Source organism: Balaenoptera musculus, chromosome 3 (assembly GCF_009873245.2).
Source record: "Balaenoptera musculus isolate JJ_BM4_2016_0621 chromosome 3, mBalMus1.pri.v3, whole genome shotgun sequence".
In the NCBI taxonomy this organism is placed as follows: domain Eukaryota; kingdom Metazoa; phylum Chordata; class Mammalia; order Artiodactyla; family Balaenopteridae; genus Balaenoptera; species Balaenoptera musculus.
Window position 1 is genome coordinate 137,822,069 of NC_045787.1, and position 144,179 is coordinate 137,966,247.

A 144,179-nucleotide genomic window follows, 5' to 3' on the forward strand; every position below is an offset into this window, starting at 1 on the left:
ATCCAGAGGAAAGGTAGAGAAAGAGCTCTTTTCGGCAGAAAAACAAAAACAGCGTTTTCCCATCCTAAGGTGGGATGAGCTTGACATGTCAGATGAATAGAAAAGGGCTTGGCAGGAATGGAGTATAGGGGACAAAAAGAGGGTCCAGGGTCTGCACTAGGAAAGGCCACCAAAACACCTTCTTCTGTAATCCACTAGTCATCAAATTGGCATTACCACTTCAGCAGGCAAATTTCTTCTCAAATTGCTTAACACTCTCAATTCCAATTGACAGAATTATTGAGACCAACAAGCTACTAGCATGTCTAGAGTGAGAACATTAGCAGTTGGGATTAAAGGTGTCTGACTTGTCTGAGAGCGTAAGTTACCCCTTTAGAATCTTTCTTTAGGACTTGGGATACCTAATCCACTGCACACAATCCTGTGGCCTGAAAAAGCACGGCCTTGCGGAGGTGACATACCCCCAAGTAAGAATTTAGACCAGGCCCTTAGAACGTCATTGTTTTAGAGGCTATACAGATAACATAAACAAGTCAAATGGTCAGGTTATCTTGCTAGTCAGATGATGAAGAGCAACCAACACATGTGATGTGACAAGCAGTAAGGGGATGGTGGCAAAGTGGAAAAATAATCTGGGCACACTCGGTGCCCTTTCTAAAAGTGTAAGCCACCATGGAGTTCCAGCCAATAATATTCAAGTGGGCATGTGGCCCGAGTGTGCCCAGATATTCTAATTCATTCATAAGAAGCTGGAATTTGGGATTTGGAGATGAACTCATATGATCATTTTATCAATAGATGTTGGCAAGTTACTAAAAACCACTCAGATCAAACAAAACACAACTTCAGGCCTCCATTAACCCACTGGCTGTTGGTTTCCAAACTTGATTTAATCAAGGGGCTCAGCTGATATTTCAGACATAAACAAAATGACCATCTTATTGTATAGCAACTTTGATGAATAACCGGGTAACCTGACCTATTTTGTTTCTTGCATGATGGCAGTTTAAGGTTGGTAACAATATTCCACAAAAGTTCTGCATCTAATAATGTGCCCCATCACTGACGTTATAAAAGCTCTGGGAATTGCAAATCCTTCCTAACACGTTAGTAAGTTTTATATAAAAACCAACATCAGTTAGTCAGCTAAATGATACTTTTCTAGACAGAGACTGATGCCAGTAGGATATATTTTAATGCTTAATACTCTTTTATTTGTAATGCCTAACATTACTCTAATGAACACCAGTCTATACAGCCTGTTGATGATCATTAATCTAACAAAAGCACTGCAGGTGACAGCAGCAGATTGCTTCCTATACTATTTAATTCAACAAAATCAAAAACATCTCAGTTTAAAAGGGGAAAAAAAATATGAAACGAAAGGTGGCTGTTGAATCACTCTGATTTCCATTTTCAAACAATAATGTCTATTACACATTAACTCTCAGGAGAGAGACTTCCCACATGTCATCAGAGGAGGGTTGCTGGGAGGCAGGGTTGCCTGCCCGGGATTGGATTCCTTTGGTTTCCCTGGGCGTCAGCATGCTGTGTCTGGTTGTACCCCTTGAGCTGCACTGGGCTGTTGATTTCTCCTGAATGCTCAGAAATACTATAGCCCAAGACAGCAGTGAATAGTTCATGGTGAAATATCTGTTAGAGAAGTGTCAGTAATCGTAGGTATCCCATTGTTATCACTCACTAGTCAAGAGATCCTGGACGCTTTTTGTCACATGTTGCCTTGTCTGGTCACCATGAAATAATGACCATCGAGTTACATACAATATGACATGTGTATGTGTGTGTCTCTAAGCATGAGGTTCTGTTTTTCCCTCGCTAGTGGTTATTTTAATAGAAAAATTTCATGTCTGACCTACACCTGGCTGCTAGTCAAGAATTAAATATAGCAATTTGTTACAGTAATATTCTTCCAGAGTCCTTCAGCAAGAACACAAACTATTAACTTTAAGTTATGCTTAAAGGTGTATTTCATTTTTAAGTCTTATCTCTGGTGCACAACATATTCTAAGCAGCTTTCCCTCTCTTCAGTAGCACAAGCAATTTTCATCAATAGCTTCTTTTCCTGCCTGGCATATCTCCCTCCCTGGTGTTTACCATTTAAATTATCACGTCTGATTTGGGTGTGCAATAGTTTAATCCAGAAAAAAAAAGACTGTACATAGGGAAAGGCCCCTCCTCCCCTGGGAATCCCATCAAGCCTTATGACTACTTCCTTGTGTTAGGAAAAAATATATATATCACAAAACAATTTCAAAACAATTTCATTTGTTCCCTAAATGTACATCGATTTTAGTAAATTATTCTTAATTTCTAACCAGATGTTTAAAATAGTCTTTCAAGCAGTGTTGCAATTTTCTATTATTTTCCTGTTTCCTGTTGCTGTCATCTTTTTATGAGTCAGGTGTACTGTACACAATGACAGTATTTGTGTTGCAGCAATCTTTTTAGTATTTTCAGTTGTGTATTAGTTTCCTGTGGTTTCTGTAACAAATTACTATAAACTGCACGCCTTAAAACTACATAAATTTATTTTCTCATGGTTCTGGAGGCCAGAAGTCAGAATTCAAGGTGGTGGCAGGGCCACGCTCCAGCTGAAGGCTCTAGGGAGAATCCTTCCTCATCTCATTCAGGTTTTGGTGGCTCCAGGTCTTCTTTGGCTTGTGACGTAATCCAGTCCCTGTCTCTGTCTTTACATTTCCTTCTTTCTTTTCTGTTTCTGGATCTCAAATCCCTCTTTGGTTTTCTCTCATAAGGACAATAGTTACTGGATTTAGGGTACACCTTAAATCCAGGATGATCTTATCTTGATCTCATCTTAATTACATCTGCAAAGGCCCTTGTTCCAAATAATGTCACATTCTGAGATTCCAGGTGTACAACCTCAGGCTTCAATTAGACACTGGCTGCTGGCTTCCAAATTTTGATTTAATCATGGTGATCAGATGATATTTTAGACAAAGTTAAAGTTATGCTTAACTTTATAAACAAAATGACCTTCTTATTGTATGGCAACTTTTATGAATGACCAGGGATCCTGTCCTATTTTTTTTCTTGGATGATGGCAGTTTAAGCTTGGTAACAATATTCCACAAAAGTTCCACAGAGACTGAAGGTTAGAATTATGGGGATATTAGAATATATTTGGGGTAGTACACGTACATGAGGAAAATGACAGCACATGGGTTTATGTGGAAGCACTCTTTACATGCATGGTTTTTAGGAGGGATAATTCCATAATATCATTTGTTATATTTTTAAAACTGTTTATTGCCCTTCACTCCCTTTCTCCCTCCCTGCTCCAACTGGTAGTTAACAAATCCCTGATATAAAATGAATAGATGTTGGAGGTTGAAACCCAGATTTATCACATAATTAAAATGTGTGTCCACAGGTAAGGGTAGGGTGAAAAGAATGTAAGAATAAGACTGAAAGAAATATGCCCAGGAGAAGGAAGGAGAAAAAACAGAAAAGAGACATGGGCAGATTTTTAAGAAGGAGAATATAGTCATGAGGTCAAATGCTATGAAGAGGTTGTTAAAAATAAGGGCCAAAAATATATTTTGGATATATAAACAAGTCACTGGTATGTACCAAATTTTCTCACATTTTAAATAGGTGTATTGAAGTTTTTAGGGGTAATGTGTCATGATGATCTGGGATTTGCTTTAGATTAGACTAGGACAAAAAACATTGACGCAAATATGGCAAAATGTTAACAGCAATTGAATTCAGGTGATATATTTGTGCAGTTGATTATGCTATTCTCTCTAATTTTATACATGTTTGAAAATTTTCATAATGAAATGTAATAAAAAAATAAGAAATTTAAAAAATACATACTCTGCCAGAACTGGTTCCCTGCAGGGCACCAATAATAGTGTAATCCAGATACGAAGAAAAGTTTTCAAGTCCTAGTTACAATAGATTGTTTTAAATTATCATCTCCTCCTCTCTCTCTCTGCCTCTCTCCCCCTCCCTCCCTCTCTCTCTCCTCCTTCCACTCCCCCTCCTTTTCTCTCATTCCAGAACATATTTGGAAAAGTATTGTTACTACTGCTCTGCTCATTGTGATTCATATGTGAAAAACAATTTCAGAGAGCAAATATCTCATACTTCCCTGATGAAGGAAAAGAAAAGGGTCTGAGTTTAACAGACTATATTTTACTTAAAGGTTTTAAAATATTAGAAATATTTGCTTGAGCAAACATTTCCACATTAATTGAAATGTGATACAACCAAAGACAGGAATCCCAAAGGTACAAGTTTATGATAAGGAAGACATTACCTGCTCATGTGTCAGATGGAAGATTCTGTCAAACCTGGTTGGGGTGTGTAACATTCAAGAAAAAACAGTTCCACTTCCAGAAATACTTCAAAACGTGGTGTTTTGAAATACTTGTCCCTTCTATGTTGAATAGCATTGTTTTCAGTTTCAAACCTCAAAATAGCCTGCATTGTATCAGCCTGGCATAGGAATATGTAAATAATTTTCTGCTTTCAAGCATAAAGTATACAAAGACACACAGAGAGACAAGATTTCTCCTTTTGCAAATAGCACTGCTTTATGGCAGATTGCCAAAACTCACAGAGGCATGTTATCACACTGTCAAGAGGCATTGCACCAATAAGGAAAGATACCAGTTTTAGGTATTGTACAGAGTAATTGTGGTTTAGGTACTCCAATTGATAAAAGAGCAGAAATTTTGGCATTACATCAATAAGCAGAATAATTAAGGTAATAGGTAGCATGCCATCTAATCAAGTTACTACAGTAATACCAATGTGTGTTAACTTACTTTAACACTGTCTGAATACTAATTACTATCACTTTCAGATTTTTACAATATGCAGTATATTTAACAGAATTTAACATACCTGGATAATTACTACTGTGCTAATAAATAAAAATAATTATTATTCAAGAAGCATACTGTAAGCTAACATTTTATTTTGACTTCTTCAAAAGTACTCTGAATTATGAATCACCATATGATTAGAGGATATAGACTGTCTCATTTTCAAAGATGCTTTAACGTAAACATTGTATCTCCTACCTTTACTATGTATAAGGCTACCATTTCTTATGGTATAGAAATTTAAGTTAAAAAACAAGGTTTTACTTTCAAAAAGGCATTTAAAAATCTCCATTGAGTCAGTTGTCATCTCTATTTGTGTAAGGGAATTGAAGGATGATGCATTTCTTATGAAATATTATTTCTGTAATTTCAGTTATACTTGGCTAACTCTCACTTTTAATATATTCTCCTGCTTACAGAGACTTAGAAAGAGACTAAGATAATTAGTGCTCATAATCCAAGTCACTCTCCCTACATGGACCTCTTCTCATGCTTTCAGTTCTCCACCTTTCTTGTGTTTTCAATCACTTTGGTACTTGATATTTTTCTACCTTCTCTAATTGTTATTTTTTCCTATCCCCACTTTCCAGCATTCATTTCTCTTGGTTCAACCATTCCCACTCCCTTACTCAGATGTTGGCACTTAAGTGTTGAGTTGTAAGTGTTTAAATGATGCTGTCTTTTTCTGAATTTACTGACAGAATCAAATGTCAATGTGATATAGAAAACCCTACAATTTATATTATACAGTGTGCTTCTAGCTTTTAAATAAGACCAAAACCATTTCTGTACAGCAGCAGTCTTGACGATTTTTTTAATGATGTTATTTATTAGATATCCAGGTAGAAAAGAATTTTACACACAAATTTCTATATATCTTCCCACTTGAAATGTCATGAGTACAATAGAAATGTAATTTAAAAATATATAAACACATAACAATGGGTAGATCAGGTATTGCAATAACAGCAATAAAAGTAAGGATAGAAAACAAGTGGCTTAATGGTAAATGTTTAGAAGATCTACAGAAGACCCTAAATGCTAAGCTGTACCGGGAAGGCTGATAATTCACCAGATTAATATCACAAAATCTGGTACTTTTGAGAAGTAGGAGTGAAAAGACCAAAAATTAAAGAAATAAGAACATCAGCAAAATGGTGGCCTACAAAGTTCCAGGTCATTTTTCCCTTTGGAAATATTAAGTACACAACTAGCGACTGGTGAAAACAGCTTTACAGGAGCTCTGGTATTCAGTCAAGGATCTACAGCAAACAAATGAATATCCAGAGAAGAAAAAGTCACATTCAAAATGGTAGGAAATTTTGTGGCATTTTTATTTGTAATTTTCCTACCTTCTATCCATGGCTCAGTGTGCTTTGGGAAAAGCAGTGGTCTCATACCAGTTCTATTCTGTGAGCCAGCAAGAGCAGAGCAAATCTAATGAGCAATATTATAACTTGTCTAGGGGTTGCCTAATTGATCTCTATGTCAGCCAACTCAGAGATCAGATATTGAAACAGCAAAGCTCAAATCTCAGGCAAGGGGAAACTGTGGGAAGCAGTGGTCATGGTTTGTGAAAACCACAAGCATACTACAAGACCTCAGGTGCCTGTGACTACTGATTAAGGAATACAATAGAATAGCTAAGGCCCTAAGAGAGGTCAGGATAAGACTCTTAGGGCATCCAAGACATTTAAAAGCAGCCGTGTATACAGGGGAGTTGGGGGAAAAGATCATAATCAAAAGACCAGGGGAAAAAATATGCCTCCAAATTACCCGAGAAGCCCTTAAGCCTTCACAATAGGCTGATTAGTGAAGATGTTCTATGGTAGGAGTAAGTCTGAAAACTGAAATAAGAGGCTGACTGTTCAAAATTTTCAAAATTTGCTTTTTGCAAAATCTGTTGCAATTTTCAACAAAATATTGCAATGTGTACAAATAAATAGGAAAACATGGCCTATTCAAAGGAACAAAATAAATCACCAGAAATAGTCACTGAAGAAACACAGGCATTGGATTTATTAGAAAAAAAATTTAAAACAATTGTCTTAAATATGTCTTAGAGGAAAACAAAGAACTAAAGGAAATGAGGAAATTATATATGAAGGAAATAAAAGTATCAACAAAGATAGATACTATAAAAAAGCAGAATTTCTGGAGCTTAAAAAAATGCAATAATTGAATTGAAATGCTCACTACAAGTGTGCAACATGAGTTTCAAACAGGCAGAATATAGAATCAGTGAACTTGAAGACAGGTCATTTGAAATTCTCAATTATGAGGAAAAAAAGAAAAAAGAAGGAAGAAAAGTAAGCCTCAGGATCTTATAAGACACCATCAAGGGGACCAATATATATTAAGGGTGTCCCAGAAGGAGAAGAAAGAAAAGGAACAATGAGATTATTTAAAGAAATAATGGCCTAAAATTTCCAAATTTGAGAAAATACACGGATACACAAGTCCAAGAAGGTCAATAAACTCTACAGAGGAGAAAGCCAAAGAAATGCACACTGATACATATTATAATCAAAATTTTGAAAGACAGACAAAAAGAGAATCTTGAAGGTATCTAGAGAAAAGTGACCATCACATATAAGGCATCCTCAATAGATTCCAAGCAGATTACTCAGCAGAAATTTAGCAAGCCAAAAGAATATGATATATAGGTATATCTCATTTTTTTGTGCTTCACAGATACCCTGTTTTTTACAAACTGAAGTTTGGTGGCAAACACGTGTCAAGCAAGTCTGTTGGAGCCATTTTTCCAACAGCAGTTTTTCCTTCATTTCTCTGTCACATATTGGTAATTCTCACACTATTTCAAACTTTTTCATTATTCTTATATTTGTTATAGTGTTTTGTGATCAGTGATCTTTGATGTTACTACTGTAATTGTTTTGGAGCGCCACAAACCATATAAGATGGCAAACTTAATAAATGTTGTGTGTGTTCTGACTGCTCCACCAACCAGCCATTCCCCCCATTGCTCTCACTCCTTGGCCTCCTTATTCCGTGAGACACAATAATATTGAAATTAGGCCAATTAATAACCCTATAACAACCTCTAAGTGTTCAAGTCAAAGGAAAAGCCGCATGTCTCTCACTTTAAATCAAAAGCTAGACGTAAAGTTTAGTGAGAGAGGCATTCCTAAAGCCAAGATAGGGCAAAAGCTGGGCCTCTTGCACAGTTAGCTAAGTTGTGAATGCAAAGGAAAACTCTTGAAGGAAATTAAAAGTGCTACTCCAGGGAAAACATGAATAAGAAAGTGAAACAGCCTTACTGCTGATATGGAGAAAGTTTTAGCCATCTAGCTAGAAGATCAAACCAGCCACAATATTCCCTGAAGCCAAAACCTAATCCAGAGCAAGGCCCCAACTATTCTTCAATTCAGTGAAGGTTGAGGAAACTCCAGAAGTATGAATCTGGCAGTGGTTGGGCTATGCAGTTTAAGGAACGAAGTCATCTCCATAATATGAAAGTGAAGGTGAAGCAGCAAGTAATGATGCTGAAGCTGTGGCAAGTTGCCCAGAAGATCTAGCTAAGATAATTCATGAAGGTGGCTACACTAAACAAAAGATTTGCAGTGTAGATGAGACAGCCTAAAATTGGAAGATGCCACCTAGGACTTTCATAGCTGGAGAGAAGAAGTCAATGCCTTTGACTTCAAAGCTTAAAGGAGAGGCTGACTCTCTAGTTAGGGGCTAATGCAGCTGGTCACTTGAAGTCGAAGTCAATGCTTACAGACTACTTTGAAAATTTTAGGGTTGCTAAGAATTATGCTAAATCTACCCTGTCTGTGCTCTATAAATTAAGCAACAAAGCCTGGATGATAGCACATCTGTTTACAAGATGTTTTGCTGAATATTTTAAGGCCAGTGTTGAGACGTACTGCTCAGAAAAAAAGATTTCTTTCAAAATATTACTGTTTCTTGACAATGCACCTGGTCACCTAAGAGGTCTGATGGAGATGTTCAACAAGATTCTTTTCATGCTTGCTAACACAACATCCATTCTGCAACCCAGGGATCAAGGAGTAATTTTGACTTTCAACTCATTCTTTAAGAGATATATTTCGTAAAGCTTTTTGCCATAGATAGTGATTCCTCTGATGGATCTGGGCATAGTAAATGTAATCCTTCTGGAAAGGATTCACCATTCTAGATTGCATTAAAAACAATTTTGATTCACGGGAAAAGTCAAAATCTGAACATTAATAGGAGTTTGGAAGCATTAGATTCTACCTCTCATGTAAAACTTAGGACGGTTCAAGACTTCAGTGGAGGAAGCAACTGGAGATGTGGTGAAAACAGGAAGAGAACTAGAATTAGAAGTGGAGCCTGAAGATGTGACTGGTTTGTTATAATCTTGTGGTAAAACTTTAACAGATGAGGAGTGGCTTCTTATGGATGAGGAAAGAAAGTAGTTTCTTGAGATTGAATCTACTCCTGGTGAAAAGTCTCTGAACATTGTCAAAATGACAACAAAGTATTTAGAATATTACATCAACTTAGTTGACAAAGCAGTAGCAGGGTTTGAGAGGACTGATTTCAATTTTGAAGGAAGTTCTGTGGGTAAAATGCTGTCAAACAGCATTGCATGCTACAGAGAATTTGTTTGTGAAAGAGTCAATCCAAGCGGCAAACTTCATTGTTGTCTTATTTTCAGAAATTGCCACAGTCACCCAACCTTAATCAACCATAATCCTGATTAGTCAGCAGTCATTGACATCAAGGTAAGACCCTCTACCAGCAAAAAATAATTGTGACTTGGTGATGACTCAGATGATGGTTACCATTTTTTAACAATAAAGCATTTTAAAATTAAGGTATGTACATTGGTTTTTTAGACATAAAGCTCTTATACACTTAATAGACTACAGTATAGTGTAAACATAACTTTTAAATGCACTAAGAGATAAAAAAAAAATTCTGTGACTCACTTTATTGTGATATTTGCCTTATTTTTATATTTGCTTTACTGTAGGGGTCTGCAAGAGAACCCACAATAACTCCAAGGTCCGCCTGTATTTTAAGCGCTGGAAAAAAATCTCAAGAATTCTGCATCCGGAAAAACTTTCATTCAAAAATCAGGGAGGAATTAAGACATTCCAAAACAGAGAAAAGTTGAGGGAGTTTATTACCTGTTAAGCTGTTCTACAAGAAATACTAAAGGAAGCCCTTAGAATTAAAATGAAACAACACTACACAGTAACTTGAAGCCATAAGGGGGAAAAAGTTCTCTGTTATAGATAAATACATGGACAAATGTAAAACCAGTACTATTACAAGTTTTGCTTGTGGCTTCACTTTTTATACTTCTACAGGATTTAAAAGACAAAATCATAAGGTATTTATAACTTTATCTTAATGGATATACAATATATAACGGTATAATTTGTAACATCGATAACATAAAGGAGGACAGAGGTTTTAAGGACTAGAGCTTTTATATGCAATTGAAATTAGGTTGGCATAAGTTTGAAACAGATTTTTGTAACTTTAGGCTCTTATTTGTAACGCCATAGTAATTTATAGCATACACACAAAAGGAAATGAGAAAGGAATGAAAACACAAAATCAACTAAACACAAAAGGAAGACAAAAATGAAGGAAATGGGGACTGAAATTCTATAAGACATACAGAAAACAAAGAACAAAATGGAAATAATAAACTCTTCCCTATTAGTAATTACTTTAAATGTAAGTGGATTAAACTCCCTAATCAAAATATATAGATTGGCAGAATGAATAAACTGTATCCAACTATGCTGTCTACAAGAGACTCAGTTTAGACCTGAAAACATGCATAGGTTGGAAAGTGGAAAGATGCAAAGATACATTCTATGCAGATAGTAACCAAAAGAAAGCAGGAGTACCCAAACTAATATCGGACATAATAGACTTTAAGTCAAAAACTTTTAGAGGAGAGTGAGGTCAGCAACATGGTAGAGTGAAATGCTTCCCTTATCTCTTTCTCCTCCTCAATCTACAAGCAGGAAAGCATTCACAAGGCAACAGAAGTATCTCTGCCCAACACACCTGGATGCCGGAGAATTCCACACTAAAGGTGGATGAATTAGAACACATAGAGGAGGCAGAACCAGGGGAACAAGAAAGATGGTGCCTGCAATCCTAGCCCTCAGGCTGTGACAGCTCAGCTCATAACCCCAGAGAAGCCAGTAGTAGCAGGGGAGGCAGTAACATATGACTCCAGACTCCTGGCAGCATTGACACCCATGGGCACAGGTAACTGGGCAACAGATACTGAGGTGCCCATAACTCTGACCCCAAACTCCCCTTACCGATAGTGGCAGGGCCTGTAAACCTTGTAACGCTGGACATAGCAAAGGTGCTCATGTGACCCCAGCTCCCCGCAAACCTTGTCCCAATCTTTGAGGCAGCAGAGCGTGCGACTCAGAGGACCAGATAAACAATGAAGTGCCCCAGGTGGCAACACCAGAGACTTTGGCACCAACAAAGCATCCATGACCCCAGAGGCACAAGAAGCAACAAAGAGAGTACAGGGTGACACCCTTGGCAGAGGTGGTGGAGGATGGAAAGTGTCAACTCTCCAATATGACCAAGAGGCAGCTCAGGTAAAAGTAACCTAAAACTTTTGCTATAGCACCACCAACTGGGAAACAAAAGAAAGGCCTCTAATTTCTAACCCATTGAATCATTAAAATCAAGTGGAAAGGTTTTCACTACTTCAAATGCATCGGCAGAGGAACAACTCATCAAGCACCATGAAGAAGTACAGTAACATCGTACCACACACACACACACACACACACACACACACACAAATGACACACAAATTTCCCCAGAAATCAAACTTAAATCCATAAAATACTGTAATCTAATTGATAGAGAATTCAAAATAGCTGTCATGTAGAAACTCAAAAGAGCTACAGGAAAACTCAGAAAGGCAGTTCAGTGAAATCAAGAATAAAACTAATGAACAGAAAGAATACTTTACCAAAGAGATTGAAACTCTAATAAAGAACCAAACAGAATTCCTGGAGCTGTAGAACTCAATCAGTGAGATGAAGAATGCACTAGAAATACTGGAAATTGAGCAGACCATATGGAAGAGAGAATTAGCAAGCCGGAGGATAGAAATCTAGAAATGATACAAGTAGAATAGGAAAGAGAAATAAGACATTTAAAAAATGAGAAAATTGTACAAGAGCTATTGGATTCTTTCAGAAAGGGCAACATTAGGGTAATGGATATCCCAGAAGTAGAAGAGAGGGAGAAGGGAGCAGAGAGTTTATTTAAAGAAATAATAGCTGAGAACTTCCTAAACGTGGGGAAGAAACTGTATTACAAGTCTATGATGCTAAGGGAACACCTAATTACCTCAATGCAAAAAGCCCTTCTCCAAGACACATTATATTAAAAGTGTCAAAAGTTATGACAAAAAAAAAAAAAGGATTTCAAAGGCAGCCAGGGTAAAAAGGATGGTAAATTACAAAGGAACCCCTATTAGGCTATCAGCAGATTTCTTGACAAAAACTCTACAGGCCAGGAGGGAGTGGAATGACATTCTCAAAATACTGAAAGATAAAAACTGTCACCAAAGAATACTCTATCCAGCAAAGTTATCATTCAAATATGAAGGAGAAATAAAAACTTTCCCAGAAAAACAAAAGCAGAGGGAGTTCATCAACACTAGACCTGCTTTATAAGAAATGGTGAAATGAGCGATTCTACCAAAAACAAAAAGGCAAACAAACACAAAACTTTTAGTAAGGTGATAAATAGACATACAAAATCAGAAAATTTCAAATCTTTATCAGCAAAGGCTTTTAAACACTTTATTATAGCATAAAGGTTAAAAGGGGGAAAAAAAGCAGAAAAAATAACTAGAGCTAAGTCAATTTGGTAAGAAACTCACAACATAAAAAGGGATACTTGTAGACAACACCTAAGTATAAAACACTTAGGAATAAACTTAACCAAGTGATCCAAAGACTTGTAAACTGAAAACTACAAAAACAAAGTGAAAGAAATTACAGAAGACACAAGTATAAAGACACCAAGAATTCATGGATTAGAAAACTTAATATCGTTAAGATGTCAACACTACTCAAATCAATCTATAGATTCAATGTGATATGTTCCAAAATCTCAACAATGTTTTGAATGAAAAAAATATTTGATCCTAAAATTCATACAGAATCTCAAGAGACCTCAAAGAGCCATACATCTAAAAAAAGACCAAAGGTGAATGTCTCACATTTTGATTTCAAAATTTACTACAAAGCTACAATAATCAAAAGTGTGCCAGGGTACAGACAAAGACAGGTATATCAACAAATAGAATAGAACAAAAAGCCCAGAAATAAACCCTCACATACAAGATCAAATGATTTTTGACAAGGGTACAAAGACTATTCACTGGGGAAAAGGACAGTCATTTTAGCAAACTGTGTTGGGAAAACTGGATATGCACATTTAAAGAACTAAGGTTGGACATTTATTTTATACCATATACAAAATTTAACTTGAATGGATCAAAGACCTACATGTAATGGCTAAAACAATCAAAGTCTCAGAAAAAATAGGACAAAGGCTTCATGACACTGGATTTGCCAATAATTTCTTGGATATGACACCTAAGCACAGAGGACAAAAAGAAAGAAAAATAGATAAACTGAACTTATCAAAATTAAAGACTTCTGTGCATCAAATACTATTATCAGAGGAAAAAATAACCCACAGAATGGGAAAATGTATTTGCAAATTATATATATATATGGTAAGGGACTTAATGTCCAGTATATATAAAGGACTCCTATAACTCAATAACAATACAACGAAGCAATTTAAACATTGGCAAACATCTTGTGTAGATATTTCTCCAAAGAAGATATGCAAGTAGTCAGTAAGCATAATGAAAGATGCTCAAAATCACTAAACATTAGTGAAATACTAATTAAAACCATCATGAGATATCACCTAACAATGATTAGGATGGCTAACACTAAAAATAAAGAAGAAGAAAAGAAAAAGAAAACAGCAAGTATTGACAAGGATGCAGGAAAATCGAAAACACCTGTGCATTGCTCATGGATAATGTATCAATAAAATCAAACAGGCACTATAGAAAACAGTATTGTAGTTCCTTAAAAAATTGAAAATAGATGGCTTCCCTGGCAGTACAGTGGTTGGGAATCTGCCTGTCAATGCAGGGGACACGGGTTCAAGCCCTGGTCTGGGAAAGATCCCACATGCTGGGGAGCTTACCCCAGGCATCACAACTACTGAGCCTGCGTTCTAGAGGCCTTGAGCCACAACTACTGAGCCTGCATGCCACAACTACTGAAGCCCGAGCACCTAGAGCCCGTGGTCCGCAACAAGAGAAGCCACCGCAATGAGAAGCCCACGCACCACAATGAAGAGTAGCCCCTGCTTGCTGCAACTAGAGAAAGCCCACACGCAGCAACGAAGACCCAATGCAGCCAAAATAAGTAAATAAATAAAATAAATAAAATTTAAAAAATTGAAAATAGAATTACCATATGATCTAGCAATGCTGCTTCTGGATATACACCCAAAAGAGTTTAAAGCAGGGACCTGAACAGATTTTTATACACCATGTTCAATGACGCATTATTCATAACAGCCAAAGGGTCAGAGCAATGTACATATCCATCAGTGGATGAATGGATAAACAAAACGTGGTATATACACATAATGGAATACTACTCAGCCTTAAAAAGGAAGGAAATTCTGACCCATGCTAAAACATAACACGGATGAATCTTGTAGGCATTGTGCTAAGTGAATATGCAAGTTACAGAAGAACAAATGTTGCATGATTCCACTTATATGAGTTAGCTAGAGTAGTGAAATTTATTGAGGAAAAATGTCGAATGGTGGTTGCCAGGGACTTGGGATAGTGGGGAATAGGGATTACATTGTTTAACAGCTATAGAGTTCCAATTTGGAAAGATGGAAAAAAAAAAAAGAACCTCTGGGGGTGATTAACAGTGACGATTGTACAACAATGTGAATATACTTACCATCATTGAACTAGGCACTTAAAAATGGCTAAACAATAAATATTATCTTATGTACATTTTGCCACAATAAAAAACATTAAAAATTGAAGGACGATTTGAAAGGTTGTTTTAAGAAATCTGAATTCCCAGCTCCTCCTTCATTTTGTTCCTCCTGGCAAAACCTGTGAGTTTAGTCTCTGATAGAGATACAGTTGAGGGTATCTGGCTTTTTTTAACAACAGCCACAATTGAGGGTGCTGAAAAAAGAAGGATTAATGAACATGTGCATACCAGATGGTAATATAAATGGCCTTCTTCCCCCAGAAAGCTAGAATTGTAGCAACCGGGCCCTCCCCTGCCAAGCAGAAGGATTTTAGAGATTTCTCTGGGGAATCTGACTACCATGAAAGGAAAGAATTAAGAAACTGCAGTTGAAGAGCCTTAACTTTTTGATAGATAACGATCATATCACAGTGAAGGTAATAGTTGGCACCCTCCTCAGGGAGGCTCTTAGTCATAACTTTTTAAAGCACTGGGCTCAAAGAAAAGTTTTTGAGAATTTTCAGAGAAAGAAGGAGAATAAAAATATGTTAACATATAAACTAAAAACTTAATTTTTTCATATTTTGTAATATCATCTGAAAACTAAAAGGCAATGGGGTAATGCCTTTAAAATTCAGAACAAAAATTACTTCAACCAACAATTTTATTCCTAGCCAAACTTTAAATTACTTCCCTGGGTAGGATAAACATTTTCAGACTTGCGTGATCTCAAAATTTTAAATTCTCATATACCTATTTTAAGGAAGTTATCAGAAGTTGTGCTCCTCTAAAATGAGGAATTAAATCAAGAAAGAAACAAATATGGTATGCTAATGCATATATATATGGAACCTAGAAAAATAGTACTGATGAACCTAATGTCAGGGCAGGAATAAAAACACAGACGTAGAGAACGGACTTGAGGACACGGTGGGGGGGGGGGAAGGGTAAGCTGGGACGAAGTGAGAGAGTAGCACTGACATATATACACTACCAAATGTAAAATAGATAGCTAGTGGGAAGCAGCCGCATAGCATAGGGAGATCAGCTCGGTGCTTTGTGACCACCTAGAGGGGTGGGATAGGGAGGGTGGGAGGGAGACGCAAGAGGGAGGGGATATGGGGATATATGTATGCATATAGCTGATTCACTTTGTTATAAAGCAGAAGCTAACACAACATTGTAAAGCAATTATACTCCAATAAAGATAAAAAAAAAAAAAAAAAAGAAAGAAACCATGGTCTATATAGGAAATAAGCTATTCATCCCAGGGAAGAGGTGAAGGCACTCCTCAAAATGGTGCTCAGGAGGGATCCACCCAGTCTGTGGTACTTTGTTTCGGCAGCCCTAGCAAATTAACGTACTAAGCCGACAACAACAAAAAGATAGTAAACACAATATTGTGAAGGAAAAGGAAGTGAACTAATATAGCTGAGAAGATAAGGGAGAATGAAGAGAAGGGTGACAGTGGGCTGGGGGGAAAAGGCAGGGTCAGGAGTACATCAAAATACTCTTCCTAGGAGGAAGATAATAAACAATGAAATTAAGAAATTAATACTCAGGATAATTTATTTAGAGAAATGGCAGTAAACAGCAAAAGAAATCAGTGAAGAGAGCTGAAAATGGCTGTTTCTATGGAGATGGAATGGAGGGTAGGGGTAGGATATATTGCGGAACTATTAAATCCTTTAACCACATTCATGTATAACTTTGATACATATAAAACATAAAATATATGATACATAATAGTTCCTGGGTTACTTGCTACATGTTACAAATGAAAAAATGAACACTGCAGAGGAACTTAAGTTATTTCTCTTTTGTCATGCAGGTTGATAAAGGGAGATCCGGAATTTGAAACCAAAACTTAGGAGTCCCAACGCAATATTCATTTTCAAAATGACACCATATAACCTGGACTTTTCAGATCCTTGAAAACGGAAAGCTATTTCTAATCCTACCATCTGTGAAAGGGTTGACAAGATTATGCCACAATTATTAGGCACTGCTGAGACGGTTGCTGCTTCTACTACGTGGATTTTAAGAGAGAGCCATTAATTTTCAATTAAGAACCTTGAAGATTATCCAAGTCTTAAGTTGGGTTTAAACGAACATTTCAGTTCATTCCAGGGTAATTAATTTATTTTAATGCAAAAGCTAGAACTAGTGAGAATGCATACCTTTCAATTTTAAGAGTAAATAACTGAACTTTTATGAAAGCAAACTATTATCCTTCTAGACTGAGATAGGAATACTTGAGCTTGACATCACACTACTGCAGGGAGAGCTAAAGTTTTTAATTGACCGCCCCAAATATGTATTAAAGAGTAGCTTCACTTTACTCTTTGTGAATTGCAATATAGAAACGTTAAAAGTTGACTGAAATGATATTTGCATTTCTGTACATGGTTATGTGCATGTGATCAATGGGAAGAAATATACAAAAATACACCTAATAAAGAGAGTTGTACTAAAGTACTCCTGAATCTACAGATCTTATCTCTATTTTCAGGCCTTCATCCCTCAGTTTAAAAAGGCAATAAATATCAGTAGTTGTCAGCAATCCTTAGATCCCAGGGGAATTTGGCTCAAGTCAGGTTTACATTTCAGATCCCATCCACATACGATTCTGTTAGCACAAATATGAAAGTAGCATAATGAGTTTGTAGCTTAACCATTCTGCAGTATTTTCACCTCACTTTTTTTGTTCTGCTAGGATTTCTCCTTTGTCTCCTATATCTATGACAGCAAAATATTCATTTAATCTGTTAACATCTTGCATGTACTGAAATGGGATTGTTTCCTAGTCATCAAAATAATTAAAGTAACAATAATGGAGAACTTACCATAAGCCAGGTACTACGCCAGGTTCTTAGAAAACAATGTTAATTAATATAAACTGTTATGTGCAAATCAGAGTCATGATGGACCACTGTACAGGCTATGAGTATGGTGTCATAAATTGCTGGGGTAGACGATAGGTTACAAACAGGATGGAAAACAGTGGTAAATTTAGAAGGCTGCAACATAACCTGAGAGGCTTTGGACTTCATCCTCCAACTCTGATGTTTTCAACCATGAAACTGTTACACATTGGAGTCTCATGACACACTTTCTTTGTGAGGGGTGTTACAATTAACACTCTCTCTCTCTCTCTTCTTTTTGGTAATTTAGAGCTGACTCACTGTCTTCCTTCTTATATCACTTATATCCAATTGTCTTTTGAGTAATAAAGAGCTGATATTTCAGCTGCTATATTGAAAACTATAAATGGGAATACGCAAAACATCACCACATCATCTGCTGTATGCTAAAGTGGAATTAGCTGGGGGTTTTTCCCCCCATTTCTGATCTCTTCTGATAGCGGTAAATGCCTTCATTTCAGAGATCTGCCTCTTCCTCACTGCCGTAGTTCTAGGAGCTTCTCATCACACTATTCCACCTTGCTAGTCACAAGGGTATGTCTACTATGTCTAGCCAATTATGCTAAGCCATTCCTCTGGGCACAGTGATTGGCAGAGGAATGACTGTCACCAAAACTAGAACAAAACTAATGTGTCCTGAAGCCAGGGATGCTTTACCACAGGAAGAGAATGAAGAAATGGATCTGAGAGATGGCCCAGGGATGGTTGCAGGAGGAGAATAAAAGGGGAGAGAGAGAGGGGGAGGGAGAGGGATAGAGAGATAGGGAGAAGGAAGGAAGGAGGGAGGGAGGAAGGGAGGGAGAGAGAAGGAGAAAGACAGAGACAGAGAGATAAAGAAGAAATGAGGACACAAAGGCAATATTATCATTTGAAAACCCCCAAACCCATGCTATATTTGAACAGCCCAGTTATGGTTGCTAATATATTTTTATTTTTACATTTCATGTAAATGTGTGTGTGTTTGGGTGTGTAAGTATGTGTGTATGTGAACAATATTTATATATTTGCGTGTAGGGGGAAATTTGAGAATCAATGATATTGAAGTAGTCAGAATACATTTAAAGTATTTAAACAAGCAAGTGATTTGGATTTTTGGAAAAGTCATTTTGGTAGTAATGAGAAATACAATCCATCAAGTCTAAAGGCAAAAAATGTGAAAAATAAAAAAGTTAGGGAAATCATTTCTATAGTCCAGGTGACACTGATTTTCTTATTATTATTATGTTATTACTATTATTATTAGTTGTGGGAGTAGTAACTATTATTTACTGAATGTTCATAATATGCATACCGTATACTAAATTTCTTTATGCATTACTTCATTTAATCCTTATAACATCTCTGTAAATGATACATTATTATTTTCAGTTACTTGTTAATGTTCAGGGAGATGAAGTAACTTGTTCAATTTTATGTGCACAGTAGTTAGTAAATTCAGGATTCACATTTAAGTATACCTGATTCCAGTACCAATGATTGGAGCCACCTTTCCTCATATTTCCCAGATTATGAAGACTTGAACAATAAAGTTGGAATTATGTAGAGGAGAGTTATGAATTACAGTTGACCCTTGAACAATGTGAGGGGTAATTCACGTGTAAGTTATAGCAGGCTCTCAATATCTGCAGTTCCTCTACATCCACAGATTCAACCAACCATGGACCATGTAATACTGTAGTATTTACTACTGAAAAATACCCATGTATCAGTCCTGGACAGTTCAAACCTGCCTTGTTCAAGAGTCAAATGTATAGACCTGGTAGTACTTATAGGACCAGCCAGTTACTAAAGGGTTGAGAAAAATTAAAAGTTTAGAATTAGTATGTAAATTTGGTACCATTAAACAAGAGATACAGAGGCCAAGACCTTCGGATCCAGGTCCCTGAACCTCCCCCACCCCCAACCAAAAAAAAAAAAAAAAAAGAGCGAGAGAGAGAGAGAGAAAACATAGAAGATTCAGTCAAGAAGAGGTTTACATACTGTGTAAAACAAAACAAACAAACAAACAAAAACTAGTACATTTTTGGAGTTCTATGGATATATGAAAATATTTTTTCTTGTCATCTTTAATTAGGTGTTAATTATATGATGGGACAAAAATAGTAATGTGCAATGCTAGCCTTTTCTTGTAACCTAGCAAAAAGGATTCAGGCTTTATTCTTTCAGATTTTTTGTACACATTCCTACCCATCAGGTAGGGATCTGACATTGCCAAAGGATTCTTTGGGCTTTTGTTATGAAGAATATAGAGGAAAGGTGGAAATATAGAAGGGTTATAATTATTAGAAGTACAAAAACACATTTTTAGAAAGTTTTTGTACAAGGAATACCAAAGTTCTGAGGTATGAGGGAAGGTTTGTAATACTGCATTGTAGTATGTATCTCCTTGATAATAAGCAAAGAAAGCAATTAAAGAATGTGAGCACTCACACGTGGTTGCAGGCCTTTCATCAAGACCCTTTTCAAGGACTAGATCATCGGAATCATGATTTCAACAGAGTTGAAATGAAATATTCTTTTACCCTCTACAGCAAATAAAATGATTTAAAGCAAGTAATGAATAAATGTAATTGTTATATGGTAAAGACACATTATTGGTTTTTGTATAGTTTCAACAGAAAAACTGGACAGTAGGGTTTATATTCTCAGATCCAAGGTTTAAATTAACATTGTAATATGTGGGACAAACCTGGAGATGGAGTAAGGGCATCGACTTACAGACAAGTCATGTAGGGGTATATAGGTTTTGGAAATAAGTTTCCAAAACTGGTCTGCATTTACAAATGAGACCCTTATAATTCTATCCTTGGCCAAATGTTCATTCTTTCTTCTCCTTTTTCCCTCTGCCCACCTCCCTTCTACAAAGCCTTCTCCAAACCTTGTACTTTAGACCATAAGTGAAACTGTCATTTTTGGGGCACATAAGTATAACTTATAACAACAGAAACAACAGCCTCAAAATTGTTTCTGTGAAATATCCTCAAAAGGACTATCTTTTGCATTTTCAAAGTGAAGCATTCCCAAGCAAAAGTCTGTGCCTCTGAACTACTTCACATATATATGAAGTTACTTCAAAGACAACAATAGATATAAATAATTTGTTGACTCAGGTAGCATGTCTAAAGTATCTCACTGAAGTGACCCCTATGAGAACAAAGGAAAACCTGACCCTAAGACAAATTACCAAGTTCACCCTTAGAGATCCAGGAAGCAAATGTTTCAAAGTTTTAGAATGGCTATTGGATCTCTACCAACAGCCATCAAAGATTCAAAATTACTGAGGTAAATTCTCCTAGGACACTATTAGATACTATTGAAAATGAAAAGATACTTATAAATCTATACAAAAATATCAGATAGTCATCTAAAATATCTAGCTTTTTTCTTATATTTAACATCTTTATTGGCATTTTTTAAATAGATCTTTACTGGCATATAATTGCTTCACAATATTGTGTTAGTTTCTGTTGTACAACCAAGTGAATCAGCCATATGCATACATATATCCCCATATCCCCTCCCTCTTGAGACTTCCTCCCACCCTCTCTATGCCACCCCTCTAGGTTGTCACAAAACACCGAGCTGATCTCCCTGTGCTATGTGGCTGCTTCCCACTACCTAACTGTTTCACATTTGGTAGTGTATATATGTCAATGATACTCTCACTTCGCCCCAGCTTCCCCCTCCCCACCCCATGTCCTCAAGTCCATTCTCTAGGTCTACATCTTTATTCTTGTCCTGCCACTAGGTTCATCAGTACCATATTTTTTAGATTCCATATATATGCATTAGCATATGGTATTCGTTTTTCTCCTGACTTACTTCACTCTGTATGACAGACTCTAGGTCCATCCACCTCAGTACAAATAACTCAGCTTCGCTTCTTTTTATGGCTAATATTCCACTGTATATATGTGCCACATCTTTATCCATTCATCTGTCGATGGACATTTAGGTTGCTTCCATGTCCTGGCTACTGCAATAGTGCTGCAGTGAACATTGAGGTACATGTCTCCTTTTGAATTATGGTTTTCTCAGGGTATATGCCCTGTAGTGGGATTGCTGGGTCAAATGGTAGCTCTATTTTTAGTTTTTTTAAGGAACCTCCATACTGTTCTCCATAGCAGTTGTATCAATTTACAGTCCCACCAACAGTGCAGGAGGGTTCCCTTTTCACCACACCCTTTCCAGCATTTATTGTTTCCAGACTTTCTGATAATGGCCATTCTGACTGGTGTGAGGTGATACCTCATTGTGGTTTTGATTTGCATTTCTCTAATAATTAGTGTTGTTGAGTATCTTTTCATGTGCCTCTTGGACATCTGTATGTCTTCTTTGGTGAAATGTCTCCAGAAAATGGGCATAGAGGGAACCTACCTTAACATAATAAAGGCCATATATTACTAACCCACAACAAACATCATACTCAATGGTGAAAAACTGAAAGCATTTCCACTAAGATCAGAAACAAGACAAGGATGTCTACTCTCGCCACTCTTATTCAACATAGTTTTGGAAGTCCTAGCCATGGCAATCAGAAAAGAAAAAGAAATAAAAGGAATACAAATTGGAAAAGAAGAAGTAAAACTGTTGCTGTTTGCAGATGATATGATACTATACATAGAAAATCCTAAAGATGCCACCAGAAAACTACTAGAACTAATCAATGAATTTGGTAAGGTTGCAGGACACAAAATTAATGCACAGAAATCTCTTGGCATTCCTATACACTAACAATGAAAAACTAGAAGAGAAATTAAGGAAACAATCCCATTTACCATTGCAACAAAAAGAATAAAATACTTAGGAATAAACCTACCTAAGGAGGTGAAAGACTTGTACTCAGAAAACTATAAAACACTGAAGAAAGAAATCAAAGATGACATAAACAGATGGAGAAATATACCATGTTCTTGGATTGGAAGAATCAATATTGTGAAAATGACTATACTACCCAAAGCAATCTACAGATTCAGTGCAATCCCTATCAAACTACCAATGGCATTCTTCACAGAATTAGAACAAAAATTTTTACAGTTTGTATGGAAACACAAAAGACCCCAAATAGCCAAAGCAATCTTGAGAAAGAAAAACGGAGCTGGAGGAATCAGACTCCCTGACTTCAAACTATACTACAAAGCTACAGTAATCAAGAGAGTGTGGTACTGGCACAAAAACAGAAACATAGATCAATGGTACAGGATAGAAAGCCCAGAGATAAACTCACACACATATGGTCACCTAATTTATGACAAAGGAGGCAAGAACATGCAATGGAGAAAAGACAGCCTCTTCAATAAGTGGTGCTGGGAAAACTGGACAGCTATATGTAAAAGAATGAAATTAGAACGCTCCCTAACACCATACACAAAAATAAACTCCAAATGGATTAAAGACTTAAATGTAAGAGCAGACACTATAAAACTCTTAGAGGAAAACACAGGAAAAGCACTCTTTGACATAAACCACAGCAAGAACTTTTTTGACCACCTCCTAGAGTAATGAAAATAAAAACAAAAATAAACAAATGGGACCTAATTAAACTTAAAAGCTTTTGCACAGGAAAAGAAACCATAAACAAGATGAAAAGACAACCCTCAGAATGGGAGAAAATATTTGCAAATGAAAGAACGGACAAAGGATTAATCTCCAAAATATACAAACAGCTCATGGAGCTCAGTATGAAAAAAACAAACAATCCAGTTAAAAAATGGGTGGAAGACCTAAATAGGACAGTAATTCTTAAGCAGTGGTCCATATAAGCTTGTGATAATAAACTTACTTAAAAAAATAATCACCAATTCTAACCTAAACCAATTGAACTAGATGATCTAAGTGTGTGGCTTGGGTACATGCATTTTGGAAAAAGTTTCCCATGTGATTCTGAATTACACCATTATTAAAAATCACTGGGCTCAGAGATCTGAGTCGGATATTCTCCCTGAGCAAGTAAGAAGTAGCATACCAACAAAGACCCCTGATGAGACAATCTCACACTCTCACTTAGGTACCATTATATTGCTTAAAAAATCTTTAAACAATATAAACATGTGAAACATTTTCAAGTTGTTTAGTTATTTCTGCTGCTGACACTAGACAAAAAAAGCCAGGAAACTGGTAGGAACAGTATTTTCTCCCTCTGGACAACTTGCTAATGAGGTTTATCTCAGTCCCTATGCTCAGAGAGAGTATTTAATGTTCAAAAGACTTGTGAATGGGATCCATGCAGCAATCCACATGCAAAATACAACTGTGCAGAAAAATGGCATTTTTCATACTTTCAAATGAATCTGCTTCTGAAAGTCATGTGAATTCAAACCAAATTTTCTGCTATTCTGTCCCACATGACTGCATGTGGAAATTTGCCTGAAGATAGGGTATATTCTACTCTATTCTTTTCACAACTCATATTCAGACATTTACTACTACCATTTCATAGTCAGATGTGTTAATGTTCACCTTCTCACCGTAATTAAAAATTCCCTGCTATATATTAGTAAACTGCTACCAATATTATGGTAATTAAGTTTCTCATTGATATTTCTAATCTACTTGAATTCCTTTTAATTTGTTCATCTTTTCACTACATTTTGTGGCCTTAGGAAATTACTCCAAATACCCTCACATTCAAAAAGTTGTTATATTTTTCAAGAGGTTAGTCATATAAATATTGTCATAGTCCATATTGTCGTATCCAGAATATTCTATCAAATGAGAAAAACATAGATAAAATACAACGCAACATCTTTAAATATACCTTCCATGTTTAAAGTCAGGAATGCCCTAATATAGCCTGAACACTTGAATTATTCCTCTCAAACACATTAGTATAATTATAATATTTATAAGAATATGATAATGATGAATATATATAAGATATATTCAAATTCATGCAATTATTGTATGTCTATCTTTTGTCTTGTTTCTTCTCTCCAAAACTAGATTCTAAATCCTTAGTCATTATTGTCAAGTTTTGAACTATACCATTATACAGTAAATTTGAATGGCAAAATTTTATATGAATGCTTAACAGATTAATCATATGAATGTTTAATATAAAAACATAATAATAAATAAAAGTAGCAGTGAACTTGGAAAATGAAAAACACTTTAACTTTACTTTTTCCTCAGTTTGCTAATAGGAAGCCTTTTGATCAGGATTGTTTTCAATGCTCAGACATCTACAAAGTATTTTTCTTATGTTCCTTTCTTACTAATCAACTAAGTTTGAATATCTTCACTGCATAACATGCTTTAAATCTTGAACGAGGTCAATACCCTCTATAGATAAGGTTAACAGGAATGATAAGAATGTCTCTTTGTCCCTATCTGGTCATAGTCTATTCAGAACAATAAAGGAGCATCCAGTACCTAGGAAATAAGATGGAGATTCTAAATACCATGGAAAGCTTTCTCTGTATTCCATTATGTTTATTTATGGACATGACTACCATATTATATTAGGGTGGGATAGGACTGCTGGGACAGGATTTAGATGATTATTGTAAATTTGGAAATTATCAAAATTTTATGACAGTTTCTATGTGTGATGCATCTTTACTCTGGGCCATTGTATTACTTCTAAGTTAAGGTGAATGTCAAGAGGACATTAAAATAGCCCAAGAGTCCACTAACGAGATTATCTCCCTCTGCCATATTATTAATTTATATTACTTAAGGGCCTTCAGGGGAAGAGCTAAAGGGAAGGGTTGGAGGAGGAAGAGGATGGACCCTTGCTAATTGATTGACAAGGAGTTAGTTCTGAGTTCTACCACATATATGCTTTGATTATTTTAATTCATCTTTGAATTGCCCTCTTGTCAGCTTTTTATCTTTATTTATCATTTGGGAAACTTTCATCTAAAGGGAATTTGTAGTTATTTGACATGTACACAACTTTCTATATATATTTAAGCTATCTGATCACTCAAAAGCACTCTTCCCTCTTGTTAAGTTACAAAATTTCACAAGTATTGATGTATTAAACTCACCTCTCCAATAATCTGTGAAAAAGGAAATAGTCCCAAAATTTAAAGCATTAAAATGAATTGATCATGTATCATAAATATGAATGGTTTTATCCAACAGTATATTGTAATAGAAGAGTTGTGGGGAGGTTTTGAGAGTGACTGAAGCTCTGGAAAACTCCACTGATAATAGGAGCAAGGGAGTAAATTTCAGGAACTTCCCAATAATATTGGCTGGAGAAGTGCTACAGAAACTGCTGTTGACAATAAAGTGAAATAGGATGTCTCACAAGACAGAGAAGAAATAAGTAAAAACAAAAACAGTTGACCTTAAGTAACTGAAAAGCCATACGTGTGTTATGTCTAAAATAAAATGGGACCAAGTTGAAGAAAACAAAACTTTATTTTCTAAAAACCCTTTCATATCTAAATTGTTAAAGGTATTCTTCTTTAGAACATGAAGCAAAAGCCAGAACACTGAATGACAAAAATTAAATGCTTATTTAATTAGTTATTTAAATAAACACTGATTTGGCAAAAATTTAATTAAAGGGAATAGTTGCTTGTACATACACATAATATTTATTTCTGATAATTCTATAGTGATATAATCAGTAAAATAATACTCATAATTCCATTTTTGCTAGATCATTTTTTAATGAAAGGAATTCAATAAAACATTTTACATTCAGTACTTAAATTTATTTTCACAGTATCAAGTATAATAAGTTTTACTTGTTTACTAACTGTAGTGGCTTGAATAGTATTCCCCAAAAGATATGTTCAAGTCTTGACCCCTGCTACCTGTGAATGTGATCTTATTTGGAAATAGAGTCCTTGTAGATATAACTACAGTAAGGATCTAGAGATGAGATCATCCTGGATTTAGGGGTCCATGTATCCAATGACTAGTATCTTTACAAGAAAAAAGTGAGTGAGATTTGAGACACAGAGACAAAGAGAAAAGAAGGCCACATTAAAAATCCATGTGAAGACAGAGGCAGAGATTGGAATTATATTATACAGATACAAGCCAAGGAATACCAACCAAAGTGTGCCAAGACGCTAGGAGATAGGCATGAAATAGATTCTCCCTCAGAACCTCTCAAAGGAACCCCACCCAGAACTATAAAAAAATAAATTTCAGCTGCATAAAGCCACCAAGTTTATGGCAATTTATTATGGCAGCCCTAGGAAACAAATACTCTGACATATAACTGCTAAATGCCTGGTATTCTTCTTATTAAATCATATGCTAATCACAGCTGAAGTTGTCAGTAACTATGTATCTCCAGCTTGTACGAAGAACATTACAAGTGTTAGACAGAAGGCCTTTGGGCTGGTCTTGAGAGTTTCTTAGTGAAGACAGACCAAGTCAGACAGTTTTGGTTTCACCCCCACTCTACTGGTAATCAAATGAAAACTAGGAAATTAAGTTATTTGACTAAGGTCAATACGCATCTTAATGCTAAAATTGGAAAAGCCCCAGTACATGTCTCCGTGAAAAAAGTTTCCCTCCCCCCTAATGACATACACACACAAATATATCTTACCAAGTACCTAAATATGAACTACTAGCCTGATAAAACATTTCATAGTATTTGCTTATGTGCAAAGTAAAAAAAAAAAGTTATTAGAGTTAGTGAGTTTTTTTACATTTTTATTAAAAAGTCTATATATACACACACACACAAACTGATTATGTTTCTCTTACCAGAAATATGCAGTAGAATAAAAAATTCTAAAAATTTATAATAGTATCAAATATATCAATTGCCTAGGAAAGTTTCTAAGAAATGATATACAAGGAACAGAAGACCCCAAAATATTTTGAGTTAGATTAAACCAAAATAAAATAAATGGAGAAAAATATTATGTTCATGGACTAAAAAGATTCAATATTGAAAAGATATCAATTACACCAGTTTGATTTTCAGATTCAATGCAACCCCAATCAAAACCCCAACAGTCTTCTGTGTGTGCATACGTGTGGTATGTGTGTGTGAAAGAGAGTTTTCAAACTAATTCTAAAATGTGTATGGAAATACAAAGTGCCAATAATAGACAAGATAGTCTTGAGGGAGACAAGAAGGAGGGAAGATTTGCTCTACTGGATGTTAAGACTTATCATAATACTAATATATCTAAGACAGTTTGGTATTTGTTTAATTTTCATATAGACCAATGGATCATTATTAGAAGTTCAGAACAAATCTATATCTTTATGGGCACTATTTATGACAAAGGTGGTATTGGCGATGCAGAACAGTGAGGAAAAGACAGTTATTTCGATAAATGGTGTTTGTCCAATTATAACTCGATGTGGAAATATGACAGTCAAATAAAATTTGACTCCCACTTAACTCTACTCACAATAGTCAATTCCAAGTGGATTGCGGACCTAAATTTGAAAGGTGCAACAGTATGCTTCCCAAACAATATTAGGAGACTATTTTCATGGTCTGGAAGAGTAGGGATCTAGCTGTTAAAAGGTAAGCAGTAACTATAAGCAAAAGATTGATAAATTAAACTACATTAAATGAAAAACCTATTTACCAGAAGATACCATCAAAAGAATAAAAGGCAAGCTACAGAATGGGAGAATATATCCGTAACATAAAACTGACAATATATCAGTACAAAAATGACACGCAATCCAAGAGAAAAATAAAAAGATCAAGTGACTTGGGGATTCTGTGGTGGCGGAGTGGTTAAGAATCACTCTGCCAATGCAGGGGACATGGTTCGAGCCCTGGTCCAGGAAGATCCCACATGCCGCGGAACAACTAAGCCCGTGTGCCACAACTACTTAGCCTGCGCTCTAGAGCCCGCGAGCCACAACTACTGAAGCCCGCGTGCCTAGAGCCCGTGCTCCGCAACAAGAGAAGCCACCGCAATGAGAAGCCCGCACACCACAACGAAGAGTAGCCCCCGCTCACCACAACTAGAGAAAGCCTGCGCGCAGCAACGAAGACCCAACACAGCCAAAAATAAGTAAATAAAATAAATAAATTTATAAAAAAAAAAATCAAACAACTTGAATGATACTTCACACACAGGAAATGATAAACATATACAAATGGGCTTAGCCTCATCAGCAATCAGGGAATTGCAATTTAAAAGTATAACAGGATGTCACCCTACACCCATCAGAGTGACTAATGTGAGACTTACAAGGCTTAGTGTTGGAGAGGATGTGATATACCTGGAACTCTTATAGTGTTGGTGGTATTGTACATTGATAGAGCCACTTTTGAAAACTGTTGGGCATTGTCTTCTAAGGTTGACCAAATACATTTCCTATACCTAATACAGGCCTAACTGAAATACTCACATATGCCCAAAAGACACATACAAGAGTATACAAGGATGTTCAGTTTTACTTGCAATAAACAAAAGTTGGACAAAACCCAAATGTCCATCTGCACTAAAAGTGATAAGTAGTATATTCATACACTATTCCTTTGTATTTCAAAGTAGACTTCAAGGAAAATAACTGAAATATAATTATATGCAATAACATGGATAAATCACATAAACATAATACTGAGCAAAGAAGTCAGACACAAAAAGTGACATGTGCATGATTCCAGTTATATAAAATTCAAAAGCAAATAAAACTAGAGTGTTAGAATTCAAGGCAATGTCTACCTTTAAAGAAGAAGGGGGCCAAGTATCAAGAAGAGCTTTGAGAGTACTGTCAATATCCTACCTTTTGACCAACATGGTGGATACACGGTATTCACTGTGTGATAACTCACTGAGCTATATGTTTACTGGCCTTTTTCTGCATGTGTATTATAATTAAATATAAATGTAAAAGATTGAAAAAATACGTAAGGTAAATACAAAGCAAAGCAAACCAGTATAATTTTCTTACCATCAGACAAAACATATTTTGAGGCAAATGGAATAACTGGAGAGAAAGAAGACATACTTACTTGTCTTTGTATATGTTACATTTGAAATATTTATTATACCTTCAAACAGAAATGTTGAGGAGCCAGCCAAATACAAGAGTATAAAATTTATGGCAAAAGCTAGTACAGGAACTAGCTTCCAACTAGAGTTTCTCTATCAGCATATAGAAAGCATTCACAGCCCTGGGACTAGATGAGCTCAGCCAGGTGGACACATTATCAATACAAAAGAAGCCCAATGACAGAGTCATGGAGTATTGCTTGTTAAAGAAGGAAGAGACAAATGAGGTGAAATTATCCAAACTTCATGTTCATAAGCAAATAGAGTGTGAATTTGCCCCAAGTGTTGCTAACACTTCCACTTGGGCAATTTTTAATACATTTTTCAGATCTGCATTTGGAGGGCAATTTGATATGCCAGGTTCCAGTGTCTAATACGGCTGTACCATGTTGAAGTTGGGATTTTTCCAGTCACTCCTCCCTGGTCTTACAATCAGCAGACTGTCAGGAACATACACTGTTCCTAGAATGTCCTTGTCTTTTTCCCTACCCAGATATGCCTTCATTATTGAACCTCAAGTTCCTCAGAAACAACATGCCACACTCAGTACTTACCCCCCTCCCACATGCCCTGGAAAGTCTTTCTGTCCTGTGTATTGTGTTTCAAAGTAATGTATAAATACCAGGTTGGGATGAATACCAGCACTCTCAAACCACATCTATGACACATGTAATGGGATAGCTGCAAGGTGTCTGTGTTCTGTGTTGGGCTGATATTAAGTCTTTGAATCAGAAGGCAAAGGTGTGAAGTGACTTCTTATCTGTTTCTAGTCATCTTTGATTTTATGAGGGGAAGCCTAGGTAGATATTTCTTTTGCCAGATTCCCTGGCATTATATTTAATGTGATTCCTACTGGATTACTGATTAAAAAGATTTTATAAATACTTAAGACTTTGATATTTACCCTTATTCTTACCCATGCTAATTTACTGCTTCTCAACTTCTGTTTCATATTTTCTCACTTGAAATTGTCCTGGACTTCATTTCTACCAAGTGCTGTCAAATAGGGCTTGGCAAACAGAGGCCTTTGTTTATGTCACATCTGGTTCCTCACTCAGAAGGGGAGTAAGCACAAGTTAAATGTAATTTATAAATTAAATAAGAGGGAAAAACTGCTAAATTGAGAAGATGAACAGTATTGCCTCTTATGAAAGAAAATGTACACATTGTCCCTGTGATCCGTTTTTGATCTCACAGATGTGCAACAGACAGAAAATGCTTTACCAATCACTGAGACATAGGAAAGGTGATCGCATCAATAGGATATATGACTAGGCCCCTGTGGTCTGATGGAGATGCAAGACCTGGTGTCTGTCTAGGTCCTGCTATCAATCAGCTGCATGACCTTAGGCTGGCAGCACAGCCTCCCTGAGCCACATACATTTAGAAACAAACAACCTCTAAAGATAACCCAAAAAGAGTTTTGTGTGTGAGTACTGAATATGATAAAAGATATAAAATGATTCCAGAAACCATAAACAGTGTTAAAATATTGTTAATAACAATAAACTTGATTACGATTACCATTTTTGGACAACATGTAGGCATCATGTTAACCAAGTAATATATCCAAGCCTCCCAAGACCAGTCTAAATAATTATAGTGAATAACTATCATTTTTTTTCTCTCCAGCATCTATTAACAACTTTCCTTCTAATAACCCTTCAGTGTTCCTCCAGAGGCCGCTCCCCTTTCCCCAAGTTCTCCTCCTGAAGTTAACTTTACACTAGCTTAATCACTTGGCTATACAGAATGTCTCCAGAATGAGCTTGTGACTAAATCACAGCCAGGGGGACACAATTTTGGATGGAAAACTGAACTAAGACTTTCCTTTTTTTCCCACCACATGAGAACCTGAAAGACTGTTATCACAGAAACAACTGGGAACTCTCTCATACCCAGGTAGAAAAACAGAACTTACCCAGAAGAAGTAGCAATGAAGGATTGATCCTGGGATACAGCATGAATTCTGAATTGTGAATCGAGGTGCACCTGAATCTGACACTTAAACCGGAAGGATTCCTAATGGATAGAGAAGGGTAGAGGTGATATCAATATTCCGTATCACTTACGAAGAACCTGTAGCTCAGAAATGTTAAGTAATTTTTCCAAATGCCATCTGTGTGTGTATAATATATATACATATACATATACATACATACATATATGTGTGTGTGTATGAAGATCCAGTTACTGAAACAGAACTGGAATTTGAATTCCAGAGCCTATTTTGGGCTCTCTACCTACATGTGGGTAATTTATTGGTCCCTAAATATTTGTGTGTGAGTATGTGTGTGTGGGTGTTTGTGTATTCTATATTGAAGATCAGCTTTGTTGCAATGACAGAATTTAAACACTGTTTATCACTTTGGGAATGTTCTCCAAGGAGAAGGATCCTAGAAATAAACAGGATGAATTTTTTTTCCCTTTTGAATAAGTGGAATCTCTTCATTTAAACACACACAATGTTTATTTACATGGCATTTACCCTAAATTTAATATGAGACCTTTAAAGAACATAAGCTCTGAGATATGATGGTGTGTGCTAAAAATACATTTGCAATTTCATATTTATATGTAAATATATATACCTTCAAACAGTCATTTTATGGGACACTCAGAATATATATTGTACTTATCATATTTGAATTTAAGATATCAGAAATCTGTTGCTTGTTAAACATTAAGGGCCTCTTTTTTTAAGAGCTCTAGAAAGTTGTTACTTTCTAAATGCTTGAGACCAGGCCAGGCCAATGTTGCACATTTAAATGTTCTAAAATGTTGAGTGTAATTTAAACAATATTTAAGTAAAAAGTATCAGTCTAGAGTCCATCAGCACTTGTATTGATTGTGATTTACAGATTACTAATGTGATATCTCTCTCTGCGAATCTGTTCACTATCTCCAGGTGAGACATAATTGCTTGGGAGTTAAAAACAATAGTGTCTAACTCACCATACCTTTTTGAATGACAGTAACACTGTGAGGTAATAAAGAGCCACCAAACAATGAAATCATCAGATGTTTTTGACTGATTTCCCTGAAAGATCTAAATGTATAGGTATCACACAGGAAAGGTCCTTTGTGGACCATGAGATACACCACCTTCTGTGTCCAAACTACACATCTACATCAGGTAAACCTTCCTAAATCTCTACAGGAGCAAGCTCTGGCATTTAAAAGGATACTTTTTAAAGAGGAAGGCTGTGATTGTCAGAGCTACTGAAGGCTGTCCTTCTCAGGATCATAAGTCAATAATCTGAAGAGAGGTTTATAGTTTAGATGTTGGGTATCAATTGCTTCTGTCAACATTGTATTTGCCAGGAAAATCTGTCAAGTAGATATGATAATGTGACAGTTCTAAGCATTGTCTTATACGTCAAAAAAAAAAAAAAAAGGTATGGACGAATAGCAGTATTGTATCCTTAGAAAATATAGAAAAAGAAGAAGAAACACAAAGGAGAAAACTTTAATGCCTGTTGGATTAGTTTTTTTGCACAATAAAAGCACAGTCGATATTATTCAATTATTCAAAGGAGAGTGAGAAGTACAAGAAGGGCCCTAACAAAGCGCTACCCTCACGCTAGTGCGTAGACACTGGTAGCTACTGAAAATAGTCTTGAATAACATATGTTTCCTCTAGTCTCTGACCTTGTAAAAGTGAGTTTGTCAACAAAAGACCAGGATGCCACTTGCTGTGTATATATAGACAAAAAATATGGGGAATGACGAGCATCTAAAATGTCATCACCTACTATTTTAGGTAGAGATGTTTAGGCTTCAAGTAACAGAAAACCTAACTAATATTTGCTCTAGTAATCTGTAATTGTCTCACTTTGAAGAAATATGAAAAAGGCAATTGTGGGATTGGTCCGACAGTGTCCTGCTTTGTTCTTAATTGGATTTTCACTGAGGGTGTATGTCAGAGTCACACTATAGATGTCACAGTCTCAGAATCATATCGTCACACCAGTGATCTAAGCACAGAGGAAGGGGCAAGAATAGGAATTTACTTTTTATCAAAGGAAAACCTTTTGTTGAAATCCAAAAAATTGCCATTTACATTCTATTGGTCATAACGTCACTGGGCACCCTGAATTAGGAAAGAGGCTGGAATGTGAATATCAACAAAGGGATGGTCACACCTTGCTTGTCTAATTATCATTCAGTCCTTTGTGCTGGGTACATTGCTGTACTGAACAAGACTGGGGGACTCAGCAAAAATGAAGGGACACATGACAGTTGGATAGGCAGTAGCAGTCTCTGACAGCTACCAAGGAGCTACTAAACTACTACTTTCTCTTTTCCGTTATATTGCACACATCTCAACTAGCCTGTTCATGGAATTGGCCTAAACTCTCAACTTTATAACTTGTACATAGGAAGGGAAAAGATGGGAATAAAAATGCATGCATAATCTCTTTTTCTTAACTGATTCACACCACGTTTTTTGGGATACATTTGCATATAAGGAGACTACAGTGGGTTGAATGGTGGTCCCAAAAACAATGTGCCCACATTCTAATTCCCAGAAATTGTGAGTTTGTCCTTGTTTGAGAAAAAGAGTCTTTGCAGATGTAAGGATCTTGAGTCAAGATCATCCTGGATTATCTAGGCGAGCTCTAAAGCTAAGAACATTTATTTTATGAGAGACACAAAGGGGGGATTTGACAGAAGGAGAGGAGGCAATGTGACCCCAGGGCAGAGACTGGAGTGATGCAGCCACAAGCCAAGAAACATTGGAGACACCAGAAGCTGCAAGAGTCAAGGAAAGCAGTCTTTCCTAGAGCCTTCAGACAAAGCACAGTCCTGCTGACACTTTTATTTCAGACTTCTCGCCTCCAGAACTGTGAGAGGATAAATTCCTCTTGTTTTAAGTCAGCAGTTATTCCTTTCCTCCTTCCTTTCTTCATTCTCTCTCCCTCTTTTTTGTACTGGTATTACAGTTTGTATTAAAGTTAAATAATCTATTTAACTCTGGAAGAACTGTCAGCAAATATCTGGTCCTGATGACTTTATATGTGGGATAATTTTGTTGTCTTATACATTTACTTGTTACAGGCTTTATGTTTTTACTTGTTTCAGTTTTGATAAGGTATGTATTCTAAGAATTTACTTAAGTGTTCAAATTTGTTAATGTAAGGCTATTCTTTTTTATTTCTTAAATCTGCATTGTATCTGTAATTATGTCTCCTTGTCATGTACAAAAGTAATCAGTTTTTTTTTTTTTTAATTGATCTTAGCAAAGGTTTGTATAACTTTTATTAGCCTTTTCAAAAAAACAATGTTCGGCTGCTTGATCTTCTGTAATGTGTTTTTATTTTTCTTTCATTCATTTTATTCTTATCCTTATTATTTCTTGCCAACTACTTTATTTAGATGTATATGTTGTTCTTTTAATAACTTTTTACTCTGCTCATTAACTTTTGTCCTTTCTTCTTTATCTAATTCGATAACCTGAAGTCTATAAATCTCCTTCAAATTACTTACTGCATGTTCTGTTCTGAAATTTTGGTGTGTAGTATGTTTATTATCATTTAGTTCTAAAAATTTGTAAAATTGATTATGATTTCTTGTTTGACCTATTAATTAATTATTTGGAAGATCTGTCTTTGTTTTTGTCTGTTTGACTTAATATGTGGGAGAAATGTGTTAAAATATGCAAGTAGATTGTGAGACTTGTCGGTTTTGCCCCCAAAACTGTCATTATTTGCTTACTGTATTTGAGACTATTCTATTAGAATCATATAAGTTTACAAGTGCTATATCTTCATCATGAATCAAACTTTTATTACATGAGTCCTTATTATATACACTGAGTCCTTCTCAAGTCCTGGGAATATTTCCTAGTTTAACATTCTAGCTCTACCATTTAAAATCTGTATGGAAAGCTTATTTAAACTTTTTGATAACAACTGGTAAAAAAAAAAGATTAATAGGAAATGGGAATGGGCATTAGCATGTAAAGTGCTAAGATTAAGCCTGGGACAAAGTAAACATTATGTAAACATTTGCCATGATGATGATGATGAGGAGGAGGAGGAAGATAATGATTGACATGGCATATGATGAAAACAATTATTCTAACCTTTCAGTGTGTGTATTGTAAGTAACATATAGCTGGTTTTTGTTTTGTTGTTCACTCTGTCAATTTTAATTTTCCAGCTAATACATGTAATCCATGACATTTATTTGAATATTAATCTGTTCTGGCTTATTTCTACCATCTTTGTACTTTCTTTCTCATTTTTGTTTAACTTTTTTTTTTTCCCCCACCATCTCTCTTCCCCACTTCCTGCTCTTTAGGATTAACTGCTTGTTTCTTAATCAATTTATTTTGCTGATTTGCAAGTTACATATTCTATTTCTATTATTCTAGTAATTTCCTGGAACACTTACCTTAAGGTAAAAATTAAAAAAATTAACCAACATCTTAACTATTAAAAACAAAATGACCTGAGAATATTTTCTCTCTCAGTACCACATTCTGATTTACATATTTTCAATACTTTAATGTCACAGATTAGCTAATATTACATATCAGCTGATAAAAATAATGTGTTTTCTTTTACATTTGCTTATAAATATCTATTCCTCTGGATCAGTATTTCTTCTTATATCTCACACTTCAGGATTATTTTTCTTCTTTCTGAAGTTCAAACTTTAGTAATTACTTATTTGTGTTATGGTGTTAAATTTTCTCAGTTTATCTTAAATGTCTTTATTTTATCTTTCTTCTTGAAAGACAGTTTTCTTTTTAAACCTGTGTATGTTGACAGTCATTTTCTCTCAGCACTTTAAATATATTTTTTTGCTATCTCTTTGGCTTCCATAGTTATTGTTAAAAGATCTGTGGTATGTCTAATAATTGTTTCTATTTAGTAAACCATAGACATTTAAAAACATCTTCTTATTTTGATGTGTTATGGATTTCCTGTTAATAGTCTTACATCTCTTACAAGATCCTGAGAATTCTCAGACATTATCTATTCAGATAGAGCTTTTACTTTTTTTTTCTTCTCTATTTATAGGATTCTGGTTAGATATCTTTGAGACCTTTCTTTTTTTTCCTCCATATTTTTTTTTCTTTTTCAATTTTTGCTCTCCTTTTCTCTCTGGCTAGATTTTGGGAAATTCCCTTAGATCTGTCTTCCAATTATCTAAAATCCCACTTCACTTATATCTAATCTCTCATTTACCCTATATACTTTTTATTTTCAAATATTTTTCACCTAGATTTGTATTTTATTTATGTTTTCCATTTTCAAGGGAATCTCATTTTCTGACAACCTTTACTGTTTTCTCATTTTGGACGCTATTGTTTTTCAAAGCATTTTATATAAAGTATTTTAGGGTTTTGTGTCTTATAAGTCCAATATTATAATTCCTTGGGAATACAACTTTGTAGTTTAATTATGTCTATTCACTCCCATTCATGGGCATTGCTCCTTTGGGTATTTAATGGTCTTAAGTGGTGATCTTATATTTGTTTGAGCTTATTTTCAGGAATCCTAAAGACCTAAAAAGTAATGCTTTCTTCTAGATGAGCTTTGTGTTTACTTCAGCCGGAAGTCAATGAGTGCTATTTTCTTGGTACTCCTTGAGTATACCTTGAGGATACCTGCCTAAAGAAATAGTCTCTGGGCTTCCCTGGTGGCGCAGTGGTTGAGAATCTGCCTGCTAATGCAGGAGACACGGGTTCGAGCCCTGGTCTGGGAGGATCCCACGTGCTGCGGAGCGACTGGGCCCGTGAGCCACAACTGCTGAGCCTGCGCGTCTGGAGCCTGTGCTCCGCAACAGGAGAGGCCGCGATAGTGAGAGGCCCGTGCACCGCGATGGAGGGTGGCCCCCGCTCGCTGCAACTGGAGAGGGCCCTCGCACAGAAACGAAGACCCAACACAGCCAAAAAATAAATAAATAAATAAATAAATAAATTTAAAAAAAAAAAAAAAAAAAAAGAAATAGTCTCTGTTTCAACTGTCCCACCATGCTGGAAGACAAAGAGTTTGTCCTCTGAAATCTGCACTGCTTTAGGCATGCTTCCTCCGATTAAACCTATCATATCTTCATGAATCTGTTTTAAGATTTATGATTTTTTTGTAGATGTATGGTAGAGAGGGCCAATAAAGTTTTCCATTACTTTGTGCAAGCCCAGCAATATACTAATCATATATGTTGTCATTTCCATTTCCAGGTAAGATCTAGATATTTTATTATAAAAGGACTTCTCTGATTATCTAGTCTGCCATATTATTAGAAGACGTCCATACTACTACTTTCCTACTATTATTTCACTTAACTGAATTAGGGAAATAATTTTTATAAGATTTTTTTTTTGATGTGGACCATTTTTAAAGTTTTTATTGAATTTGTTACAATATTGCTTCTGTTTTATGTTTTGGTTTTTTGGCTGCGAGGCATGTGGGATCTCAGCTCTCCAACCAGGGATCGAACCTGCACCCCCTGCATTGGAAGGCGAAGTCTCAACCATTGGACCGCCAGGGAAGTCCCAATTAGGGAAATAATTTTATTTGATATTCTATGGCTCTAAACTAGCAATGTAATTCTACTAGTATATTTCCTACACCCACATTTGCATATGCTAAAAAAAAATCTGTATTTCTGAAGTTCAATATTATGACATTATACACTATGTTATGATAGACATATTTTCTTAGGATGATATGAGAAAGGAAAGACTATGGTTTGCTCAGAATTGGAGACTCAAACTCATATTAATGCAGGGACAAAATAATTAATGAGTACAACTCGTCTAGCATTAACCTGGCCAAGACACAGCCTTTCCATAGCAGGGGAGCCAGTACTCCATTCCAATTAGTTTCTGCTATGGGAACGTGGTATCAATTTTGCAGTTTTCGAATTATTTTTTAAGATAGACTTGATTTCTAATTTTGTTTTAATAAGTCCCACTGTTTGTATGCATTAACAGCTCATTTCATGTATTTGAAAATATCACATTGAGCAAAGAAAATGAGGAGTTTTACTTAGACTGCAGTCAAAGATTATTTATCTATAATATTAATATTTTAGAAATTTGAGGATCCTTAGAAGTCATCTGTGTAATGTATACATTTCACATATGACATACCTAAAGTCCAGCTATGTTGGAAAAACTGCAAGTCATACCACCATTTGCTCAAATGTCAAAATTCTTTTCAGCACTTTGGAATACTGACTAATTCAGTCTTCTTTCAAAGCTCTAGGATCCAGCTCAGCAGAGCAAGCAAAATTAGAGATAACTGCATAAAAATTCCCATCACCACCGTGTTCTTAAAAACTTCTGTTTGTACCACATATTTTGCTGTTTAATTTAAATGCACAACAACCACAGTATGTATAGATATGTCTGCTGCAAAGATATTATTTAAAACAAATACAAAAATTTTAGTCCATAAGTCTATACATCTAATATAATCCTAGGATATCATGTATTACTAACTGACAAGACTGTAGTGAATGATGTTCATTACTAAAGATCCTTGGGGACACCAGACATGTCAACAATACACAGTTGGTTTCATTTCATGAACTTTACCAAGTCTTAAGATCAGCAAGGTTTCTAAGATTCCTCTAAATCCCCTATTGGAATTTGAAATATATACAAAGTCATACTCTTTGTGTGACTGTATGATCAATATGAATTGTAATTCCTCATTAATTGGACTTGAAAGAACTTACACAACTCAATAACAACAACAAAAACCCCCCAAAATCCAATTAAAAAAACTGGAAGAAGAACCTAATAGATATTTTTCCAAAGAAGACATCCAAACAGCCAACAGGTACATGAAAAGGTGCTCAACATCACTATTCATCAGGGAAATGCAAATCAAAACCACAATGAGATACTACCTAATAGCTATTAGAATGGCTGCCATCAAAAAGACAAAAAATAACAAGTGTTGGCAAGGATGTGGAGAAAAGGGAAAACTTGTTCACTCTTGGTGGAAAGGTAAATTGGTGCAGCCACTATGGAAAATAATGTGAAGGTTCCTGAAAAAATTAAAAAAAAAACAGAACTACCATATGATCCAGTAATTTCACTTCTGGATTTATGTATCCAAAGAAAATGAAAATAGGATATCAAAGAGATATCTACACTCACATGTTCACTGCAGTATTATTCACAATAGCCAAGATATGGAAATGACCTAAGTGTCCATCAATGAATGAATGCATAAAGAATGTGTGGTGTATATACACAATGGGATATTATTCAGCCATGAGAAAAAAGAAAATCTTGATATTTGTGATAATATGTATGAAATCTGAGGGCATTATGCTAAGTGAAATGAGCCAGACAGAGAAAGACAAATGCTGCATGGTATCACTTATTTGTAGAACTTAAAAAAATAATATATATATATATATATATATATGTGTGTGTGTGTGTGTGTGTGTATGTGTGTATATATATATAAATATATATCTTTTATCTTTGATAAAAGGATAAAAGCTTTTAGCTATAAGATGAATAAGGTCTGAGGATCTAATGTAAAACATGGTGACTATAGTTGATTATACTGTATTATATAACTGACATTTGCTAAGAGGAAAACTTAATGTTCTCATAAAAATATACATATGGTGATAGATATGTTAATGAACTAGATGGTGGAAATCCTTTCACAATTTATATGTATATCAAATCACCATGATGCATAATTTAAATATCTTACCATTTTAATTGTCAATAATACTCAGTAAAGCTGAAAAAATTGAATATTCATAAATTTAACAAGTCAGTCAGCTACAATGGGTAGACATAATAGTAGGCACAAAAAGAGGGAGATATCATGATCTGGTGAAAAAATAATGAACCATAACTTAGGAACTCAAAGTTCAGCTTTTATGTTGTTCAAAGATTATGTATCTGGACCAAGCCATATTAACAACACAGATTTCAAATGGTTATATGATGCCATGTGCCTTGAATCATATAATGAATAGAGCAGAAAAACCTCACATATAGAAAGTGATTAACAAATGTTAGGTAAAATCATGAAAGACTCTTTATGAATGTTCTCTCATTTATTTTTAATAGCATGGGGAAGATGTTATTATTTTCCCATTTTATAGACAAGAAAACCAAGGCTCAGAGAGAATAATTCATTTGCCAATTGTCCCACTAAGATATAACAGAGGTGGGTATGAACGTAATTCTTAATTCCAGAGTCCTTTTTTTTTTTTCTTTTTTCTTTTTTAATACTATGACCTTTGGCTACAGAGTATAATGTATTAGATGGTATTTAAATGCCAAATGACTGATGATAAGCAATAAATGATGTAAAAAAGGGAACGTACTAATCAATGAAATCTTCACAGAGGAGGTGGAATTTTCCTTGAAGAGGAGAAAAAGATGGAAGGATTTGGTTTAATAATAGTAAAAAGAATCGCAAAGCAGGACACATGATGTGTATCAGGTTGTATTTTGCAAAAATGACATTGGCAATATTGCCAGTTTGGGAGTTTCCATCCTCTCCCAGAACCTTGACATTCCCTGTCAAGAGGTGAATTCTATTTCTCCTCTCCTTGAAACTCACTCCACCGTTGTGACTGCTTTAACAAATAAAATAAAAAGAGAAGTAAAACTGTTAGAAGCTTTTCCTTCATATATGTGTTATATGGCATGCTAGAGTTCTCCAGAGAAACAGAACCAATAGGATGTATGGATATACAGAAAGAAAAATTTATTTTAAGGAATTGGATCACCTGAGTCTGAAATCTGCAGGTCAGGCAAGCAGGTTAGAAACCCAGGGAAAAATGAATGCTGCAGTTTTGAGACCAAAGGCAGTTTGCAGGCAGAATCCTTTCTTCCTTTGGGACCTCATTTTTTTCTCTTAAGTTCTTCAACTGATTAGATGAGGCCCACCCATGTTATGGAGAGTAATCTGCTTTACCAAAGTCTACTGTTTTAAATGTTAATCACACTTAAAAACTACCTTCACAGCAACATCTAGACTGGTGTTTGACCAGACAAATGAGTACCATAGCCTAACCAAATTGACAAACAAAATTAATCAAAACACATGAGCCGAGTAAATATCACATCAACACAATTATATAACAAAAATCAATTTGAGACTTATGGCAATTAAATAATTTGGCTGAATCTAGACTTTGATATTTTTACTTTGGTTATTAGGGCTTGAAGTATTTCATTAGTATCAATTTTCAGAAATGTATGTATATATGTCCACCTAATAAAATCTATGATTACATCTGTCTTTAAATGATAATCAAGACAATATATTTTCAAAGGATAACCTCATTTAACAAAACAATTCCAAGAAAGTACAGTCATCAGCTCCTAACCTAAGACTCCCAGGGAAGTGTTCTAATAATATTAGGACTTTGTGGTCTTATCTAGTTTAGAATATGGTTTGTCCTTGGATGTTACGAAAATCAGTCATTAACAAGAGAGCTTTGAAAGGACTGCTGAAACTTTGAAGTAGTTTCTTGGCAGATTACACAGTTGTTATGAATGTGGACTCTGCTGCCACAGACCTGATTTTGCCCTGTACTAGCTGTGTGATCTTGGACAAGTCTCTTAACCTTTCTGAGAATAACATTTCTCATTTGTAGAAGGATGTGATTTGAATACTTACCTCACTGAGTTGTTGTAGGGATTAAATGGGATTATGTAGACAAAGAGCTAGGCATAGTACTTGGAACAAAGTAAGTGTTCAATAAGTATCAAATGCTAATAAAAAATAACGATTAATGATTGTAGGTAGGCAGCTTCCAAGAACATTACGCTATTTTTTTTAAAGTTCTGTAATTAAATGCCTGTATGAGAACCTAACAAATAGATATATCAAGGATATATGTATCTTTTTCATTCTTTCCTCCATTTGAAATTATTATAGAGTACTAGACACTGTTTTCAATCCCAAGAATTTATTGGTGAAGAAAAAAGGCACAGTGTTAACCTTCATGAGCTTACTGTTTAGTGAGTAGAAAATGATAATAAATAAATGGAAGCATGTGAACGCATATTGTGGTAAGTGCTCTGTGGAAACCAGCAGGTCGAAGCAGAGTCCTACCTGGATAGGGAGATACAAATGAGGACACAAATACGAGCAAGGCCCTTGCTATCTGGGCCCTCACAGACAATGGTAGGGATTATTCATTTTCTAAGAGGTGCAAAAGAAAGCCATTTCATGATTTTAAGCAGATGTAATCTGAGTTATATGGTTTTAATAATGTCTTTGGTTCCTGTGTGGAAAAGAGCTTCTAAGGGAGACAAGGAACCAGAGAAACCAACAAGGGAATGAAGTTGCAGTAAAAAGTGAACATACGTGTAGGATAATGGAGATTAGGAGAAATTGATTGATTTGAGGGATAAGTTATAAATCATAGGAGTGCTGATAGATTAGATACAGGAGGTGGGGTGGTAGCAATGAAAACAGAACAAATTAAAGCATGATTCTAGGCTTCTCTAGAAGCTTGGGGAGATGTTGACACAAACTGACATAAATAAGACTCAGAAAAAAACCTGACTTTTCTTTTTGGGGGGTTAATAATCAAGAGCGTTTGGGAACATATCATTGTGGAGTGTAAGGAAGACAGCCGAGTAGAAACACAAAGCAGGTAGACATCTTGGGCACATACAAGAGGCTTATACTATAAGTAGAACTTCTGATTCCTCAGCCTATGTTTGGCACATAAGGTCAGAGAAGCTAGGGGAAAAAAGGAAGAGCGAGAAAAGAAGAGACACGGGTATATTAGTTTCCTAAGGTTCTCATAACCAATTACTACAAACTGGGTAGCCTAAAACACGAGACATTTATTCACTCACAAAATTCTCTTCTGGAGGCCAAAAATCAAAAGGCAAGGTATTGGCATGGCCATCCTCCCTCTGAAGACTCCAAAGGAGAATCACTTCTTGCCTCTCCCAGCTTCTGGTGGTTCTTGGCATTCCCTGGCTTGTGGCAACATAGCTTCAATCTGTGCCTCTGTCTTCGCATGATCTTTTGCTTTCTGTGTCTCAAATCTCTCCCCTTTCTCTTACAAGGCCAACCATCATTGAATTTAGCACCCATCCTATGTCCAGGGTGATCTCAATCTGACATTCTTAACTTAATTACATCTCCAAAGACCCTATTTCCAAGTACAATAAATTCACATTCATAGGTTAGGATTTGGACGTATCACTCTGGGGGCACTATTCAACCAACTACATGGGCTAAGCTTTAGGAATTCTAGAATTACAAGTTTGGGTAGAGGAGAGGGAAGAAACCTGCAAAGGAGATTACGATGTTGCTTTCAGGGAATGGGGGTGTCACAGAGGCTAAAACCAGCAAGAGTGTCAAGAGGAATGTGGTCAGGCTGAGAGGAACACTGCTTTGTTATGAATAGTAATTAAGAAAATCCATGCCAAACACACAGCATAGCGCCTTTTAAGTACACAAGTACTATTGTTGTTTTTGCTGTTGTTGAATAGAAAGGCCCTAATTTTCTAGAAAAGCATTTTAACCCAGCATTGAAAATTATTCTAGTGGAACTGTCCTACTATTTGGTTAAGTGATGAATGCTTAAAGGAACTTTAAAAAATGGCCATACTGAATAATGTAATTTTTTATCATCTGCAAGGAAAAAAATAGAGAACTTAATTGAAAGTCCATTTTAGGATACTCTCAATTAATATTTTAGCTAGCTTAAATTTACTATATGTGTTTTCAAATGGATCAAATAAGGCCTTGATGTATTGGTAGAAAAGCACTGGAACAATAAATAGAATCTGGATTGTGAAGAAAAAGGAATTCATGACTTAAACTGTTTTTCTAAAATGTTTCTAGCATATATAAAATATATAGAGAGAAATACATATTGAAATATGTATTTATATATATATATTTATTTATTTATTTATTTATTTATTTATATATTTAAGAGTTTTATCTCCTATTGGGGTCATTTCAAATCTCAATTCTGTGAGTAGGACTTGAAACTCATTCTGTGTTACTGAAATTCTTAAGAATGTCTTAAGAGCTTATGAAGATGTGATATCAGAATATAAAACCATTTTAACTAAGTATTTAAAAATAAAATAGTCTAGAACTCCCTTGAACTAATTCTATTTCTAATACTTTAAGTTTGATATTCAGATGCACTAATTTATCAGCTTGGCATTTGAGTGACCTGTAGAATTTAGGCAAAGCCAATAAAAGCATTTCCAAAAGAGAGCCCTAGAAGGAATAGGATGGATTTTAACCAGGCATAGTCTTTCAGTAGTAAGCTATACTGATCTCAAAAGGACTCAAGGATATATGAGTAGAAACTTTGCTCTTAAAAAAAAGCATTTTTAATAGGACAGTGTGGTTGTATGGGAAAATAGGAGTTCTTATACTTTTATTTTATCCAGCAAATACATATATATATATTTTCCACAGGTGATAGTCTCCGTACTTTTTTGGATCACGTATCCCAATAGTATTTTATGTGTAGGCACATATACCAAGTATTTTCTCTAGTTATTTAAAAAAATATGTAAAAAATCCAAACTATAATTTTTAAAAGATAAGATGAAAAAGTAATAGAAATAAAAGTTGAATTATTAACACACCTGAGCCGCAGGGGAAAACTTAAGTTTAGGGCGTTAGAGGAGTAGTTGGTCTACCACAGTGGTTAAGACGGAGGGTTCGAGAGACAGGTTGCTTGCGTTAAAATCATGGCTCTACCAGTCAGTCTGAGAATCTTAGACTGATGTAAGATCATCAAAGATCATTGGGCAATGTGCTTCTGCAAACCCAATCCACTCCCTTGTCTCCCTACATAGAAGGGTAACACTAGGAGTAGTGACTTGACTAGAATGTATTTCTAGATTAGGATAGGGTTCCTCTATATCATCCCTTGTAGGAGGATAAACTTATCCAGTTTGTTTAGGATTTACTCAGTTTAGCACTGAAACTCCCACATCCACTTTCTAAACCTGTCCCAGGCAGACTAAGATGGTTGGTCAGCAATCATGTAACAGAGAAAGGCAATAAAGAAAATACTAATGCATTGCGCCCAGAGTACTTAGAATTCCTCTAGAGAGGTTTTCTCAATAAATTCAAGCTTTTAATTTTATAGTTATTAAATATAAAGTAATGTTTGAGAAAATGAGAAATTCAAAGGGTAAATTAAGCCTTTGCTATTCAATATGTGTTTCTTCAGACCAATAGTATCGCCATCAACTGGGAGCTTGATAGAAAAAAAATGTAGGATATCTCAGGACTCACCCTGCAGATCCTGGACCAGGATCTACATGTTAACAATATCCCCTGGGTATTTTTTAAGCACATCAAATTTGGGGAGCAATGATATAGAATAGCAAATAACGATACCCCTCCCCCCATTGATTTCTACACATCCCAATTCTGGAGATGCATCAAAATCACCTGGAATAAACTTTTATACCTGCTCTTACCTAAGGATATTCAGGATCATCTTGTGTTTTAGGAATACCATGGGTGTTTCTGATTTATAATAAAAGCTGAGACCTCTAGTTTAGAACAGATAGGAGATTATTTCCTTTTAACCTAGCCACCTTCTTAAACCTCACTACCATACACAAGTATTATTTCAGTTTATTGCACTGCGTTAAGCCAGTGGTTCTCATACTGCTGTGTGTATTAGAATTACCTGGAAGGTTTGCTAACGTACAGAGTATGGGACTCCACCTCCACAATTGCTGACTCATGGACCTTAATTTGCATTTCTAATAAGTTCCCAGATGATACTAATACTTCTGGTCCAGGAGCCACACTTCGAGAACCACTGATTTGGCGACCTGGCTCTGAAAAGTACGGCTCTGGGTTTAAACTGCAGCACTTAACATCAGTTAGTGCTGTGGCCTTGGGCAAGCAGCTACTTCTTGTTCCTGTACTCCTGTTCCTGCATTTGTAAATGAGGAGAATTTAGGTATGTACCTTATATGTATAAATGCAATAATTCATGCAAAGCATAATGTCCATTCTTTGCTACTGCTTGTAAAGATATTTATCACTTTTATTGTCCAAAATCAAAGAATACTGACTAGTTAATGTTATGCATTTTGGCCACTGACTAAGCAAGCTTATTCCTCATGACACTAGACCTATGACCAGTATTTTAAAAGAGATTCAAAAACAAATTAGAGACAACAAAAATACATATAGCTTCTCTTACGTTCTGCAGTCTCAAGGCTCATTCATTTATTAAAGGCCCTGAGAAGTCCTGCAGTATAGAAACCTGTTTAACATAATATTTTCTAGAATTAAATCCTTGAGAATGAATGTTACTTGGAATGTGCTTTGAAAAACACTGGTTTAGACAGCTAACTTTCTTTTGAAATGAGATGCTGTATTTTTTGTACATTGATTTATCAACTTTAGAAAATCCTCCCACAAACTAATCAGTATTTCACTGTAAAGGCAGTGTACTATCTGATAAGCAATCTTATGAGAATGGATGAAAGAATGTCACACAATTGAAAGGGGGGTTAAGAACAATGGACAGAAGACAATGTTCTATTTGTGTACACAAGACTAAGTGAAAAATATCCTAACCAGGTCTCCTGTAAAGTCCAGATAACAGTGCTATAACTCACTGTCTGACGTTTGATAAACCATAGAGATGATTCTCAAGACCTTAAGCCTAGAAAGTATTATAAATAGATCTCAAACTGATGATAAAGACTAATTTGTATTAGATTTAAAAGAATCAAAGGGCATAAAAGGACCTTAAGGTAACCTATTATTTTTGAATTTTTTATCAAATAACTTCATTCAGTCTACCATCTTGCTTACTGCTTAGGTGAACTCAACTCAGATTCACAGCTTTAAATTCACCTATCGGTTGATGACTCACCAATTTACAAAACGAGCCTTGACTTGATCTTTGAACTCAATTCATATATCTGGCCGCTGATTTGATATCTCTACTGGGATGTCTAATAGGATCTCAAATTTAAGTTGTCTGAACTTGAAATCTTGGTACACCTAAACCTGTCTCCAAACTGATTTCTTTTGCAATCATGTCTAACTTGGTAAATGGCAAGTCCATCTTACCACTTCCTTGTGCCAAAAGCCTTGGTATCATCCTTGATCCTTTCTTCTCACACCTCACATTCAATCCATCACCAAGCCAGTCAGATCGCCTTTTAAAAATACCCAGAATCAAGCTTCATCTACCCACTCTCACTGCTACCACCTAGTCAAAACCACTTACATCTTTCACTGAGATTAGTATATTTCTGTACTGGTCTCCCTGCTTTCTATCCTAGGAACCCAGCAATCTAGTCTCACAGAATAGACAGAATGATCCTTTTGAAAGACAAATCTGATCACAAATCTCCTTGCTTAAAACTTTAAAATGGTGTAAAACTCTCCCACCTTACTCTTAGTAAAACCCAAAATACTTGTTATAACCTCTAAAGTACTGCAGGTTCTGGCTCCCCTCCCACCTCTGACATCACGTTCTGCCATTTTCCTTATGACTCACTGTGCCTACCGCTCTCTGTATTCTTCCTGAAATACATCAAGTATATCCCCACTTCAGTGCCTTTGCATGTGCTATTCCACTGCCTTCAACACTTTCCCAGATATATCTACATGGTTCACTCTCTGGCTTTGTTTAGGTCTCTGCTAGATATTACATACCCGACAGCACTTCTATAATTATGCTTTCTAAGCTACAACTACTACTATCAGCCCTTAACCCTCATAGAAGTTAACACTGTCTGACATATACATTTTTGGGGTTATTATCTATTTTTCCCCCATTAGAACGCAATCTCCATAACCATTTGCTCACTACTTCATCCCCAGGATCTAGAGCAGATCTTAGCACATAGAAGGCATCAATAAATATTTGCTGAATGAATGAACAGAGAACCTACTTTATCTATGCCTCTAGCTCAAACTCTCACCTCTGCTTAAATTTTCACCAAATCATTATCTACCCAACATAAGAGATATTACTATGATTTAATTATTTCCTCAATGCAGTTGAAACTATCCCAATTCTTATTCTCTACTATTCAACATGCTCGTCTTTGGAGCTAGAACTTGGTAGTACTTCCTTTCCTTACATTTTCTCTGATTGTGTGATAGGGTGGAGGAGGCATGGATATTTCTTGAGATGAAGTTTCTGGTTAGGACACTGACATCTTACAGTTTTCTTTCTATTAGATTTTTATTTGTTTTAATTCCTTGTGGGATCCTTGGCATTATGCCCACTTTTATGACCAAGGATCTAATCACACACACTGGTTAGGACAGCCAAAAACAAAACCCAAAAGAACAACGACAAAATTTCACGTTTCTATAATAAACAAACAAACAAAAACAAACAACACATTATGTTACAATACATTACAATATTTCCATTAAAGGGTCTTCCATAGTTATTGACTACAGCTCTCCTTAACTTGGGGCCTCTCAAAAGGTGGCTGGTTTAAAATCTCGATGTATGATTAAAGAGGAGGGAAACTGTATGAGCTGAATCTAAAAATAGGCAAGTCTTGTTTTATTCTGACATTTCAGCCAGCAGCTCCAGCCCTCTTCTGGGAAAACAAGTATCAAACAGGAGGACGGTGGCTCTGTTCCTTGTTTATAATCTACAGGGACCCGCTGATGGTTGGCAACACTTGAACAATTTAAAGAGCCCGACCTCTGTGCTCTAGAAGCATTTCAGTGAATATGTAAAAGTCTCCATGAGGACTCCAGTGTTTGGAAACATAATGGTAAAATTTTGATTGAGGCTCAGTATTGATTAACTTCTTTAAAGTTCTGGCAGTGACATTTCTGCCATTAAGTAGTTTGCTCATGCACTTAATATTGGGAAAACGGAACACCAGAGGTCAAGGGCTAAATAAGAAAAGGGCCCTTTTGTCTTTTGCACATTCTACCTTCAGCAGAATACAGTCTCTCCAATATTCGTACTAGTGACTATCAAAAGTGTGTATGTATGTAGTCCAGGAGCAACAGTAAACCCTTGAAAAGAATCCTGAAAGGAGAGAAAAGAGACCAAATTTTTTTTTTCCTCTTCTAACTTTTACCTGCCGCTTCATAAATCACTTGAGTGCTCAGGGATTTCACTTCTTATCTGTATAACCTGAAAGATTAGGTGCGTACCCTACCTCTCAAAGATATTTGCTGAGAATGAACAAAGTTAGTGTAGCCTCATGGCTTGAGGTAGTTTAAAATAGACATTTTGTCTATGTCTTTGGCATAAAGAAGGATTCTTTCCTATATCTTCTATTCCCCAGCTTGAAACAGGTATCACGAGAAGTCTCCATCTACCACCTTCACTTATGTAACGATCTAAACAGCCCAATTCTCCGACTATGTAGCAGAGTTGGTGATAAGAGAGTATAAAGTGGGGAAAAATGGTTTGCAGACCAACTTCCTAGAATCACAGGTCTTAGTACGAAGTGACTTTAGAAAGTTGTTATTAGTATGACCATTTATATTTGAAGCAATTGAAATCCAAAAGAGTTAAATATTCCACCTAAAGTTATAATGCAATTAAGTGGTAGAAATAAAATACTACCTTTGATGTAGAGCTAATTCTACTTCACCTTTCTTTCAGCAAGTTTCTGCATAACTTATTCCTTGTGGTCTGGGGCCTTGCATTTAATCCCTCCCGCCTTTTGGTACCTTCATCTACAGACAAATATGAGATGAAACCATTAAAAATAAATGTATAAATCATAATAAACTTTGGCTAGAGGTAATCCAAATCTCAAGGTTATAAATCTCATCTTCAAATGTGTATATCGCATATCTTTATTTTGCTAGTTATAACAGAATAATTCATCAAGAGCTAAGTTATATTAGTGAATCCCCCCAAACCAACAGTAATGGAACACAGTTGCAGGATACTTCTGGGGATGATCTTCCTGGATAAGACAAAGATATAGCATCAACGACATTTTGCCTGTAGGCAGCACCTGAAACAGCATTTTCTCTCCCATGTTGGCAGAGGTAGGAAAGTTTCACATTGCCCTAAGGGGATAAATTCACTGGCTGCTAATCAGGACAGGTTTTGTGTGATATGGACATCTGTCTAATAACAAGAGCAAGATGAAGACTGCCATGTCTTTGACAACTAGGAGACAACTGAACAGCCTTTAGATAGTAATGATTTCTGTCACAGTCAACCTACCACAAACAGAGGGCGAGAAGTGACTTAGAGTTGAAAGGTTCCATTGCCTGCCCTTAATCCCTAAGCTATCTGGCCCTCTCCCCTTTTTCTTTTGACAAATGTGATGTTTCATTCTTTATTGATGCAAGACAGTCCATGTGGTCCCTTTATTTAAATCTGCAGTGATCTAGGTAGGGAAGTGTTGAGAAGTTCCTTTAGATACATTCAAGCTAAAGGATTAACTTTACACTGCAAACTTTTTTTTTTTTTTTCTCAACCCATATCAAATAGGCAGCTCATGGAAAGAAATAGGACTATCATGAACAAAAAAACAAGTTACTGCTAAAACCAGAGAATGTTTACAAGCAATTCCCAAATGTAGAGATCATTTAGCTCTCTAGGATCTAAATACATGAATACATGTTTTCTTGAATACATGAATATTTTATAAATTGGTAATATCAGGGCTTTCTGCCCTTAAATATCTGTCCAAAATATTTTATGTCATCTGTTGGCAAATGATTTTAACATTCACTTTTCACCTGATATATCTTCCTGCTCGTACAATTCATTTCAGAGGCATAACTTGTTTTCTTTGCTAAGATTTCATTTCCTCCCATCTCAGAATTTGATGAAATCTATTTCTTAGTTCCTCGTCTCCCAGTGAAAGCTGACAACAAGTATCAGACCGAATGTAGCTGTCCTATATGAAGTAATTCATTTCTGTCAAAGATTAGACATTATTTTTTTCTTGACATAAGATGACATATTATTCTGTAAGATCCCAAAGGTACAACTTAACCATTTAAGGACTAAGACTCGTTTTAAGTAATGCATTCCATTCAGAGGATTAAGTTTTGATTTGGGGAGTTAGAAGGCACACACAGTCAGGAAGAGGGATAGCAATAGAAGTTAAAAAAGATAATAATTTAAAATTAATACCATCTTAGTCCAAAAGCAGTTATAGGGCAATTCTGTTCTTAAAAGAGGTTTAAATTATGAGACATTACTGTACTCATAGTGTGCTTTCGCCATCTCCAGTAACAAGACAGTAGATCTCACTCTAGCCTACCCAGGTAATATAAAAAATTAGCAATCTTTAACAATATACTGAAGTCAGTGGAGAGTATGACTTATCACAGAGGCAGATTTCAAAGAGAGGAAACCCCAATAAGGCAAGGAGCCCTAGAAGTTGGAGCCCTAGAAGTTGTTCTTTTTGTTCCATCTATTTTTATAGCATTTTAGTAAGCTTTATTATTTAAAAGGAAATTGGATTATTTAAAGATGCAAGCTGCTTCCTCTCACCTAGTGAACCCATTTCAGGAGATGAGAAGAGAAAGTCCAGTGGGTTGGACTCTATCCACATTCCTACCTTGACCACAACAACTCAGTTTGACTCTGTTTCAACGGTCGGACTTCCTTGTAATATTTCATTAAAAAAAAATTCGTAGTACCAAAATAAAACAAATAAGCAGATATCTGGAAAAATAGAAAATTTTAAAATCTAGTTGAAAAATCACTCCACTATATGGTGATTCTTTTTGCAAAGTGATGGAGCCAGCCCTCACATGACATTGACTTTTTCTCCATTGTTACTTTTTTTGATCCAACATTCACTGTTCTGGGGGTCAGTTTCTTCATGTTCTGAATGAGAACAAGAAATATAGCTTATTACTTGATTCCTGTAAGGATGGATTTGCAGATCAAATTAGACTATAGCTAGAAGTGATTGTTTTGGAAAATTAAGAGATGGCAACAGCAGTAGGTGCTTTGTAACAGTAACCCCAGGCAGCTTCTTGCCGTCCGCTTAGTCAAAGAAACTAGTGTTTCCCATAGATGATGGAGAAGGAATGGGATTATTTTAGAACTAGAATGGTTGCTTTGACTTTTTTGCTATTAGGTACAGCGTGGTATGGGGGCATGAATTAATTTCCTGATTACTGGTTGAAACTGTGAATAGGTCATGTAAGGGGACTAGGGAGAAATAATCAAATTGAGGGCCCACTATATGGTCAGATATTGTACTAGGCATTGTATATGCTATTTCATTTAATCCTCAAAAGAGCTCTATGTACAGACAAGAAAACTGAGATTAGATAACTGAGGTTATCTAAATGCTGGTACCTAAATGGCAACCCAAGTCTAACTTCTAATTTCCTAGATGGACACAGTAACTGCAGCACGCTTCCTCGCGTGCTTTGTATAACTGCACACGGTGCTACTAATGGAAATTTGTCACAAGGAAAATCTATAGCCTGTGGCTCCCCAGCTTGCTCCTTGGTGACCTCTAGGTTACTGCTTCCCAGTTCCCTCAGCAGGCACTTCCCAGAGCATTTCTCCAGCACCCCAGCCAACCTCTACGCAGGGACTGTGGACCAGCTCCGATGTGGGACAACCCAGTCAAATTCTTCACCAAACAATGGGCTGCAACCACACTGTCTCCAATGAGTCTGAATCCTAACTTTTGGGATTCACTCTCCCAAAGGTTGTCCTTTCCTTGACTACTCTCCCTCAGCCCTAGCGTTTTGTTCAGTGTTTTCTTATACTCCATCTTTGTTAATTTCCTATAAATCATTAATATTTTTTAATTAAACCTGTCCTGTTAAAATTTTAAAAAAGAAAGAAAATCTAGACCATTGATCAACACTTGGGCAATATGGAAGCAGGACCCTATTCATTTATTCAATCATTCACTCATTCATTCAACAAATAGTTATTGTACAGCTGCTTGGCACCAGGCACTGTTCTAGAAGTCTGACAAAGAGCAGTGAATAAGATAAAAACAAGATTCTGACATTTTGTAGCATATACCGTATTAGAGAAGACACAAAATAAGGAAGACAATCACCAAAAGAAAATATTCAAATTTTGGTACTATGTTAATTAGCATAGTACATATGAAGAGTAATGCATGTCAAATGAATTATCAATATTACAGGCACATTCAAAGAGGCCAGTTTTTATTTGGCCAAAAGTTGTGCATGCAACATTCCAAAACAGCTTGTATGAAACTGAAATTATGCACATCTCAACTGTTATCACCAGGATATATAGCTTCATGTTTTTAGAAATCTCTTTTAATAAAATGTATTTACAGTATTTTTTTTATCCTAGCTCAGTTTCAAAAACAACTTAAATACTTATCAAATCAATTATTTGCATATTTTTGAGAAATAATTATTTTATTATATGTAAAACTCAATTAGCTAATGTGCCTACACAAAACTTTTTAACTCCACTATATATTTCTAAAAAAAATGAAGCAGTAAAGCTTCACTATACATCCCAGATTTGGTCTAATTCCCACGAAACAAGAGAGTACAATATCCTTGGGATAATATATTGGTCTTGGTAAAAGTCAGCCTCTTATTAGCTTTCTTGGTTCCTGTATAATGCACTGAGAATTCAAACGTCGGATCTAGTTATTTATCCTTATCTCTTCACCCCCGTTAACTAATTCACTGCCATTTAAATTGAACTTAGCTCTGTGCTTTCCCTGCACACACATGACTTGACATTTACACTCATTAAATTTCATATTCCACCCCTGAACCCTGTAGCAAAGAACTTTCTACAAAACAACTAGATTTTTTTTTTTGTTGTAGTCACTCCATTTACTTTCTTCCTAGCTGTAAACTTGACAACATCTATTTAAATAAAATATTAATAGTAGCTATTACAAATATTAGTCACTTGAACTTCAGTCCTCAACTGCGAGAGGCATTTTGTTTTATGCGCAGAGAAAAATTCAGTTAGAGTCTTCAAATGACAATGAATTATCTATATTTTAAAAGTACAGAATATTACATAGAATTCAAATTTATAAAAAACAGGGAGGTTGGGCTTCCCTGGTGGCACAGTGGTTGAGAATCTGCCTGCCAATGCAGGGGACAAGGGTTCGAGCCCTGGTCTGGGAAGATCCCACATGCCGCGGAGCAACTAGGCCCGTGAGCCACAACTACTGAGCCTGCGCGTCTGGAGCCTGTGCTCCGCAACAAGAGAGGCCGTGACAGTGAGAGGCCCGCGCATCGCGATGAAGAGTGGCCCCCGCTCGCCGCAACTGGAGAAAGCCCTCGCACAGAAACGAAGAACCAACACAGCCATAAATAAATAAATAAAATTAAAAACAAAAAACAAAAAAAACAAAAAAAAAACAGGGAGGCAAAAATGGGAATGTCCTTGCTATCTAAATTCAGTAAATTTTAATAGTAATGACTGACGTGATTTATTTCCCATGAATCTATGATGTGTTCTATGTAATGAACGATATTGTCCAATAATTTTGAAAATACATCATTGAGGCTTCTGTATATCATCCAATAAATGCTGTGGTTACAATATATTTTTCTTTATGCGACATTTAACAATGCTTAATTTTCAAAATTTTTAATAAAAAATAATTGAAATGTGGTTTATATTTTCTCTTTCAGAGTAGCTATTTGCCAGCCAAAAGACTCACAGTCCAAGAAAATGTAGGTTTATTCTTTTTGGTGATTTATGAGGTGGGCCATTATGTTATCTGGGTATTTTAAAACTCTTTTCCCAATACATTTAAAATTAATCCAGTTCAGCTAACTGAGATCTTGTCCTCATTATCCCTAAAAACATGCACATATATTTATATTTCATCAACTGGCAAAATGAAGGGAAGTTTCATTTTTCCCTCTAATAAAGATGACCACCATACAACTTTTATTTTGAGTTGAACATCTTTTGTTCCAAGTTTCTGGTCCTCTAATGCATATTTAAAATATTTTCATGCCAAACCAAATATTACATGCTATTGGTGCTACACTTCCCATCAAATCCCTTTGAATCCATTATATACACTAGCCAAATTTTATTTTACAATGCTCTTAATACTGGAGCAGTTTATTGCCCCTTAGAGGTTTTTTGTGGAGCCATGGTTTACTAACAATTAGCTTTAAAAATCTGTCACACATAAAAATATTTATGCTTAGTTTACATATACTCCCCTGGAGACAGAGAGATAAAACTGTATGTACTCCCTCTGAGATAACTCTGCATGTCATTATATTTTTACCATCTTTATGTTGATAGCAGCTCTTCTATGGCTTATCCAGTAGAAAAAAAATGTGTCCTTTGGTTAAAACAGCATTTGCACATGCTGACTTACCTACAGCTTTGCTTCTATTCATTCAGATGCAGGCTCACAAGCACATCTACATATTACTAAAGACTGTCGAAAGGACAATATTTGCAACAGGAAGGACCAGTATAGATAATTTTTAAAAAATTCTCTAGTTCTATTTGGCAAGGTAGCTATAAGTTGGCCCAAGCAAAGAACATTTCTTTCCAATAGAATTATCCAAAAATACCTATGGAGAATGAAAACAATAACAAATTGAAAAAAAAAAATAGACAACCTTCCAGCGCACCTTCATCCACTGAAAACATCTGTGATACTGTGTTACTATTTCACAAGAGATAAATTATTTTACAGGGATTAATCACCAGAGATTTTAAAATATATAGTATAAATATATTCATTATCTGAGCTGCTTTTTTTCCATGTATGTACATAATCAGAATTTTGCCTCTTAAAATTTTTTTTGTTCTTATTAAAAATGTATTATATGCTAAATTAATAGTTAAATTCAGTATGCTCTAAGTTAAATTGATAGTTAATTTCAGCCTTATAATTTCAAACATCCCTCTTTACTTTAGCATATTTCACAACTGGGACATCTTATTATCTTTATAGCAATGAATGGAATATTTATGATCTCGGGTGTTTATACTCTGATTTATTAAAAAAACAACAAAAAACTGTTGGAGGAAAATGAAACATTTATCCAAATCCTAGCATGTTTTATGTAAGGTGCAGCTTATAGCAACATAAGAGAGTGCTATGTGGTGGAAAGGATTTGAGACATGAAGAGATCATTTGCTTTGTGGTTCTGGGTCTTTCACTCACTTGTGTGATGTGAGGCCAGTCTCTCAATGTTTCATTTTATAATCAGTCAAAAGCAGTGATACTAGGAAATACTGTATGATAAATCTTCCAGTGTGACATTAAAGAGAGACTATTTTGTGTCAAAAAAGATACGGAGGAAATTTGGGAAAATACTGAGGACATTTGAAAGCAACATGCATTGTTTTGAAGATTTGACAAGTTGGTATGTAAAATAACAGCTATGCCCGGGTAACTGACTTCCCTACATGTTTGAAGTAGACTCACTTGCCAAGATTTGAGGAATCGTCTAGTAAATTATCATCTGAAGAATATCAGGATTTTTATACTATACATTTCCAATGGTCCAATTTGAGCACAGGAATATATAAAGCAATTTTATGAGCCAGCATCACTTCCTGAGCTCATCTAGCTCCCCAGGACAGTTTCTGAAGCAGGGAGTAGAGACATTGACAGTGACATGAAGCTGGAAAGGAAGACAGGGGATGGATTTTCAAAGAACTTGAATTCTGCCTTAGGGCTTTACAATTATTTGATTCTGAAGATAACAGAAACCTCTCCCTCCCCCAATTTAGAAATACTCAAACAGACTTAACTTTTAAAATATAAATATTTTGCAGTGAAGAAGGTGGCTCAAAGAAAATTAAGAGTGCAGTCCTAATGAGTGGTGAGTTTACAATGACACTGAGGACCTGAATTAGGGCAGTCCGTAAATATCAAAAGGAAATTTTAGATAAGAGACAATCTCTAAGATGGCTCCCAGTGGTCACTGCCTTCGGATATTCATGCCCTTGTGTAATCCTGTCCCCTTAAGTGTAGGCTGAATTTATTGGCTTCTTTCTATAAATAAAATATGGCAGATGTGACTGGATGACACTTGCAAGATTAGATTATGAAAGGAGTATAAATTCTGTCTTGTGTGCCCTCTCTGGCTCTCTCTTGGATTCTTGCCCTGAGAGAAGGCAACTGCCATGCTGTGAGGCAGTCCTGGGGAGAGGCCCATGTGAGAAAGGAACATGATCTGCCAACAGTCACAAGAGTGAGATTAGACTCAGGTTCTCCCACCCCTAGTTAAACCTTCAGATGAGACCAAAGTCCAAGCTGACGTGGCAGAGTAATTGCAACCTGATGAGAAACCTTGAGCCAGAGGCATCAAGCTATGACATGCCAGGATTCTTTACCCACAGAAACTGTAATCTAATACATGATTGGTGTTTCAAGCCAAACTGGGGTAATTTTTTGTGCAGCAATAGATAACTAATACAGAGAGGTATTTAAAAATAAAAGCAAAAAGGTGATAACAATAATAGGAGTTATTACGTCTTAATTTCTACTGTTACATTCACCATACTAAGGAAAATAGAAATAATACATTAAAATTATTGAGATAATGTGAATAAAAAATGCTACAACTAATTTAGAAACCAATAATGATATAAGAGTAAAGGGAAAAGAGGATGAGATGGTCTGATTCTGACACCAATTCCTATGTGAGGGTATTTTCCCCACTCCAAGTGATTCTGTGATACTAGCTGGGTACCCTACAATTGACTCGATTCTGACACTATCTAACTGGAGATGGCATCAGACCCCACTGGTTAAGGGCTCAGTCCCACAAGACCCCTTCCACCCCCACTTCAGACATCAATCACAAGTCCAGGTGGTCACCTGTGCTGCTGACCCACTGGCTACAGATTAGAGGTTCCAATGACCCACTCCTTGGGTTCAATTAATTTCCTAGAACAACTCACAGAACTCAGAGAAACATTTTGCTTACTAGATACTGATTTATTATAAAAGGATATAACTCAGGAAAAGCCAGATGGAAGAAGTGCTTAGGACAAGGTATGGGGAAGGGCCCTAGATCTCCCATTCTCTCCACTTGCCTCTCTCCCTGAATCTCTACCAAACTCTGTCCTTCTGGGTTTTTATGGAAGCTTCATGACATAGGTATGATTGCTTAAATCATTGGCCATTAGCAACTGATTTGACCTCCAGCCCCTCTCCCCTCCCCAGAGGTCACAGAGGTAGGATTGAAAGTTCTAACCCTCAATCATATGTTTGGTTCCATGACAACCAGCCTTCATCCTTAGGGTCTTTCCAAAAGTGATCTAATTAACAAAAACTCAGGTGTGGTTAAAAGGGGTTTGTTATGAATATGAAGACACCTTTATCACTTAGGAAATTCCAAGGGTTTTAGGAGCTCTATGCAACCAATGTGACAAAGACCAAATACATATTTCTTATTATAAAATCACAATATCACAGAATTATTAAATGTACTATAGAAAAGAAGAAAATGGAATAGGTAAGAAAAAACAAGAGGTAAGGAAAAAATGATTTGAATACAATGTGTTTATAAGAAATTAATTTAAATGCTAATTGAAGCAACGTGATTTTATTTTATTACTGGACAGTCTTTAAAATGTATAGTGTGTAAAATGCGTAACTCTAAAAATACTTTTTTAGGGACTTCCCTGGTGGCGCAGTGGTTAAGGCTCCGTGTTCCCAATGCAGGGGGCCTGGGTTTGATCCCTGGTCGGGGAACTGGACCCCACATGCATGCCACAACTAAGAGTTTGCCTGCCGCAACTAAGGAGGCCACGTGCCGCACTAAGGAGCTGGCGAGCTGCAACTAAGGACCCCAGAAGCCACAACTAAGGAGCCCACGTACTGCAACTAAGGAGGTTGCCTGCCACAACTAAGGAGCCTGCCTGCTGCAACTAAGACCCCATGCAACCAAATAAATAAATAAAAATAAATATTAAAAAAATACTTTTTATAATTAAAAAAATGTGAAAATTAAATGGAAGTTACTTGAAGACGTTAAAAAGCTAAATGCTCTATAATAAACCGTCAGAATGTTATAAGCTTTTTGCTTTATGTCTTTACAACATCTCTATTTCCTCTAGCTTGACCTTTATTACCTTGACTTGAAAAGAATTAATCTGTTAGCAGCAGACCATTTATTATTTTATGAGCCAAGAGAGCAAAGAAGAGAGCCAATATTTAATGACGACTTACTATGTACTAGGCACAGCCTTAGGTAGTTTACATGGTTCAAATATCATCTCATTTATTTCTCACTTCAATGAGCCATATGTTTGGTGTATTATCCCCGTCGTAAAGATAAGAAAACCAAGAGTCAGAGATTTTAAACAGTAGGACTAGTAAGTGTCAAATCTAATGAAAATCTATGCCGATGAGTTCAAATTCTCCTTCCAATCCACCATGTCACCTCATTAAACAACTGAGATGGTTTATTCATTATCCGTAAGTCCTGCTCAAGCAGCAGAGTGCTATACAAAGTGAGGTACTACGGTTGTCACTTACCTTTCTAACCCTTATTTTCTCGTACAGTTTTAACCTTTTATAAAAAAAACTTCCATCTTACGGAGTCACTTTCTCACTCAAGACATGTTCCCACTCCCTGGCCTTGCTTCCTGAGTTATTTCACTTTATATAGAGTAATCATATTCTTCTAAACCTGTTCTATATGTTTTCCTAAGAAGGAAGCCATAATCTTACAGATCATAGCCTGTTGCTTCACTGTATGTCACTCAATCCACTCAGTGTGTGTGGTTTGCCACAGAAGAGAGTCCCCAGTACTTGAACTGGTCTTCTGCTCTCCCATGTTGCAAGCAATCTCTCTTTAGATTTAAAAGTGATCATTTAATATGTGGGGCTCACTAACACTTTCTGCTTTCTAAATTGTACATTTTGTACTCTGAACTTCCATTGTGCTGATCAAACCACAAGTGATCTTCACCTTTCTACCTTCATTAAGCTCAGGCCCATTCTGGGCAATTTCTGCCTAATTGCTCTCCCCGGCCTGATTACTATCAGTTGGTGGTGCTTCTTTGCTGAAATGCAGTATCAAACAGCACAATATACCTTATTTTCTTACATAATCACTCTCTGCCCACCAGAATCAAGAACATAACATGTGAAATTACTGTGATTGTTTGAATATCATTTGGGAAATATAGGCTAAAATGCTGGGTTTGAGGACTACTACTGCCCAAATTGCATTTTTTTTTGCTTTCCTCTTTTTGTTTTAGCACATAACTATGCAACTGAGCGGAGGGAACAGCAATTCTAGCTCACCGCTAGTTGTAGGAAGTCATGCAAATGCCAAGAATCTGGGGCAGATGACAATCTCTCGTTCGCTTTTTTTCCACTGAAATATGTAAGTACAGAATGAGAATGTTTGATGTAAAGCGGACTAACATGCCATGAGGTCAGCTTGGAGGAGGTGCTCTAGATGAAGTGATACATGTTCAATTTCCAAAAACAGTCTTTCCCTTGTTTCTATTATTTGTTGCCTCACTCCCTTTGTTTCAATCTAGATACTGTAATTTTGACATTTGTTAAACCACTGAATGGGCTGGAGCACAGTAGGTGAGGGGCCATAGTTTGGTGATTTGTTCAGAAATGTTACCATTGATCCTTGTGGGACCATGGGGGATTTGGCTTTCATTCTCAGGGAAATGGCTAGCTCTTGGAGATGGTGGAGAAGGGTTTTATTATTTGACATTCTACAGATGGTAATAGACTATGTGAGGACCTGTCCACTGGGGCAATGTATGGGAAAAGAAGGCCTACGGATTCAAATCCAAAAAAGACTGAAAGAAACATAGCCAAAAAGTAAAATGTGGTTCTAAGCAGAGTGAAAAAGGATACTAAGCTAGCATCCCAGGAGACAGAGTAAGACCCAAAGGAAGCCAGTAGGAAGGTTAATAGCCATGAAAGTTACACTCTGGGTTAACATTTCAAAGATCTGCAGAGGCTGGGTAACAATTAATGTTTGCCTGTCCTACCTACAGGGGATGCTCTTATATGGCTCCAGCCAATTTCTGCCACCAAGCAATGAAAGCCCAGTGTTGCCGGAGCTTCACGTTTCTTACAAGACACTGGGAATATGGATTTTTTTTTCATGACAATTTCAAAACTTTTCAATGCTCACTGGAAAAGAAAAATAGAAATCACTGTGTGGTTAAAACAAAACGCATCTATTAGCAACATATGAACTGAGTCGTTCATTGTGTCAGGTGTGTAACTCATGTTGTAGAAACAAAAGTAAGGTGTGGGGAAGGTATGATGCAGCCATTCTGTAGACTACTCCACAGAGGCTCTTATTTTTGAGTAGATGAGACCAGAAGGAATTCCCACTGCCTTTATGCCCCTTCATTGTCCCTACAGCATTCTTCTAAAGATAGACTGTCAAAAAAAAAAAAAAAAAAAAGCATAGGATGCTCTGTTGGTTTTGGTGAACATAAATTTCAGATAGGTTGTCAGCCATTTGGAAATGCTTTTGTCCTGATTAAACATTGTGTGTATGTGTGTGTGTGTTGCTTGTTATAATTCTTGCCTTTTCTTTCACTCTCATTTCTTTTTACACTTCTTCTCTGACTCCATCATAACCATCATTGATTTCTTTCATTTCTTTAATAAGCCACTGATGATTTTCCTCTCTCCTCCCCTCCTTCTTTCCCTTCCTCTCTATTTCTCCACCGTTGGACATTTGTTGTATGTTACTTTCTCTACCAGAACATTCCTAGCCTTCCCCTCTTTATCTGGTGAATTCCTATTCATCTTTCAGTCCTGACCATCCAAGCTGGAGTTACTGGCTTCCTTCTCAGCATTTTGTGGCCACTGATTTACTCCTTCACAGTATTTATCACACTGTATTACAATTACCTATTTTCTTCTGTGTATCTCCCACCACTGTATAAGCTCTGAAAGAGCTAAAATTATGTCTTTTTTTTCCCACTTGTTCATCAGCTTAGTCTGATCTCATGACACACTGTCTGAACAAACTGTATGCTGAGTTGATATTTATTTATTAAATACAGAGAGATCATGACTGTCTAGCCACAACATGAAATGACTATTTATTAGAATAGTGTACTCAGTTGAAAAGGTAGTATTCATTTGGAGCTTAAAAACCCACTAAATCCAGTAATTTATCTGTTGCATTCATTTCTGTAACTATATACCAACTCATCTTATTATTCCAGTGTGTTATCATGTGGAGGCTTTGGTCTTACTATATAATTACAAATCCCTTAAGTTATTCAATATCCCCACAGTGTAAAAGATAGAGTCAGGCTCAGTAAACAATTCAGAATTAATAAAATAATATGATTTAAAATATTGGAGCTTTTAAAAATTGAGGTTGAATTTGTTGTTTTTAACTAGGTGCTTTAAATTCAAGAGTGGGTTTTATATCACAATCTTTCCTTTGAAGGCTTTCTTTATGGTGTATCTTTTGCTTGGGCAATCCTATTTAGTAAATCTCAAAGAAAACTAAAAGATCACAGACTGGGTAGATACTTACACTTGGATCATAACATATACATCAAAAGAAAGACTGAGTAGCTACCATGAAGGCCAACTGGAATATAAGCAAAGTGTTGGTGTGTTCCAGGTTGCATTATTACTAGATTTTTCTTAAAGGATAGAAGACATAGTTTCAGAAGTCATTCATTCTCCTGCTAGCGTGTCATGCTAGCAGTGGCGAATATTACAATGCATTATATGTGAGAGAGATAAACACTAAAAGCAAAAGAACAGTTATTTTACTCCTCCAGAGTCAACATTTGCTTACAAGAATTATAACCATAATTCTTCTGGATGCAAAATTTGCCCCTTAATTAAGTTCCTCTTCTTTCAGTGAGAGACATGAAATAAGTTGGCTCTATTTTACCAAAGCAGAAAAAGAAATAAACTGAGAACTGAAAATCTATCTATATATGAAAGCTCAAGCTTACATTGACTCTTTTAAAAATCATTAAAGGAACTACAATAAATTGCATCCTTTGAAATGGAAATCACATAACTTACAAATTCACTTTTCAGGAACTTTTTTTTTCTTATGGATGATATGTTCTCAATATGACTTCTTCCAGATCACACTTTTCCTTTTCTTTTACCTCCAGGTTTAATCCCAATCAAAGCTAGCAAGTTCCATCCCTGTGGGGCACTAAAGAGAATTGTTTCACACTGTTACTGGAAAGATTCGTGACTTTAATTATTTTTGCAATTATTTGCTACAATTCAACTGTGGTTTTATTCTATAATCACAGTTTTACTTCCTGATCAATTATTTGATGCCTCTTCAAAACAATTCGGCTAATCTAAATTTGGGCCTTACACATTATGTTGTTTCCTAAGTGCTCATAGTTTGGTTTCTTGTTGCAATACTTCAGAAAAGCAGTAAACCTTCCCAAGGGGCATACACAGCTATGCAACTTTTCTGTAACAATTTAATTAGCAAAATTATCAAAACGATACTTCATATCATTGTGATGTTTCAGCTCACTTTATATTTCCAACCAACAGACCCCCTAGTTGGCTACTCAGATATGAAAATCTAGATCATCATTAAGTTACTGAGCAAAATAGTTCACTTCTTTAAAGAGATACCTAAAACTCACAGTCATTTTAACGTATGCCTGGTGCAGAATATAATTTTATTCTGAGTATTTTCTTTGCATACATTTGTTGAAAATACTCACAAATAAAATTTTCCCTACCTACTTTTTATTTTCTACTAGTCAAGTTTATTTGCCTTTCTTATCCTAATAAAAATGCAATGTATATGTTCAGGGAAGAGAATGAGTTTTTTAAACATTGAGAGGAAAACAAACTAATACATGTGAATTTGAATTTTACACAAATACCAAATTATTTTTAAAAGATGGGAGGTAAAAATGAATCTCAAAACATAATTTCTCTTTTACCTTATCAATGTGACCACTCAGGTTTGCTATTAGCCAATATTTATCTTGATATCTCACATGAACTGATTTTTTCAAAGATTTCCTTAAAATACCTGCTGTCAGTTATGGCAGAAATGTAATATAATTTGGTCAGGAGCAACAAGCCAAATAGAACAACAAATCTGATCAGATAACCCAACTATATATTTTTAGACTTCCAAACTACCAGTCTCATGTGGATCAACTATATACTCTTCTGTATGAGTTGGGAAAAATGTGGAGTTCATAGCCTAGAAGCATTTTGGTTTACTTAGTGTCATGGTTACCTATTGCTGCTGCAACAAATTACTGCAAACTCAATAGCCTGAAAAAAACACAAAAGTATTATCCTACAGTCATGGAGGTCAAAAGTTCAAAATGGGTCTTCTGGGCTAAAGTCAAAGTGTCTGCATGGCTGCATTCCTTCCTGGAGGTTTTAAGGAAGAGTCTATTTTCTTGTCCTTTCCAGCTTCTAGAGGTTATACATTTTCCTTGGCTCATAACTTCTCTTCTCCATATTCAAAGCCAACGATGACCAGTTGAGTCTTTCTCTCATCATATCACTGGCACTGACATTCCTTCCTCCCCCTTCACACTTAAGGACTCTTTTGATTACATCAGGTCCATTTGGACAAGCTAGGATAAAATCGCCATTTTAAATTAAGCTGAGCTGATCAGAAACCTTAATATTGTCTGCAACCTTAATTTTACTTTGCCACATCAGGTAACATACACAGGATTCTGGCAATTAGGGCATGAAAGGCCATTATTCTGCCTACCACACTGAGGAATACTCAAAAACCTTAGTACAAGCTGCATAAACTTTAAAGCATATCTATCAAAAGTCTGGATGGATGTTTAACTTTGGAGCATTTTAGGAACCTTCCTCAAGTTGCTTCTGGTTCACATTCCTATTTATTTCCTCATTACAAGCCAGATAAAAGCAGAATAAACACTTTCAACTTTTTATCAACTTTTACAATTTCAACACCAATTTTATGGACAATTTCATGATGATACTTTGAAAATTCTATGCCTAAATCCAACCAAATATTGCATTTGGAAGCTGTTTTCTATTAACTTTATCATATTGTATGTGGAAATCTGTCTCAATCAGAATAAGAAACAAATGTAAATATAATAGGAAAAAAAAGAAAAAAAATAAGAGCAATAGTGAAAATAAAGTTGGAATAGAATCCATGGAGTTTAACTTTTCTTTTTTGTATTTCTCTATACCTGAAGTCTCACATTCATCCTTTAGAACTAGACAACAAGAAAGAAAAAACTAAGAAAAGAATACACTATGGCATAAAAGAATACTTTTGACAACTTGCCTACCTTCACTACCTGTTGTTTCTGATCCATTCACTTAACCTTTTTATTCTTTGCTCCTGCAATAAGAGAAACAACCATCTATCTATCTATTCAGTCTTTCAGCCAGTCACTCATTCATCAAAGATTTATTAAACACCCACTATTTCTTAGGTTCGGTATTGGAATATCAAAGTAAGAAAGAGCCTCAGAAACAATTTTTAATATGTGAATGGTAGCATGGAACACCCAGTGACTTCTCTCCCAGTATCCTACTCTGGTAGAGGGAATTATTTGATCATCAAACTTATTTTCTCGTCCTACTGGGCATATGGCTGGACTATATGCCAGTCTCCTTTGCATGAGAGTAAAACTACATGACTCTATTCTAGTCAATGACATATGAGACTTGTATACATGCTTCCTATGCCTTATCCTTTAAGACCTTCTCATCTGTTTACTTTTCAGCTGGCTGGAATGGGGACATACCCACAAAGTGACATTGGGAGTCACATTTAAGAGAATGGAGCCATAATATGGAAAAAGCCTATGTTCCCAAGTCCCTGATTGGAGCAGGGTGGCCCAGTAGGGCCTCCCAAACAGAAATGCCAGCACTGGACTATTTGAGAAAAAAATAAACTTTTATTGATTTAAGGCATTGATATTTTGGCAGTATAGTCAGTTATGTAATTGGACAGATACAAAACCAAAAGTGTGAATTAAAAAAATAATAAGGACTACAAAATCAGTTAAAATCTGCATAGACATCATGTAGGATGAAATATAGCAGCAACTATAGTGAGGGAAGTGAAAATGATGCAACTCAGTATCAGTAGATTTCCGAAAATGCAAGGCAAAATGTACTTTCTAGATGTCATAGGCTCATCCTGAAATTATATAATCCTATATCTCTTGCATCAAACAAAAGCTGTGAGATTTGGATTGATTGATTGTGTAATCCATGGACTAGAAGTCATATGGGCAACACCAAAAAAGGTGCTTAGAGAACAGATCTAAAAAAACTTTCAGGGGTGGAAGATTCTGTAAGGAGCTGGGCCAGGAAAATTCAACTAATTCCATGAAGCAATAGAAAGGAAGCTAGCACAGCATAAACACAAAAATATTATACAAATAAAAAGGTGGAAAAAATCAAGAAAACTTGTTAAAGTTTTGGTATGAAAAAGACTCCCACATAACAGATGAAAATTCTGACCAAATACTTCTGAGAATTAGAAGAATATGTATGAGGAAATTACCTCTATCAAAGAAAACCAAACAACAGATATACATGGGGAAAAAAAAAACAGTAGAAGAAAATAAAAATTGAACTGACAGAAGCTAAGGAATAAATTAAGGGGGGGAAAAGAAAAGAAAAACATAACCTTCACCAGCAACAACAGCAAAAAAAAAAAAAAAAGTGGAAGAAACACATCAAAGAGTAGACAACGAATAAAAAGAAAGAGGCAAAAACATTTAGAGACAAAAATTATATAGTTGCACATATAAGGCAAAAGAGATATAGAATATTCTTAATGGATTCCACCACAGAAATAAACCCAATACTGGAATAGAAAAAATGAAGATACAATTCAATGACATATTCCTGAATAAATTAACATATGGATCTACATAGTTAGAGGATACACCATGTGACAGAAAAAGTTGACCCAAAGTCAACCTGGGCTATAGTCTACTGAAGTAGTAGATTTTAATGATAAAGATCAAATCCTTTGAACAGAGACATAAAAAGACCAAATCCTTCACTAAATATTCAGATTGACATTAAATTATACATAGTAAAATTCAAAAACAGAGGACCACAGAAAAGATGAAATGAAATGGAAGGCAGAGTAATGCCTATTAGAACTTAAAGAAAAAAAATATGACCTAAGGAATTTTTTATTTAACCATGCTGTCCCCTATGTTAAAAAGTCAACAAGCAAATATTTATATGGCATTTTAATATATTATATATGTTTTTTAATAGAGAAGACCTCAGAAAATATATTTTCCTCTGAGACCTTATATAGAAAAATAAAGAAAACTAGTATATGGACTTTAGTCAAATAAGAGATTTTTGGGGAAATAACAGCAAAGAGGATTGGTAAGTACTGAATACTTTTAAATGCAGAATTAAAATGAAAATAGATGTACGAATTGATGTGATGGAACAGAATTTAAATGATATGCCCTGACAAGGAATAAACTATATGACTAACAAAAAATTGAGAGTAAACGAGGAAAAGAAAATGGAAATTTTAAATAGGGAGAAAGATTGTCGCAAGGGGAACTTGTGTTTTTATTGCCGTTAAGTAATAATAGTCTGTCCTGACTCAGAAATATTGTGCTTAATTACAGGAGACTAGGAATATATATAGAAATAAAAAAACTTCAGAGTCTAAATCATCAATTGTAAGGAAAAGTAAAAGATTTTCATATCGGATCACTAAGTAAAACCCAACTCTATAAGGTGTACAATAGACAAACCTAAACAAAGCTCTTCAGGGAATTTGAAAATAAATAGATAGGCAAAATCATATCAGGGAAACAAAATGAGAAAATATGGAACATAGTCTTAATATCAGTAAAATGAAAACAAATGAATGGAATAATATTACGTAAAACAAACAGTGATGCTTCATAATGATAAAGTGTAGGACTTACACCAGCTCTAACATTTATAAATCATAAATATAGACAATATAAGGAGAAATACTAGTAATGGGAGAAAATAACGATAATACAGAACCCACTAATGAATTTCTACATTAGTGCTCATAGAACATTCACCTAAAAAAGTCTGTATGTTACAAAAGAAATTTTAAATTACTTCCGAAACACAGAAAGAGTGTAGAAAATTTTGTCTGATCTCAATGTAATAAGCTAATAGTTTAAAGACAAAAATAGAAACAAAAGATCACTCTCCTTGTAAATGAAAAAGACTCCCTTTTAAAACATTCCTGTATCAAAAAGGAAACTCAGTAACACTTCACAATTTCTAGAAAATAATGATAAGGTAAACACTATTTATCTAATGAAGTGCTATGAGTAAAATGCTCTGATTTTATAGCAATAGAAACGAAAAAAGATGAAAATAAATCAACTATATATCAGACTGAAACTTTAAAAAATAATAATATAAAGCAAAAAATGAGTTAAAAACAACAAAAAAGGGAAAAATATACAAACTCAGAAGCTTGTTCAATAGGGGAATATACAAAATAGCAAAGTTTATAAGAAATAATATAATGTTATTAATAATAATATATTATAAAGGATAAAAGAATATCATAAAAGATAAAAAAGGAGAAAACAAGAAAATTTAAAAGGCGAAAGAACATTAAATATATTAATAAATGATTAAGGAGAAGTAACCACAGAAAGAGAGCATGCTAAAAGACTCACAAGAAATCACTGTGTTTAACTTTAAGAAGAATCTGTATATTCTCTATGAAATGTAAGTTACTAGACTAGAGCTCAGAGGAGAAAATAAAATGTAAACAGAACAATTTCCACTGATGAAGAGACCTTTGTTAAAATATATCTCCCTAAGAAAGCATCAGTCCCAGCAGTTTTCTGAGGGAATTCTACCCAATGATTAAATAGCAAGTAATTACAAAATTATAACATTTTTAGAGAATTAAGAAATTGGCATCTTTCAAACTCTTTCTACTGAGTATAATGTTCCAAGGGATTAAATACATTAATATGTCTTCATATTAATATGTCTTAGGAGGAAAAAAGCATTTGATTATGTCCATATATACTGAAAGGCAATTGATAGTATTCAAAAACAATTTTAAAAATATTTAATAAAGTAAGATTTATCTGTACTTCTACAATATAAAAAAGTCATCTAATTCAAATCAAAGCCAGAGCCATGTTTAATGAGGACCTCAAAGCTATTAAGATGAGACTTCAAAACATAATGTTGTCCTACAGATGCTAGATGACTATACAAGATTAAAAAATGGAAGCAGAGAAAGGATGAGGTAAAACACTCAATATTTATAGATAATATAATTGTATACCTAAAAACCCCTCAAAGTAACTGAAAAACTGCTACAAACAAGGAAATACCATATCCATTTTATATGTAAAAAAAGACATATTTTTGTAAGTAAACCTCAAGACAGAAGATATAAAATAATAAATACAACTATAAAATAGAATGTAGAAATGAAGAAACAAAACGTTTACAATAATATCCAAAGACAAGTGCATATGAATAAATGGAAATAAATATCCAATGCCTATTTGAAGTATATTATAAACCACTACTAAAAGTTATAGGGAAAACTTGAACAAATAAAAAGAGATGTTGAGTTAGATAGCAAAGTACAGCTCATCAACCTTCTAATTCTCCATTTCTTACTTCATTAATTTAGCTTGATCTCAATAAAGACATCAAAATATTTCATAAAACTAAACAAGGGCTTCCCTGGTGGCACAGTGGTTGAGAATCTGCCTGCTAATGCAGGGGACGCGGGTTCGAGCCCTGGTCTGGGAGGATCCCACATGCCGCGGAGCAACTAAGCCCGTGAGCCACAACTGCTGAGCCTGCGCGTCTGGAGCCTGTGCTCCGCAACAAGAGAGGCCGCGATAGTGAGCGGCCCACGCACCGCGATGAAGAGTGGCCCCCGCTTGCCGCAACTAGAGAAAGCCCTTGCACAGAAACGAAGACCCAACACAGCCATAAATAAAATAAATAAATAAATTTATTAAAAAAAAAAAAAAAAAAACTAAACAAGATGATCTTAATCTAAGTATGTATGAACAAATGAATTAGTAACTACAGCCAGAAAAATTTTAAATCATAAAGAGTAAAAGAAAATTGCAATGAGAGGAAATAGACACTAAATTTTAAAGCATCAATAATTAAGTTACTGTATTATTAGATCATTAATAGATAAATTAATTATGAGAGAATCCAAAAATATGAAAAAATACATTCTAGAAATTAGTGCAGGATAAAGGGGTAACTCAATCAGTGAGGAAAAGATAGAGTATCAATTAATGGTGTTGGCATAATAAAAAGGAATAATATCTCTAAGATATATAAGTATATAACTAGAAAATTGAAAAGCTAAGCATCAATAACCAAACACAAAAACTGAGTGAGAAATGTGCACACTCAATTCACAGAAAGAATGTAAAAACAGTTTTAAATATAAGCGAAGATGCTCAACCTTCATAATATTAATAAAACAAAAATTACCACTACACTGAATTATTTTTTACCTATTATATTAGTGAAAAGCACAAGTTGAATAACATATTCTGTTGGAAATGCTATAGGGGAAACAGAGATTTTCATATACACCTGGTCAGAAAGTAGAATGTTAATTCAATTATCTGTATAAGGCAATTGAGCAATAGTTATTAATATTATAAACATATGTAACTTTTGACCTAGCAATTCCACTGTTATGAACGTATCCTGTAGATACACTTGCAGGTGTGTCAAATGATCTGTGTAATGGCTATTTGTTGTAGTAATGTTTTTAACAGCAAGAGATTAGAAACAAATGTCCATTAATGCAACAGTGTATTAATATATCTGTATATATAATGAGTAAAAAAAGACAAGGTGAAGTAAAACGTGTATGATCTCCTATCTTTGGAATAGAAAAGAAGGCTAAATGAAGAATCTATATTCATATTTCCTTGTGTGGCATAAAATTGCTCAGGAAGGATACAAAATAAATAAAAAATAGTGCCTCTCAATGGACTGAGAAAAATGGATATAGAGGAGCTGAGAATGGGAAAAAAAATTTTAATTTTCTCATTATATATCATTTTATAACTATTCCATTTTTTCAATAATATGAATGTAATTTTATCCAAGCACTGAATGAAAATAAAGAAAAAAGCTCAAATGCTATTTTTTCCCCACCTCTCATCTAGTACTCAGCTTCCCTATAGAACCCACTTTCTCTAATCAAAGAATTAGATGATGCTTTTAACATCTTGAATGTAGGAAAAAACAATACAAAACCTAGAACCAAATACTAATTGAAGAGTTAACAGCCAATTGAGATTTGGCTATTTCAGGTGTAGATAAATATGAATTGGTTAGAATATAGCATTATTAAAAGTACTTCATATTTTTTCCTCTTTTGGGAGATTAATGTGTTTTTGCTTTTTTCAGTCCAGAAAGAAAACATCTCTCTCTTTGAAAAGACAAAGAATTGAGATCCCGGTCCAAATTTTATTTTGAAGTTACATTAGTTTGTTCAGCTTGACAATAAGAGAACTGTTTTCTTCCTTTTTGTCATCATCAATCTTGTTTGTGATATATTGTGTTTTAAGAACATGAAGGCAAGCTACACGGGAGCAGAAATGTAATGTGAGTCAAACTGCCATTCAATGCACTAATCCTCTAAACATCTCAACTGTCAAGTGACAGATACCTGGGTGCTTGTGTGCAGCAGGTAAAGAAGATCACTGGACAGCAACTAAAAAAAAAATGTTCAAAGGAAAACTAGATGCACATGTCCTGATACAGTTTTCCATCCCGAATGTGGAAATGAATGATACAGTGGTATTTTGACATTATAAAGGATGAGTGTATAATACAAATATTATATCCCAGTTACTCTACCAAGAACTTTATATCATTTAAACTTCACAGTAACCATGTGAGGTGGGCATTCTTAGCCCCATTTGGCAACTGAGAAAACATGGTCTCAAGATGATAAGGAACTTATCTGAGGTCAATGGGACTGGAGCTGAGATTCAAATCAAGGCTGTTGGGTTTCAAAATTGGAAGAGCCAGATCTAATTTGGCTGAGGGCTATTTAAATTACTATTTGGTCCTAGGTTTATTTGTTTTCCCTACAATCAAGGTATTAAAAGCACCCCTAATTACTTTGCTCTCCTATGCACGGCACCACATAAACATTTATACTTATCCTGTAACTCACAAGGCAGCCAAGCAGATTGATGAATTGAAAGGGGTTCAAGGGAAATAACAATGTTTTATACAAGTGGATATAAAATTTCAATTAAAATCAGTTAGCTGTCATATTTTACACTTATAGTATCTGAATTAATTTAAAATTTGGAAATACCAAAAGTAAGATAACATTATGTTACCGCTACTAATCTTTTCTTTTTACGCACAGATCACATTTTACCCATGGTTCAGGAGAAACCAAATTATTTTAAAAAGTATAGGTAAGAAATAATCCAAATTGTTCCATGGAAAATTCCTTTATTGGTATCTATATAATATAGATCATCATTTTGCAGAACTGATCATCCTAATTATCTCCATTTTTAGAAGTCTGTATTGTCTATGGATGTTCATTCTCTATATGAAAATAAAAAATAAACTTTGAAAATTATTGCAAAAAACAAGGAGAAAACTCTTAGTCTTCACTTTGTTAGAATGCATAAGGATATTTTACTGTACCTTACTTGCAATATTATTTAAAATTTTAAATTTGAAAGGAAGCAAATGTAGTGAACTGGATCTTAGACGTGGATATCTACTAACTAATAATACTTTCAGTGGATTTTTATGGGGAATAGTGCCTCTACATCTTTCCCCCCCTACAACAAATGATCTCTTGGTTGTGGGTGACATGACTGAATTGTGGACAATTAACTTTGAATTCTATGGTCTATATAAACAAATAAATTTAAGGCCAATGGCTTTTAAAATTACATGCAATGTCCAGATGCATTTTTGTGGCCTTCAGGGCTCTACATTATCTCACTCCCTGCTGCTATGCCTTCATCTTGGAACCCTTTTCACATCTTCATTCTAGCTGTACTGAACCATATGGAGCCATAAGGACCTCAGTACAGCAAGTTCATTCTCATCTCAAAGCATTAGCATATAATTGCTACATTTTCTTCTTGAAACATTGGTCTCCAAAGTCTTCCGATGGTTGGTTCCTGATCTCTTCAGGAAGATCTCCACAAAAAAGGTTATTTCTTCAGAGATACCACCCTGAACACCCAATCAACTTAAAAACCACCAAACGACCCCACTCATTGATCTAGTTTCTTCATCACTCATCCATAAACTTATATTGTTTATATCCCTACTTGTTTAATATTCTTATTTTCCACTAAAGATGTAAATGTTTTATCTTGTACTTCACTGTAGCCCTAGGACTTGGAATAGATGTAAAAATAGATGTTATGATGGGTTTTTGTTGCATTGATGTATTTTTAAGGTTTTACTGATGAAAGCATGGACTACTAAAAAGAAAACTGGGACAGAAGGAAAAAAGTGTTTTGATATATCACAATTAAGCTATAATTACACACACAAATATATAGGATACAAGAAAAGAAATTTTTAATATGCCCATTTCTATCACTTCCCTCTTGTCCCCCCATTACTGCTATCTACTGAATCACGTAGTAGACAGCAAGCCATAGGAGCGCTATTCTATGAGGCTTCCATGTCCTTGTTAGTTCTGTGTTTAGCTATGTTCTATGTTTAGCCATAACATACTCACCAGTCACAGTTTCTTTATTTATAAATGAGCCTGAAAGTTCTCTATAATTCTACATGCCATTTTATAAAAATGGTATATTTTTTAAAAAAGCAAAAATCAAACCCTAGTATTTAAGCACCTTGGTGAATACACACACACACACTTTTTTTTAAAAAAGAGAAAATAGGTTGGCATATTTGGGATAAAAAGCTAAGACTGTAGCATATATTTAAGTTGAAATTCTGTTAAAAAAATCTTGCAACATCAAAGCACAGATAGTCTATTTTTTGCACATGCACTCAAAGCCCTTAGAGCAATAGACATGTATTTAATGACTCAAAAAGTAGACACTGCCAATTTATTTTTTCTCAAATAATTAAATCTTTAATTAATTTCACATATAGTTAGTAATAAGCATCATCCTAGTTTTGAACTTTCAAGTATTCCTCAGTTTGCTTTTAGTATGCTTCTGCACTTACTGAAGCTACTTAAGTCTCAGGCTAAGTTTGAGAATAGCTCTCAAACTTTCATTTCTTAAAAAAAAAAATAAAACACATTCCAAATGATGTGGGGAACTGTTGAGTCAAGAGATACAAATTATATGAAACCATAAAGTGGCATAATTGAGCAAAGCAATTTTGGTGAAAAACTAAAAAGGAGGGGGAAATCATGTAAATGTGATTATTTCTAATTAGAAACAATGAGTAACCAAATCAAATTATACAATGAGGATTTGATTTAGATCCCTGGAGGAAAGCAACACATGCATTTGCATTCATCTCCAGCTTTTCCTTTTCTCTTAATACTTCTCATTGCTTTCTCAGACCCTTAATTGTTAGTAAGATCAGTGTTAATACAGATCTTTAGAATAGTTCTGTGTATGTAGGCTGATATTCCAGTGAAGATTTATGTTCTTTCAACATATTCTTCAAAAACTTCCAGGATGCATGGAAAGGTGCTTTACTAGGTGCTATGAGGTAACATAAAGAAGCCACAAACTTTCTCCAAATTCATTGCCTAGAGGTCCTACATAAACTACAAAAACTGAGATTTACTATAAGACCTAACTAAGTATTGGTCCTAGGTTTGTGATAAACAGCTATGTAATCTTGAGTGAATTATTTAATCACTAATTTCCTAAAGTCCTTCTCCAAAAAATTAAGGTTTGTGTGTGTGGAGGCGAATATAAATTAAGAGAACATTTAAGCAAACTATATTGAGAAGCTACTTTGGCCAGGTGTTTGGAGGAGAGAGAGGTTATGCACTTAGAGTTCTGGCAAAGTATGGGCACAATATAGATTAGAATCAATAGATCTCAATGAATTTGTCTAGAATTTTATAAGTAAAAACAACTAAGAGAGAAGCCTTTCACAATGTATATGTACAGTCATACCTTGTTTTATTGTGCCTTGCTTTATCGTGCTTCACAGATATTGTGTTTTTTACAAATAGAAGGTTGTGGCAACTCCACCTTGAGCAAGTCTGTTGGCACCATTTTTCTAGCAGCAGCTGCTCAGTTTATTTCTTTATCTTTGTCATTTTGGTAATTCTCACAATATTTCAAAATTTTCAGTATTATTATATTTGTTACGGTGATCTCTGACCAGTGATCTTCGATGTTACGATCGTAATTGTTTTGGAGCTCCGTGAACCACACCCATATAAGACAACGAGCTTAATCAATAAACACTGCGCATCTTCTGAATGCTCCACTGACCAGCCATTCCTCCATCTCTCTCCCTCTCCTCAGGCCTCCCTATTCCCTGAGATACAACAATGTTGAAATTAGGCCAGTTAATAACCCTACAATGACCTCTGAGTGTTCAAGTGAAAGGAAGAGCCTCATGTCTCTCACTTTAAATCAAAAGCTAGAAATGATTAAGCTTAGTGAGAAAGCATGTTGAAAGCCGAGACAGGCCGAAAGCTAGGCCTCTTGCACAAGTTAGTCAACCCGTGAATGCAAAGAAAAGTTCTTGAAGGAAATTAAAAGTGCTACTCTGATAAACACATGAATGATAAGAAAGTGAAACAGCCTTATTGCTGATAGAAAGATTTAGGCGTCTGGGTAGAAGATCAAACCAGCCACAACTTTTCTTTAAGCCAAAGTCTAATTCAGAGCAAGACCCTAACTCTCTTCAAGTCAATAAAGGCTAAGAGAGGTGAGGAAGCTGCAGAATAAAGGTCAGAAGCTAGCAGAGGTTGGTTCATAAGGCTTAAGGAAAGAAGCCATCTCCATAACATAAAAGTGCAAGGTAAAATACTTGAAAACTTATATAATATTGTAAATCAACTATACCTCAATCAAAAAACAAAAATTAAAAATGCAAGGTGAAGCATCAAGTGCTGATGTAGAAGCTGCAGCAAGTTGTCCAGAAGATCTAACAGAGATAATTCATGAAGGTGGCTACGTTAAACAACTAATTTTTAATGTAGACAAAACAGACTTACGTTGGAAAAAGATGACGTATAGGACTTTCATAGCTAGAGAAGAGAAGTCAATGCCTGACTTCAAAGGACAGGCTGACTCTCTTTTTAGGGGCTAATGTAGCTGGTGATTGCAAGTCGAAGCCAGTGTTCATTGACAATTCCAAAAATCCTAGGGCCCTTAAGAATTGTGCTAAATCTACTCTGCCTGTGCTCTATAAATGGAATAACAAAGCCTGAATGACAGCACCTCTGTTTATAGCATAACTTACTGAATACTTTAAGCCCACTATTGAGACTTACTGCTCAGAAAAAAAAAAAGATTCCTTTCAAAGTATTACTGCTCATGGACAATACTCCTGGTCGCCTAGGAGCTCTGATGGAGATGTACAACAAAGATTAATGTTGTTTTCATGCCTGCTAACACAGCATCCATTCTGCAGACCATGGATCAAGGTGTAATTTTGACTTTCAAGTCATTCTTTAAGAAATACATTTCATAAGGCTGTAGTTGCCATAGTTAGTGATTCCTCTGATGGATCTGGGCAAAGTAAATTGAAACCTCCTGGAAATCATTCACCATTCTATATTCCATTAAAATATTTTTGATTCATGAGAAGAGTCAAAATCTGAACATTAGAGTACTTTGGAAGCATTAGACACCGACTCTCATGGAAAACTTTTAGGGGTTCAAGACTTCAGTGGAGGAAGTAACGGTAGATGTGGTGGAAATAGCAAGTGAACTAGAATTAGAAGTGGAGCCTGAAGATGTGACTGGTTTGCTATAATCTTGTGATAAAACCTTAACAAATGAGGAGTGGCTTCATATGCATGAGGAAAATAAAGCGGTTTCTTTAGATTGAATCTACTCCTGGTGAAAAGGCTCTGAAGACTGTTGAAATGACAACAAAGGATTTGGAATATTACATCAACTTAGTTGATAAAGCCCTGGCAGGTTTTAGAAGAGTGACTCCAATTTTGAAAGAAGTTCTGTGGGTAAAATGCTATCAAACAGCACTGCATGCTACTGGGAAATCATCTGTGAAAGGAAGAGTCAATCCAAGTGGCTAACTTCATTGTTGTCGTATTTAAGAAATTGCCACAGCTGCTCCAACCTTCAGCAACCACAACCCTGATCAGCCAGCAGCCATCAACATGGAGGCAAGAGCTTCCACGAGAAAAAAGATCATGACTCACTGAACAATCAGATGATGACGGTTAGCATTTTTGAGCAATAAGGTATTTTTTAATTAAGGTATGTACACTGTTTTTTTAGATATAACACTACAGACACTCAATAGACTACAGTATAGTGTAAACATAACTGTTTATACTGTTTACATTTTTACATGCATTGGAAAACCAAAAATATTTGTGTGACTCACTTTATTGCCATATTTGCTTTCTTGCAGTGGCCTGGAACATAACCTGCAATATCTCTGAAGTATGCCTGTAGATCAAATCATCATGTTGCACACTCTAAAACTCTTAAAGTTTTATTAGTCAAGTATCTGCCATCAAAGCTTTAAAAAAAATTGGTTGAGATAGAAAGCAGATGGGTGGCCTCCAGGGGTTGGTGGGTGGGGGGATAGCAACTTCTTAATGGATATGGGGCTCCCTTTTGTGTAAGAGAATATCTTGGAACTAGATAGAGGTGGCAGTTGCACAGCATTGTGAATGTCTGAAATGCCCATGAATTATTCATTTATAATGGTTAAATTTATGTTATATGAATTTTACCACAACAAACATTTTAAAAAGAAAGGAAAAAAAAAATAATTGCTTCCGTTTCACCTGATTGTTCATCTCCACAACTGACACTGAGTTAGAGGAAAGTACCTTCAACCAACTTCTGTATTGTATGACAAGAATATTAAAAATTAAAAAACAAAACACTAAAGAGATTATTTTAACTTTATCATGCTTCTAATTATGTGTAATTCTTTGTTTTCAAATCTTATTTAACAAATGATCCCTATCAATTTTTTTTCCGATTTTTTTTCATGGCATTCTTCATCTTAATCCCTTGTCATAGACTTAATTCTTTGCTGCTCGTTGAGCCCACTATGCATTCTCTCATGTCAGAGCCTCTATACTCACTGTTTCCTTCAACAGAATATTCTTACTCTTAGAGAGGCCTTCCTAAAGCACTTTAATCATTCTTTTTTTATTCTGCCTTATTTTTCTTTATAGAGTTATCATTCTCTGCCATTATGCTGTATATTTATTTACTGATTTGCTTATTGTCTGACATGACTACTGTAATATAAGTTCCATGATAGATGCTTTGTCTGTTTTATTCATTGCTATAGCTCCAGTGCCTAGAACAGTGCTTTGCTCTTAAGATGAGCACAGTAAATGTATGTTTGTCTGAAAGCATATGGAGCGTGGACCTTCATATGCTCAGTTCTTGGAGCCTCTTAATTAATTCAGCATTGCATACAAAGAAAGCAGAGGCAAAGCCCTTGCCTTCATAATACAAGTGGTTGCAATCATATATATATATATGTATCTAATCTCAGGAGATTCTGATGGATGGAATAATACCCACTATAGCATAGCTTCAGATCCAATGACCACATGTAGAACTAGTAGACCAACTTGGATTGGAGTCAACCGTGAAGACTTAGCTTTTTCAATTGGCTCATAAGTTGTGTGTATCAAGTAGAAGCAAAGGCTGGGAGAAGGGCATAGTGATTAAATGATCTTCAAGTGACCTTCAAGTACCAAAACTGTAATTCAAAAAATTTCATTACATTAACTTGTTCATTGGCTAAATGATTGTCAGCATGATATTGAAGTTGTAAATTACTGGGTATATGTTTGAATAGCATCAGACTAGCATTTCTTAGTGACAAATAATATTCTAAAGCTCTTAATTGAAGAAATGTGTCTTGATTAAATAAGCTTAAAAATGCTTTATACTAAGCAATCCTTGGCAAAGTCAAAATATTCTGTAGCTTATAAAGCTTCCAAAAAGTCTTACAGCAAGGAAGCATTGTTAATGCTTCAACAATCCACTTTATTTCCTCAGCACACTAATTTTCATCTTCCAAAACAGTATCCTCTTGACTTCAGTTTAGAAAGCACTGCTCTAGAGAGTATTCTTCTTGAAGGCAGTGGACTATTTTTTATTTATTGCCTTATAATTCACACCCAGCCCAGTGTAGGGAATGACTATAAAAAGGTTGAATGGATAACTGTTGAAAAGAGTTGATAAATTATGTTCTCTTTTCCTAGAGTCAAGGACAAATATAAAACACGTGGGGGGCTAAGAAAAGGTGATATATGTATATATATAAGAATACTATGAATAGTAATAATAATTTTAATAATACTAAAAAATCATATATTTTATTATGAATATTGCTTAGCTATTGATTTGCATCAGGAGACCTTGCCAGGCCATTTTCCCAAGCCTGGGGGCTCGCTTTCCTTGGCTGACAGGAAAACACTCCCACCCCTAATAAAAGACAAAGTCTTCAATTGAAGAAAAAACAGAAGATAGATTTTTAACACAGGCAATTAGTTTCATAAAATTACTTAATGATAGCATAGTTTGTCTGGATTTGGTTGATAAGATGCATGCTCTAAAGCATCTACTGATTTATAAAATTAGTGCTGAGAGAGGGATGCAGTGTTTATGACTCATGTATAATATCCAGGCCTTCATGGTAAACAAGATTGTTCCCAGTTGGGTTAGATTTCACCCATAAGGCCAGGAAAATTATCTTGTGATTGCTTATTTCTTCTAGTTTTCTCTTCATTTAAAAAACAAGTAAGCTGATGAATTCATCACCAGCCACATATTAATTATATAAACTCAGCAGACTGTGCTATTCTAATATTCTTTAAAAGGGCTTGACAGATAAGCAATAGGTATAGTCTTTAATCTTAGCCAAATGACAAGGTTTATAATAGTTAGAATAATGGGAACAATGAGAGCAGCTTCCATTTATTAAGCAGCTACTGTGTGCTAGAAACCAATTTATTTGTGTATGTTATTAATTGCTTAATTTAAAGCAAAAATTACTTCGTGGAGATCAGAAAATTAACCGGACCAATGAGTGGCACAGATCTGATATATATGCAGGTTTTTCTGACTCCAAAGTCTACGTTCCCTGTTGTCAAATTGGGAAGTTTTCAAGTAAGTTATTGAGAAAATGACTGACGTGTGTTTGGCAGGTAAGGTGGTTTTAAGGAGAAAGTCTTAGTATAGGTGTTTCACAGACTCCTTCTGTGCTTTCCTTACTTAATATAACTCATCATGGCGCAAGTTAAGTATCTAGCGTCTGGAAAGCAAAAATCGTTCCTTTTTCTTTTCCTCATCGTGTTTTCCTCCTTTGGAGTTGAACTGTAGATACCAAATTTATTTTTTCATTTACTCAAGTCAAAAACTTGCATTACGCTTGCTTCTCTCTCTCACACCCGCACGAGATTAACAAATTCTGTTGCTGCTACCTTCAGAATACATATGCAATTTGAACACATGGCAACTTCCACTGTTTTCATCCTGGTCCAACCGGCTGTCATTGGTCCTCTGGTAATTATAATAGCTCTCTAAATGCTTACTCTTTTCACCCTGTTTCCACTTGAATCTATTCTCAGTCTAACACAAATCTTGCAGGGCCTTCCTTAGAATCCACTGCAAACACTTTGGTTTTCATCCTATGTGAGATCGGGTGCCCTTGGCTGGTTTTGAGGAGACATGGCCATTACACAGGCTCCTTTCTGTGCTTGGAACATCTCAGGTAATCTCCCGCTTCAGGGCCTTGTCAGCTAGCCTCCATTCTCTTGGCACGTTCTTCCTCTGCATAAGGGCAGGGCTGGCTCCCTCAGCTACCTAGGTATTTACTCAAATGTACTCTTCCTCAGTGTGGCCTCCCTGGCCACCGTGTTTAAAAACTAAACCCTCCCTTCATCCCTTCAGGCAGTTGCCACCCTTCCTCCTTTACTCTATGGCATGCACTGCTATCTATCACACTATATATTTTACCTATTTATTTTCTTTACTTTTTATCTCTCCCCCTCCAGAAGGTAAATGTTATGAAAGCAGGAATATTTTTCTGTTTTGTTCACTGCAGTATCCACATCTACACCACTTAGGAGAGGGCCTAATACATAGTAAAGCATCTTGATAAATATTTGCTTAAATAAAGATAGATAAACTGACTGACTTCAAACAAAACACCAGTCGCTAAACTTATTTAGATTAGAACTTATCCAGAGCCTAATTTTTTTCTTTTTAAAAAAAAAAAAAAATATATATATATAGCCTTAGGAGTGCTTCATTTATCTTTTATAGGTAGGGGATTATCATATACTTGCCAGATGTCAAATTCCAGGTGCCATACTATTAATCATATGGCAACTTAAAAACCCCATGACTCCTAGTCTATGCCCTCATCTACCAGAGAACTGTGGAGAGAAAATATTAATAAACCTCACAAAGTTGAACTGTATGGCATTAATTTAATAGCTTTAATTTAGAGTAATAAATTATTAGAAATAACTGCCAGAATTAGCAAGCTACAAAGTACATAGGAATGACAGGACTTTGAACTAGAAAATGTTTAAGTCTCTCTTAGAACAGAGAGAAATAGGGCTTAAATGGGCACTGTAGAAATCAATTTGTAAAAGACAAAGCACACACAAAAAACCTTCTCACACATAAGCACACAACTTGGTCCTACCATGTACATGGTCATAGGTTTAAATTATATATATATATATATATATATATATATAGTATACATATATATTTATACATATGTACATATATACATTAAGATACATAATGTATAAGCCAGATAATCAATAAAATAATTTGAAAGAATTTCATTTGGCTAATTTTTAATAAAAACCCATAACACAAATAAACCACCTGTAAACAGTCCTAATTTGCAGTATCTACTAAAACAAGGACCCAATTGTATGGGCAAACACAAAGACCTGAACTATAGAAAAGAATTCTGTTTCACACAGAATTCTTTTTAACTGCAATGCAAAAGGGCAGAGGCAATAAGTTGAGACCACAGCTAGAAGAAATTTAGGTTGGATCCCAAACATAACTTGCTGAATAAGGGTCGAGGTCCATGAAAGGGAATGCTGAGAGATTATGGAAGCTTTTCTTTTGAAGATTACAATGAAACAGTACAACTTTCAAGCTTTATATTTTCACTGTGGGTATCTTTGTGGACAATTTAAGAATAGTCCAGATCATGGAGAAGATGAAACAATTTATTTATAAACTCAGAACAATGTGGTCTAATGGTTAAAAATAGTGAGATCACCATAAGACCAGATTTCTAGTCTTAGGACAGTTGCCAAGTTGCTGCCCAACCTTTTCAAAATCATTGAATAACAATCAAAATGAAGAAGCTTCGGAACTTTCCTTTGGGATGGCTATCCAGTGTAAAATCATTCCCAACCCTCCCATCATCTCCAAATGCATACAAATACTAGAGCAAATATTTTTTAATAAAAATTTTTAAATAAAATACGTTGTCAAGCCTGAAAGCAATCAGTAGAATTATCTAGACTCTGAGTACAAATTGGAAAGTCACAGATACAGCAGGCATAAGTATTTAAAGCTGTAAAGCTCTAGTCCCAAAGAAAATTCTCCTAAAGTTACTCATATTGGATTTTAGAGTTATATATTAATTATCTTAATACTGAGTTTAAAACTGCTTTGTACTAGAATCTAGCATTTGTCCTTCTGTCTTTTATAGTCACACTAAAATATTTAATTTTTTCATACAAAGAAATCCTTTAAAAATATAAAAACAATTATCTTGTTCAACCCAACTGTTACACTTTTTTAAAAAAATTCTCCAACTTAAACATCTTTTGTTCTTTTAACTATTCCTTGGGAGAGATGGTCACTCAATCTGGTGTCTATTGCTTTCTGCCATTTGTCAATGTTTTTCAAGTCTGTGGCACCAGCTAGAAGCCAGGTTTCCAGGTGTGGTATGAACCCTTCAGAGTAAGGACAGCTAGACTAGCCCCTTCCTTACTCTGGAAACCATATTTTAATTAATACAAGGAAAAACTGCATTTGATTTTTAGCTATGTCAATTTGTTATCTCTTGCTAATTGAGTTTTTAAACAAAAACCTGTTTTTTCACATATTATTTACAAGGTATCTGATAGAAAGCAATGTTTCAAAGGTAAACACACACACATATTTGTATACTGACAGAAAGATCTATTCTTGAATCCCTTCTCTGTTTACTAGCTCTGTGACCCTGATGAGTCATTTAACTTTTTAAAGCCTCATCTGTTTTAAGAGAAGTGGATAATGATTGGTTACAGAGCTCAAATTACTTAATTTAGGCAAAGCACCTACCACAATGCCATCATACTCAAGGAAAGCATTTCTTATTTTATTTTGAACAGCGAACTATTATTATAATTCTTTCTTGACCCAAATAAAATACTTCTTTTAAATAAAATACAATCAGCTAGAGAGTGATTACTGTTTTAACACTGTGTCATCAGTCATCCTTGGTGTTTTGTTATCTCCTCATAATCATCTACACATAGACACTTTTTTTTTTTTGTAAACAGCTAGGTAAACACTTAACTACATCACTTAAAAAACTGTCCAGTGATTCAGAGACTAGCAGTATAACATAAAGTACTGTTCTATGCTTATGATCATTGAACTATTATTAATCTGTTTAATCCCTGTGACAAACTGCTTTCAAGACCCGGTGTCTTTTTTGGAATATGGAAATATCTCTTTAATTTTCTTGTTTATGAAAGGAATAGTGCAAGTTAGGTGAAATTAAGATTTAAAATTGGGTTGAAGAAAATGACTAGATTTATATTTCTGATCTGCTATGCATATTCCCCTACAATATCAAGCAAATGCTTAAGATTTAATTTCGTATCCTGTAAAATGGGAATAATATCACCTCCACCTCACAGTTTTCATAAGGATTAAAAGAGAGAATACCTGAAAAGTGTTTAGCACAGTGCCTGACACATATTAAACACCCAAGATTAACTGTTATAATCCTGTAAATTCTTTTTTAACTTCATCAACTTCTTTGGTATCATCTGCCTTAATTCACCATATAACTTTTTTGATGTTATCAAAATAAAACTATTCTTATTCTCATAAATAGAGTATGAAAAACAATAATTGGGGGGCAATTGGCAAACGAATAATTTTGATGTGACAGTATTCTACATGGAAAGACGTAGTTTATGTTTTATTTCCCTTCTTGATTACATATGTGATTTTCATGCTGTCACGGAATAAGTAGAACCACAACTTATATTTTTAAAATATGGACTTGTGTTCATTCCATTTCCTATCTCAAATAATATTTAGAAGGTAAATATCATTTCTTGTGAATTTGTCCAATAGTTCTCCTCTGATACATAAAGATATTTCTAAACTCAGAACACTTTACTGTTTTGAAAATCACCATTCCTCCAAAGAAGGTTTACTCCTTCAATTTTAGGGCACGTCAGAGTCATGAGTGCTTAGAAGAATCTATCTCGAAGAGAGAAGATGCAAACTGTTTCTCATTCCTGGCAGACTGTCTTAGAGTCAACAGTCATAAAAGAAGCTGGTTCTTACTTGGCTCCTTTTAGAAAGTGTTTGGAAGAAGATGATACGTGGTGTAAAATTCAGGGTTTACTTAGAATGGGAAAAGAACCCACAGAACTGCATTTAGAATCCTAGCAATTTCCAAAAATTTGAACTGTGGAATTTAGAGCATTCTTTCTTAGTTCATGTTGAATACAACTGATAAAATGAGCCCCAAAGAAGAAAAGATATCACCCACTTAAAAAGAGAAATGAAAACTGTTTTCAGCTGTCATAAAACTCTTGTCAGACACGTAGACTGTAATTAACCTGATATAGAAGGATTGTTATAAAAGGTGTGATTACGCTGTGGATGAGTTATATTGTTTAGCTAGTCATGAAAACATCAAAATTAAATTTATAACAGCACATATATTATTTGATGCTCCATAATTTATTATCTAGTATTTATAAAATTTATACCTAAGAGTCAACCAAAAAATGCTATTTTTCTGTTTCATAAAAATCCATCTCTTTAACATATATAGACTGTTTGGCACCTGAAGAGAGAAAGGAAATGAAATGAGAGGATAAACATGGGTTTTTTTTTTTTTCAGGATGGAGTGGTTCCACAAGCTACATTTTATAGCAAGGAAAACAAGAGGCTCCTGTTATGGTTCTTCACCATTAATGTCTGTCTCCTTGCTGGCACATGATCTATATGAACAGGGGTGGGTTAGGGGGATTTGTGGCATGTATGAGGTTGAATTTCTGAAGGAAATAATTTTTTGGCATATGTGTATGTCTTAATCTCTGTAATAGAATATTTCTAAATTAATTCTTGTAACTGTTTTATGACCTTCAGTGGCAAAAAAAACTAATTTCTTTAATAAACTGAGATGCTCAGCAAAAGGAATTCACAATAAAAGAAAAAAATTCATCTGGGTTTGCATGACGTAGACAAATTCTCCAATCCATTTTCTGCTCGGAAGGTAGTGTGGCTCTTTTATAACATAAATGAGTTGATGTTCGGCCTGTGTTTAAAAGCTTTCACTGACTGCCCAGAGAATAATATCCAAACTTACACAGAATTACAAGGCCCCGCTTGATCTTTTTTTTCTGAATTCTCCCCCAATAGCATCTTAGTCCACTTTCCCTACAGCTCATTGGTCTCTTTGGTTCTTAGAACACACCAAGACCTCACTTTTGTTTGTTTTTTCATCTCCTCAAATCCCGTTTCCTCTGTTCAACTATAGTATGGCTCACTCTTTACCTGTCTGACTCATTCTCTATATTCAGGTTTCAGATTAAATGTAACTTTCTCAAGAAGACTTCCCTGTTAGTGCTCAGCAATGCCTGGACTTCAGTTCCTTCCTCCCCAGCCTTTGTGCAGTTAGGCAGGGTCACGTGACTAGCTCTGGCCAATGACATGTGAACAGAAATGGCAAGTGTCCCTTCCAGGCTGGGGCAGTGAAAACCTTCAGCATGATTCTTCAGACTCTCTTCCCTTTTAACGGTGAACTGTTGAGATGGTAGAGCCCGAGGACCTAGGTAGATCGCCAAGACATCACAAGAACAGTTGTCTTAGGGGGTTGGCTGGATCACAGCTAGTTTCGCGTGGACAAAAAATGAACTTTTGTTGTGTTGTTAGGCCACTGAGATTTGAGGTTACTAGCTAGGCTGTTACTGTGGCCTGAGCAGAGTATCCCAGTTAGATGAGCCGTATTATTTTTTCTTATAGCACCTGCCAACAATTTTGTTAAAATTAAATATGTATGCATTTTCTTATTAAATGTCTGCTTTCTCCTCTAGACCAGAGGTTAGCAAATAGTTTTGGCAAAGTGACAGATAATAAATATTTTAGATTCTGCGGGCCTAAGGTCTCTGTGGTAACTATTGAACTCTCTCGATCTAGTGTGAAAGCTGTCACAATATGTAAATGAATTAGTGTGTCTGTGTCCAAAACAACTTCATCTACAAAAACAAGTAATGGGTTAGACAGATTTTGCCTGTGGGCTATAGTTTGCCCACGACTGCTCTAGATTATCAGATCCACAGAGGTAAGGAGCATTTTTTATTTATGATGATATACCTTTCACTAATCACAGTGCCAGGCACACAGTAATCAAAGCTTGCTGAAAAGAATGAATGGATAAATGAAGTATGCTAAGAACAATCACTGCAAGATCAGGGTGTTTGAAGTATGGAAGCTGTTTAGAATATCTCCTAATCCCAGATTCCAGGCCCCCAGGCTATGGGTGGGTTTTGTGTCTAGATGCATCTTTATATTCACCTGTAATCCTTTTAGCATAAAATACAGGTGGATAAATGTGTGAACTGTATAGAATAGGATAGAAAAAAATACGATAAAATACTCTTAATCCTAGAGTATATTCAGTCCCAGACTAAATCTTTTAATATAGATTATTGAAGCACATGCAGGAAGAATGTGCGAGACTAAAATGCTCTTTCATGGTTTATTTTCCCCCATCCAACTAATTCTTTCTTCTTGAAAGTATTGAAATTTTCCTCAACCATGCCACTGAGATCACATTAATATGCCTAATTTTCCATTCATTAATTGAACATATACATATTTTAAATATGTGTTATGTGTGAGGCACTCTGATAAACTCACATGCAGTCTCTCATTTAACCCTTACAGAAACCCCACAGAAAGGACATTTTTACTGCTTACATTTCAAAATAAGGAAATGGAGATTTATAGATATGAAGGGATGATTCCAGTGTCCAGTAAACAGCGAAGCCAAGATTTGAATCTAAGTTATTCCAAAATGATTATTATTTCATAGGCTTTCATTTAAATTTTTGATTAAATAAATACTGAATATGATGTTTTTGAACCAGAGAAGTATTTTTTGTAAGCAAGAAAATGTCCTAATTTTCTTGATGCTAAAGTGGGGACTTAAAAGACTCTTTCTTGGTGGACTGATCAGCTACCAAATGTTTTCTTATCTGGTACACTAATCACAACTCCAGCAGATCAATCAACTGTTCACATCTGATTTGGCACCAATAAAGTGTAAGCATAAGTAACTGGGCAATTTCTAAAAATTTAACTACTTCTCTCAATTATGCAAGTAATGAGTGAATCAAGTAAACAGCAATATGGAAGGATAAATTTCATTATTAGAATCTTTCAGTGAAAATGGATATTATAATCATTCCAATTTGATACCTATTAATGTAGGGTACCTGCACAAAAGGCTTGAGAGGAAAAAGATTTATTTGAACATTAATTTTTTTCTCAACATTTAGTTCTTATTTTTATAAATATTTGTGAGAGTAGATTTTCAGACTTCATTAACTGCTAATGGAGAATTTGCTAGCCATTGTAGCTCCTCCACAATTTTGAGGAATAAAAGGTCATGACCATTTTCCAAATATTATTCATTCTGAATACATCTGCTTATAATTAGTAATAATAGACAATAGTGTCTTTCAAAATTATATGTCACTCAACACTTTCCTATTTTAAAAGGTTTGAAAGTTCATAGTATTGGGATTGTGAATAACAAAGACATTAAGAATATTCAAATACCTCTTAAGTTTTAGTTTATAGAAATTTTGCTCACTACGGTGTCCTAGTTCCTTAAAATAAAACTTTCTTCAAAGTTGGGAGGATTCAAAACCTTGCAAAGTAAATCTTTCAATGGAGCGGATTCTGGAGTGTTTTATTTCTGCTTTTAGTGCAAGTAAAATACTATAGTCTATGTATTTTTTTAATTTTTGTTTTGCCTACCAAAATATCTTAACTGAATACCCAGCATTGACTGTGTTATAAATATACACTATATCTATAGCTATATCTATATCTCTCTATGTAGATACATATATTCTATTAAAGAGGAGAGAACTAACCTGCAACAAACATTCAAAGAAAAATATTATATTGTGCAGTATAAACAAGAATTTGTAAAACCATTGCAGTTCTTAAGTTGGAAGGACTTCATGATCATCTGTTGAGATCCCCTTATTTGATAGGTGAAACTCAGAGAGATTAAGAAGAGAGAATTGGTGGGGTCAACGTTAGAAATCAAGCAAAGCAATCAAACAGAACTGGGTTGAATTTTGGGCTTTATTGCTACCTGGCAAATTGCTTTAAGTTCTCCGTGCCCTTATCTATAAAAGGTGTTGGTGACGCTTACATATAAATTATTTTTAGGGTTGAATATTAGGCTTATATATTCATGGTGACGTGTTGAAATAAATTTTAGAAAAAATCACCCAGCACAGGGCCTAGGATCTAGCAGGTGATCAGAAAATGACTATAATTGTTTTTATTCTTTTACTGCCGTCATCCTCATCCTCATCAATGTCTTGTTCTAGATCACACAGATAATTACTGAAATAGAAATCAATAGAGAGCTGGTTACCCAACTCCTAAATTAGTGCTTTTTCTGATCTATCTTATATGAGTTTGAGATTTTATGGAGCGATACAGCAAAAGCAAAGCATGAGAGGAGAGGAAGTCTGTTGGTCCATAAAGGATAGGTGGGACTTAAAAAGAAGAGGACTGAAGGCATTCCAGCAGGTGACAAGGGGTAGGGGTGGGAGAGGTAACAGAATTAAATGCTCAGAGATGAAAGAAGTGTGGTGTATAGAGATGCTGTTTTCCTACCTAACTAAAAAGTTGTTGACCACAGACAAGAAAGCTGAAAAGTTTGTTAGGTTGGAACTTTCAATTCAGGCATGTTTGGATGTGATGCAGAACAGACAAAGGAAGAAGCATCATCACAGGCTTTTAATTAAAAGAGTCACATGATAAAATCACTCTATAATTAGTCTGTCCATGTGCAATAAAATTGATAGAATATGGTATTAGGAGACAATGAAAACTACTATCAGACCCTTGTGATAAAGGGGTTGTAAAGATGTGCAAAAATAAAAAATAATAATATTGCTTTACTTTTTAGTATTTCTAATATATTGGTGATTAAGGAGAAAAATAAGAAAAGTCCTTTTTTTTTCTTCTTGAGACATCCTATCAAGTGTTTTTTAGAAGGGAAACTAGCCCCTGGCCAAAAAGCAAATGCTTATATATCATACTTTTTCTCAGTTGCATGAATGAAGCCTCAAGTTTTAGGAAGGCTGCAAAAACAGCTCCAAATCAAGTTCAAAGATAAACTAGGCTTCATGCCCTTTTGAGTGCAATCTGCCCATAGAGGATTATTGGACATCTTGGTCAAGACTGAATTTGAACCAGGTTCCAAGGATGAAAGCCCACAGACTAATCTGCTGAGCTACCAAGCCCACTGTCGTGCTGGTTTATAGAAATCCTATTAACTGAGAGATTGAAGGGAAGGAAGATAAGATAGCAAGGTGTTGGGAATCAAGCTTCAGTAGTTTTAACAGAAAAAGTACTTTTGAACCATGCTATTGTATACAGATAGGAATTAAATGCCACACACATACCCGATATACGTGTGTGTAACTATATACATGAAACTGTACATTTTCACAGATTCCATTTTGCATGTATTACACGGTACATAAAAATGTTCAATATATTTAACATGGAAATATTTATTATAGGACTGCTGTTCATGATGAAATCCATTTTCTTATTCTACCTCTTCCAAGGGACAGTGGTAAATATTTATAAGGAAACTACTATTTTGTGCTATCAGTCATAGTCAACAGTTTCATGATCTATTACAATAATGAATCTTAATTTTATCATTCCCTAACATTTGTATCTCTTCTGATTCTGAGAATACCTACCACAAACAGTATTTACTAGTGATCATCCCAGTACAATTGGAATGTAGAAAGAGAGCTGCTTGAATTGTCAATCATAAAATTTCAGTTCAGATTTACAAATAAATTTGGCAACTATGTCATCACAAAGAGAATTTGCCATGCCTCTTAGGATATGGCTGGGCTGTACTGGGAAAATTATAGAACCACAATGGGTTTTATTCTCTTATCCAGAAACTGAAGAGTTGGATTGAATTTGGTGGCCAGTATCATTCTTTACTGTTCTAAATAATGTAAGACTCTATGAAATTAAAATGACTGGTAAATAAGAAAAAAGAAATAAAATTTCAAAAATTAAGGAGGTAAATCCTCCTAAGAGAGTAAAAAGAGCTCAGAAACCAAGTGTCAAAAATCTGGTACTAGAGTGTTCATTTTGCCCCGAAGGAGTTAAGATGGTGGGGATGGGGGCAGGTGACACTTAGGAAATGACTAGACAGCTCTGAGCTTTTACTGTCACATTAACATCTGATCAGAGCACATGATATTTGGACTCTCTTCTAGTATTAAATATACACATTTAATTATTTCTCTAAATGATTAGATTCTATATAAAGTTTCTTCATGATATCAGGTGAGAATTCTGATTATTAAATGACATTGAACAGCACACCTTTTCTGATTTTTGATTTCTTTTCCTGTAAAAGGAATATACTGGTGCCTACTACTCACATGGGTGTGTTGTGGAGAGCATGTGAATTAAGGAATGTGAATGTACTTTTTCATTTATAAGGCTCTATAAATGATAAATGAAAGTAAACCAATCATTACAAATTAAGTTGATTATTAACAAATGGCCATAGCAATATTAAGCTGATAACAGATTTTTAAAACCTCATTTTAATTAAAAGAGAACTATGTAGGAGAAATGCAGTTAGTTTGATTCTCCTAATTCTGAGTTACTTTTATTTTCAGTATGACATAAATTAAAAATTTGTGGCAAGAAGGTTTTCCTTTGCCATAAAGATAGATTCTTAGAAATAGTATGAGTTGGGAGTTCTACTGTTGGAAGCAAGCTGATTCTATGAATCTTGCAGGCAAAATAGTAACAGTACAAAATAAATTTAAAAAAGAGTTTTGTAATTTTAGCAAATTACACTTACACTTTAGCTAAAGTGTAACTTTGGCAAAAGTTTTGTAATTTTATTTCTAAACTATGGCTGTAGTGAAGTGTGGAAACATTGAAAATTTACTATGATTTGTTATTGTTACCTTAAATGCACAACAGAATCAATGCTTTGTGTACTGTTGTTGAGAATATTTTATTTTCTTCCCGCATTTTAGTGCTCACACACTAAGAATTATAGGCAACAACGGGCCACACATTCTTCCTGGACTATTGCTGTGATCAAGATATAAGAAACTGGATATTTTATATCTCAAAATTCTAAGTATGTACTAAATATATATTCTCCCTTCTTCTGGGTATCTATCATCTTTGAACATAAGGAGGCAAATGCTCAGTTAAGAATAGAAAAATAAAACTGAACCAGGCACAGTATGGATATTCTTTCTTAAAATCTTAATTTACAACGATTTCTAAAGGGCCTGCGGAAGGAAGAGCCTTTACAGATATTCACTTCATTGTTTTTCATGTGGAGAGCTCATCATTTGTTTTAGTCAATACATCCAGCCAGCCAGACTCAAACACAGTTCACCCTTGAATCCAAACCCAGAGCTGTGGCTGTGAACCCACCCAATCAGAGGAAAAATCTGCCGCAAATCCATCCTCACAGCATAGAATGCTCATTGTTTCAACCTCAGTGCTGCTAAGCTCTCAGTCTTGTTCCAGAGTTAGCATCTGAGCCTTTCTTGTTATACAAGAGAGGTTCTCCTTCACAGAGCCCTGTCTCCTTTCGACATCTTACTTTCAGGAGCAGCATTTCAGATTTGAAGAAGCATGTGATTCACACACACCCAGATATTTTCATTGGGCCAGGGGTTCCCTGTCTTTCACCACTAAGCATCCTCAGTTACTGCCTTTGAAGATTTCTGGGAATTCAGGTCCCAAGATGGAAACCTCTGAGTTAACAGATGATTTGATTAAATTTATGGCAAAAATCATACATTTTAGAATGGCATGGATACAGCTTAACCTGCTCAGTTTAGGAATCTGCATGATAGAAGTCAGCTCTCCAACAGACCATTTTTAATGATTCTACCTTGTAACAACATTTCCCAAACTATGTACTACAGAATATTACCCACACTACAAGACGAACTAAAATGTTTTAAAAAAGATTTTTAAGCCAAATATAAATGTAAAATAAAATATATTCCCTCCTCCCGATATTCCTTGTGCGCATATGAAAGACATTCTTAAGTTATTCATGAAAGAAACCTCCTATGTTTAACCCTGTACTTCCCAAATCATTTAAACATGTGAGCATTCTCCCTCATAAAGTTGCTAGCACCTCCCGTAACACAAGTGTAATTAGAGTTTTAAAGAAGACCTTGGAAAATACTAGTCAGAAAGAAACAGTAGAGTTGCCATTTGGGCTTCATGGTTCTAAGAGTACTTTCTTATTCAGTAAAAGATGTTGTGCTGTGTCAGTTATCCTCACGTTACTCCTTTCCAAATCCTTTCCCCATCCCCACGTTAGATCATTCCTGGTCTCCTGTTGCTCATGATACAATATTTAAACTCCTAACATGTTATAAAAATCTTATATCTGAAAATTTACTTTTCTAGCTTATTCCCCGTGTCTTTCTTACCAGCAAACATACTGTCTAGCAAAATGATCTACTCACCATCTACTAGACAGAATGGTCATTGTGCATGTTGTTTGTTTGTTTTGTTTTTTTCCTGCATGGAAGTTCCTCTTTCTCCAATTTTTCATTGACTTACACCCCTTCTTCTAAATATAATTGAAAAGTCACCACCTCTATAAAGGTTTACTATCTTATACTTCTTAAGTTCCCTTTTGCTCCATTATGATCTAATATCTCCTTAGACACATCTTTGTATAGTATTTTCAAAGAGTATAAAAATGATCAGTTTCAATGTCTCTTTGAAAGTAAATCTAACCCAGGGTGCTAGAAGTCAGAGTAATTGTTCTCTCTTGACGGGGAATTACTGACTGGGAAGGGGCATGAAGGGGTTTTCTGAAATAACATATATATATATATATATACACATACATACATATATATACGCATATACACACACATGCACACACATATATATGTGTGTATATATAAAAATATATATATATATAGTGATTACCTAGATACATACATAGGCAAACATTCAAGTAGTAAATTTAAGATTTGTTCACCAAATGCATTGTTATTTTTTGTATGCCATAAGAGCAAAATTAAAAAAAAATAAGTCCCCCATCTTACTTGAGAAGAGAGATTTTTTAAATTCATCTTTTTATTCCCAAAATATAAAATGAAGGCCAGCACAATGTGCCCTTGAATAAGTGAATGAATGAATGAACATGCAGCAGCCCGTTTCTGGAGTGTGGCCTTAGTTTGTCAAGGAAAGAACACATTTCAGGTAGAGGAAGGCTATTTAATTGACTATAATTAGAGCAATAAGAAGACATAAATGATAGTATGTAGCAGTAACTTTGCAGATGCGACAAGAATACGCAGACTGATTAAGAATTCTGAATAGAATTTCAGAGTTTGGCAACATTTCAGCAACGAAGTTCACTGAACAGCTCAGCAAATACCTGCACCCCATATGCCTTCTATTTTCCCTCACACTTAAGATATTACCCTAAAGGCTAATAAACAATGGGTACATCCCTGAAGAACAATATATATATATATCTATAATTGACTCAGATATTATTACTTGACATTAAGCGCCAGCTGTACATAACTTACAACTAGCATTAATTCCTTGCCCTTGAGAGTCTTATGAATAAAGAAAAAAAGTTACAACGTTAGACAAGACGAAAAAGCAAATGGGAAATTTGGGTGTCATATTACTTAACATTTCCTGTTTAATCATTGAAACATATATGAAATGCCTATTACGAGTCAGGAACTATGCTAGGATCTGGGCAAAAAATGGTAAGAAAAATAAGATCCATGACTTCATGGGGCTCTCACAGTTCAGCAAAAGAATAAAAAGTAGGAATAGCTTTCATTTAGGTGGCTTTCTCTGTGCTAACCATTGTTCATGTATTTATTTAATTCTCATATCAGTCAGATGAGACAGATACCATTACCATCCCCACATCATAAATGGAAAAAAGGCTCAAAGGTCATTCAGATAATAAAAGTTCACTTATATGATTTTCTCATCTAGATGTGTCAACTTCTGGAGAGGAGGAGACCTGTCTTATACTTCTGGGTGTCTTCCTCAGCATCTGGTACAGTGCTGGGAACATAGTAGTGTGTCAACTATTGATTGATTTACTATGATGGGATGTGACCTACAACTCTTTTCCTGTTCTTTCGCAGCAGGAAACGGAGAAATATTTCTTTCCTGTGTAAGAGATATATAACCATATTAAACACTGTGTTGAATCTATCATTGTATGATTTGCCACTGTACACTGGCACATGGCACGGCTTAGGCCAAATCCACCGAAATTATTAACCATCTACATAGTGTGATTGTCCATGCTTCACTCACATACCTGCAGAACCAACTTACTATTTTGTAGTGTCTGTGTGCTTTGCTTCCAACAACTTGTAGCAGCAACAGCTTAGAGGAAGTTTACTGGGCCCAAATAATCCTTACCCAATGACTAGCTGCTGCAAACTAGATGAGACTAGAACTTTACCTGAAATTGAACTCTTGCTAGGACTCCTCCGTTTACTGTCCTGCCCCTTTCTACTCCTTTACTGGTTTCTTACTGTAATTATCTCCTTGCTAAAACATTTATATATGAAGCTTTATCTCAGTTTTTGCTTCTAAGGAAATCAACTGCAGGTAATTTAGTTAACCTATTTTGTAGCAGTTTAGTCGTATATCAGATGGAGTTCTTCAGAGAAGAACCAATAGGATGTGCATGTAAATATAGAGAGAGTAGAATTTATTTTAATGAATTGGCTCCCACAATTGTGAGGCCTGGCAAGTCTGCAATTTTCAGAGCAGTCTGGCAGGCTAGAAATTCAAGTAAGAGTTCGTGCTGCAGTCTTGAGTCTGAAATCCATAGGGCAGGCCAACAGGCTAGAAACTCAGGCAGGATTTCTACATTACAGTCATGGTGGAGAATGTCTTCTTTTCCAGGAACCCTAGTTTGTGCTCTTAAGATCTTCAACTGATTGTATAAGGCCCACTCACATTATGGGATGTAACCTGCTTTGCTTAAACTCAAATGATTGTCAATATGCAATCACATCTAAAAGATACCACTGCAGCAACACACAGATTAGTGCTTGACCAAACAACTAGTCACCATAGCCTAGCCAAGTTGACACATGAAATTAACCATTAGAAGGAGGGAAGATGGGAATGGTGGAACAAGTCCTGCCCTGAGCCGGAGGACACCATCCACAAGAGCTCTGAAATAATCTATAGCTCTGTTCTGTGCCTCAGTTTTCTTCTCTATGTAGGATGGTCTTAAGAGCTCCTGAAGACAAACAAAGCAAAAACTAGTTTTGTTCTTGTGCCTCAGCCCCTCTGAGATACTAGGCTGACCCACTAATAGATTCAAAAGTCCAGACAGAAGTTGAAGGGCCCAAATAATAGCATTCCTTCCATAACAACATGTACGTCCTCTTCATAGAACAATCATTAATTATATATCAACCTGTGTCATTACTAAACAACTTTCTCTTAACCCAAATTGAATGTAAGTTCCATGAGGTGAAGAGCTGATTCTATGTCATCACTGTACCCCAAAGCTAGCGGAGTATTTGGCACAACGGTTGCCTATTGAATAAATGCCAGTGACATTAAGTTATTAACATAAATATGATCTCATGTATGTAACTATATGCAAATATAGTAATTACATATAATACATGTAATAAATACAATTATATAAATTATATATAAACATATATACATATCTATCTGTATAAACATACACATTCTTATATACTTTATTAGTTTGTGGAAGGGAAAAAAAAAAAAAAACCTTGAGGGGTGTCCTGAGGAATGTACTTATATTTTATGCTTTTTCTGTTTTATGTATACAGTGCCTCATTCATAGGGAAAATATCTTTCAGTTTGTCACACAATGAGATTTTTCTTGTGTTCTTTTTGAAAGAAATGAGGTAACACTAAACCCTTGAAATCATTTTTCCTGGAAAATATCTCAACATCAGTTCACTGTTACTAACTCCAAACAGGAAAAAAAAAAAAAAAAAAAAAAAGGTAGACAATCAGACAAGGGGACCTGAGCAGCAGAAAATAATTGGATGCTCTAAACTGTACCATTCTTAAGAGGAATTACTGACTTGCACTGCTTCTTCCCCGGACCATGCTGTACATCCCTTGGAATCTCTACAGAAGCATTTTATTGCTCATTAAACATTTTTCAATGTGAATCCACTCTTGGCATTTCTGTTTTATAGTTTTTCTCACAAAACCTTCCCATGTTGCATGCCTCCTTCCCCACTACTTGTAATTTAAAAGAAATTATGTAAGCTTATTTCTCTGATTAAGAAAGCCTAATGCACAAACACACAAAGGATGTGACCAGTGTAGCTCAAGCTCAATGAATCTAGCAGTTTTCAGCTCATTCCCAATAAAAATGGGCCCCACAAATCACTATGAAAAATGTGTTTTGTACCTCAAGGGCCATAATTGTCATACATTTACAATTCATAAGCAGTGACTGCAGGGTGCCTAGTGTGGTTAATATCGACGCCGTGGAGAAGGGGCACAACGAAGTCATCTGTCACTTGAAACCCTCGTTTGGGAAGCCTCCCACACTAAAAAAAAAACCTTATGTTCCAGGCCTTTCCTCTACCTATCTAGAACTGAAAACATAAGACCTAGAGACACTTAAATTCTGACAAGCTTCCATGTCGTCACGGATTTTGTTAAAGCACAACTGGGATATAATAAACGGCCAGGTGATTGAGATTCAGGAATGACTCTTAATGAACATATTTAATATACTTACAATTCCTACAGGAAGTCAAAATAGTTTATGTGCCTTTTGCATTAAAATGATTTCCAAATTTTATAAGTAATATTTCAACTCAGCCAAAACATGTAGATCATCCCTGACGTCTGTAGCAAATGGCTGTAACCCACGCAACTGAATCTCTGTAATGCTAGGTTTCCCTTGCAGTAAGTCATGGGGGTTTGAAACAGGTTATAGTCTGATTTCAAACGTGAGCATTTTTCTTTTTATTAAGAACATTAATGAAATCAGAGAAAGCCTATTGTTCATCCAATCTAATCCTTCTGCAATGAAAGGAATTTACTCAGAATGGTATGAAGACTAGTGAAATGTATTGGTGAATCTTGAAGATCTGTTTTTCTGTCCCTGAGAGCAGAGTTTCTAAACCACTCAGTCATTTAAACATAAGGCACCTGAATGTGGAAAGAAAGAAAGAAAAAAACTAAATAAAATCAGCTGCCCTTGCTTTGGCCCATCCTTGACGTACCACCTTAACATCTTTCTTCTGTTCTCTTCAGCAACATCCACTGCTCAGAGCAAACACTCCTTATATTTCCTGGTATAAAATCACCTCAGTTTGTTGATTCAAAATAATGATCCCTCACTTCCTAGGTGTGCATATTTAACAATACAAGCTTTTTAAGTTCAAGAAGCAGAATCAAAATGCATTTATATTCAATATTACAATAAATGTGAATATCAAAAGATTCTCCTAGAGTTGTGTGACTGCTGGCATTTGTAAAAAGCCAGAGAATCCTGGGATTGGAAGAAGCAGAAATGTATTTAGTGTTTCAACTGACTCTTGATGGAGAGTGAGATAGGGAAAAAAAACAAATGACAAGTTCTTTTGCAAACTTTTATACTTCATTTTAAAAAATATTTATTTTCCTAAGACCTAGATTAACTGCAATGCTTGCTTCAAGACACAAATGGTTCTCTTCTTTTTACTTATTTGTCATGTGTTTATTTTTAATAACATAGTAAACATTCATTTATTATGAAAAGTAGAACTTCATGACAACTTAAGTGAACTCACTGGTCTTCTATCCTGTTTCTCCAACCCAAGATAACAATTATCCTGAATGATGATTCTCTTGAGGGGTGGGGTGTGTGTGCGTGTGTGTGTGCAAAGTTCCTTAATATAAAGAGTATGCTCTACAAAGTGTATTGTTTACTTTTAGTCATTTTTAGTGTTACATAAAGGCACACACTCTATATAATCCTTTTAAAGCTCAATCACTGAATATAATAATGCTAGGATACATAGATATATGAGTTTATTTTTACTGCTATATAGCATCCTATTGTTGAATATACTATGTTTATACTTTCATAAACAAAAATTAAATTCATGAATTGTCAACTGTTTATAGTAGACCAAGAGAATAACAACAAAAAGTAGTATAATACTTTTTTTTTTTTTTTTTTAACTTTTGGTCCTTTCTAGAAGAACTCTATAAAATTAATGAAGTTGTAAGTGTGTGGTTTCTACCTTCTCTGTGCTCTGAGGCAGCCCAGTTTTCTGAGTGGTGCACTTTCTAGGGCTTATATCTAATGAAGATATTGACAATCCTTCAAGGCCAGTACTCTTAGGAATAGTTCTATTGCATCCCTTTACCTAAGCCTTGCCCTGTACAGAGACAGGTGGTGTATTCCTCATGTATAAACATGCCGGATGTAAGTAAATGTAGGTAGGGGGAGAGAGTTTTTCTCAACATGGAACAACAATTCTCTTAAGGTAGCATATGGCTTCCATCTTCATGGTGTTTACCTGGTTGAGTAGCTATTCTTTGGTCGGTGGGTTCATAAGGAAAATAAAAACAAATTAGTAAAGTCTCCCCTCCTCTAAATCCTTGAAGTGAAAGCAGCTCTTTTGCCCCCTTCCTGTTTGCCCATTTCTGTTCTCCTCTAACCTTGAAAGAACGTAAGTAATTACAGGAATTAGATCATGAGGCAATTTAAACTAACTCCTCACTTATGTTCTCCTGAATGCACACCATGCCTTGTCTAAATGGGGACATGTCCATGCATATGGCTGATTCGCTTTGTTGTGCAACAGAAACTAACACAGTATTGTGAAGCAATTATACTCCAATAAAGATTAAAAAAAAAAAAAAGTAACACTGAAGAATTAAGTAGTTAAAGAATGACTGGCTCTCTATCCCCAACAGCCCCCTTAGCAATCCTGCAGGCAGATCATGCAGGCAAGATAACATCTGAAGACAGAGTCAGCCAGCCTGTATGCAACGGAGAATGATGCAGAACCCAACCTCCTGCCTCGAGAATTCACTGAGATTCTTCCCCCGACAAACACCTTCTTCCCTTTAAAAACTATCATGGCTGAGCAGAATCTTCAGAGTTGGTCTCGGAATAGGATTTACCTCTCCCCAGATTGCCAGCTTTTCTAATTAAAGCATCTTTCTTTTCTACTGACACTTGCCTCTCGATTATTGGCTTTTGTGAGCAGCCAAACCTGACTAAGGAACAGAAGTACAATCGTTAAAGTGAGAAGGCAAAACTTCTTATATGTGGTAGGCAAAACAAAAGGTATCCAGAGGTGAGAATATCTTTGCAGGAACATATTATTTTACCCTCCATCTGATGTCTTACCTTCGCTGAACTTGAAGAGATATATTGGGATATTATTCTCACTCCAGATACCATGGCAATATACAAATGGAAACATTAATACCAAACATATGTTGTTTTAAGTACAATTGATATAATCAGGGGGACTTAAGAAGCTTTAAATCTTTAAAAAGAGAAAAATAGTACTTCAGTGGCAAGCATACATCTTCAAAATAGGCTTGCCAAACAGTTAAGGGAGATGCAAACTTTCAAGCTCTTTGGCCTGTCCTCTTCTACACGTGAGAGGTGAGAGTCCAGGGAGGAGACAAAACAATTACAGGGACTCAAAGTCCACTGCTGGCAGAAAATAGGCAGTGCTTCTCCAACCACTGCAAGATCTGTACCTTGCATCTTCTGAAATACACAGAGACATAAAGCAAGTAACAGTGTCTTTGTTTAATACCTCTCTCCACTTGCGGACCAGACCCCAACCCCTTCTGGCTTATTCAGAGGCACTACCCCAGCAATTCTTTCAAAACCTTCCCATCCTTGATACTGCCTCATTTCAAGTTTACAGCAGCTCCCTGAGAACTATAATATCTACATCTTGGGCTCTCATGAACCCACACCATCAGGCTTTCATCATGAACAACATTAGCCCTTGTCAATGTGCCAATGACCCCCATATTGCTAAATCCAATGTGAGCTTTCCAGTCTTCATATTTCTTGACCTAATATATTTGATAGAGCTGATTGCTTCCTGCCTATTGAAACTCTCGGCTTCTGTAAAATCACAATATCTCGACCCCTCTCTTTCTTTATGCAACACTCCTTCTTAGGTTCTTTGAATGGCTTCCCCTTCCTTTCCTCAGCAATTAAACACAAAGGTGCCCAAAGGTTTCATTTCCCGGCCTCCTCTCTCTCATCTTTTTTATATTCACTCCTTAGGTGATCTCATACCAGGCCCACAGCTTTTTAATACTCTTCAAAAATCTCAAAAAAAAGAGCCAGGTATCTCCCATGATCTAAAGACTCTTTTATCCAACTGCTATTTAACCTCTCCTCTAATACGTGCCATTGTCAACTCAAATTTAAAATGTTTGAAAGTAAACTGATTTTTTCCATGCAAGCCTGCTCCATCCACAGGTTTTCCTGCCTCAGTAAGTGGGAAACTCCATCCTTCCATTGTTCAGGCCAAAAAAACACTGGCATCATTCTTGAGTCCTCTCTTCCTTTCATACCACACACCCAGTTTGTTTTCAAATTCTGACTCTACCTTCAAAACACACCCGGAATTCAACCACTTTTCCCAACTTTAAATGTTACTTCCTGCTCTAAGTCACCTTTAAATCTCCCCTAATTGGCCTCACAGTTGTCCTTGCTCAGTTCTCCCCTACATCTAAGCTTATTCTCAACCCAGCAACACAGAGGGAATCTGTCAGATCACAGTGCTTCCACGTTCAAAGCCCACCAAAGGTTTTCCTTCTCACTATTGGAGTAAAAGCTGATGTTGCTTCAATCTATGGTCTGCCCACCATCCTTATATGACAAATACTCTCCCTTACTCAAAGTTCTCCAGCCACTCTGACCTCCTTGCTATCCCTAGATTACACCATGAATGTTCCTGCCTTGGAGACTTTGCACTTGTCCTTCCTCCTGTGGAACACAGCCCCTCACTTCTTTTAGGTCCTGCCTCAGATGTCACCTCATCGGAGAAGCCCTGCCTGATCTTTATAAAATAACAGCCTGCTGACTGTGCTTCCTCGTACTCTCCATCTACTTTGCCCTACTTTATTATCTCCACTCAATTTATCATGTGTTGACACATAATGGGTTTGCTTGCTTGTTTACTGTCTGTTTTCTGACTAGACTCCATGAGAACAGGAATTTTATCTACTGTGTTCATTGCAATATCTTTATTGCCTTGAACAGTGCTTGGCACCTTGTAGGTGTCTAATAAATATTTCATTCTTGGAAAGAGGACTGGGTTACCGTTATTAACCAGATTTTTCTAAAATAGGTCTGTGTGTTTAAAATCATTAAGTTACTTTGTTTTCAGCATATATGGAACAATCACACAAGCAGATGATGTATTAAACCACAAAGAAACATTTCAAAAATCCCAAAGAGCAGAGATCAGAAAGGCTACATTATCTGAAGACAATGCAATAAAATTAGAAATTAACAATGACCTTGAACAGAACAGTGAAAGATAAATTTATCTACTTGACAACTTGAAAACATCCACTTAAATAACTCCTGATTACAATAGAAAAGAAAAATCACTGAAATTTTGGAAAACTTACAAATAAAAGTACACTATGAGATGCAGCTAAAGCAGCATACAGAAAATAAACCTGGGGCCTCAAAATGTACATGCTAAGAAACAAACAAGCAAACCAAAAAAATAAAACTGATAAAATTTGAAAACTAAGGCTCTTGACTTAAGTGGTTGAAAAAGAAAACCAAAAAAGAAAAAGTAGGAGGAAAAATGAGTCAGTAGAGATGAAAGCATGATTTATTGAAATATAAGTTAAAGAAAATAAGACTTGATCAACAAAACTAAAACTTTTCTGAAAGACTAATAACATTATCACAGTGTCTGAGCAAGAAAGAGAGAGAATTAGAAAGAATAAATACTATGAGAAATGTGAAATGGAATAAAAATATAAATAGAAACAATACTCCAATATAGTTGAATGTGATTATTTTAATGGCTACATTTATTATGGACAAAAATAGAGAGAAAGCAAAGTCAGAGAAAGCAAGTAGGAAGTTATTTCCAAGTCTAGGAGAGAAATGATTTTTGACACCTATACAAGAGTAGTATCTCCTAGAAGAGGTTTAGGGGTGAACTAGAAGAATTAAGTAAAAGTGGGTGATTGATTGGGTGAAGAGGTTACATCCCTCTACTTGCCACCCTTCACTCCACAACCTTATATTAACTGTGACTGAGAGGGGTGAAGGCAAGGACTCGTAATTTATTTTCAATTTTTAAAATTGGCTCAACACCCACCATTAACACGAATATTTCAATTACCCTAATTCATTAGGCGAGATATGATGAGATCTGGCTTTTTAAAAACTTTTACAGTTTCATGTTTCTTCCGCATGTGTGATTTTGATTTTGCCTGAATTTCTGTGTCTGGAATAACTTTCTAATAAAGTTTAAGAAGTCAGTGATAACTCTGTTAGGTACATGGGAAGTTCATTGATTTAATTAATGAAATTACTGCTTAAGTCTAAATTGAAAGAAACGTTACTAAATACTTCACAGGTTATTTGAATTACTACATTTGCTAGTCCTAATTTGAATAGGAATTCTTTACAAAAGCATGAGGAGAATGATTTGGGAGTTTGGGCTTAAATTTTTAAGACTATGTGAAGTAAGGAAAAAAACAGTATTAGCAATTCCAACAACAATACTACCTTCCTGGACATTACCTTCTCCTGGATGTATTCCATAACTGGCTCCTTTCCAGTACATTTTCTCATTCTTTCCCATTCCCCAGCCCCTAAAATTTCCTAACCCTCAGTGTTCAGACCTTGAACTTCATCTCTTCTCTATCTACACACTTACTCCCTTGTCATACAGTCTCATGGATTAAAGTATTCTGTGCAGTAATGTCTTCCACACTGATCATTTTAACCTGAACCTCTCCTATGAATTTCAGAATCACATTCCTAACTGCCCACTTGACATACATTCTATGAAATGTAATCGGCGTTTCAATTATATCATCCAAAACTCAACTTCTGGGTCTTCTCCCTAAACTTGTTTCTTCCACAGTGTTCCCCATCTCATTAAATGACAACTCCAACTTTCTAGTTATTCAGGTCAACAGCCTTGGAGTCATTCTTGATTCCTATCTTTCTCATACCTCACATTTAACCCTTAGCAAAACTCACTGTTTTTCACCTTTAAAATATGTGCTTTCTTAGCCTGTCCACTGTTACTACTCTGTTCCAAGCTACCATCCTCTCTTGTTGGGATAATTTAATGGTCTTTCCACTGGTCTTTGTGCTTCTACCTTTGCCCTACTATGTCTGTTCTTCCATAGTCTAGTTTCAGGACAGCAGTCACATCTATCCTTGTAAGATGAAGACATTTCGTTCAATTATTTTATTTAAAACCCTCTAGTATCTTCTCAGTTAACTTTGTGGAAAACGGAAATCTTTATAATCACCCACAAAGTCCTATATGATCTGCTTCTACTTTATGTCTCTGACTTTATTTTCTACTAATTCCTCCCTGGTCTCCTTACTGCTCCTCAGTTCAAGGCACTTCCAGAGCTTCCTTTGCTTAAACTCTTCCCTGGATTTCCTGCATGGTTCATTCATTCTACTCCTTTGGTTTGTTGCTCAAATGTGATTTCTAAGTGTCACGTTTCTTTTCTGTCCTTTGAGAAATTGTACCTCCTACACCCTGGCATTCTTCTCCTTTCCCTGATTTATTATTCTCCACAACACATACTATCCAACATTTTTTGTTGTATGTATGAATACATATACTGAGTTGGTTTTATTCATTCTTATATTCAGAGATAAAAGCTACAAAGCTTCATGAGGCCCCTTTCAGCTTGGTGTGACTCAGTCTACTCATAAGTAACTGGGCTCATAAATATAAAATAATCAGTATACTGTTTGAGTATCGCCATATCAACCATATCAAAATTGCCTTCTTCTCCGTCATGTTAATGAAAAATGTGTACAACATTTTTAATCTATAATATATCATTTTCCTGATGGCAGTAATGATATTTCACTACAAGAACTACCAAATTCCCAATGTGGAAAAGTTAGCCTGTGAATCATTTCTAAATGAGTGGTCCAATTGTTAGTTCTTCAGGATGGCAATCCTTTTGATGACTTTACTATGCATGCTAGTTTAATCAATATTTATAGAATTAAATATAATAAATGAAGGAAAAGTACTGACATGAGCCTTTGGGTATAATGATTACCTTCCTTCTCTGGGTCTACTTTATACATTTAAGGATCTTGAGCTAAAGAGCCCATTAAACAGGGAGAGACATAAAAGAAGTGGCCATCCTATGCCTTGCTTAGGTATGCTGAGTAGACTTGGCTGGGGATAAGGCCAGTGAGTAACTAATGCCAATGTTTGTAAAGCATCTACAACTCAACTGGAAGAAACTTGCAGAAACAGCTGCAATCTGATCTCCTTACATGTGAAGTACGATAAGCAGCAAAGATGGAATTTATTCAATATATATTACCCATGTTTGGATGAAAAATGTCATTTTAAAATGGTGTTCATCCCAGGAATGTTCAAATGGTTTTTATTTAAAAAAATCAGAGGAGTTGTAATAACAAGTTTGTGTGGGACTTACTAAATACTTTCAAATTGCTGAAATCTGAAATGATGTCCCAACTCTGTTAACCTAACATCTCGAAGATTGGTTGCTCATCTCAGAAATGAGAGGGATAGGCTTGAAAGCTATATGATTCTAGATGAGAATATGCTAGTCTTAAACTCCCTAATACCAAATTTTTACAAATTCCCTTTATCCTCCCATGCGATGTTTACACCCTTCAGACATTACACATAGATAGCCCAAACATTTGCAAATTCAGCAGTGTTATCTTATTGTACCCTTCCTACCTTCTACTTCATAAAACTTCATGGGCCCGAAGGTTGCTATGAAGTTACTCTCAAGAGTTTGCTCTTCTTCTGTTAATTTAATCTTCTTTGTTCTTCTTCATAATTCAATTTTGTCATCCTTTTCTTCAGGGGAGTTTAAAATTTACTACCATAACTACTTAATGGGCTGCTTTGTGTGATAAGGGGATAAGAAATTTACTTTTGGGGACATGTGCTGACTTCCTCATGGGTACCATCTAGTCTGCTTCCTGCTGACCTCAGGATTCTGTAACTTCAAAATGTTAATGGTTTCTAAAAAGTGAGGAATTTATAACCTCTCACTAAAGAGTCACCTGCAAAGTGTGTCACAACGGGTACTTGTATAATAGACGTTACTCATGTCTTTTTTCTTCTAACAAATTTAACCCCTCAATTTTTGAAATGATGATTTTCCCATTAATTATTTTGATTTAATGTATACTAAAATAAAAATAGTTTGCAGCTAGATATACAACTATGGTTATTCAGTATACAGTTACTGGTTATAAAATATCAGTAGATTTCTGAAGGAATATGGGCAGTAGGACCCATGGGACACACCTAATTTGCTCTGCACATCTCTATGTGCCAGGTATTAGAAGAATTCATAAGGGAGATACAAAAATGTATTGGGTACTGTATAAATCTAAGTGTAATATGACACAGAGTGATAGAAGACAATTAATACATTCTGTGGCAATAATAATTTTTACCATGGGTATGAGGGAGAAAGGAGAATTTTAACTGGGCCTTCCTTGAAGAAAGAAAAAAAAGATTTGGTAGGCAGAGATGGCTGTTAGATAGGAAGGGCATTTTAGAATTAGGAACAGCACAAACTATGAAAATAATTTACTGAGACTAAAGTTTAGACTATCTGTATTATTAACAGTAAGTGATGTTAGTTGCAGTAATAAACAACCCTAAAATCCAAATGGATGAACACAATAACATTTATTTCTTTTTTACATCACCATGTAAGGTGGGTCACCATAGGATTTCTGCTTCATGTGCCTTCAGAGACCAAGGCACATTCCATGTGGTGACTCAGCTGTAACTGCCCAGGAGCCTTGGAAACTTTCCGTGGATTTTCCACATCCAACTAGCTTAGCTTATTAAGCAGATACAATATTACATACATGATTGAGTGAGAACTTATAAGGGTCATGACCAGAAGTAGTTCACACCACTTCTACCCACCTTCCCTTGGCTTGAACTCGGATGTGTTCCTTCACTCAACAGCACAGAGGCTGGCTGGTGGTGTGTGTCAGCATGCTGAGGATTAGAGCAGAACTCAGATATTGATGAGCGCAGCATTATGTGTCACAGTGCATTCATTCAGAGGATAGATATTTAGTTGAAGAAACCAAAAACACATTCTAGGCAGATCATGGAAGGGATTTAGGATTCACTCTGCAAGGTAGAGATATAAATGGCCACTGCCTAAAAGAGTAAATAAACTATGAGATCTATTTCTCTCAAGTATACCTAAATACTTTTTGCTTCACTTCAGGCAACAAAGATTAAAAAAAAAAAAAAAAGGAGAAGGGAACCAAGCTATTTTTAGAGCATCATCAAATGTATATACATTTGTGAATGTGCAGGTCTAAGGCATTCATGTCATTAGACAAAAGGCATTGAAATATAAGGTGCATTGGTGGGAAACCTTGGTATTTGGATTCCAAGGCGATTTATTTTCATAGGGTTTATATGACATTGTGAATGGGTGTAAATTGGTGCCGGAATGTGAGGCATGGAGGATTGCAACTCCCCTCAAAGTGGATTCAATAATCCTGCCATTTAAAATGCTTTATTTAATTTCAAGATTTGGTTGAAAAAAAGGGGAAGCTTCACTTACTTGTGAGGTGTTACACATCTGTCAATAATTCTATACCAGTAAAGCTGCTTCTATTTGACATAAAAAAAGATTTCTGGATAATGATAGGACACAGATTCCGTAACAGAAAGAGACCGGTTCAATCTTTTGACACAATAGAATCAGTTGCAAGACTTCCTAAGAGGAGAAGGATGAGAGGACAGAGGAGTGAGCTAAACCAGGAGAGAAGCACAAGAAGAAAATTCACACTATTTCTTCTGTTTTCTGTGAGTCTCTCTCCAGTCTTCAGTGTAAGAGGAAAGAGTGTCTAGTCTGTAACCAGTTTACTGAATGCGCCAGACTTCGTAAGGCATAAGCAGAAGACAGCTGTGATTCCTCTCAAACCACTGCTTCAAACGTGCTCTCTTGCTGCCTGTACTAGTCAGGGATCTCCAGAGAAACACACCAACAGGATGTGCATATAGAGAAAAAGAAAAGTTTACCTTATAGAATTAGCTCATATGACTATGGAGCCTGGTGAGACCAAATCTGCAGTGTGAACCAGCAGGCTGGAGACCCAGAGACAAGCCAATATTGCAGTTCAAGTCCAAAGGCTGTTTGCTGCAGAATTCACTCTCGCTCTTGGGAGATCAGTCTTTTTGTTCTATTCCGGCCTTCAACTAATTGGGTGAGGCCCACCCACATTATCGCGGGCATCTACTTTACTCAACAAGGTCCCCTGATTTAAATGTTAATCTCATCCAAAGAACAACCCCACAGAAACATTCAGAATAATGTTTGACTACGTATTGAGGAACCCGTGGCCCGGCCAAGTTGACATATCAAATTAACCATCACATTCCCCTTTCCTACTCCTTGCAACCATTGATAGTTTACAGCCACTTTCAGTTCTAAAACATTCTAAATGTTAGGCAGTAAAAAATCCAGTTTAAAGTTCAATTTCAAATTCTCCTTTCCCTAATTTGAGTCTGACTAGTGTCTTGTGGGACCACAGAAAGGAAGTAAGACAAGTAGGAGATGACCCGTCGTTTTATTTTCCTACTTTCCCACTCTTCCATGCTCTTTAGAAATCACCTTCCCATCCCTTCCCCACATTGCTATATCCCCCTCCGCTTCTTAGGAAGTCCTGCTAAGTTATCTAGAACCTATACTTAAGGCGAGGCTGTGGGGATATAGCTACTTCTCTTCCTCCACTTTACCAGGTTAGCCTACAATTTGCAATAACAGTCTAGTTATTATTTCAAATATCGTTACATATATTACCACACAGTTATTGCCAACTAAAAACTGTCACTCGCCATCTGGTTCTACAAGAATGAAGTCACTAGCCACTGTAGTCGCTGACCTTCAACACACCCTGAAGAGGTCAAGGTGGAGATCAGGAATGAGGCACTCTGTGCTCTGGGAAAAACTTTCACGTTGTGCTTTTTTTTTTTTTTTTTTTTCAGTTGACATTATACACACAGCTGCGCACTCACTCTCACACACACACACATACACACAACACCACTCTCTAGAAGGAATACACAGGAGATCCAACTTAAGTCTTTTTTTGGAACAGTAGGTGATGCAAAAATAACTTGCAGAAGAAAGCAATCTTTGGAAGTGAATCCATACCATTGATACCATCCCTGCTTGGATAAATCCCAATTACAGCATTATTTCACACCAGCCGGAAACTATTAAACACTGTGTAGCTCATAAAATTTCTTTTAATGCAAAGACCCAATCATTCCATCATGTCGTATTTCTATCACACATTGCACATAATTCTATATTATTATTATATCACCACCTCTATATGAATGGAATGATGAATCCAAAGTAGTAACAAATGCTATGAATCATGCTGTATGAATTGTAATCCTATTCAATAGTCGAATACTCTAATTTAGATTGATTTAGAATATTTTGCATATCTTTATCATGTGTTGCTAATAACTTCTATCAATTCAAAGGTAGATTAAAATATATTCAAGTCAGAAGGTCATGGTGATGGCCAGACTTAGAAAGACTGTCCCTTTTTAATCCCAACTACACTTAGGTGTGATGTTCCTCTCCGTATCTCTTTTACTACCAGTTGCCTCTGTGCTTGGGGGGAGATGCATTTTCTCTAAGATAGTGTCCCTCACATGTGAGTATCTGCATTATTCTTTTGCTGTTAAATTTGTCAATATAACACTTATTAGGTTTTGCACAAATTCAAAAATTATAAAGAAAAAAATTGAAAGACCCACATCCATTACTTGGATAAAACTTGGTAACAATATTAGATTTTTTAAAAAGGATCCCAAGGAAAACAGTAGAACAGAAAGTTGCAAAATCAAAATAAATTGATCCTTACCCCAATTTCTTAGGTTTCCCCCCCGCCGCCAAAGATGAGCACTTCTAAAAGGAAGTGTAAGTATTAGTTCAGAATGTTCATTATGAAGCTGATCTTCTGGGGTTTGAATCTTAGCTCTTTTGCTTATTTCCTATACATATTCTAGAGCACTTTATTCTCTCAGTGCCCCATTTTTTTCATCTATAAAATAGGGGTAGGAATATAACCTACCACATAAGATTATAGTGAGGATTAAATGAGTTATTACATGAAAAGCACTTAAAACAATGTCTGAACTATACTGAATGCTTAAGAAATATGTCATTATTATAAATTCTCCCAGCTAATATTTTTGTATGTTCTTCTAGAAAAATGATTATGGATAGTGCAGTGTAATTATTCTTTTAAAATTTATAAAAAATTTATATAGACGTCAACCTACTATACACATTGTTCTGTACTTTATATTTGTTCATTTAATGATATATATTGGAAACCTTTCCATATCAGTGCATAGAAATCTACCTTAATCATTTTCAGAGATGGAAGCATTCTATTATATGGAATTATTGACTGCATTGTATTTAGATAGCTCCTCACTGATATACATTTAAATTGCTTCCAGTTTTTTAATATTATGAACAATGCTTCAGTCAACATACTTATACAAATAACTTGATGTACTCTGGGAAATATTTCTACAAGGTAAATTCCTAGCTGTGTAATTGCAAGGTCAAAAGATATTCTCATAAATTTTTATACATTAAAAAAAAATAAGCCCCACTGAATTATCACATGTAATTACATTTCCAAAAAACTATATGAAAATATATTTCTTACATGAAAGAAATGTTAAAATTCTACTGAAGGGCATAATAGAAGACCAATAAACAGAAAAATATACCTTATTTCTTGATAGAAAGGTTTAATATTGTGTAGACGTTAACATTTCCTTATAAAAGTCTTAATTAAAATATCAATCAAATTTGTGGTAACATGAAAAAATAACATTATAATATATTTTAATTTTAAAAGTTAGGATTATCTAGAAAGATTATTTTTTTAAATGAAAGAAAGAAACATAAGTAGCAGGAAGGGAAGTTATGCCTGCCAAGAATCAAACGCATTAAGTGGTTATAATACTTGAGACAGTAAGTTCGTATTGGAAGGGAAAACAAAAAAATGGGGATCAATTTCACAGTATAGGAGAAAATATATTGGAACTAAATATATAATATTTAGCAAACAATGAGCATAGCATTTCAAATTGATAAGAATGTTGTGGTTTTTAAAAAAATAATTGCTATTGCTTCAAATGCTAAATATTTGGGATATAATGAATCTGGATCCCTACACTTCATTTATTGCATGAAAATCATCTTAGGTATGCAATTAAAATATGAAAATAAGAAATCATAAAACACCAGAGGAAAGTAAGTCCAGATTTACTTACAAGACTAGAGCAGGGAAGGCTATGAAAGATAAGATGAGTACATTTTACTACACAAAAATTAGAAAATTGTGTAGAGTGAAAAACAGTACTAACAATCCTGAAATAAAAAGTTACATTTAAATACAAAGGGAAGTATTTTATTTTAGATTAGGGGAAAACATTGCTTCCTTTAAAACAATGCAATTCTAATTCTGAAATTCTAACAGGATAGAAGAAACATATTTATGGTAAAGACAACCTAGGGCTACCACAAAAGTTCTGGCTTCTTGGACATGTGCTGTTATAGCAAACTTCTGTAATTAGCATAATTTTGTGAATCACTGAATTCTTATACCTCCCCTGTAGGAACTGGGAAAGATCCAGCATACTTGCTCAATTCATTCAAATTTAAACTCTCTAATTTAAAGCATTTTAGGTCAGATTACGACCATTTTCAAAAGTTTCTACTCAACTTGCTTCATACATACATGACATAAACAGATGCCATTTGCATTTTTATGAAAAAAGATAGCTTCATTATTGCAAGAACATTACTATTGTTATGGCCACCAGAATCAGAATGCATTTGAGAGTGAATGATGGCCCTAAAGGCCATCTGTGGGTTCAAACAAAATAAAAACCCTTGACCCTTTGTCTGAGAGTTCAGTCTAAAATGTTTCCTTTGCTGCAGCAGATGTATAATTATAAATACCAAATTAAGCACAAGCCAGTTCTTCTTTGGATCCTATCAGAAGAAAATTTACTGAAGGAAACAAAACGTATTTTGGAAAAAGAAAATCAACATGTTTCTTCTAAAATGAGAGAGTTGAGATCAAAAAGAAATGTTTTTTAGATTAAATTTTTAAGCTATAGCCTTATTTTTTATTATTATTTTATATCCACTTTATGAAGACCCTGTAGGCGTCTAAAGCCTGAATCAGCTTTTATGAAACAACGTATCAAACTGAGATGCTCTCAGTGGGCAGATCATTTGAAGCCGGTGCTGCCAGAGGAGACACTGGTCTTTTTAGAAACGTTTGCATTTTAGAAAACTCAGTTTTCCCACCGGACCACCAGTAAATGTGAAGTCTTCAAAACTTACATCTGACAGAGGAAAAGAAAAAGCTGTTGGATGTTTGAGGTCTTTCCTTTGTATGTGGGGAGGGGAGGGAGAGGAGTGATAGTGGGGAAAAAAACACATAATAATTTATAAAGAAAGAGTCTTATTCTCAACTTGTATAACAAAGCCTAAAGAAGAAAGGTGCTCTGTTGTGAACAAATGGGCAAGTTTGCCATTCTGGGTTAACTGTGCAAATATATTGGTTTAAATGATCTATGCTCTGCTCAGTGATAAAAGTTTAATTATTAGAAAAAGAAATAAAGAGAAGAAAAGCAAGAGGCAAGGACTATAAAAAGTCCCGGGTCTGTATTGTCACTTCAGGTACTTGCAAGGCAGTAGGCTGACGCCATCCGTATCAATCACACTTCCATTCATTGAACGTTTACTGAGCGTCAGCACTGTTCTAACATGCCTTATATGTGTTGAATCCTCATCAAAACCTGTGAGGCTAGCATTACTACTAACCCCACTTTACTACTCAGAAAACAGAGGCATGAAGAAGTTGAGGAACTAGCCCAAGATTGCAATTTGTAAGTTGCGGAGCCTGAATTCAAAAGGAAGTCGTCTCCTTCCAAATCCTGAGCACTGCTAAAGACCCTCTGTATGAAGCCTGCAACATGACTGATTTGTTTATTCTTACTCTACTGGTACTTGTTCCAGTAGAAAAAGCATTTTAACGCCCCCAAATTATCTAGTAGCCTTGTAACCCTCAAATTCAAACTCTCTCAGAATTTCTGCCAATTCTATTGTTTAGTACAACATATATTTATAGTTGTATAAATAAAAGAGTGCAATTTCTACTTCTAAGATTCACATTTTACTTCTCAGCCTCAGTCTGGGAATGTTTAACCTGTCCCCTTCTTTGGGGACTTTTGATATAAGAGGACATTTACATATTGTTTAATATCTACAGTATCATCCATTATGGTACCCATAATCCATTTAGCGCCACCACATATCTTTGCACTGAGAGCTCTTGTTTGGTAGCATGATGATAACATTATTAACACAAAAAAAGAAAGGAAGGAATGCTAAGCTCCTAACTCACATCCTCTGGTTGGCAGAAACATGCTTTATTCACTCCTATGTCAACAAGAGTGCCTAAAACTGTAACGGTTTTCTGTCTAACTTTTTAAAATAATTAGTCCAGAGAGGACACTTAGTTGGGTGGTCGAATGCTGGCTGTGTTTTACAGCAGAGTGTTTTACGGTTAAATTATTCTGATTACTTTAGTATAGCTGTGTCAAGTGACCTTGCTACTTTACATCTTGAACAGTGGTGCTACAATAACATCTTGGTCGTTTGTGCTTCTTAGGGATGAGCTAAATACTATGCCCTAGAGTGTGGGAAATTGTTGTTTAAGAACAATTTTATTTGGAATGTACACTTTCTCCCTCCATTTCCTTCCTTTTCTTTTTCTTCTTTTCCTACCCCTGCAGCTTTCTCTATCATCCTATTCCCAGCCCCAACTCAACGCACTAAGAAGACTTCAAAGAGGAATCTAACAGTCAGATGTCTAGCTCTACCACTTAATAGCTGTGTGATATTGGGCAAGTTCCTTAACCTCCTGCAGCCTCAGTTTTCTTTTCTGTTCCATCTGGATACTTTTGTACTTCCTCAATCCTAAATTGTATCCTAGATTTCTCTCACATTTTAACATTATTGGAAGTGGGATTCATCTTAGAACTATTGAACATTTAGTGTAAGCATACTATTTTATTTGTCTCTTACATCTATTTTAACACCAGTCACATATTAAGTTGATAAGTGCCGTAAAAAAGAAGTAAAACCATGCAAGGGGGTAGAGACAGTGTGGTAGGAGCTATTATCTTAGATAAGGTAATCTGGGAATACCCCTAAGCAGGTGCCAGTTCAGGAGAGCCCTGGAAAAAAAGAGAACAGAGGCAGAAGAGATCTAGGGGAAGATTCGGTACACACTAGGATTTCTCAACCTCAGTGCTATTTATATTTGGAAATGGACAATTCCTTGTTGTGTGGGGCTATTCCAGGCAATGGTTAGCAGCAATCCTGACCTCTACCCACTAGATGCTAATAGCACCTTCCTTGTTGTGATAACTGAAAATGTCTACAGATACAGCCAAGGTGGGCAAAATCACCGCCAGTTCATAAACACAGCTCTAGACAGAGGAAATACTAAATGCAAAGCCCTCGAGCTTGGCATGTTCGCAAATGGAGACCAGGGTGGCTAGTGCTGAAGCAGCAAGAGAAGGCTCTGTAGGAGAGGTGGGCAGTGACACATCTTGCATACAGTATTATGGGCCATAATAAAGAGGCTGTATCTCACTGTGATTTGAGGGAAAGCAATTGTTGGTTTTGAGCAGAGAAAGAGACTATTTTTATTTATCACTATCACTACTATCATTTATTTTTCCCTTCGTCTGTTCCTTTATCCCTTCTTTCCTTCTTTCTTTTCCTTCTCACTTTTTTCTAATAATCCGTCTGACCATCAATATCAAACTAATCTGTCTTAACATCAATCAATCACACCCAAAACTAAGCATTTACTACACCAAAATCTTAAAGGGATTAATTTTTATAATGAATATAGTGAGGACAAGAAAATAACTAGACTTCTGGAGCTGTGTGATGATGGTTACATGAAGATGATTCAAGGGAGAAAGAAGATGTGGATGGAGATAGAGACATAGTTAGACTACTCTTTGGAAAAGGGAAAGCTTTTAGCAGGATTTTTATTTTTTCTTTTAACGAGTGGGAAGATTTAGGGAAAGAGTGAGTATTGGTTCTTTGTGATGTGCAATGTGAGCCTCTCTGCTGCCTTTTAAAGAAATCATACAGGTGGGAATGTAAATTGATACAGCCACTATGGAGAACAGTATGGGGGTTCCTTAAAAAACTAAAAATAGAACTACCATACAACCTAGCAATCCCACTACTGGGCATATACCCTGAGAAAACCAGAATTCAAAAAGAGTCATGTACCACAATGTTCATTGCAGCTCTATTTACAATAGCCAGGACATGGAAGCAACCTAAATGTCCATCGACAGATGAATGGATAAAGAAGATGTGGCACAGATATACAATGGAATATTATTCAGCCATAAAAAGAAATGAAATTGAGTTATTTGTAGTGAGGTGGATGGACCTAGAGTCTGACATACAGAGTGAAGTAAATCAGAAAGAGAAAAACAAATACCGTATGCTAACACATATATATGGAATCTAAGAAAAAAAAAAAAAGGTCATGAAGAACCTAGGGGCAAGACGGGAATAAAGACGCAGACCTACTAGAGAATGGACTTGAGGATATGGGGAGGGGGAAGGGTAAGCTGTGACAAAGTGAGAGAGTGGCATGGACATATATACACTACCAAATGTAAAATAGATAGCTAGTGGGAAGCAGCCGCATAGCACAGGGAGATCAGCTCGGTGCTTTGTGACCACCTAGAGGGGTGGGATAGGGAGGGTAGGAGGGAGGGAGACGCAAGAGGGAAGAGATATGGGAACATATGTATATGTATAACTGATTCACTTTGTTATAAAGCAGAAATTAACACACCATTGTAAAGCAATTATACTCCAATAAAGATGTTAAAAAAAAAAAAAAAGAAAACATACAGCAAAGATCTATATCCTTCATGGCTTTTGTATTTAGGTTCCTTTCTTTTTTGATCTACAAAGGAGCAGGCAAATCTCAAGGTAGTTTACCTTGGGGATGTCTGTCTGCCTATATCTATCTATCTACCTACCTATCAATCTCATCCATTGTTTTTCTTGATATCAACAGCAGTGCAAAGAGAGACTTGTAGATTTTAGCGAGTGAAATAATGATCCTATGTTATAATTGCAATAAAAATGAATTTTACACTGTACTTTTAATTACTCTATTCTAAATTTCTTATGTTTGAATATATAATTTAACTGCTGGTTAAACTGTTTTTATATTTATAATAAGCTTTCATTGGAAACTACTGATTCTTAATCTTGGGTACACAATGGAATTGCCTGGAAAACCTTAATACATTATCAATGCTGGGTTTCTAACCCCAGAGAGCTTATCGTAACTAGTGTGTGCTGTGGCCTGGGCATCATTTTTTTTTTAGCTCTCCAGGTGATTTTAATGCACAGCCTCAGTTAAGAACCACTGGATTTATCCTTGTAGCACAACACCTAGAATTTTATAAATGCTCAATAAAAGTTTGGTGAATGAATCAAGATAATGATTCTTAAATTTTTCACGAGTAATGCCCACACCTTCCTTGTATTTTTTCAAATCCTTTTCATTAAATGAGAGAAAACATATGAAAACACATTGTAAACCATAAAGAAGGATATAAATCTTTTCTTCCTTATCTAATACTTTCAATAATGTATTGAGTACACGAAATGCTTTTAATTTCACTAATTATTTATTTATTGTGTTTTGTTGTGTTTTGTTTTGGCAACTCCTTTCCTTTATTTCTTCCCCTTATAAAGGGTAATCCGAGTTCAGCAGCATTCCTTTTCTGCCCCCAAGTCCCCAACCAGACTAGAGACTGCAGGCACCATATCCTGGGTGACAGCACAGGCCTCAGAACTCTGCTCCAGCTCTGAGCTGTACCAGCTGTTTGTATCGGTTAGGTCAGCATCTGGTACAGATGAACCGGTTTGCAAGGCAGAAATAGAGACACAGATGTAGAGAACAAACGTGTGGACACCAAGGGGGGGAAAGCGGGGTGGTGGTGGTGGGGATGAACTGGGAGATTGGGATTGACATATATACCCTAATATGTAAGAAATAGATAACTCATAGGTCAGCATTAAATCCACCAGAAAAGAGCAGCACACTCACAGACCAGGGCAGCGGCTGGGCCTGAAGCTTTGAGGCGGGCCAGACACAGGCTTCTGAGGGAGGACAGAGTCTCAGACAACTGGCCACATGAGCTTGGCTGGGATAATTTCAGTAATTATTTAAAATGAGTCTGCCTTTAATGACTATACCATACCACTAACTAGATTATGTCTATATGTGAAAGAAATTGGTTTCGCATGGAAAATTTCATTCAGAGGAGCAAAGTAATGTTGATATGTTGTAAGTCTTTAAACAGTTTCTGCACCAGGAAACTTCCAAATAAAGTGTTGGCTGGTGTTGGCTGTTCCAATAATGGCATTGGATCATTTTATAGCATGACTATTACAACAAGCCTATTAATATTTCTTAATAATTGAACTGAGGCTTACAATAATGCGACTAATAACACTATTAAAAAGATTTAGAACTGCCGATTATTTGGGGCTGGATACAGATTTTACAGGAGCACTACAAATGCAGCCAACTAGCGTTGGGATTCACAGCAGCAGGTGTGAACGTGAACTAGCCATTTGTTTTCTAGCCAATCTGATTTAGGTGTAATTTATAATAGAGGAATGAGTCTTATCACTTCACATCTTTTTCCAAGTCTCTTTTCTGGCTGAAGGACAAAATATTTCTATAAAGATGTCCAATATATATTAGCAAACTTGAAAAAATAGCAAGTGGTTGAAGATATATGATATCCCAACTTTTATTTAATAAATATATATAGAGAGATGTTGATATATAAAATAGTAATGAATGGTCATTACCTCTGGCTTGTGAGATTATGGTGAAATCAAGATTATTTTTGCCTGAACTTGTTATTTTTTACATGTATGTATTATTTTTACAATCAAGATATAACGCAGATATAAAAATCAAATCCAGATACCACAAGCTCACAAATAAAGTGTTCTTGTTTAGCACAGTGGTATATAAGAAGTTCCAATACACTCTCTTTTCTGTTTTTTTTAAGAATGTACTATTCTATTCTGGCAAAATGTAAAACGTAAACATACAAACCAAAGAAAAACAAATGAAAAACGAGTTCACATGTTCTTTTTTTTTTTTTTTTTTTTTTTTTTTTTTTTTTTTTTTAAACTGTGGTTGCTTTTATTTATTTATTTATTTTTTTTTTTTTTTTAAATTAGATATGTAATCTTTTCACATATTGCTATGCTTACATCTATTTATTTATTTTATTTTTGGCTGTGCTGGGTCTTCGGTTCGTGCGAGGGCTTTCTCCAGTTGCGGCAAGCGGGGGCCACTCTTCATCGCGGTGCGGGGACCGCTCTTCATCGCGGTGCGCGGGCCTTTCACCATCGCGGCCCCTCCCGTTGCGGGGCACAGGCTCCAGACGCGCAGGCTCAGCAACTGTGGCTCACGGGCCCAGCCGCTCCGCGGCATGTGGGATCCTCCCAGACCAGGGCTCGAACCTGCGTCCCCTGCATTAGCAGGCAGACTCTCAACCACTGCGCCACCAGGGAAGCCCTCACATGTTCTTAATTTCAATGTGTTCCTCAAGAAAGTATTCAGCTACTGCTGCTTCAGTTAAAGTTTTTGGTGAGAAATTGTAAAATAAGATTTAAAAAATCTGAGGATGGAGGGGAAGAGTCTTGGAGAAGTATCTACTTTTAAAATGGATTTCTAATATATCAGTGGTAAAGGAATTGTCCTGCTGGCAATTGCATGTATTTGCCTTTCACCCCAAGGAAATAACTTACTTACTTGTTAACCTGGAATACCATGTAACACATCGTGTTTCCTTTCATTTGGCTTTTAAAAATATATTTTAATGTAACCGCATGTCATCATTTAGCCTGCACTATTTTCCTTTAATGAATCCTCAGAAAATGAGTGATTATGACCATGAATGCTTAAAAAAAAAAATGTTCCATGCTTTCAGGCTCTGCACTTTTGACCATAATTTTGGCAATAGAGATAAAAAGTGCTCATCTATAATAACATTATTATTAATGTCACAGAATTTCTATGCCAATTCTTCTGCTAGTCATGAATCTAGCTAATTACTTATTCATATTTCCATCACTACCTTTCCTGATCACCTCTGCTAATTTTGATATTTCTTCAAATCTCTGTTTCATATATGCATTCATTGTTCATCTTTTATGGAGTACTTGTTCACATTAATGCCTGCATTTTGGTTCTGTATAGCATTGTTTTTTTCTATCACCTAAGTGGTATTTATTTTGTATTGGCATAAATCTCAAAATGTACCATTTATGAGAGAATCACCAGTTGATTTTGTGGTCGGAAGAAAGAGAGACTCTAAGAGACATTTATATATGACTTAATTTCAATTTCATAATACTTTTTCTTGGGTCAACCAAGTTGTCATTTCCATTACGACAAAAATTGTATCTTAGATGTCTTAGATTCTTTTAGTGCTTTGGCAACATCCTCAACCCACTGTAGCTAATCAATAAATATTTGATTCATCAGTAAATTATCTACTTTGTAAACAGATATCAAGAAAATTAAGTTTCTTACTATCTATCAAGACTGTGAGTAGAGGAGACGACCTCTGGAGAAAAGCATTATGAATCTTGTGAAAGAATAGTGACAACGCAGGCCCTGGGGGTCAGATAATAATCTAGTCACAAGATGCTAAAAAAGTACCTACATTTCTGGTGCTTCCATGTGTGAAACAGATACCACCACCTGACCTGACTCAGTTCAGGAGGCTGGGTTTGAGGATTTTCTGAAGTTCCTTCCCATTCCTAGATATCAGACTCTACAAATCCCTTTTGGTAATAGCAACGCATCAGACTCCTTATGTGCAATTGGCAGTTGTGCTTCATCTTTATCCTGCCCGTATGTAGTAGTGGAATATTTTCTCCCTGAAACAGGCAGTGTACCAAAAAAGCAGTCTAATAAATCTGTAGGCAAGATGCCATTGAACTAAAGATAAAGAATTCTTTAATGATCTTAATCAAGAGAGCTTATCTGTGATGTTCACTGAACTTTAATGTAAAACCCATAATTGAAAGCTGAGGATATGAGTGAGGAAGCTTCCCATCCTGATTAAGCCTGAAGCCAATATGGCCAGTATGACAGTCTGCTGGATTCCATTTTGAGTTTGTACCTCAGCAGATAATTTGACCTGGACCAAGACAGGGCAAGAAAGGGAATGAGCATGGAGCTATGCCGTAGATATTTTTGACACTTTATAGAAAGTGTTAATTATTTTATTATAAATTATATGAATTAATATCAGGGGCATTGTATGTGCCTACAGTGGGAACAATGTATATGTATTACCTCTAATCTTGCAACAGAAAAGCCTTTTTGGATATAAAATGTGTTTAAAGAAATTGATGCTCACTGAGCATAAGTATATTGTGCAAATTCCTGTAGCTTTTTCAGTGGCAGAGTTGAACTCAAACCCTAGTTCCAATGATTATTTGCTTCCCCATGACTGGGTGGATCCATGCTCCTGATTGTTTTCTCTGAATTTGGTGACATGTTTCAATACAATAAATAATTCCTATACTTCATTGTTTTATAAATTGAAATAGATATTCTATTTGCTTTGTGACGTCAATCCCTTACAGGTTTGTAGCACATGGTTTACAACTAATTTTTCATATTCTATCTTATTTGATTCTCATAACAATGTGGATATATGACGTAGAGATTTTATTTATAAATGTGAGAAAAGTATGACTTGGAGAGGCCATGACACTGGCTTAAAGTCCTAAAGCTATTAAGTAGCAAAGTGACACTGCCTTAGTTTTCTCATGTTGTGTAGTAAATTACCATAAATGTAATGGCTAGAAACAACACCTACTTTTTAGTTCACAGCTCTGGAGTTCAGAAGTCTGGGCACAGAGAGACTGGGAGCAGAGTGTCACAAGGCTGAAATCAAGGTGTCAGTGGGGCTACATGCCTTCCGGCAGGCTCTGGGGAGGAATCTGCTTTGAAATGCATTTGGCCAATTCAGTTACTTCTGGTTGTATAACTGAGATGAAATTCTTCTGGTTATGGGAACCACATAAATGGGAACTGAGGTCCCCATTTCCTTCCTGGCTGTCATCCTGCAGCCTCTCACAGCTCCTAGAGACCACCTGCATTTCTTGTTATGTGGCCCTTTCATCTTCAGCCAGCAACTGAGAACTTCTCCCAACAAATCCCCTTCGTGCTTCTAAGCTCTTACTTCCTCTACTGCTGGTCTCTAGACTCAGATCTAAAATGATTAGGCCAGGCCATCTTGGATCATTTTCCTGTCTTAAAACCAACTGTGCAATAAATATAATGTAATCATTGGAGTAAAATTCATCATATTCACAGTCTCTGGGGTTATTCATAGGGGGCAGGGAATAGATAGGGCCTTCTTAGAACTCTGCCTATAATAAGCACTAATACTCAGATATTGGTAAAATTGGCATCATGGCTCTGTCATTTACTAACCTCATGAAGGTTTATACTTCTATAAGCTATTGCCATTAGGCATGGCTATGCCACTTACTTTGGCCAGGGAGCTATGAGCTGTAGTATCATCATATTACTAGTTGGCAGCAGAAGTTTTGAATGACCTTATGTATTTTTCCAGAGTTCTTTTCCCCCGATAACAAGGCCAGCATATCCCAGCTATAAGTTGCTTTTTCATCATGGGCCCTGGAATAAACAAGGCTTATGGAGAACAGCCACAGAAGATCTGCAGCATATATCACGGGCAAGAAATCAACCATCCTGGTTGTTGGCTACTGATACCTTGGAGGTACTTGCTACCTCAGCATAACCTTGTTCAAAGGTAACTGATATAGAAATCGGAGCTTAAAAGTGAGATAGCTATAAATAATAAAGAAATATATAAAAATAAAGTAAAATTTGGCATTAGCTTTGTAGCAGCTGGCAGTGGCATGGAAACTCAATAAATATAGGAGGCTGGAAAGATGGTGAAAATGCTACCTAATTGCAAAACCAAAAGAAAATTGAGTGATATGAATTAATCATGTATATATTTTTGAGTCTCAGTTTTTACATCTATAGCATGGGATACTACCTTTATTTTAATTCCAGAGTTAAGAAGTTTTTTTTTTTTTTTAACGTGCAAAATATAGCTCTACTTTTTCAGTTCCTGAAGTATGTCTAATTAGAAGCACTAAAAACAATTAATTTTTCTAAACTATAATCAGTTTAGGAATATTAAGAATGATAATATCTTATGATCATTAGGATCTTATTATGTAACAGATACTTTGCTAAACAACTGAGTATGCCTTTTCCTATTTGATTTTCACAACTATCTTGCAAGGATATAGATAAAGGATAGCTTCCTCAGGCTCACAATTCTACTCTGAAATTTAGCCCACTTTCTTTTATCCCAAAGCCCAACTCTTAGTTCAAATTTTTAATTCAAATTCAAATTTTTCTACAACTCCTATCTCTAATATGGCAGATTTGCAAATAAAGAAGCATTCTAAAAGGCAACTTCAAAAGTGAAGATAAAATAATCATAATTTTTCAGAATAAGACATGATATAGAGCCATAAATGTGATTTTTGAAGTGGTGTAACCCACAAGATCATAGGCTTTTTGAAGACATACCCCATTTTTCCTCCTTGGAACAGTGTCTTGAACTAACTCTCACATCCTTTCCTCATCCTGCACATCTCATACTTAAGTTCTTGCTATTTTTCTCTGCCACAAATGGTCTCTATTTTCTGTATCGCTTTTTGTTAAAATCTGAGGCATCCCTTGACATTCATTTCTAAAGCTTCCTCCTGCTGTATCTCTAAATATACTCACTTTCCTTTGAGCTCCCACAGCGCTTGGAATTTCTCTTTTGGCACTTCAGGCACCTTGGGTAAGTGGAACAGGATGAGGACTTTGAAGTCACACTGTGGCCAATCCCCTGCCTCCGCCTTATTAACCATGTGACTGTGTGTCCATTCTTCAAGATTATTTTAAGCCTCCAAGACAAGGCCCGAGTCCCACAATCAGAACATCAAGTTAGCTCGACATCTGCAACGCATTCACAGCCTTAGGTCTGAAATGCCTGTGCTGACATTTTCTCGTGTATCGCCCCGCTTGATTCTGAATCCACGTCCCTTCTCCTAGCTTTGGCTCCATCTTGCTCCTTAGGCATGATCTCACTGGGCATCACTTCATCTACACTGCATTTCCTCCTTGACTCCAAGTAGAATCACTTACCAGCCACCAGCCCGGCTTTTTCAGAACCTAAGTGAACACGTTACTCAGTCTCACCCAGACTTCCCTCCTGGGGGTGGCACTTATTCAACACACACCAACTGGAATGGTGACTTGGTCAAGATAATGACCTCTTTTGAGTCTCAGTTTCTTCCGTAATTAAATGTGTAAAATTCCTTGTTAGTGTGATTCTGAGGATTCCATAAGAGAGTGCATGCCAAGCTCTTACCTTGTGCTTTGCATATCATTAAGTGCTCATTAAATATGAGCTTCTTTTTCCCTGCTCTTAGTCTAGCCTGTATTAAAGCTATTTGCTTCACATACTCTATACCACCTGTCTCTCTCTTATCCCACAAAATGATATTAAGTGCCTCTAAGCTAGGTCCCAGGTCTTATTAATCTCAATATCTGTTACAGTGCTTAGACTGTTGTTTTATATTACTTAATTAAATTTATTGCAGCAGATACTATATGTTTAGTAGCATAAGTGAGTGTGAAGAAGCATAAGGCTTGGCCTGTGCTGTCTTAGTAGTTAGAGTCTGTTGGGATTTTGAATTGTTACCAATAACAAAATGACTAATTTAAGAAAATAGGTTTAAGGGACATTTTTGAAGTGCAGAGAAATGTTGTAGCCATTCAGGGTAGTAATATAATAATAATGATTAAGATGATCATAAAAGCTTTAATAGAGCAATAAGAGCACTGGCCAGAACCAACAGAAGTTTCAGACATAATACAGATTCATGCAAAAAATAAGGAAGTGGCTAATTCATTTGCTTACTGTAACTAAAAACTATTAGGACTCTGCTTCAGGTACAGCTGAATCCAGGACCTCAATCTTATCTAACAGATTTTTCTTTTTCCATGTCTGTGATTGTCCCTCCCCCACCCCACCCCCAGTTAGTGTCATCCTTCAGTATCTGTAAGGGACTGGTTCCAGGACCCCTGCAGATACCAAAAGCCAACAATGGTTCAAGTCCCTTATACAAAATGGTGTAGGGTTTGCATATAACCTACACACATCCTCCCATATATTTAAAATCATCTCTAAATTACTTATAATACCTAATACAATGCAATACTATGTAGTTAGTTGCCAGTGTTCAGCAAATTCAAGTTTTGCTTATTGAAACTTTCAGGATTTATTTCCCAAATATTTTCAATCTGTGGTTGGTTGAATCCCTGGAGGTGGAACCCAGGGATACAGAGGGTGGACTGTATTCTCAGAGGATATGCCATAAGCAAAGAAAGATGGCTGTAAGTTAAGCTGCCCTACTAGAAAGAAAAAGTCTTTCTGATGATGCCCACATTTTAGGGAGGACCCTGACAGAGCCACATGCACATCTCTGAAAAAATTAGTCTGGTGAGAGAAAAGAGGCATTCTGAGGGCACAGCCCCACAGGCCCACTTGAACCATATGACCAGAGAGTCTATTTGGGTAAGAGTGTTATGGGAGCTGAGAAGACATAACTGGTGACTTACCATTATTTAGGACTTGTGTCATATCTTAAAGAATGAGCAGCAATGACAGTGCAGTGTTTTAGATGGGAAAAACAACCAATAAAAAGGAAGAAAGCAAAGAAAGCTAACTCGACTTATTTATGAACTATTAAGCTGATTATACTGAATGGCGAGTTCAGTATAATTTAGTCTTTACTAAAAACTGAGCCAAGGATTTGGAGGCAGGTAAAACATCGTTAAAGAATCCCAACTTTACTATTTATTAACCGTTAGCCCTTGGACACGATACTCTCCTATTAAGAACTTCAGTTTCTTGATCTATGAAATGGGGATAATACCATGCATATCATAGAGTGATTCTAATAATGAATAAGATAATGTATCTAAAGCTTCTAATGCAATTTCTCATGTTTAGCAGCATTAGTAAAAATTAATCAACAGTAGTATTATGATAATGATCCAAATCTGAGGGGTCTGTTTTGGGAAAACATAGGCACTGAAATGCAATCATTAGTTAAGAAATCAACCCCCGCCCCTGTTAGAGACAGTCACTGAGCTTCTGTCCTTCAGCTGGCACGGCACCACTCAGCTGGAAGGTCACCCTGCATTAACACGAATGTCATTTTGCCTTCAAGTAGCAAAAGAGTTTGGGAAGTCAGAGAGCAGAGAACCAAAGGCAGTTTATAATCCACAACTCGGAATTTTGTTTTTCCTCAGAATAATTTTAATCATAATCTCTTCTGGCTTTCATTCGACAGAGAAATTGGAAAGAAAAGGAGGAATGGGCATATTATTTAGTGAATCCTATTTGTCACAGCATTCACAGATCACCATATGTTCATCATATATATAAAACCTACTTGAAGCTCATTTTTGCACATATGCCCCCAAATTATTTCCACCTTATATATCTATATGGCAATCCTAGAAATGTAGTTTTAACCTTTTCGGGGGTATAGCTTTAAACCTTTTACTGCTCTAAGCCTAATTTGTTTGTTTTTATTTTTCACACTTTTCTTACTGATGGTTTTTTGCCTATTATTTTCAAGCAACCTGGACTGATTCTCCATGATAACTATTCTTATACCCTATGGTGAACAAATATATAAGAATCTGCAAACAATTAACAATTGAAAAAAATGCAGGTAACATTTAAAAGGAATGTGACATTAAATGGAGCCGTGAGTTAAAAATGAAATGTGGGTAAGAAAATGAGTTTAAGCCTTTGTGTGAATTCTTATCTGTTGCCAATACAAACTTAAATTTGAATTTTCCTTCATTTTCATTCATTTCTAGAATATGTATACGTCTCAGTTTATCTAGAACATATATACTTCTCAAATTAATTTATCTAGTGTCCTCTTTAAATATAGGGAAAAAGAAAACAAAAAACTGTACTGTAGTCAGAATACACTGTTTACATTGCAGGCATCTGTCACATGGATTTATGTATATCCTGAGTTCAAAACAACAGTTACGTTGTTTAGAATTCTACTTTATCTTTACAACATGGACTTGTCCCTTTCAGGAATCATAGAATCATTACGGCATTTAGCAGTCCAGTATTTAAATTATCTCTACAACACTTGAATCACATTCTATTTGGGAGGAAAGAGGAAATCAACTATTTTTTTTTTTAATTACTGGTGAAGATGTGGAATTTTCCCCTAATAATCTATGCAGGTTTAATTTAAATCTCATAAACAGGAAGCTCACTAAGTCAGATACCCCCAATGAAAGCCCAGATCATGTTCATTTCAGTAGGTCACAAAATCTCATTTTGGTTAACACGCATCATCTGCAATAATGCCTTGATTAAAGTGACCCTAAAGGGGCAAATGTGCATTTGGGCTTTGGAAATGTGCTGATCATTACTTCTGAAGAAGTGAAGCAATCAAGACTTTTACCACTTCTTCTCCCTCCCATAGATCTTTAGAGGGAAAATCGCGGTTAGTGGATATTCACGTTTAAAGAGAAATGGCAGGAGATAACAGCCACCAGAAGAAAGAAACTATATTCTAACCAACGTTTCCTGCATCTAAATAGCAAGCTTAAAACCATTAAACTTAATACTATTAAGACAGTAATATTTCAAAACACACATGTTTATGACCTCATTTAACTTTATCAAGAAGGTAGAAAATAGGTAGCAGTGTGAAGAAAGCAAGGCACGAGTAAGTAAGAGTCACCTGTGTCCAATCACACAAGTTTCTCCATTCCTAATCATCACATGAGATATGCTCTATATCAAATGATATGTGCAGGACATTAGGATCCTGGGTTCCCTGGACTTGGTAACATTGCCCAGTGGCCTAATAATCACTGGTGGACTAGGAGGCATTCAAGTATTCTTTTTTCTTTTTTTTTTTTTTAATTAATTAATTTATTTATTTATTTTTGGCTGTGTTGGGTCTTCATTTCTGTGTGAGGGCTTTCTCTAGTTGCGGCAAGCGGGGGCCACTCTTCATCGCGGTGCGTGGGCCCCTCACTATCGCGGCCTCTCTTGTTGCGGAGCACAGGCTCCAGACACGCAGGCTCAGTAGTTGTGGCTCAAGGGCCTAGCTGCTCCGCGGCATGTGGGATCTTCCCAGACCAGGGCTCGAACCCGTGTCCCCTGCATTGGCAGGCAGATTCTCAACCACTGCGCCACCAGGGAAGCCCTCAAGTACTCTTCTGATAGTGATTGTTATAAAGAGTAAGAAGCACAAGCATGTGAATGCCTCAGTTTGCAAATCCTGCTTCACTAAAATGTGGATTTAAGGGCAGTGACTACACACTTAAACAATGCTTGGCACTGACTGTGCACTCCATAAATATTTGCCAAATGCTTCAAGAAAAGCTCCTCTTTTACGCGTTACACTTACAGCCTCAAATCCCATAACCCCTGGCAGTACATGCTTCCCTATCTACCTTAGTTTCTTCATCCAGCAGATCTGAATGCAACTGTGTGACTTTCCAAGACCACACATGCAGAATATTACACGTTGTCATAAGATTGAAATGAGATTAATTATGAATGAGAGCTGGTGAAGGACAACAACACAAGAAGCTACAGACCGAGTGACATTTTAACTGGACTCCCTGATTCCAATGCTGTATGTGGAAGAGGTGGCAAGATATACCGCTTCTAAGCCCTGACCAACAGCAATGCTGAAATAACCAGCTTTGAAAGACTAACAACAGATTTTAGCTCTACCCCTGCAACAGCGTAACAATGTCACACACACACACAAAGCTGAAGACCCCATTGAAATATTTGCATCTGAGATATCTTCTAAAAAGCAATGTGAGCACAAAAGATGCTACTGCTGCTACAACACAGGAGCCTTTGATGTTCCCTCATTTTTACATCACAGAAGGAGCTCAAAGGGTTAATTAAAATTTAATGATATCTGCAGTACTTTGAAAAAGTTATGAACTTGGGCAAGATCAATCACTTTCTTGGACTGCCTGACTTCAAAGGCAACATTATGCAAAAGGAGAGAGGGGGAAAACTGCTCCCATTCTGAACTGAATTCATAAGCAAGGATTTTCTCATTAGTGGTCTGTACATGGAGGAGATTCCAAGTTCAAACTAAAAAGAGGTGAGATGCCAAAAAGTGGTTAATCTGAATGTTAAGCCTTTGATGCAGACTGCATTTATGTTTGAATGAACGCATTACCAGAAACAGAAAGACCCCAAATCAGGAAATTTAGGATTAAGGGGGATAAACAGCATTTTTTTCCCCCCTTTTCTTTATTTCTGCTTTTGGAATCATGTTTTGTTTGGCTAGATTTAGCAAAAGCACAAAGAAAACCAAACTAATTAACTTGTTTACTCATTCTCAGTGACATTCTATAGAATGACATTTAAAACGGCTAATTTAACTTCTGTCAAAATGTAAACTTCGAGCTGTCTCATAGGTCTTTTCTTCTACTTGTGTCATTCTTGCCTAAGTTCCCTAACCATGATTTCACTCTCCCTTAGAGATTTATTTATTTATAACTATAAAGGGTGATGTTGTTTCAACCAAAGGAAAATAAGGGTTTTTTTCAGACACATGAATATGCTTCATTTGGAGTTATAGCTTGAGGTGGATATGGTCATTTCGGCATAAGTTATAAATGTAACAGAAATGCCTGTTTTGAAACAATTATGAATTGTCACTGAAAGCCAGAAAAAGTTCCCAACCTGGTCCTGAAAAGACCAAATCTAACCAAAAGCTGTTATCAGGTAACATCTTGCCTTAACATGGGGGCACCAAAGGTCTGTGGTGAAATAAGAAGGGCAAATCAGCAGTATCATATATTTGGAGGTGAAATTTAGATCAAGTTCCCAATCATCAAAGATTGAGAAAAAAAAGAAAAATAGTTCTCTGTATTCTTAGCTGCCACAGTGTTAATAGAAAAATCAAATCACAGACGTGCCACCAATTTGGGAAAAGTTGAAAATACGCTGGATTTCCTCCAATAACATCTTTCCCTCCAGATATCTCTTTCAAGATAGAAAAACAGGTTTTCTGAAACCTGAAATGGTCTGCTGGATTCTGTTGGAGACTCACAACATGATTATGGATTAGTTCAAGGGAAGGGCTTGGTGCACTGATGTTGTATATACTCGGGAAATTATCTTACCCTTATGAATGTACTCATTCCATTTGTAAACTGCAGAATCTCCCCTGGACTGTTACAGACCCAACAATTAAAAGCAGTCTATTAGCCATTCATTTTTAAAAATCTGATTAAATAAAACATATCCATTGAAGTAATATTTGGAATTTTGACTTTTTACTTGAAATTTTGATCTAAAGCAAGGAAAGGATGTCCTATGGTGACTCAAGGGGTAGAGGTAGGATGAGAGATTCAAATGCACAGAGAGGTCCTACAGGTAACCAGCCTGAGCAGGAGGCCACGTGTAGGACAACTCTGAGGGCCTGGGGAGCTGCCAGCTCAGCTAAAGTCTTTCACATTTTTTATATTTAAAATTGCCATCATCACCTAATAAAATACATCCGGTGGTGAGATTTAGCCAGCAGTCACCTGTTCAGAACTTCTGGACTACATTTGATTTGGGGGAATTGAATATAATTACTGTGGGAGATACAAACATTAATGCTCTCCAAATTATCAGAAATGTAACAAAACACTTCCCCCCTCAGATAGTGTTTATCCACACCTATTCCCTGGCTCATTTGGAAGCAATAGCAAGTTTGCTTTCAAATATCCATTCTTCATAATCTCAGAAAAAAAAAAAAAAAACAATCCCCTAGTACTATACTTCTTATGTTTCCACCTTTTGCTGTTGTTGTTTTTTCTTTTTTAATTAAAAAACACAATAACTCACCTCTTCCTTTCCTTTTGTCCCTCTTTCTTAACATAGTAAAGAAAGCATGAATGACTACTGTCCTTTACCATTTTAATTTTCTCTCATTTCTGAACATTTTTAACCTGTCACATAATACATAGTAAAATGATATATTAGGCAAATGCACTATGAAAAAATAGCATAGAGTAAACATGTCACAAGTTTGACAGATTCAGGGTGGGAGGAGGAGATGTCAGTATATAGGTTATAGTTTTAAATTCGATGAAAAGGGTAGACCATGCTGAGAAGGTAATATTTATGTAAAGACCTGAAGACACTGAATAAGTAAATGAACATCTTCTCCTTGAATGAATATTCAGAAGAGCATCCCAGGCCAAAATAGCCATGCAGAGCCCTAAAGGCGTGACTGGCTGGCCTGAGTAAGATGAAGAAAGAGGTAGCTGTGTGCAAGGAGAGATTCAATGCATCAGAATTCTGTACCAACTGCTATTTCAATGCACCTTTAGCAGAGCTATTTGGTATAGTCCTGTTAGCTTCCTCTATTTGCCCCATCTTTCCATCCATATAGTGTTTTTCCATCTCCCTACTTTACCCCTTTTCTTTCTTTCTTACATTTTCTCTATTATGAATCTCAGATACAGTGTCAAGGTTATGTCTCCTTTTTAAATCATTTTTGTTTTACTTCTATGAAGAAAAGTATCAACATAGAACAATGCCTAAAAACAAACAAACAAACAAAGAAATCCAGCAGGACATCTTGCTAATGATACAGAACATAACAGCCTTCTCATTTTAACCCACTCGTTTACGAACCCTTGAGGGGTTGATAAGTATTGATTATACATGCATTGCCAAGCCATACTTGAACTCTCAGTTTGGGGTTCATTTCACATTCCTTCCTGTTGGTATTGTTTTTGTACTCAAAATTATAAAGTTGTCAAATGAAGTGCCTCCAAATTTCACTGGAGAAGCGGGGAGAGGAGAGAATTTTTATTGAATTATTCTTAAAACTTTTGGCTCATTGTACCTTGTAATTTCTTTCTCGGAATCACCTGCCTCCATCTTGAACAGGAGAGAAATAGACTCTCTAACACTTTGACAAGCTAAGTACTTGAATAATGATTTCACTTCTCACTCAGAATAAATTAGCTGGATGCTTTTGAAGCTACTTTGTTAATACCACTTCCTACCGCATATTTCATGAAAAAAGAAAATGCAAGCCACTTCAGTAGTGACCATTTATGATTCTCTTCCAATTCCACAGTATATTTTCCCAGTTTGCATATAAGTCTCTTTCTGTAATTAAGAAAATAATATTTTGATTCTATTTTAAGTTTTTGACATGAGAAAAAAATTACTGGGTGTAATCGAAACAAGTAGTTGAAAGTTGTTATTTTCAATTTTTATTTAAATCTAGATTTAAAATCTATTTTTAGAACTCGGGGCTTAGTTTTCATTCCTGACCCACCCTGTCAAGGATATCCAAAGAGGTGAGCTAGATTTCACAATACTGATGCAGATCAAGGAAGGAATAAATCTTCAGCTTGCAACTACTGGTGGCCATAAGGAGACTTCTCTAGGTGATCATCAGAAAGGAAGCCCTATGACTGAAGCATCTTGCTTAGAAAGCAAAACCAATGGTGATGGGAGTATAATCAGAGAAGGGGAGATCAGTCAGGGGAGACAGATGAAAGGAGGTGCAAAAACGTCCTACAAAGCAGTAGAAATGAGGGCTTTAAATTTGCTAGCCTCAAATAGCAATGAAAAATTTGAGAGGAGGGGACGGAAAAGAGCAAGAGACCCAGGAAAGGAGGAAGAAGAAAGGGAGAGCTTTAAACTTAGAGTAGAGAAAGGCAGTGGGAAGCCAGACCAAGTCAGCTCCCCTGGTCACTATGATATAAAAAAAAAAGGATAGGCTTATTAAAGAGACATTTATATTGAAATAAGCAGATAGTGTGGCATAAAGGTTAAAATCACATACTCTGAATTCAAGCTTTGTTTCCATTTGGTACCACCTAAGTTCCTGGACCAATCCTTAACTTTGAAGTCCTCAGTTTCCTTAACTGTAAAATCCAATAGTATGTGTTTAACCGACTGGGTCACTGTCAGATTTAATAAAATAATTCCTGTAAAACATTTATTATGGTGCCTGGAATACAGCAAATAGTCTAAAGAGTTTACTTATTTCAAGTTTACAAAGTGTTTAAGGAAGTTTATGCTATCACTTTCCCCAATTCACTCTTTTCTATAAACCATTGCATTTCATATTTAACCCCACATGATATCATTTAAATATCAACTACAGAAACAGCAAACTTGTTTTTCATATCCCTTCTGGGCATAAATGACTCTAGGTAATCTCTAAAGAAATGTCAGTTTCTTATTCCATAAGATTAATGCCCCATCTCCCAATTTTTGGTACCAATTTCACCCCAGTGAAAATAAAGCTCTTAAACTAATGATGTAATTTGGCAAAATCAATTCACACAGTACATTCTGGGTGAAGATTTTTTTTTTTTTTTCAAATACACGCTGACAATGCAACTGTTCTGATAAAAGCCTGTTATTATTCCCCATATTATCACAAGAAATATTAAGTTGCTACACATGCCTACAGGACTTTATCTAAAGCCTTGGTCTTCTCTTCATCCTTTCTCCACTTGTTCTCTCCATACCCTAATCACATTGGCTTTCTTGCAGTTTGGAGAAGGCAACTTTCTTTCTCCTGCCCCTGTGCCAAAGCACTGGCTTTCTTTCTTCACTTTCTTTGCCACTGGGGTTTAGGCTGCTCTTCTCCAACTTCATGTCACTTTCTCAAGGTACCTCCAACTCATTCTTCAGAGTTTTGACTCAATACTACGTCAGGGATTTTTCTTCATCACTCCACCTACGCTCTGTCCCCACTCTGTATGAACGCAAATGCCCCAGAATCAAATGCCACTGTCCCAGAATCGTGTATCTTCTCTTCATAGTCCTAAAATAATATAAATAATCTCTCTAATTTCCCCCTAGACTTTTCTATAAATACTCTATTTCAATTGCACCTACAATTATACATATATATATATATTATCCTTGTGATTATTTATTATTTGTCTCTCTATTAGAACTTAATCTCCATTAAAACTGAGACTTTGTGTTATCTTACCGTTAGATTCCCAGAACCTACTGAGTAGATGAGTGACATAAATGTTTTATGTAGCAAAAGATAAATAAAAGTTCCAGGAAGCATATTTGGCTCTTTAACTTATGTAATCGTCCCCTCAACTAAGAGAGGTGGGTGATGTGTCCCTATTCGTGTGTGATGAAACCAGCAAAGAGAGGTTAAACATGTGCCCAAGATCCCATATCCAGTAGGTAACAGCAGAGACTAAAATGTATCTTTAATTTAAAAATCAAAGGCTCTATTCTCAAATTCATGCTGCTTCTTAAACTGGCTCAGTTTCTTGAACTTTGATCCCACAACTGCTCAAATAAACTTACTTCCTATTACTACCCTGCTAGACTTGCTCTGGGTGCTTTCTGTGCTAAGTTTCCCGGACCTTAACTACCATTTCATTCATTTTTGGGTGAAAGGGGAAATAAGACTCCTAAGTCCTTATACAACCATCCCTAATGAACTCTATATTATTTGTTTCTCGCTCATCCCACCTACAAAGGTTGCAAATGTTGAGACTGTCAAAATCCAAACATGAGACAGCTTCCACTATGCTTAGATTTCTTCTTGACTGAGTTACTTATCTCCAGATGATATTAGTGCCACTTGAAAAGTTAGGTTCAACAAATACATCTTCTTATCTCTGCCCAGGGAAATGTAGTAATGGGCTATTCTGTTCATAAATGTTGAACGTGTTAAGTTTGTTTGAAATAACACCAAGGGAAGAAAAAGAGGAGTGTTTTTGTTTGTTTTTCTGTTTGTCCTCAGATACGTTTGTATCCATGAGCCTTCTTATCAGAAGCTAAAATAGCCCAGACAATTAGAGTTCTCTGCCTTTCAGAAATGTGGACCTGTAGCATGTTGTTCCTGGACCCCCAAACCCTTCATCTTTATCATCAGCAGCGTGTGCTTCCTGTAAGCATGTCAGAGGCTGGGTACCACCTCCTGTTTTACCTGTGCAAGGGAAACACAGTTTCCTCTATACATAACTGAGGCACAAACCACACATTTTTAGAAATCAAAATGACTTTAAGTGCTCATCCTTTGATGTCCTTGAGGGATAGTACCAAGAAATGACGAATATTTAGAACAAAGCATGAATATGTATGTCCAGATTATGTATAAATGATATATAATCACTTGTTAACCTTTATATTCCTTTTGGAATAAGGGTTAAATAAATAAGGCTAGGAGGAATCAACTGTCTTTTGCCCTTTCCCTTCCCTAGCAGTTTTATAGTTCAACACTCTACCCCATTTAAAAAATCTGATTGTAATACTCTTTTCAGGATGGGTTTCACACTTTAGTATAGTACACATAATATCCAAACATATTGTAAGCACACATTTCCATGGTGAGTGTTCAATTACTGTTGTTAGAACAGAAGTTATAGAAAGAAATAAAATCCTACTCTGCCACATTTATCACTTTTGGCACCTGAGGTGATGAGTGTGGACAAAAGACCATTTTCATCCATTCTCAGAGCCTAGAAAATGGTATCTATAGATATTTCTATATAGAGTCAGGGTATTTGAGAGCCAAATCAGGAAATGGTGTAATTATTCTGGTTTAAGGGAAGAAGGGAGACCCCTACCCACTCAGAGACTGATTTCTGGGGCACCACTGAAAAAAATCTTGGGGCTCAGCTTGGAAATTAAGAATACGTTCCAAACTCCCTAGGCTAAACTGCGAAAACAGAGGTCCAACGTGGCTCTGTGCCTTGCCAAAGTGAATGAGGCACAGTTAATAGGTGAGACTGCAACTGTAGAAGGTAGTTTGTTGTTCTCACTGTTTCATCAGGCCTCCAGGGTACTGGGCTTTTACTCACCAAATGTTTTAACCGATTTTCTTAAATACTCTGATAAGTTTGAATTTGTGATACTGCCTTGACTCAAGCATTTTGATGCTGTTTCTAACAGGACACAAAATGTCAAAAAGTAAAAATATAGATTAAAATATCATTGTACATTAAATAATTGAATAACTATTTATTTTTGCTATGTGCTTCTCCTTGTGTTAGAAGCAAAGGACTAAATCGTGAATCTACAAGCCACTACCTCTGCCATTCCAGAACTTACAGTCTTGGCATTATCTTACATATACCAGCATTAAGTAAACATCAAAATAATTGTAAAATTATAACTGTGATGAAGATGATAAAGGAGTGGCACTTAACAACACAAAGATTTGTAACAGGACCGGACCTTATCTTACTCTAAAGTAGCCGTGAGGGTGGAGAGATACTTTGAATTGAAGTAAATAGTTTAAGAGAACAAATTTTGTTGGCATGGTACAAAACAACTGAAAAACACTTAACTGTCTTGTTTCATTTAAAAATGATTCCATAGTTTTACATAACTCCAACTGAGGTTTCTTCTTCAATTTTATGGCAAGACATACTATAAGTATAATAGCTCAATAGTCATGATGGTATGCTCTTCCAAAATAAAAAAACATCTACTTCCATGATCTCACTAAAGATAACTATACAAATACTGAATTTCAATGAACATTCTATATTCTAGTGTATGATATATGACCTATCCCAGGCATGTAAATGCTTTCTTTTCATGAGCAGTAAACTTTTTGTGTTATATTGAAGGAAAATATCTTCGATAAAGACTAAACAGAAAGAATAAAATTAGTTTCTACTGAATAAATAGCATTGGGATAAAATTCTTTCTGCAACAGGCTGTATGTGTGTGTGTGTGTGTGTGTGTGTGTGTGTGTGATTCTAGCATTTCAGTTGCTTGTAATTGTACTTCACTGACAAATCACAGAAATGAGCAATACATATATTTCTTCCTGACACAGAGAAAGAGAGAAAGAGAATGTTAAAAAGACTGAATGTGTGTTTTAGGAAACATGGATACACTGGCAGGAAAGGTAATCCATCACGGGCATGGTTCCATTGCTGGAAATAATGAAGTGGATATTCCAATAAAGTAGAATATGCTTTCTTTAAAAAATCCAAAGAAAATGAACTATTTCACTTAAAATAATTCAGTTTTTTTTGAAGAGTGAACATTGATACAATGTTTTTGTGCATTAATCATTACTAAGTAATAAAATATTTGTAACTTACTGTACTTGGGAAACTCCTCTGAGAATCTCAAGAACATGAAGAAGCAAAGTCATCACAGCAATTGATTGGTAATTGATACTGATACATCATAATATATCTATAAATCACACATCTTGCCTTTAAAATATATTTTAAGTTTCAAACTTGTACAAAATACAGACTTCCTCTTCTTTATAACCTCAGCATAGAGAAGGATTAGAAATTCTATATAGGGATCAGAATAGTGAAGTATCCCTTGAACTGAGAAAGAACTAAAAATTGGTTGCCAGCAGGGAGATCAGCTTTGTGACCACCTAGAGGGGTGGGATAGGGAGGATGGGAGGGAGACGCAAGAGGGGGGAGATATGGGGATATATGTATATGTATAGCTGATTCACTTTGTTATAAAGCAGAAACTAACACACCATTGTAAAGCAGTTATACCCCAATAAAATTTTTTTAAAAAATTGGTTGCCAGTTACCTTCCAATCCCAGCTTATATGGAACATCTCTGTAAGTGACAGGCCTTATTAGAAATCCTTAAAACTCAGGGTCAGGGGAGAAGGCAAATGTTAGAAAAACCTCTTATTTTAAATAAATTAGAAGGAAGCCTTAACTTGAAAGTCTTTACATCTTTTTCTTCTACTGGAAGATCTTGGGTGCTGACATTTGTCAGGCTTTGCCTGAATATGTCTTTATATTTGTCTTTTCTATTTCCACCACATGCAGTATTTGTTCTCTAAAGCTATCATTTTTGTTACCTTCACAAAAACACTCTATGAGAGGTTATTATTATTATCTCCGAAATCCTCTCCTCTGTATGGTTCTGGGCTAAGTTTGGCCACACGTACATACATTTATGTGACAATTAGAAGGTGTAAATGGAATTACATCCGTTTTTACATTCCGAAGTTCCGTGCGGGGTTAGGTGCTTTTGTAGGCTGTGTACATTATCACTGATCTACTGGCACACCTAGTTGACGTGAGGCAGTACTCAGGGTGTGCAGCTAGTCCAGCTCCTGACAATCTTGTTCAGCTCCTTTGGATCTTTAGCCAGGTGTGTGCAGCAATATGCTGACAGGTACCAATTTTTCCAGCAAGTCAACCATATCATCAAGCCTGGAGGTGGTGTGAGATCAATGTGGGTAGCAACTGACCGTGTATCTTCCAGTTTGTTCTCAGGGGTTCCAGTTTGTCCTTATTCACCTCTATTTGGTGTCCACTTTCCTTCCTGACTGCCTGCTCAGCTGACCAGATCTAAAACTGGAGGCAATATTCTTATATAGACTAATCCCATCATTATAAAATCTAATTCCTATTAATTCCTTATCCTCTTTCACTCAGAGCAGTCAGCTCCCCTAATCAAACCCTAACGTGAAACAACCTGCATTTAGCACCAGAAAAAACTGTGGCCCTGAGATGTTAAGTAACATGTCCACGGTCACTCAACAGATTTGTGTTTGGAGCTAGGATCTGAACCCTGGTTGAATGACTCCTAAATTTGTGTTCTTAATCTTTCCCAGGATGCTATTTGCACATCTTATAGGATTGTCCTAGGGAGAGAATGATATTTGTATTTAATATTTGCAAAGTACTAAATCAGTATTGGGCCCCTAGTAGGCACTATATGAAAATCTGCAATTTGTATTAGTTATTAATACTATCTGAATCCAAAGATCATGCTGTTAACCACTACACTACACTGCCTCCCAGTGAGTAACTGGACAAAGAATACAAAATAACTGTCTCACTATGTTTGTACTCCAGCATTCTCCAAGCAATGAAAATCTAACTTCTAGGATTCTCTGGCTAGAGATAATAGTCAGCCAAATATATAATAAAAATGGATAACATGAATACTTTAGAGACTTAGGAAAGGTATGGACAGGAACAGAGATTAATCTCAAGATGGGCACATGGTAATAAAAATGTACTTCACTAAGCTAACCAACAAATATCAATTGCTCACTTTAAATTAGGGATAAAATCCTTCACAGGTTAAGAGAAGCCTAAGCCACAACACAAGTTTATGACTTTATGATAAATACCTGCTTTCAGTTACGTCTATGAGGATATCTCTGAATGCATTCATAGCTTCATTTAGAGATAATACCAATAATATATTTTCTTTTAACATTTTAATTGAGGTGTAAAATACATGAGTGTAAAAAGCACACTAATCTGAAATGTATGTAACTCAATGGATAGTAACATATTTAGACCCTCATTCTGATTAAGATACTGGATATATGAATCATACATTTAGTATTTTAGCATATGCAGTTTTGCTTTCTAATCCATTTTATTTTTTTATAAATGGAAGAATTTTATTGGTAGCAGAAAAGAGCCCCTTCTGTTGGGTGTCATCCTTGTATTCCTCCTCCTCATTATCATCGTCTTCACAGTAGCTACCATCTACCAACTACTTTCTACCTGCCAGGCTGTATTCTGTTTACCCTCATCATTTCATTTAATGGTAACCACAGTCCTTTGCCAAAGACATAGTTGCCTCTTTTTACATATTAGGAGCTTGAGGCTAAGAGAGTGTAAGTAACTTGTCCAAAGTGGAAACTGTCTTCAAGTGTTAGATCCAGGATAAACACACATTTTATCTGGCCCCCAATCTCTGCTCGTAACCATTAAGCTACATTGGTTAGGAAAAAAAAGAGAGAGAGAGAGAGAAGTAAAAAGAGTGAAGTTAGAAATAGAAGGAGTTGGCAATTAAGCAAGAGGTAGTTGTGCATGGAAGAAAAAGAATAAAAGTCTTGACAGGGAAGCATTGAAAGAGAGAAAGCAGAGAGTATTCCCAATCCTTTAAGAATCCAACCTGAAGCAGCTACAATGTATTTAACAACAGCCAATAGCATCATGTGTTGGGGACTGTTTCATTTGGGAGACTGTAACACAATCAGGGAGGTGGAAATCTAAATGTAGATGCCATTTGGAAAAATTCCCTTTACAATTAATATTATCTGCCTGTAAAGCAAATTAAGTTTTCAAGTATCTTGTGGAACCTTGGAGAAAGAGCCTATTTTTAGACCATACATGGATATTTTTCTCAGGATCAATTATAGCATATTTAAAATACAACAGAATTGATATTTTCTTTGTTTAATGTACCATACTGTTTTATTTTAATGACCATGGACATACTTATGAGGGCTTTCATAATCCCATTTTTCTTGATTTTTTTAAAAATTCCTCAATGATGAATGATAGAATCTCAAATGATACGGGTTTTGGGGAACTATAACTACCCCGTGTGTTTGGAAACAAAACATATGGTATATTTTTCTCCAAGTATGTTTAAAGGAGTAAGGAGAAAGTGAAATGGCCTTTCTAGATGCCTGGTATTGTTAAAGCGTAGATATTTTAACTGATATATTTTATAAATATGTCATTGTATAGGCTGTTCCTTCTCTTTGGAATACTCTTTCTTCAGATAAGTGTATGGCCATGTAATTTCTCCTAGATGCATCATTACAGTCAAGGAAAGCCCAACCTCTACAATTCTGCATTTGCCATCCTGTATAATTTTTACAATTTAAAATTACTGTGCATTTAATCTATAACTTATTGATGATTCTCAAATGCCTAGCTGATGTTCTTATCGAAAATTTTTACTAATCCCCTATCTAGGGTTTAGCAACACAGAGTGATGAAAAATGGGAGCTGACTCTGTAGTGGAATGTAAAAGATATTTCTTTAAAATAGACATGATGAAAAGCATGATATAAATGTAGATATTTTATTCAAATTTTCTTCCAATCTGTCACCAACTGAGATGCAAATGCATATCAGGACTGGTAATTAGAGATCATTAGACTCACATCTGTATTTGGCTGTTGCACAGGGCTAAAGTTTGGTGGCAGGAACCAGATGTTGGGGTGGGAGGATATTATCTCAGCTGTTGGCAGTGGGAGTCTGAAACAAGGGGGCAGCAAGAAAGTGACAAACAGAAATAAGCAGAAAAAAAACCTGAAATGAGCAATGCTACAGAACCAAATGAATTTGGGGGGCTTAGTAATTATGAACAGACCTTTCATTGGGAAAACCTATTACTTATGGTAATATTAAGTGTTTGAGATTTTTAAACAAATACATCTGTATGTGAATGTATGTTGTAGTGCTTTCATTGCCAAAACCTATTACTTACAGTAATATTAAGTGTTTGAGATTTTTAAACAAACACATCTGTATGTGAATGTATGTTGTAGTGTGCAGGGGTGTGTGTGAAGGAGGGTAACAAATAAAAAGAGACAATGAGGCTTGCTAAATGATCACAGCTAGTGTCTTTCACTCCAAAAACCAGACAGTTTTCTAGTTTCCTTTACTTGAGTTCATATACACATTTATTTCAAAGGTGAAAAAAATTCCTACATGGTTAATCACTTTTTCTGATAATTACACATGCATGCTCTTCCTAAATCTTACAAGAAAAAGGTGCTATGGACAAATAGTTCTTAGCATCAATATTAAGAGCTTGGAAATCCTATACTAACCAACACCCGGCAACAGACCGCTAAGTATCACACAAAAATGATGAGTATTAACTGCAATGTTAGGAAGCAAGTGAGTGGTTTGTGGAAAGGAAAGATGATCTTTCTAGGTGTATACAGAGGAGATCAAGAAAGGAATTTAAACTTGTTAGTAAATATAATTAATAATATTTAAAGCTATAACTATTTTAAAATATGTGTAGTGTGGTAGGTAATGTCTGATATGGTCTGCAATAATCCTACTTCCTGATATTCAAGTACTGTGAAATCCCCTCCCTTGTGTATGTGCTGGCCTATTGACTCGTTTCTAATGAATAGAATATGGCAAAAGTAATGAGATAACACTTTCTGGATTAGATTAGATTATAAAAATCCTAGGACTTTCTCTCTCTCTCTCTCTCTGCCTCTTCCCATCTGCTTGCTCTGATGAAACAAGCTGCAGAAGCCCGTATGTATGATGTATGGCAAGGGACTGAGGATGGTCTCTGGAAGGCATGAAACCCCCAATCTAATGACCTTTGAGGAACTGAATTCTATCAACAGTGAAGGAGAATGGAAGATTGTTCTTCATGTTGAGCCTTCAGATGAGACTGTAACCTTGACTGACACCTTGACTTGTAAGAGACCCTGAAGCAGAGGATTCAGCTAAGCCTGACCCACACAAACTCAGATAATAACCGACTGTTGTTTTAAGTCGCTTTTATGCAACAATAGATATTTAATACGAGTTTTGATTAGAGATGTAATTCTTAGCAGTGCTCCCAGAAAACTTGCCAAATGGTCTAAAGTCACAAGTTTACCAATGCCAGTTTTCGATTTACGTATTAAAGATGAACAAATCAGAGCTGGAGAGACGTCTAACTATTCTCTCTGTGCCACCATCTAACGACCATCCCATCAATTGCATCTTTACATAAAACCCTTTCCTCTTTTCTTCTCCAACAAGACTCACTTTTGTGGTAATCTCATTTAGTCTTATGGTTTTAAATACCACCTATATGTAAACAACTTCCAAATTTATATTTTCAACTAGACTTCATTCCAAAAATCAAAATACATATGTTACTATTTACCTGACATTCCACTTGAATGCCTAACAGCACATCTCATTCACAACTAATCCCAAACTGAATTGATCCTGCCCCTACCCACGTCCAACATGCCTCACTCATCGTCTTCATATTGTAATTAGCAGCAACTCCATCCTTCCAGGTGCCCAAAGCCAAAAACTCTGAGTCATTCTTGACTCCTTTCCTTCATACACTATGAGTTTACCAGGAGATCTCAGCTGCACAGTCAGGATATGTTTCAAAATCACCATTTCTTATCGCACATTTCTGAGCCACCGTCATCTTTCACCTTGACTATGGCAATAAGGTCCTAATTGGCTGGACTGCTTATATCACCCCTTCCCCTTGTCAGTTCTCGATATGGTTATCAGGGTAATCTTTTAAAAACACTACTCAGATCATCTCGCTCCTCTACTCACAACTGTGCAATCACTCCCCACCTCATTCAGGGCAAGAGACAAAGTGCCTTCAGTGGCCTACAAGGCCTTGATTCCTGTTACTTCCCTGATATCCTTTATTAATACTCTCTTCTGTGCTTGCTCTTCTCAGCAACACTAGCTAATATATATATTCCCCTAATATATCAGTCATGTCAGTTCCTCAGTGAAGTTCCTTCAAGTCTTTACTCAGATGTTGCCCTTCCAATGACACCTACTCTGCCCACACTTTAAAAATATAACCTCCCTCCTCCTTACCCCTGGCACTCTCTTATGCCCTTATGCTACACTATTTTTTCATTATTCTGAAGCTTTTATCACTATCTAACATACTATTTTACTTATGCACTTTGTTTCTTGTTTATTGTCTGATTTTCTTCTTGATTGTAAGTCGCAAATACAGTGATCTTTACTGATGTATGTCTTATTAAACTTTTTTAAAGTGCCTGGTATGTAAGAGACCCTCAGTAAACATCGGTTGAGTGAATGTCTACATGAATAAATGAATGAATGAACAAACCCCAAAGTAAAGTGTCCTTAACATGGCGCATTAACCTCCATAGCTTCTCTCTCCTAGCGTTCTACTCAGGTCACATGGAAATACCTGCATTCCTCTAATGACTTTTCTTTCTTGTTGCTGACTTTTACACCTGCTGCTCTCTCTGCCTTTCACACTCTCCTTGTCCATCCCTCTCTCCATTTCTCTAATGCCTATAGTTCTATTCACTGGGTTGACCATGTGTTGAGACAGCATGGATTCTGACTCCTCTAGGAAGATTTTCCCGACATCTTTTCTGGGTTCCTGCCCCCACCAAAGCTAGGTCTGACACCCACCTGTAAATTCCAGATCTTTCACTTACCCTAAATGCTGTAAGAACTAGCTAATGCTTATACAGGTCTCTGTTCTTTGCTAGGAACTCAGCTAAATGTTTTACGTGGATAATTTTATTTAATCATCATAAAACATACACTAGAAATGTGTAGGGGGAATGTCTGGTGCTTCTTCAGATCATCTTGTATCCTTTTTATAGTTTTTGCATGCTGCTTTTCACCACTTTAAATGTGATTTGCCTTCAAAAACCTTCACCCAA